The 110,150-nt window shown below is 43.3% G+C and overlaps 7 protein-coding genes across 10 annotated transcripts; 4 read left to right on the forward strand and 3 right to left on the reverse strand.

Annotated features, from left to right (window-relative positions):
* Positions 1 to 22,954: 22,954 nt before the first annotated feature.
* On the reverse strand, positions 22,955 to 24,823 carry mchr1a (melanin-concentrating hormone receptor 1a). The gene is made up of 2 exons (XM_088928087.1): positions 24,727 to 24,823; positions 22,955 to 23,991 (listed from the first exon to the last, which is right to left on the reverse strand). Exons 1-2 carry the CDS (start codon positions 24,821 to 24,823, stop codon positions 22,955 to 22,957), a joined length of 1,134 nt encoding a protein of 377 aa, XP_088784213.1.
* A 3,392-nt stretch (positions 24,824 to 28,215) lies between these two features.
* grb2a (growth factor receptor-bound protein 2a) lies at positions 28,216 to 68,786 on the forward strand. 3 transcript variants are annotated; one of them, XM_088926887.1, is made up of 7 exons: positions 28,257 to 28,451; positions 28,597 to 28,647; positions 30,695 to 31,003; positions 57,782 to 57,879; positions 61,456 to 61,578; positions 63,551 to 63,719; positions 64,508 to 68,786. In XM_088926887.1, the coding sequence occupies exons 3-7, from the start codon at positions 30,926 to 30,928 to the stop codon at positions 64,691 to 64,693; spliced, it is 654 nt and encodes a 217-aa protein (XP_088783013.1). In that variant the 5' UTR covers positions 28,257 to 28,451; positions 28,597 to 28,647; positions 30,695 to 30,925; the 3' UTR covers positions 64,694 to 68,786. The 3 variants fall into 3 exon arrangements, with proteins under 3 accessions (XP_088783012.1, XP_088783013.1, XP_088783014.1); XM_088926886.1 differs by lacking the exon at positions 28,597 to 28,647 and having other exon boundaries at positions 28,216 to 28,451; XM_088926888.1 differs by lacking the exons at positions 28,257 to 28,451; positions 28,597 to 28,647 and adding an exon at positions 28,698 to 29,159.
* Positions 68,787 to 71,511: 2,725 nt separating this feature from the next.
* Positions 71,512 to 79,212, forward strand: slc25a19 (solute carrier family 25 member 19). The gene is made up of 7 exons (XM_088926890.1): positions 71,512 to 71,717; positions 72,261 to 72,427; positions 73,642 to 73,797; positions 74,957 to 75,127; positions 75,422 to 75,605; positions 75,983 to 76,113; positions 76,672 to 79,212. Exons 2-7 carry the CDS (start codon positions 72,296 to 72,298, stop codon positions 76,852 to 76,854), a joined length of 957 nt encoding a protein of 318 aa, XP_088783016.1. The 5' UTR covers positions 71,512 to 71,717; positions 72,261 to 72,295; the 3' UTR covers positions 76,855 to 79,212.
* Positions 79,213 to 79,363: 151 nt separating this feature from the next.
* On the forward strand, positions 79,364 to 85,963 carry mif4gda (MIF4G domain containing a). The gene is made up of 6 exons (XM_088926892.1): positions 79,364 to 79,437; positions 80,965 to 81,070; positions 81,617 to 81,726; positions 82,080 to 82,235; positions 82,574 to 82,666; positions 83,211 to 85,963. Exons 2-6 carry the CDS (start codon positions 80,989 to 80,991, stop codon positions 83,436 to 83,438), a joined length of 669 nt encoding a protein of 222 aa, XP_088783018.1. The 5' UTR covers positions 79,364 to 79,437; positions 80,965 to 80,988; the 3' UTR covers positions 83,439 to 85,963.
* On the reverse strand, positions 85,792 to 88,315 carry mrps7 (mitochondrial ribosomal protein S7). The gene is made up of 5 exons (XM_088926891.1): positions 88,206 to 88,315; positions 87,531 to 87,722; positions 87,242 to 87,305; positions 86,764 to 86,931; positions 85,792 to 86,583 (listed from the first exon to the last, which is right to left on the reverse strand). Exons 1-5 carry the CDS (start codon positions 88,247 to 88,249, stop codon positions 86,362 to 86,364), a joined length of 690 nt encoding a protein of 229 aa, XP_088783017.1. The 5' UTR covers positions 88,250 to 88,315; the 3' UTR covers positions 85,792 to 86,361.
* A 347-nt stretch (positions 88,316 to 88,662) lies between these two features.
* On the forward strand, positions 88,663 to 98,634 carry gga3a (golgi associated, gamma adaptin ear containing, ARF binding protein 3a). Of its 2 annotated transcripts, none has more exons than XM_088927062.1 (17): positions 88,663 to 88,735; positions 90,269 to 90,353; positions 91,112 to 91,187; positions 91,330 to 91,428; positions 91,911 to 92,034; positions 92,330 to 92,433; positions 92,859 to 92,939; positions 93,029 to 93,166; positions 93,541 to 93,622; positions 93,709 to 93,825; positions 94,051 to 94,320; positions 94,560 to 94,633; positions 94,719 to 94,894; positions 95,124 to 95,431; positions 95,814 to 95,983; positions 96,240 to 96,350; positions 96,893 to 98,634. In XM_088927062.1, exons 1-17 carry the CDS (start codon positions 88,663 to 88,665, stop codon positions 97,001 to 97,003), a joined length of 2,199 nt encoding a protein of 732 aa, XP_088783188.1. In that variant the 3' UTR covers positions 97,004 to 98,634. The 2 variants fall into 2 exon arrangements, with proteins under 2 accessions (XP_088783188.1, XP_088783189.1); XM_088927063.1 differs by lacking the exon at positions 88,663 to 88,735 and adding an exon at positions 90,074 to 90,109.
* A 101-nt stretch (positions 98,635 to 98,735) lies between these two features.
* Positions 98,736 to 108,630, reverse strand: nup85 (nucleoporin 85). Its single transcript, XM_088927064.1, has 19 exons — positions 108,415 to 108,630; positions 107,634 to 107,727; positions 107,374 to 107,536; positions 106,735 to 106,805; positions 106,548 to 106,591; positions 105,891 to 105,960; positions 105,109 to 105,230; positions 104,296 to 104,430; positions 103,714 to 103,836; positions 103,074 to 103,205; positions 102,605 to 102,708; positions 102,342 to 102,425; positions 101,894 to 101,959; positions 101,263 to 101,414; positions 100,726 to 100,843; positions 100,496 to 100,596; positions 99,664 to 99,815; positions 99,461 to 99,556; positions 98,736 to 98,928 (listed from the first exon to the last, which is right to left on the reverse strand). Exons 1-19 carry the CDS (start codon positions 108,445 to 108,447, stop codon positions 98,827 to 98,829), a joined length of 1,962 nt encoding a protein of 653 aa, XP_088783190.1. The 5' UTR covers positions 108,448 to 108,630; the 3' UTR covers positions 98,736 to 98,826.
* Between the last annotated feature and the right edge of the window lie 1,520 nt (positions 108,631 to 110,150).

Here is a 110,150-nt window from a genome sequence, read left to right on the forward strand (position 1 = left end):
GCTCGAGGCTCTCAGTGGCATTTGAATACAGTGACGTAGAGTTAAACGCTCGCTTTACCGGACTCAGAAGAATAGATGTGTCCCGTATTACCGACTGTCCCGTCAAATAACCAACGAAATATACTGTATAGATTTCCGGAATGTGTATGTATACTGTATATGACGGAGCTGTGTTTAAAAATATCACGTTTCAATATATTCTGTGCTGTATATAAACTAGGGAATCAGAAAACTATACTTGACGATACACCGGTACTGGACCACCTTCACACTTTCATCAAATGCACACCCTAAAAAAATATACCGTGCTGCAGTTATACTCGTGGTCTTTGGCACAACCCTTAACAATTTGGAATCCAAAGGGAAAAAATACTGTTAATTACATTTTCAAAAAATTACTGTTCATGACAGTTACACTAAATCTGAAGTCCGTTCAAGCGAAGATGACTTGCCCCTTCATTCCCACAAACGCCCCTCTGGTAACAGTAACATGTTGATGTCCAGTCCTGTAATACAGGTGGGCGGCTGCGTCAGCATGCGTAGGCTGCAAAGGAACAAGTAACAGGTTTATTCCCTGCTGAAGAGAGAAGAAAGAAAACGCAACGTTTCGGCTGTGGAGCCCTCTTCGTGTGTGAGCAGACCCGCACACCCGAAGAAGGCTCCACAGCCGAAACGTTGTTTTCTTTCTTCTCTTTTCAGCAGAAAATATACCCATTACTTGTTCCTCAGCAGTCCTGTAATGCTACGAGGAATTGAGCTGTGCAGTGGTACCGTGTACTAGCTGTACATGTGTAACTGTAGGGTTCGTGCAATGGTGATGAAGCACTCTGCCCGTGAGGATGTGAACGGGATGAAAACGGATATTCTTTATACAGTTAATTTCTGACCAGTCACATTGACACCTGCTGCGTTCTCCCTCTCTCTCTCTCTGCCTTATCTCTCCCTTTTTTCTCTGGTCACGTTATCCCGTAACCAATCAGAGAACAAAGGTATATTAACGCATTTCAGTTTGTAGATAGAGAATCCTTTTTAACGGAAAAATGTTAAACTGCGTAAGTGAATAAGACAGGACACGAGCTTACACTTGTAAAACACTGGCACCTAGATTAATGAATTCTTTCAGGAGGTGCAGGGGATCAGTTCATGTTGGGAGAGCTGGAAAAGTATTTCCAGTCATCGCTGTATTATTAATACGAATATCGCACTTCCGCCTTTACTTGATTATGTGATAAACAGTACCCTTTTGTTTTTAAAAGAATCAGGATTTTTCCCATAAATCCATAAAGTAAAAGTCAGAATGTGTTTTAGTGTCCACCACGTACTGTAGAGCTCCGATTTAAAAACGTGCTTCAGAGTCCTCCGTGTGAAACAAAAACGTGAAATGCATGCAACTTTTAGAGGTGGTATTATTTTATTATATAGGTCACAGTCTGTAAAAGTGAAAAAATAGTAAAGTATGAACATTCAAGAAAGGTTTTACAAACAGTAAAAACAGAGCATAAAGATAAATGCTTATTTCAATTAATTTAAACAGTATGTGCTTTGAAATCCTGTACTGAAGTACAGAAGTGTGCTTTATGTTGGAAGAACACCGTAGCTGCAACACAGATAACGGAACACTAGATGGCGACATAGAACCATACTTTGCACTAACGTTTAGGCAAAGCGTGAACTGTCGCGTCTGTGTCGCGATTAGATACTTTATTGTCCACAGCTGTGTGCATTTGTCTTTGGCTTCTCCCACAGAAGTACAAAACACACAAGCAAAACATAAGAGTCTTATAAAATCGTAACAACAGTATGTGATACATAAATAGTTGAATAAATAGGTAGAGGGAGGAAGATATTTACATACCTTCCTTGAGCAGTCTTATTGCAGAGGGACAAGGGACTTCTTACAAATGTTTTTTTTTATGTGAATCTGGTACTCTGTACCGTCTCCCTGATGGGAATGTTATGAATTGAGAATGGAGTGGAGTGTGTGGAGTCAGCTGTCATGTTCCTGGCCACTCTGAGAACTGTATATCAGTCGCAGAGCTGGGGCTGCTGCTTCCCAATTACTTTTCTGCTATTTTCACAAAACCTGGACAGTTTGGTTCTTGAGTCTTAGCATTAAAAACATCCTCTGACCTCTTTCTTAAAAATGTTGTCTATGTTCTCAGTGTAGCTCAGCCTCAGATCAATATGCATTCCCAGATATTTAAAACTCTCCACAGCCTATACAGACTGACCATTAAGTACTATTGGCTGCAAAGATTGCCCTCCATCGGTTTTAGCATTGAAAAGAAGCTCTGGCCACGTTTATTCCCAATGTGCTGGAGTTGTAGTTGTATTTCTCTCAACATCTTTGTAACTATGTAACAGTCCTGGACGCTTAAAAGGGAAACTATTTCAACACCTCAGCATTTCAAATAATGTGTTTTATTTAGATCAAGGTGAAGTGGGACACGCTGTATACATACTGTATATATTGCACATATCCAGCACTACAATATGACTACTGAACCACATTGTGGAAAGTATTAGAGTAATTACTGGGATCTGTTCATTTAGCATTTGCCAAAAGGTATATTAAGACAGAATGAAGATGACATGCGTTCACAGCTGCAGCTACTTTCTTCTGCCACTGTACAAGATGTGATGTGTACATTCAGTCACATCTAATGAGATGACTTTCGCCACATACGGAAGGACAGGACAAACACTCACAAACAGATCATAAAACATTCAAAGTGTGAAAGAACCGGCTTTCTGAGCCCGTGTGCTGAATATGAAAACTCAGTTTGTCTGTTCTGCGGGGCAGACCCAACGCGCGTTGCTGTACTTACTGAGGCTCAATAAAGCCGAATCTGCACAAGACGGCGTCCTGCTCCTCTGATGAAGAATTTCTCACACCTGTTCGGTGTAGTCGACACGGATTTTTTCCCCGGTCTCCGGTGATATCTAGATGACACACGGAGTGAGTATATTTTCTGTATCACCACTCAATTCGGTAACCATAAGGAAAGGACCGTGCCATAGGGAGAATAAAAATAATCGTTTATAAGGAAAGGAGTAAGGACATGCCTGTGTGTGAGATTCAGGACAAAAGTCCTTAAATCGAGACAAGCCGGATTCCAAAGGTCTTTGTATTAAACAGCTGAATAAAAAGTTTAAAAAATGAAACTCGGAGAACGTCTATCCGGCCTCGGTCAGAATCTATAAACTTTGAATATTTGTTAAAATCAGTTAAGCAAGATACGCATTTAATTAAATTAAGTAATTTAGAAACCTCGGACCAGAATCTAAATAGCCATCAGCCGTCCACAACTGAAGTTCCGTGATTGAACCAGTGACTTGATTAATTGACTAACAACCTGCATGGTTTCCCGAAATAAAGTACTGTAAGCGGAGCACCGAGACCAAACAATAACGCCACTGCAGCGGAGGACAGAAACCGAGAACACTACCTGCCACAGGTAACTGTACGTAAGATTCAGCTAACTTGTTACCTTAGTCCTAATCAAAATGATTTCGACTTTAACATGCTGTATACCCAACATGCTGTGTATGTATTAGAATTTGAAATCGAAGAGTTTTCTAAAGCAAAATGTATCCGTTATTTTAAATAAAAACAGCCGTAGAGTCGTACTGAAACGTACCCGTCCTGTTATCTCTTGAAGTTTACCTGTGAAGTTTAAACTCTTGAAGTTAAAGGAATCGCAGTTTTAACAAAACGAAACACAAAGTAAGTTTCGAGATGATGTGGCGTCTTCATTGTAAAAAAAAAAAAGAGTACCTCATACCTTGACCGGCACGCACTGCTGTTACTTAGGCTGTGGGATCTCCTTCTCAATTTTCTCCTAACAGAAGTGTGGGGAGCCATAATATCTTAACGCAGAATTATAAACGGAAACAAAAGATTAAAGGTGTTTGATGGACACAGGAAGATTATTTTAGATGGAAGCGACGTCCCCATCCCCATCCATGTTAAGCGCCTTGGGGCAACCTTGTTGTGAAAGGCGCTATATAAAAATAAATTGAATTGAATTGAATTGAATCCCCTCCAGGACGAATTATTGCCCTGCCCCGGTTTGGGAACTGGGGTGAAGTGCGTTGTACTCAAAGAGCCTGCATGAACTGCAACTAAATCCTCCTTCCACACTTCTCACAAGGGTGTAACTTGGCAAGAGTGGCGACGAACACCCCTCTACAGTATCTGGCGAGAGCTACAGTGTACAGTGAAATATGGAACAGGACAGTGAATGTGGCTGCTGACGCGTTCTCTGTGAATGGCGACTCTCGTCTTTAAAGAGTACTGTACCTCGTCGAGACGGTGCACTAATTACATAAAATTTAAGAGAGACTTAAAAACGTGTTGGAGAGCGGTTCTTGAGGACGGGATCTGGTTATTATCATCCGAAGATGGAATTCTTCGTTCATTGCAGTTCCTAGGGGTTTATTATAAATCCCAATTCTTCCCTGTAAGTGTGGCTGGGCGTCCTGGAACCAATTGCGCTTTATTACATTTGTAAGTGGTCTGTGGAAGCAATTTTACAGAATAAAAGATAATTTTCTCATTTAAAAAAAAACCTTATCGTAATGCTGAGCAATGAAAGTAGCTTCTGAGAGGGGCAAAAAATTTAATAGCTGAATGGGAGGGGGGTGTTTGTACATTCACAAGGGGTGGAGAGATGGAAGTAACGTGAAACACTGTTGCTGTAGGCTTTTCAGCAATCAGTGCATCCTCTTTAATGCCTGTTGTTCCAATCTGGCTCCTTTAATCGGCGATAATGGTTATTTCTGTGCTACCAGCTGTTTGACTGATTTGAGCTTTTTAATCCTGTGACTATTCAGTCGATTTCAAACTGTGAGGTTTTTTTTTCTCAGAATGAATATGCATTAAGGAGTTTCAATGAACAGACTGAGAGAAGACTAATAAAGTTCTTTAGTCTTCTGTCCAGAGTTTAATTCTGTGACCCTTTCAGCACCCTGTCATTTACCCTGAGATTCCACACGAAATCTCCAAAATGCTGAACATTTCTGTCTATGAATTCATTCTTTTTTTCAGATTGACCCTAAGAGTGTGGCATCATAAGTGACATTTTCAAACTCTGCACTCTACAATTTCAATCACTCTTGCTGATGTGCACTCTGAAAGCTATACTACTGGTGGACAAAAACTGTGCAATGCAATGTATAGAAGCCCATGAGAGACAGTACCTATTAAAAAGCAAGCATTTGCAAAGTGACTTTTAATTACTAACAATACATTTCCAAACCGCGCTTGAATCTAAGTACAGTCAAGACAAAGGCCACATGATTGTGTTGGGGAAATATCCTCTTGTGATCATGTAATAGAAATGTAATTACTGTCAAGCGTCATTGAATAAGCGCTTACCACTGTGAAATCCCTCTCCCGTCGTCCATAATGCATTTTATACCTGCAGTGTATAAATAAATTACTTATGTCTTGTGACCTGCACATTAATATGTTGTAACATAGGCAATAAGGACACAAAACAGAGTAATGGAAACACTCTTTAAATAGTTGGAATAACATAGTTCCATGATCCTTAAAAAAAAAAAACTGTTCTCACCAGCCGGCAAAAACTAAACCATTGCAATGCTGAGTGAAGATGGGGGTACTGACTAACACAGGCCAGGCAGGTCAGGGTGGGAACCTGAGACCACATACCAGGATGGGGAAACATGGGACAGCCATGCACTTACACTCATATAACATGGACCCAAATCCCTGTCCTTTCCCCCAAGTCCCAGGAATTAACAATGTCCCTGATAGTTCTCAACTATCCCAGACAGGTTCCCATCTATCCCAGCCTGCTCTCTTGGGGTTGACATCACCAGCCCCTTCACTGCCTGATGAGGATGCTACAATATACTGTATATACATAAAATATAACTTTGGACCAAACAATATCTTTCACTTTTTACACAATAACCATAGCATTTGGTTGTTTTAATGTAAAATGTTGATACTCAGTGTGGTTCTGCTCACATTATCATTGCCACAAGGGGAATGGCAAAGTAATGACCCTGCTGTCTAGCTCCCATTTCACAGGACAGGTCAGGACGGAGGGTCACAGAACGATCTGCTCAAACTCCTTCCTGCCTTTGTGAGGTCGGTCACTGTTTCATTGCTCCTCCCTAATCTTCCCCTCGCTTGTCTGTTCGGCCCATTTTCCAGTACAGCCATAATAATAATAACAATAAAAACTCCTACGGTTACTGTATATATCGCTTCTCTGGACACTCCACTTAAAGCGCTTTACAAGTAATGGGGACTCCCCTCCACCAGCAGCGTGCAGCCCCACCTGGATGATGCTACGGCAGCCAAAGTGCACCAGTATACTCCTCACACACCAGCTCTCAGTGGGGAGGAGGGCAGAGTGACAAAGCCAGTTCATAGAGGGGGATTATTAGGAGGCCATGACTGGTAAAGGCCAGGGGGAAATTTGGCCAGGACGCTGGGGTAACACCCCTACTCTTTTCGAGAAACGCCCTGAGATTTTTAATGACCACAGAGAGTCAGGACCTTAGTTTTTCCATCTCGTCCAAAGGACGGCACCTTTTTACAGTATAGTGTCCCCGTCACTATACTGGGGCATCAGGAGCCACACAGATTGCAGGGTGAGCGCCCCCTGCTGGCCCCACTAACACCTCTTGCAGCGGCAACCTTAGTTTTTACCTGGAGGTCTCCCATCCAGGTACCGACCAGGCTCACAGCTGCTGAGCTTCCGGGGGCTGCCAGAGCAAGGGCTCTCTTTTTGAGCCGCCTGTAGTCCTCGACTCTCCGCAGGGGTCTGCTAAAGAATCTGGTTGCCAAGATTTCACTTACTGCTGGAAGTGGGCATCTGTTCCATTCCAATAGCCTAGCGGGGAGTAATCTTGAATAGCACTACTCAGAGACGGATAATAGAGGAATTATTTCCAACCAGGCAATCCACGTTTAAATACCAACATCTTTATTTTCTGCTGCTAACAAAAAAATAAAGCCATCACAGTGTGAAACATGTTATTGTTCCTGCAGCCTGTTGTTTGATTTAAACTGGTCCGTTATTTTTTTCCTCTTCTTCATTCAGTCATGTTGCCTGCAAACTACTTTGAAATAAATGGAGGGTCAATAAATACTAAGTAAACTGGAGATTTCTCTTTGGCTTTAATCTTTAAAGCTGTTTCTTTTCCTGCTGTATGTATTCCAGGTCTCTCGTCGCGGAGGTATCAAAGCAAAAGCGATTGAGGTCAGGACCGGACCCTATGGAACAATAAAGGTTCTTCAAAGTAGACATAAGACCTGTTCACAGTGCCATGAGTTTATTAAAAATCCACAAAATCCATGTGGTGTGAAGTATTACTCATGAAACACCGGAGATGCAGAGATGTAGAAAAATCACTTTTGTGTCTGCCAAAACGTACCTCGAAGACTATTTAGAAAAATTAACTTGGTTAGGCTAAAACCAGGCATAAAAGTCTTAAAACAGGGGAGCGACCCTCTAAACAAAAAGTCCATTTTAGCACAAACACCGCACTGAAGGAGTTTGTCTCTAGGGGGGGATGTGTTCCTCTGACAAGCTCAGTAAAGTTGCCCCTTGTCCTGAAATTTTCCGGCATCGCCGTCCCTGGGCCTGTAAACTCTTCTTCTCCTTTCCTTTGACAATGAGGCCTTTCCCTGCTAGTAAGGTGTGCCTGCATCATGAGCAGAAGGCAGCTTTTGAAAGAATGACCTCATTTTGTAATAACGCCTGCGATCCATCAGTACCTTAAAGCATCTGATTTAAAGCCTGCCTTACGGTTAACGATTACCGTTGTCTAGTGAATCCCATGTGCTCATCAGAGCACTCAACGCCTTCCAAGACTCCTCAGTTCTGGCCCCCAAAGGTTCAGAGTCATCTGACCTTCCTTTCCAAGGATCCTTGAGCCACTAAATCAGTTAACTAAAGTTCTCAATTAGTGATTGATTTCAGGTCTTAAAGATCTGCAGACCTGATACCTGGCACACCTAGGTCACATTCAGAGCTGAAATCAAAAGGGCTTCATTAGTTGTTGTTTTTTTGTCCAGCTATGGATTCCATTTAGTCTTTAAAATTTCATTTAAAATAAAAAAAGCAGTCCGGGTAGTCCCAAAATCCAAAGAAATGTAATTGTACTCAGTAATGCTACAGCTAAAAAGAGCTAACTGTCTGCTATAGCTCCAGAGTCTGTACTTACCTCTCTACCTTGCTCTAAATCTTTGCAATTTTTAGGTTAAAATTTCTGTCCTTCCAGTTTCTCCTGTTATTTAAAGTTAACGTGAACCTCCAGTAGCTTTATTGCTCGAGGGAGGAAAATTAACTGAATCTACACTGAAACATCGAAGTCGCTCTCACTAATGCAGAAATAACAAACCAGCCAGTGTTCGCTGGTCTTCTGAACAGGAAATCAGAACACAGAGCACGTCAACACAGCTCTACCAGCTACCAGAGCTTTTAGATAAATGAATCAAAAGCAATAGTGATCAGGTTAAGGGGCTGCATGTATAAATAATGTCTGTAATTGTAGCAAAATGTGTAATTTTGTTATGGAAGGATTGTTTCATGCAGTAAATTTGCACTGGGATTCCTAAAGGAGGCTATTGTTCCAAAACAATACAAAATAAAACTCTGCTGTTCAATAAACAAACTAATCATAAGTTACCAACAGCTTCTTGACCTTGATCATAGTTTTTATTTGTCTAATGTATTTGTGAGCCACTCTTCATAATAGTTTCAACTATATACTGCTCAGGCAGTAGTTTAACCGATGCTGACAGGCAGAGCCGAGCAACCCATGTCACATGAATTGCATCAGAAAGGATACCTAAATATTTATTATCTTGTCACCGTCCCCAGGGCATGCAGGGGCTTCTTTATAGTTTGGAGAAGTCAGATTTACATTCAGGCGGGGCCAGATCCCATCTGTGCTTCCTGATGACTTGGTGTGCGGTGGGGAAGACAGCTCTCAGGGCACCTGAGGACAGCACATCTTCATAGAAATTCAGCTGTCATAGAGGCCTCTTGACTGGCTTTTAGCCACCCCCAGGCTACACTTGGAGAGATTGCTCCCTAGCAAACCATCTCCGCATCTGAAAGCCTTACAATGTGATGGCGCTACAGCAGTATGATAATTAGACGTTACAGGCTTTCTGCAGCTGATATACACTTGTTCACCTGAATTCATGTTAAAGCTGGATTTCTAGGGTAGGAAGGGAACGAGGTCTATGTATAGTGATCCTCCTGCTTCCCTGGCCTGACCTCTGACCTTCCCTGACCAATGTTTTGAAAGTAGAAACGAGCGAGTCCTTCCCAGTCCTCCTTCATTCTGTCTGGGATCAGTCCAAGGTATGTAGCACATACTTCAGTTTAACCCTTGGCCTCCTGAACCAGGAACCAGTACGGGGGATCCTTAGTAGCCCCTGTGAGTGATGAGAGTCTGGTAGGATTTGGTCAGTATTTATGATACAGCTCTACTGTCAGGGCTCTCAGGTTCTGTGAAAGGAACCAACTGCTTAGGCTGGGCTAGTTTGTGTGGCGTCACACTCCAACCCCCTCATAATACACAGAGTGTAACGAACAGTTCTTTCCGGACCCTATGCGGACGACACAATCCGAAGTAGTGAGGAAACACTGGGGAAAAAGTCATGCAGGAATACGGGGATGAAAACAGGGGGGCGTGTCCAAAGTGCTCTGGTGCACGGGGGAGGTGTGGCCGAGGCAAACAATCCTAGAAGAAGTCCAAAGCGAAATCCGAAAACACGAGCATAAGTCCATGGCCAGGTGATCCATCCAAAACAAGACATTAAAAACAGGTGCCGGGTCGGAACCAGCAGGGGGGGCAGGAACAGGAGCAGAGAATTAAAAGCATAACGGAGCTGGAGCGCCCTTAAGAGGAGGAGTAGCGATCGTGACACAGAGCAGTGTAGTTTCAAGAATGGGCCTCTAAATTTAATAAATATTCAAGCGTACACGTGTCATAAACTGGCAGAACTGCCTGCCTAAACCTTAATTGTTATTCAAATTAAATGAATTAATTTTTCTTCTTCTCACACTCAATTTCTGTCTTAACATTTAGCATTTTTCAGCTGGGAAAAATTTCACGTTCTTGGAACAAGGACGGGATCGGCTCGATCAACAGGACAGCTTGCCATCTGAATTCACCCATTCGTTTTCTGCTGCAGACACTCCTGTGAAAAACCCTCATAAACCGTATTTTCACTTATAGTCCTAATTTATTTTACAGTGCTGAATATCTGCATTTGGCTGTCTAGTCATTTTCACCCATATAGATTTTGACAGCCTTTAAGTTCCTGTACCAGAATAACCTTTTTGATCAAGGAGAAAAACAATCATCATATCTTTCCTTGCTGTCCTTTAATTGTAAGGCTCTTTAACTGTGGTGACTGAGTCCTGTAAATGACGGGGTTAACCTTTGTGACCCTTTTTATCTAATTGGAAATACAGCAGAACTGCCAATTTTACCTTGATGCTCTGCAAAGACCTCAAGTCATATTTAAACGGCTTTGACATAGTCAACAGCATTGTGATACCAGAGGCTTCACAACACTCAGATATGATGAGGAAAACAAAGATCAAAAGACTACAAGATGAGAGAGCGTCAATCTTGTACTCCAGGATTGGCACAGGCCACTTTGAAGTGGCGCTGCTTTAAAGTAACACTTGTAATACTTGAACGATGTAAAAATTGTAGTGAGAGGTGGGATGAGTGGTCTATTTTAGTCTTATTTCAAAAGGAACTGATGAATGGAGATGAATCGAAAGGTATGAGCTTTGTGTATTTCACATCTTTGTGATCATAGGACTGTTGATTAAATTATAATGATTAGTCTACTCATATCCATTCTAGGATATGACGTGCAATGGTGAAGTATTTGGTTTCACAAAACAATTATGCATCATTGTCTCTTTAATGTCTCTTATTGTTATTATAGTGATTACGAAACAATAAAGGGGACAGTTACAATGGAGACCAAAGATAGCCCAGGATGGAGCACAATAGTTTGCCTTTTCTTGGCCACTGATGAAATCTTTTCACGTTGCGAATCATGAAGGAGTTAGTCCCCCCTCACACTTTTGCTGTCCTGAAATTGATTGCTTCGTCTCATGAAAACTCTCCTTTTTCATTAAATAAAATGACTTCAGCAATCGCAACGCAGGGCGCTTCAAGACTAAAGAGAACCTCAACAGATCTGCAAGCTGCAGCTTTATGAATTTACAGGATTGCAGCGGGGATGTACTGTGGGAGGAGGGCATGAGTTTTCAGCTGAGCAGGTCAGCTGAAAACTCAGGCCACTGCTCATGGAGATCAGATTTACTGGAGGAGGACAGTACTGAAATCACAAGGCCTTGGGAACGACTGATATTGTTGGTGGCCCTGCTTCCATGCCTTCACGCCAGCAGCCATATCACTCTGTAGCTCACACCTGGCAACCCACTAAAGGGGGCTTGTTTGCATGGGAACGTGATAAAAGGAATCCATTGCTCATCGGCACCACTGCCTTATTCTCTGGGACGGCATCCCAGTGTCGTCGCTGTTTCCTCCTGCTTTCTGCCCCTGTAGGTCAATGTGCAGGTGCTAATGATTCCATCCAGGCTCTGTGCTTCAGATCCAGCCCCCAGGTGTGTACGTCTGTCTCGGGGAAACCAACAAGGGAGAGGAGTGAAGCATATGAACTGTTACAAAAAAAAACATCTGGCCCCTTTGGCTGTAAGTAGCTAACTGATTCAAGTATCTAATCCATCTATTTCCTGAAGCAAACCATAGTCTCAGTTTGGGTGACTTGTCCCAGATTCCCTGATTCCCAAAATGCTTGCTGGGTTTTTAACACACTTCCATGTAGTTTATCCTCGTTCCCTCTGTTTTGTATTCTGCTGTTCTTTATTGAAGAAGTTGACTTTGTCCAAAGGCTGTCATATCCAGCTGTTTCTTGATGAAGCCAGGGTGTCATCTTTTATAACATGGCTGGGCATCTTGTTTCAGGTTTCAGACCTCCCCAAGCAAGGCTGAGAAGCAGAGGAACGGGAAAGATCAGTTTAATAATTACACTGAATCCCCGGACAAGCCAGTATAATTGCAAGACCAGGTGGTTATGAAGTGGCGGGTAGGGCTCTCGACTCTCAACAGGCTGCTGTACCTTTGAGCAAGATACTTCACTCAATGGTCCTCCAGGCCATCACTGTCAATGGAAATCATTTCTCATCATCAGTTCTCAATTGACTCATCAGAGAAAAAAATGACAAAAGATGTGCAGTTATAGGTTGTTCATACAGGGGAAAGGGGCAGGAAAATGCTGGGTGCAAAGATATGAAAAGAGAAGGATAATAAGCTTGTGAATCCAAGGTGCTGAGAAAAATGCACTTTAGAAAAAAGGCTACAGTACTGAAGAAGCTATTATAGACCATTTTTCACAGAGAGGTCGAAGCTCCCAGTGATTAGTGTCGGGGAACAAAAATGTTTTTTTCAGGGGTGGTACGGCGTGTGTTGGTTAGCTCTCCTGCCTCACGGTTCTTATGTCCAGGATTCGATTTCCAGCTGGGGCATGTTCTGTGTGCATTTTCCATGTTTTGCCTCTGTGAACATGAATTTCCTTCATGTCCTCTGCTTTTTGCAAAAATTAATTAATTAGCATCCCTACATTGTTCTTGGTCTCTTGTGTGCAAGTTTCCTGTGACGGACTGCCATCCGTCCCAGGGTGCGATTCTGCATTATCGTCTAGGCTTCCAGGATAGGCTCTAGGTTGCTGAGCAGTGCTTTTACTTCCATGCTGTGAGGGTTCACTAGCTTTTTCCTAAGTGAATGTGACGACCAAAGAGTGTATTAGATTCCGAAAGTTAAACTTAGTTCAGTCTATCCCAGGCAGGTGTTTTAAAAAATCTTTTCAATATAAATTAGTATAAAGTAGAGGTGCTCCTTTGCAGATGATCAGGTTAATCAAACATTTTAGGGCAAAGTCAGGTGAAGGCGTGGACCTCTGACCTTCACATTTCGGTGATCGCCGTGCAGACTCGGAGAGGAAAGAAAGCACAGCAGAAGTTTTTGTTGTCTGTTTGACTTATTGCTCTATATTTTTACACACCAAAGTCCTGAATAATGATTCAAAAGGCTGTCCATCTAAATACAGTATCTGATTTATTTTCTTCATGACTAATTTGAGCTTTGAGGCAAATATGTATGTAGAGCCTATAAAAAAAGCAGAGAACAGCCTGTAAAATAAAACCTCTGAAGCCTTTGAAGTTCATCTTTTAAATTATCTTGGGGTATTAGATGTGACTCATTTGGCGTTAGAAAAATAAGATGATAACAAGCTGCAGCGATGACTGAGTAACGAGTGAAGAAAGTAAATGGCACAACATGTACAATTTTGTTCAATTCCAATACTGCTTATGTGTCCAGGGAGAGCTGTGGCTCTTGAATATTCATTTTTCCCGGAAAAAGAAATGCAGTTTCAGAGTGTTGCCTTTGGAGGCCGATTGATTAAAAATCAGTTATTAAAAAACAATCCATGTGAGGATTTTTTTTTTCATGGACCTCAAATACCTTAACGCTGCAAATGATGCAAGTACTCTAACTTAACCTGTCCAACCTAGTAAGGGAATTGTTTGCCCCTGGGCTGGGCTGATTTTTGTTTAAAGGGGCCAAAAAACGTGATTAATCTATTAGTGATAAGAAATAAATATTTCTGCGTCTGAAAAACAATGTTCTCTCACTGCTCTTGTTTTTTTTTTACCATCACATCCCCTTAGATTGGTAGGAGAGCGGGAGTTTCATCCTTGTTTTGTGCTGTTCTGTTACCATGGCATTTGCGCTAACCTTGAAAGCCATTTTTAGTTTGCTTTGTTGGCTAAAGAAAGCCTACGGGAAAGAGCATTTTAAGTTTTGCTAATGACTATATCCCTCATGTGAAATGTGACGGGGGCCTGTGCTTATTATACTTTCAGTCATAAACACGGCACACTAGTGTAGTCTGCTCAGCTGTCTGTCATCACTGGATGAATGGATTCCTACATCAGAGAACAGGCTTTTCCGTCTCATAAAACCTTTTTTTACCATTGTCTGTTTTTCCTTTTAAGCAGGAAATGACTTGAAGCAAACTGCACCTTTTGATTGAGGGATTCTCTATTCATCGTGTCTGCTATGAGGACACTGGACAAATGGACTATATTATTATGCACACAAATTATTGCCAGACTGAATCTTTTTCCAACATTGACTCACAAATGTTTTTTTTATTATTATTCTTTTTTCTAGGCCCTGCAAAATGGGGTCAGGTAATTGAATCTTTGACAGAGAAAATGTTCATTCATCATGCGCATTAGAATGAAGGGCTCAGCACAGTAGACTGTCAACAAGTACTTCATGGCAACATTGTCACATCACCACCTGTACCTGTGGCTTTCCATGAAGTAGGTGCATTGGATTTGGCAGCATGTTGCCGTGGACATGCTGGGAAGATTATCCATTGAAGATCTGGCTCTGTATCTTTCTTAAAGAAGGAACGCCAGCAAAATGCAGTCATGAATTACCTATTTTCATGTGCAAATATGTTATTGATCAGGACAGGGTGGCTTCATCTTCCACGCAAAGCAGTGCTGGCCAGCCAATGTAGACAGGGCCAGGATCAGTCCTGATGGCTGCTAGATCCCTCTGACAATACAGTCAACAAAGAAAATTAAAATAAGAGTATTTGCAGGAAGGTGTTTGATGGCTCGGGTCTTTGGACATCCATGCACGCAGGAGGAAAATAGGTGTTTGATTAGTTGTGTGGCTTCCCAGCCGCGGGGAGAGGAAAATCTAGCTATAAGTTTCCTCAAAGAGCCACGTGTGCCCAGTTATAATGAATCATGAATCTGGAGAGGAGAACAATAGACATGAACATGCACAGCAACAAAACAGAAAAAATTAGGAACTGAAGAGTCCACTTTAACATCAAAATACATTTTTATATTATTATATTATATTCAATTATACACCAAGCAGAATACATTGCATTAATCAATAACCTGCCTTTTCATCTTTTTTTCGTGTCTATTTAATTAGGCTGTTTTCACCCAAGGCAAAATCATCTCCAATTTTGTTCTTAATAGGCTTTTCTCAAACAATGAAAATGTTCTGCAGAACACAGACCACAAGCTTATTTGTCCTTGTTTAGGCATTTGTGTCCTTAATGCTGTTTTGCTCCTGAAAAGAGACTACACTACATTATGGTATTGTACTGTTGTTGTGTTGTATTGTCATATACAGTATGCTATATGTTTATGAGCTCTTGATGTGCAAGACAAATGTTCTTAGGGGCAGTAAAGGTTAATTCAATTAATTTAATTAATTTCAAATATTTTTCCTGTCTTCCTGAAATAAGAGAAGTTTTTGGTTCCTGGTGCAGCTGCCTATATCTCTGTCTTTATAATTGGGACAAATATCACATGTGCAGCTCGGAGACTAAGCTTTTTTTTAAATGACTCTGGAAAAGTGCTAGAAAAAACAAATATATATATCTCGGATTACCCTGCACTTTAAAATACAGAAGTTAAATAAACATTCAAAGACTGATATGCATGAGGTCCCAGAATGGAGAAGAGGAATCTATCTTGTTGTTCAAATACCATCAAGCATGTGAGTCAGACACTGCTTGTATCAACCCAAGGAGATGGAAATCTTTACAGTGGCTTTCTTATACCAAATGTCCCTGTTTTCTTTTGTGGAACAAAAAAGTGAAACAATCCTCCCCTTTCTCCTTTGTGTAGATGTTAGTCATGTTCCTCACACATTTTTTCTCTAATTCCCAAGATATCTCTATCACAGATTGTCTAATCTCTGGTGTTTGAACGTGGTCACAATTTCAGATACCATGGAAAACAAAGACCAAAATTAAGTGACTGTTTTTTGGGGTGTTTCTGAAATATGTTCACATAAATATTCAGAGTGGTTTTCTTTGATTCCAGGCAGCCTATGAGAGACAGCCTAACAGCAATAGAAAAGTTTTCTTTTCTTAGAGACATTTATTTTCTCAGAGAGAAAGAAAAAAATATTAAAGAGTTCCTCAGCTTTTATCAGTCCACTGCAGAAAGTAGAAGATTCACCATGGTGACATTTGATGTGAGTCTCTTTGAAATGGTGTAAAATAGTATTAGGCTATTCTAAACTGGCTGGCTTAAAGAAGAAAGTATAATTGGCAAGTACTAGCACAGTTCACATTATTATTGTCCCTTTGTACAACACTCAAAAGAATCCAATTTGCCAGCTCCACTAATGGTCTACATGTGAACTTGTTAACATTAATTCTTATCCACAGACTGTTGGTGTGACACTAACGAGACACCTGCTAATTGTGTGTTTTGCTTTCATGGCACATTGGAAGAATATTCTGTGTATCACATTAACTATTCTGAAGTTGTATGTACTGAGCTCAGATTACAGCAATTTAGTTGTTTATTGGAGTGGAGTGTGGCAGAAAAGTAACCTGTATATCACCGGAGTGACAAAGCCAGCGCAACTTTCTGATAAGCAATCATCGGTCGTGGTCGAACTATCATTTTATATTCGGGAAATGAGAGTAAATTTGGTTTCCCAGCAGGTGGCCCTACAGCTGAACAGTAAAGCAATCTCTCTGCAGCAAGCAATCTTTGTCTGGGCCTTTTTTTAATAGCTTCTCTCAGACTCACTTAAAAATAATGTCCCGAAGGAATGGTGATAACATTTCCAGTCACCATAACCGTCAATTGAGGTACACGCAGCGCACAAAGAATTGGTTAGAAGCTATACTTAGTGTTGTGCGTCAATGAGATCCCAGATCATTCAGACAACTATGAGAATTATTGATGGAGCCCCACAACTCAGGAGAACCTGAAGAATGTCTGAAAGATTCATAGTAGGGCTCCTCTGCAACAGAATTTAGATAGAAGATTTGAAGCCAGGAATGCTAATGAATCTGTCCTGGTGCTTCTAACATGGACAATACAAGTAAAAAAGTCACACAACCTGGGCTGTATTTTTATTACTGTATGTTCACTATGGGCTCTCTCAGAAAAATGACATAACATTGAGTAGAAAAGTAACTAAAATGATATCCCAGACAAGATCTATTTTCAGCACAGAATTGGCCCCTGACCCAGCAAAGCAGGTTGTGAATGTATGGTGTGAAAGGATGGAAAGACTATTGCTCGAGCAAGATGGTTTTCTGTAATAAACTTTCAAGGGCCGACAGCTCATTTCAGAAAGCGGACTGGGCCCGAGGGTGGCAAGGTGGTGAAGTGGTTAGTATTGCTGCCTCATAGCACTGGGGCCCCGGGTTTGGTTCCAGACCAGGAATACTGATAGGGGTGCTGTTTGTGTGTTCTCCCCATGTTCATCTGGTTTCGTCCCACAGACCAGGAACATGCTGGTAGGTTCTGGCCCTGGTGTGAGTGTCTGCCCTGTGATGGACTGGTGTCCCGTTCAGGCCTAGCCTGCCTTGCGCCTGTAGCTTGCTGGGATAGGCTCCAGCTCCCCCGTGACCCCGAATTGGAAGAAGTGGTTTAGAAACTAGATGGATGAATGGACTTGGCCTGACTTGCTCAGACAGCGCAGAACAGAACATGCACATAAGACTCTGCAACCCGAAATGGAAAAAATCCCAACGCTGAGCACAGTCATCCCAAATTAGTTTTGTCTTTGTATATAATCCCTTGATATGGACTCTCACAGAATGGGGAAATGAAGACATGTTATATCTGCAGTACAAACTGCTTGACACTGCGAAGGTGGCCTATTGTAAATGTTGGAAAAGGTTTGTGCAGATTGTTCCATGCTGGGAAATAAAGTTTTATTGCTAACATGCCAGTAAATTAACCTCAGTTTAATTATATCATGAGATGAAGGCACGTCGTCTGATATTCAGGAGTATAAATATCTATAATATTAATTAAATTCTATAAATTATCATCATTTTCTTTGAAGGTCTGAATTCTTGAACTGCATCCTTATCACAGGTGTTGGAGAGAAATGCAGGAGTTTGGACCAATTTTGTAGAACACAAAACAAATTCTAGCCAAATTCCTGGATCCAAGTAGCATAAATGAATCCAAATGATAATGTAAGTTTTATTTTTCATATGTAAAGGTTAATGAGTTTAAAATGTAGCAAACTCCATGCTGTGTTTAGTTTTGCTCTATAAAGACATTATACGAATTATACACTTTGCTTAGAGAAGTATAAAATGCCTTTTGGGTGATTACATGCTTGGTTGATATTGATTCTTTAGTTCTATGGAAACCCAAATGAATTCTTACTCAGTCAGGCTCTTGACTGTGAAAGGCCATTTAAGATATAACTCATCTACTGTAGTACCCTTCAAGACAAATAATAACACATTGTGAAATATGTGTTTAACTGCCAGTGTGCATAACGCAGAGTCTTGTAAGTGAATTGTACCATCCAGATGCTGTCTGACCCACAGCTGGGCTAAAGCAAGTTAGTGTAGACATTATCCAAAGTCACAGGAACTCAACAATATGTTTGGTATTCAACATATTTTATAATTTCATAAAGAACACTTAAAGAACAGAGTACACTCATCTGTCGCAGACTTATATCAGCGTGACATAACATCGCTTAGCACAGTCACTTAGAACTAACAAATAACTCTGCACAAATAAAAAGGAAACAATACTTTAACTGGCAGGGGCTCAAGGAAAGAGAGCACAGGGATGTTGCTGAATGTATTTGGTCTGAAACCACCATTCCTGCTATGTCTGCTGCGTTAGTGAATCACTTATGATGGTACAGAGCAAGTGGATTGGGACCAAGCTACTGTGTGAGACAAGTCTGCGAGGACTCGATGAGCTGAGCAGCAGTGTTCTGCAGCCACTTACAGGAAGTAAAGCAGCAACAGCAAAATAATCAATAATAATTGCTTGCATTTATGGAGTGATTTCATCCCATAGGATACCAAAGAGCTCTGCAAATAGGATAGGGCCTATCTCATCTGTCACCGAACTGCAGCACCCACTCTTCCTAGGAACTGCTTCACCGATTGAATTAAGAGGGAACATTTATAAAGGCCAGATTGTGCAAATCCAGGGTGGAATTTATCCATGACACTGGGATTAACACTTCTAATATTGCAGATGGTGCCATCAGATCATTGCTGATTGAAGTCAGTTTAACATCTCCTACACAATAGGGTCCTAGATCAACATACTGCGGCACTGGTTTGGACATTCTGCTCCAGTGCAAAAAGTGCCAATTACTGGTCCCCCAGCACCACTCACAGCAGCCACCTGGTCTCCCAGTCTTGCTCAGATCTGACCAGTTCAGGCTACAAGGTGGCAAAGGTGCTGTCAGAAATAAATCCATGCATCGAGCGGTCTGCTTTGGTTTCAGGCAGCCTGTAAGAGACAACCTAACAGCAAAAGAAGAGATTTCCTTTCGTAAAGACATTTTTTTTTTCTGTGAGAACAAGAAAAAAATATTTAAAAGTTCCTTGGTTCCTCAGTTCCTCTTCTTCAAGGAAAGAATCAAGTTTCCAAGATACTTTGCATTTCCTTCTTGATATTTACAGTATGTCACTATACTGCTGTGGCAATTAAAATAATATAATAATAGACTTTATTTTATGTAGTGCCTTTAAAAGTAGCTTTACAGCAGTTGTAAAAAAAGAAAAAGAAAACAGTTAAAGGATCCTCTTGAAAGGATCTGGTATTGGGCATTTTACAAAAGGTGAGATAGAGGCCAGCATACGAGTCAAGAAAAAGTGCTTTATCTTCATCATACAAAAACAAAGAAATCAGTTTCTAACAAAACAACAAATACTAAAACAAAGTAGAACTATATTAAGTCTGCTGTACATATCTGTTACCACAGTTCGGAGCATAAGATCTCCAGAATCGATCTTACTGACAACTGCCTTTACACACAGGTGCAAAAGACAGGCATGCACAGAAGACAATTAGCAGTGCTTTTGCAGGTCTCTCTCTTGGCAAAGCGAACGATTGAATTCACACAGCTCGGGGTACAAAGCCAGCTTTTTGGACACCCTATAAATTGGGCAAAACCTTAGAAATTCCTCACTCTTCCTAAGTGCCCACTCAGAGCTGGGTTGTTAAGTTGGCATTTTGCAGCCTTGTTGAAAGCAGGCTGTGTGTTGACAGAGAAAACATTAATGATTGAAAAGCCTTTCAGAGACATTTGTGCTGTGCAATTTATTTACTTAGTCAGCTGGCATTTGGAAATGATTCATAGCCCTGTTTTTTCGCTGCTCTTGCAAAAAAAAACATTAAGACTAAAGACTGATCCCCCCAAAAGAGGGCAAATTAGTGTTCTTAGCCCAACACCCCTTTACAGTGCTCTCGGCATCACTGCTGCCTCTTGTGGGCTTGCTGTGCTTTCTGCAAACATCATTTTCTGCTCAGTATAAAAACAACAAGCAGCAGATGGACAGCCTTTAACTGTCTTTCGCTAGCCAAGCTCTTATTTATGCCTTCTTAGAAATAACTGTTTTAAAATTAATCATTTTTCTTAAGAACGTATTATATTGCCTGTCAAGGCATCCATTTCTTAGTAGCATTAATAGGTATCTACAGTATGGCAAAGTACTGAAATAAATCATGTTTTAATTTATGTTTAAAGAATAATAATTTACTCTGTGGGTGGGATGCCAAGGCAATGGCCTGCCAATATCTATTGGTTTGACACATAACACTTGTTCAATCAGTGGTCTCCAGAGGGTACTGTGTTAGGAAGGGCTACAGCGAATGTTCTGGCATAAATGCAGGTTGTTAAAGATCTCTGCGCTGAGCAATGTGAACCATTGCAAACTGTTCAAGAAAGCACTGATAACAGCACAAGCGCCACAGCGACAGTGTTCAGTCAAATTAAGGATAATGACAACAATAGCAGTAACGTCACAATAATATTGGAATTTCAACCTTTGCAGTAACATAGGATTGTTATTACAATCAGCTTGCAAGCTGTACAGTAAAGCTAAGTCCCTTTTCAGGCCATCAGAGGCCCATGGAGGAATGGGGGGCAAGGGCAACCTTTTTTCTTGACCATCCGACACTGGAGATGGAGGTGATGTGGTCAGCATCACACTCCGGCCAGCCTATTACCCCTGGTACTCATTTGGAAAGCAGGCTGAGTGGACCAGGGAGCTGTCTGGAAGGAGTTAGGGTAAGCCACATCACTTGCCCCTACGTGAGATTGAACCCAAGACCTTCCAGTCAGGAGCCAGATGCCCTTGCCACCTGAACTACCACAGCTCCACCGGATAGACTGTACAGTAGTTTAAGAAAAACGGTTAAGGGAATGGAGAGCTGATTCAAGAAAGCAATTTGTTCACGGGATATCCTTGTTCAATCAGTCCTGTAATTTAAACTTCCTCCAAAGCCCTTTACAGGAGAATCTGATAGAAAATAATGGGAGTACAACATCTGGTATGTTGGAATTTAGAAAGCTGTTTACATGCATTGCACATGAAACTGTACCTGCAGTATGTTTGACAAGGTTTTTCCACTTGAAACTTCGGAATACGGTTTTTCATTCTGCACGTAACTGTTTACCAGTCCCGTCCTGTACGTCCTTCCTGCTTTTCCCCAGGGTTCACAGCCCCAGGTGATGCAGTGGCCCAGCTCTGCACTGCAAACATTCAACACAGCAGTGGGGAAAGAGGAACAGGTCAGATCAATGCTGACTTGCAAATCAGCACTGCAAGGAAAAACTATGGTACTGTCCCAGGAGGAAGGCTGACTTGAGGAGAGCTGGTCCGGTTATTTGAAATTGGAAATGCCCTTCAGAATGTCAGTCAGCCAGTTCCTTTTCTAATATTTGCGCAGAGTGTGATCCATCTCGAGGAAGGAAATGTCCAAGTGTAACTGAGTGAAGGTTCACTTCCATTCCATTCTTTTTGCACACCATAGGAGGCTGTCTGGTATTTATTTCTGTCGAGGAGTAAAACATGAAATAGGATATATATTTGTATTTTGTAAAACAAGCATGGGTGTCCTGCAAATATAGTATCTGTGAAGCTTGTATAAAGAATTTGCACATTGAAAAACAGCAGAAGGGGAAAATAAGTGGAGAAAATTGCAGAGATCCTAAACTGAGCACTCTATTAATGCTGAATCTTGCAGTAAATAATTGGACTCTTCATTACAGGAGCCCAACCTCATGTCCAAACATTACTTTCTTTGGCTAAAGAAGTTGTGTTAAATTGATTAGAAGGTACAAACAGTGCAATGTGTAATCCGACCAGCAATCTTTTAAAAAATCGATTGCACCTTAAATTAGACTAACCCTAACAAGCCCTACTTAAAAATCGCAGTCATTCACTGCACACTGTTGGATCACACGCAGCATGTCTGTTCTAGACAGACTTTTACCTCATTAAGCAGAGATGCAGGACAAACTGGGCATGTTGTCCCCTGATCACAGAACCTGCCTGTAAAGGCATCCATTTATTATTAGCAATAACAGTCATCTACATTATGGCAAAGTACTGAAATGAATCATTTCTGAATTTATGTTTAAAGAATAATATTTCACCCTGTAGGTGGGATGCCAACTGCCTGCCAATATCTATTAGTTTGACACAAAACACTTGTTCTGTCAGTGGTCTCCAAAGGGGACGGTGTTAGTGGGCTGTGAAGGAAGGAGTAAAAATCACAGTCAATCTGTGCACGCTGTTGGATCACATGCAGCATGTTGGCTCTGGACGGACTTTTAACTAATTAATCTAACGGAACACGCCAGCATGTTCACCCAGTCAGGCACGACACGGCCGTGGGTGCAGGTTTGAGCAGAGACGCAGGACAGGCTTGGCACGTTGTCCGCTGATCGCCTGGCCTGCACTGGGGGTAGATGCGAGGAACTGGGAGCAACAGCGGACTTTCCCCAGCTCAACGTCTGCGAGCCGCCACCACAGATCCCCCGGGGGGGAGGACCCGCCGCGTCAGCGGACCGCCACAGTGACGGGCAGCCCGCTGTGGGAGAAGTCCCCCAGGAACGGGCACTGCTGCAGGGACTCGGGGACCACTCTCAGGCTGACGCTGCCCTCCGTCGTGCTGTTGTTGACCCGGCACTCCTTGCTGGCGGGCCGGATGGCCACGATGAGCCGCCGCTTGAAGGTCTCGCTGAGGGCGATGTAGAGGAAGGGGTTGATGCAGCTGTTGGCGTATCCCAGGCTGATGGCGATGTTGTAGGCGTAGACGAAGGCGACGGTGGGCCTCTGCACGCCCAGGTGGGCCAGCTGCAGGATGTAGTAGGGAGCCCAGCAGACGAAGAAGGCCAGGCAGATGGCCACCGCCATGCGGGTGACCTTCCGGGTGCGCAGCCTCAGGCTCCTCGGGGGCAGGGGGGCCACGGAGGTGGACATGTGCTGGAGCATCTTGAAGTAGACGGCGCAGATGACGGCCAGGGGGAAGGCGAAAGCCAGCAGGAACTGGGAGAGGGTGAACCAGTAGGCATCCGTGGCGGGGTTGGGCAACAGAAGGGCACAGCCCACAGAGCCGTCACTGAGGGGCATCAGGCCTGCGTACATCCAGACAGGGACGATGGTCAGGAGGGACAGCAGCCACACCAGGCCGATGACCGCCGCCGCCACGCAGGGCGTGCGCACGTAGTTGGACTTGATGGGGTGGACGGTGGCCAGGTACCTGTCCAGGGTCATGGCCGTGAGGATGTAGGTGCTGACGATCTGGCTGTTGGAGTCCAGCGCGGTGATGATGGTGCACATGGCGGCGCCGAAGCACCAAGAGCCTTTGCCCAGCAGCTGGTGGATGAGGAAGGGCATCCCCAGCAGGAAGAGCAGGTCCACGATGGACAGGTTGAAGATGAAGATGTCTGGCACCGTTTGCTTGGCTCTGAACTTGGTCTTCTTCACGATGGTGTAGATCACGATGCAGTTCCCGATGATCCCCGAGAAACAGATGACCCCGAAAATGCTGGGCATGATCACATGGGTATAGGGCGCATGGCCCCTTTCCGCAGCTGGGAGGGAGACAGCCAATGACAGGGGTTAACGACGCGCTAAGCCCTTCAGGGCAGGACCTTGGAGTTACAGAACACTTGCAGAACTGTAACATTTTCCACATCGCTCAAATCGTTGCGTTTTGTGGCTCTGCCGTTCAGATTCCCACTTTTACGTGTTTTCTTTCAGACTGCATTCCTCAGGACATCAACAAAACAAGTCACGAGATACACCAGCTGCGGCATTAAAAATTTAAACACCAGGCTTACTCTAGAAGGACCAATCCACCCATACGAAACCGGGTAGATAAAACCAGCTGTAAAGACAAAAGGCGTTCGTTGAGTGAAAGAGCTTCGTGTCTACCGGGTTGCTAGGTCGAGTCCGAGACACCGATGCAGTTCAGGACTCCTGGTGCTCAATTCACACGGGAATCGGCTCGGGCAGATTTGCTAAATTCAGCTTCTTCACACGTTCCTGCGATTTCAAAGTGTACGAAACGCATTCGTTTCGTAGAACTTGATTCCAATAACTTTGTAAATCGTGAAACCACATTACTGTAACAGGACAAATTCGTCTTTTTTCCTCTTTCACGCTTTGATAAAGTATTCCACCACATCGCCTAAATTGCTTGTCAAATTAAGCCAGTTCATTCGTATGCTCACCAATACGTTAAACACTGCTTATATAAACGACCTTGTCACTAGTTAGGAGAAATGAAATAATACTTTGTTCCAAGTAAATTGAAGCGCTCTTACCTGTCTGGTTACTGGAAGAATAATTTTTGGAGAGGAGTGATGAGTTTACGTAGGTCATGTTTTCAAGAACGAAAGGTGTGTTTCTTTCAAAACCCATCAATCTCAGAACTGTGATCGAGATACAATAACAACACGTCAAATCAATGTTGTCAAATAAAAATCAGCTACTTCAAAATGCGAGGATACTTTAATGGAAAATAATATAAAAGTGTGAAAATTCAGCTGATTTTTTACTGTATTGAAAGACTTAGAAAAGCTATAAAATTGAGTCAGTGTCAATATTTTAACCCTTCGTGTCAATTGCTTGTTTGCAATTCTTTTCAATTAGATGCTCTTACATACATATGACTTGCTAGAATTGCTCCTATCGCTCGTATTAATTTCAAGTCAGTAGGAAAGAAAGATTAATATTTCTGCTCTTTAAGCCTCCTCACCTACTGTTCGATCTGTTGTGCGCACGCAGATCTCGATCCGCACTGAGATGCTCCTAACTACCGATGTTCTGCTTCTGTTCGTCAGGTCTTTCAAACTCGTCAGCCTCTGACGTGTAGCGAACGTGACTGCTCTCTTCACGTTCCGGCTCCGTCTAGCGCCTTCTCCCTGTGACACTCCAGTTCACGTCCAAGAATGCCAAGGCTGTGTCTCAATTCTAGTCTGCTCTGATGTCTGTCTTGCTATTCTTGGGCTGGGCTGCTGTAACGCCTCAGTTTCCCTTCGGGATTAGTAAAGTCTTACCTTGAATATAATGAGGCACTTGAACAAGAAATGTAAAGTTTAAGGTTGCAAGCAATGCTTTAGATATAGAAAAAAACAGTAAATGAACCGTCAAAATTTCATTAATAAACATTTCTACAGAAAAATAGTTTATTATGTATTTAAACATTCCATTGATGTTAATAGCAACTCTGTTAAATCTACTTTTTATATAAGTGGTAGTAGTTCAGGTGGGGAGCTGCGTGTTCTCTTTCTTCTTTTTTTCAGCATGGAATAAACCTATTACTTGTACTTTTTATATAAGATGTGTTAATAGAATCTGAAGTGATAGCAACTAATTGGTGCCAGATCGTTCACGTTCCTCAATCTAACTATTTATGATCAGAATCAAACACGTTCTAGAAATTTTCAAACGCTTGCTTTCCGCTTATCCGAAGGTGTCAGATTTTCAGCACTAAATGCGGTCGCCGTATCAGCAGGACCCGCGGAGAGTTTTTTTCAGCACCACCCGGAAGCAGCGAGTCTTGTCCTGTGAGTCCTTGGCCACAAGGTGGCGACAGAGGTCAGGAAATAAAATCACAGTTTCCTCTGTGAGCTCACCGCTTTTTCTCCGTTCGTGAAAGAACTTGGTGTATAATCGCAGGCTGGGAGGGGAGCGTATTCAGAATTTGTACAAGACAGGCTCATTGTAGCCTATAAATTAATCATAGCGCATGGTAATTAAAGGGAAATCATGACTTATTTAAGAGTATAGGATTTTAGTAAGAGATCTGTGCAAGGGCAGCACCACCGCAAGCAAATATCATGAGAACGAGAGGAGACCATTCGGCACATCTGTGTGCTGTGCGTGACAGTAGCTAAGGGATCTGAGCCATCCTAGTTCAGAGGTCACAAGCTGGATTCCAGGTTAGCCATGGTGTGTTATGCTTTCTCCCCCAACTTGAGCAGCCAATTAGTTGACCCCGCTATTATCTACTCGGCCAGTAGCCGTGTCACACTGTCAACTCGCAACTGGCAGCCCCCCTGAAGCTCAGCAGGTGTGAGCCTGGTCAGTACCTGGATGGGAGACCTCCTGGGAAAAACTAAGGTTGCTGCTGGAAGAGGTGTTAGTGGGGCCAGTAGGGGGCGCTCACCCTGCGCTCTGTGTGGGGCCTATTGCCCCAGTATAGTGACCTTGCGACTTGTTAAAAAAGGCGCCGTCGTTTGTATGAAGTGGAAAACCGAGCACTTCTTGACAGGAGTGATCATGATCTCCTAATAATCCCGGTCTATGAGCTGGCTCCATCACTCTACGCATTACCTGTAAAGCGCTTCGAGCGGAGAGTCCAGAAAAGCGCTCTATAAGTGTAAGGAATTATGATGACTTATTTTTCTTACACATACCTAGTTTTTTTTTTTCTTAATGCCTTGTACAGTCGACTGCCCACACGCATTCACTTCATTAAAAATAAACGCATCTATAAACACCTCGGAAATGGGTTAAAAACACTACGGTTATGCAGGTGAGTAAACGTTTAAAACCAGCAAGTAAGACCGAGCTCCGGGTTTGATAGGTCTCTTTAACTCTCCATCTCATGAAGAAGGAAAAGGCTTCAACTTGCCCAGTTAAATAAATATGGATAGCAAATAAGGGCTCGGGTGAAAACAAAACCCTTCTTTCTGGCCTCCCCAGGGAGAATGGTGCAGCCCCGCGTTAGGCGGCACATCTCCTAGAAGAGACCAGGCTTCTCAGAAACGTGAGTTACAGGAGGCGATGAAGGACAACTCCACGAGATGTCAGTACACCCTACGGAATGGGGGCCCCTGACGCACCCCATCATACACACGGTGCCACCTGGCTTTCTCTTTACACGCATGCGTCAAGTAGGCACGAAGACCACGCCACAAAAAAAAAAAAGTTAAGTTAGCATTTCTACCCGGGTATCTATAAAAGCCTACTCGACTGAAGTATTGCTCTGACAGCAATGACAAGGGGCGCGGGAGAGCTGGAATTCGCACTTGCACGGGTGGATTTTCCACAATGAGTCACGACAGTGAGGGGAACACCTTTAATAAGGATACGAAGATGAAAGACAGGCGAACTATTACAGTTGGCCGTGCATATACACCGGACCGCACCGCAGTTTGGACGAGATAATAATAATAATAATAATAATAAACTTTATTTTATATAGCGCCTTTAAAGGTGGCTTCTCAAAGCCACGTTTAAAACCTTTACATTCAAAGTGTCTACATGTTTACTTGCACATTGTCTACTGTTTGTTTGTATATTGTCTTGATGCACTGTCTGCACTTTGTTTTGTTTTTTACACTTGTTTTACAATCGAGAGACTTTCTGCCAGTAAGAATTCCACTGTACCAGTACCGGTTACATATGGCACTAAAGTTCAAGTTCAAGTTCAAGTTCAGAGCGCTTTACAGGATGACAATAACAATAAATAAGAAGAATACAACAATAAATAAGAAGAATACACAAGATAAGACACAATTACAATTACAACAATACAACAATAACAATAGAGGAGACCGTGGATGGTGTGGCACTAAGAAGAGCAGAGGGGTGAAGAATGGAACCAGTTCAGTAAAGGCTTCCCTGAAGAAGAGGGTTTTGACCAAGGCAGCTGCAGAAGCGAGCTGGCCCACCGGCCTGGGGGCAATGCTAAACCTCTGACCGCCCACCCCGCAGAGCCCACAGCGAAGGGTCCGAGGGTCCCCCCCCCCCCGCGCTCCCCGCCCCGCCCCGCCCCAGTCCCGCACGCCGCGGGCAGGTATCGCGAGATCCGGCTCGAGCCGTGAGGCAGGCAGCGAGCAGGACCGCATCTGGAAGGAAACGGAAATAAATATCGGGATTTTTTTTTTTTAACGGGTAAAAAAAAAAAAATAAGAAAAGGGGGGGGGGATTCAGAGAAAGGGTTACAAACTACTATCCGTGGGTCACAAAGTGTGTATTTCCCAATCCCGAGAGCGGTCGAGCTGTGTGTTTGAGCTGGATTCACCCGGTTGAAGTGGGGGTGAGTTACTATGTGTTTTTCTCTCTCTCTGTCGTCTCCTGTTATTTTGGCCTGGTGTTTTTTGAAACAGGAAAGACGCGAAGTGTTGTCTTCAGTTTTGTTTTTTTTTTTTGTTTTTTTTCCGCTCCTGGGGCCTGGGACACAGTCGGCGTCCGAGGGAGGAAACCGAAAACAAGGAGCCCCCAGAAAGTGGAAGGTTTTTTTTTTTAAAAGGAAATAAATAAATAAGTCGAGGGGGGGGGGGGGGGACGCCAGTGACGGGCGCTCCTGACAGGCTCGTCGGCGCTTTCCGTCGTCGTACCGACGGAGAGGTTATATATATATAAAAAAAAAAACCCGAGCGTTTCGCCCGGCGAGTGCGACACTTTGCCCCGGTGCACAGGCGCCCAGGTGTCCCTCACAGTGCCAGTGCCAGTGCACGGCGAAGTTGGTGTTTTGTTTTTCACCCCTCTTAATCACGAAAACCCAAATCAGGCCGGTGCCACCTAACGCCAGGGCTTCGGTTGTTGTAGTAGTTGTTGTTGTTGTTGGGGTTTTTGGGGAGGGCATTAGCTAGAAGTGATCTTTGACTTGAGTGGTTGGTGTTGGCTGTTGAGTCTGCGAGCAGGGCACAGCTGATATTAACTCCATCGAGGAACCATCTAGAATAAATCCGGCTGAGTTACTTCCCTGTCGGGACGGAGGGGCTGTGCTCGGGTCATTCAGCGCGTAAGACCCTTTTAAACTTAAATTCACGAGTATTTATTCTGCATTAACGATGCTATTCGGTAGCGCAAGGTTCAGAACGGATGCCTTTATTGGGTTTTTTTTAACCAGCATTTATTTATCGTTGTTGTTGTATTCAAAAATGTGAATGTAGGCAGATTTCTTATTTATTTCTAGTCGGAATGTTTCGGGGTATCGGATGGATCGATCTTTCCTGGTGTTATCGATAGTTTGTCAAAGTTAATCGACACTTTGATTTCGAATTTCAATTGATATGTCATTAGTGGGGTAGGCAACAAACGTTTATTGGCGTAACTCGGTTTACGAAGTTACGAAAAGGATTACGAAGTTTGTTGTTCGCGATAAAACGGTTGTCGTGTTAAATAGTATTCTTTGAAAGTTGTAAACGGTTGTAAATAAGATCGGGTCAGGTCTCGAGTGTGAAGTTTTAAGAAAACTGGTGATGATGGGGTTAAATATTGAGTTGTGGAAATATTAATACCGTGTCTGCGACATCATTGGCTAGGTTTTCTAATTCTACGAAGAAAAAAAATAAAGCTTTATTGTCCAGATCAATCAAGATTAAAAAAGTAAAATGCTATTCGAGAATAAAATTGCGCACATGATCAAAATACTGACGTCGCGAAGAAAGGTGGATCGAGACTTCCCCGAAAGTTTTCTTAAGACGATGCTTTCTGTATTCTGCGAGACGTCTGCGGTTCAGGGTTTCTGACATTTTAAGAATGTATTATTGGTGGGGGTGGAGGGGATCCCCGTTACCTGTAAAGCGCTTTGAGTGGAGTGTCCAGAAAAGCGCTATATAAGTGTAAGCAATTATTATTATTATTATTATTATTATTCGGAAGCAAACGCACAGTGCCTGTAAACAAAGGGTTACTTTTCCTTGCATTCTTGTAATAGCTGACGAATTATGTTTCCATCCTACATTTTAACGACTGTTTTTTTTTTTCCTTGTTTCTCGGTGTAATTTTAAGTCATCACAGGGAGCATTGACGTTAAAGGCAAAACGCGACTGATCCCATGTGTGGCGCTTGTAGCTTTAAAGTGTTACTTTGTGCCATGTAGCAGACGGAGAGATCAATGCAGTGCACGATTGATAAATATGGAAGCGGCCTGTGGCCTGTGCGGAGGCCGGATTGGTCACTCCGCGGAAGCTGTGCTGCTGTGTGATTGGCGCCGTCAACATTCCTGGCGGCTGATTGGACGAGCCGGAGGACCGGGGCGTCCTATTGGTGGCGAGCGATTACGTCTGCTCTAATTGGACGTTATTAGCTTGCCCCGTCCTGATTGGCTGTCGGGGCGCAGTGGGGTTGCGGTTGGCTAACTCGCATGTCAGCCAGATGGTTTCCTTCCTCTTTTGCTGAGCGTTTGCCTTTCATTGCAAGTCGGATCTCCAGGGCGCGGCTCGATCAAACACTTTTAAATTAGTCCCTTATTATTATATTTTTGTGCTTTACTGATTACTATTTAAATTACGTAGCCTGGGGAGGCTCACTGATGTATCTTTGCCTTTGCAGATACGTGACAGCGACCTTTATGTGAGGAGCTAACCCCGGAGAAACGGGTCGTAGCCGGGAGGAGAGAGACTCGAAGCGAGTGGTCCACGGATTCTGTTATTTTTCTTGCTTTTTTTTTTAATCTCACTTGCCAGCAAGATAAGGGAGTAAAACCTCCATCCTGCTGCATCGACAGACTGTACCTGTACGAAACTATAAAAGCTCACAGGTGTCCCAGCAAAACCCCGGAGAATGGAGGCCGTTGCCAAATACGATTTTAAAGCCACTGCCGACGACGAATTAAGTTTTAAACGTGGAGATGTCCTGAAGGTAATCATCGATTTTATTCATACCGGAAGGAGCGCTAATCAGATATTTGTGTTTGAAAGTCCACCACCTCACATAGCGTTTGCTGTTTCGTTTACGTTGACGTGCTGCGCACAGCATAGTAAAGTACAGTACTCTGCAGCAAGTAAGGGCAGATTTGGGTTATGCGAATTCACTGTTCTTTAGACCATCTTTTCTCCTATTAAATTGACCATTACTCAAGATGACAGCTGTTCTGCAATGAAGGTGAAGTCGAGACTTCTTGTGATTTATCTTTGTGGTTCAGCATAACATAACAATAGTCTTTTTATTTGCCTTGTTTTAAGCTGTCGGAGGTTTAAATTTCACTGCTGCAATTTTGGAGTAATTTATTCATAGCTGTGTTTTAATCTATCAGTGGCCTCAGAGCACAAAGCAAATCCTCTGCCTGAAACGAAGACACCCGTTCAAGGCTTCGCTATGGTCTTCTGCCTTCTTCTGCGGAAGACAGACGTCAGAACATTGAAATTCTGCATTTTCTTCGACGAACCTCTCAATGCCAAAGCTTGAGGTTGTGTGTTCTCATTATGCATTTTCCCCAGAATGATATTTACTTGTCATCTGGCTGTAGATGGGGGATCTGTCAAAATGCCTTCGTTGGGGAGGTGGAAGGGTTCTGTAAGTGTTTGCCCAGCATCATGGATGAGAACGAGGTAGAGCTGGTCATGGAGTTTACAGCAGTTCATCTGCTATTCAGATCCGTCAAAGTCATATGTTGCAACATTGCAACTCGCATAGACATGGCATAGCATAAGCAGAAGTCTGCAAGCAGATAATTCTGTGTGAGATCACAGTTTTAACTCCTAAGCGGTATTGTTCTTTACAATTCTCATGAATTTATGCAAATTTGCTTGTGTACTTCCCACAATTCGACAGGATTGTCGCTGCCTGTTTTTAAAAAACCTTTTCTTAAATGCTTCTGTTTCCGAATTATTTTGAATACAGTCACAGATGATTTTGTGCTTTTTCCAAGTTGTAGATATTTAATTCCTTAATGCGGTGTAACTTGAAATGAGAGGCTGTAACATTCTGTGATGTTTTATCAGAAGCAAAAAAGGGCCAATACTGTTTATTCACTACCTCAATTAAATGATTGATCGATTAACGAAAGCAAGTATAGACATTGAATCAGGTCTTGGATTTGATAATTATAGCTTTGTTTGCTGGCTGATCAAACTGAAGGCTGTGTTCCATGTGAATCATAAGCAGAGTTGCCTGGTCAAGTTTCAGTCCTGTGGTTTTATAACGGATCAATATTGGTCTTGGGTGATAACATTTCTAGTACTGAGTATAAAGATTTTTAAACCATTTTTTAATCATCCTCATTATCCAGCCCTGTTGTCTTTATAGTATTGGCTTGCTTGTAAAAATCCGAATGCTATTAATTGTATAATATGTTTCCACTGCAAAACAATTACAGGGAAGTATTTGTCATTGTTTTCAAGGAACTGTTTAAAGATCTTTTATCTTTAAATATCTGGTATACCAACAGTGTCGTTATCTCCTGTCATGAAACCACAGATTTTAATACGTTTATATTCATTTTTCTTTTAATCTCTTCGCTGTATAGTGTTTTTAGTTCTGAGTAATGTATGAACTGAGGCAGAAACATGCCTCAGTTGGAGGTATCTAGAGTTAGAAGGTGGGAAGATGAGATAGAGAGCAAACGATTTAAAAAAAAAAGAGCGAAGTTCAGTGAAGTGAAACAAAGGGGAGGGACCTTTGAAGATTATCGTAGCAGATCAGAACACAATCTGAGCACAAAGTATTCATGGCATTACACATCAATGCGGAACATTTAATTTCTGTAATTATTGTGCTTTAGGATCAGTCCAGTCAGGAAAAACCCAAATGAGTCCAACCAAGGACAGGCCCAAGGGTGGGGCCTCCCATACTCTTGAGGCAAGGCCAGTGCTCAAGTTTTGTGATTCAAATTTAAGGCCACAGACACCCATGTTTTTAATGTCGCCTCTGCGCCCTTCCAACCTGGCTGGTTTGCAAGCCATTGTGATCACGTTCTGCTGAAAATGCAAAGCTGTTCCCTTTCAGATAAAAAAAAGGAACTGTTCTTCACATCTTGGAGAGCAGCTGAGCAGGATTGGATGTTAAGGTAATGGTTAGAATGCTCACGATGATTTTGGCGCAAGCCTACGGGGATTTAGACATAATCATCTTAGTGTCTCTCTTCTTATGCGTCAGTGGAAACGGGGCATATATTTTTTTCTTTTGTAATGTTTAGTCCATCTGTTTTATCACAAGCTTCGGAGCTGTTTGGGACTTAGAGGATAAACCCCCCATTCCCACCTGCAGATGGATGGGTTTTATCTGCTAGTGTAAGTCTCTTCAGATTTGTATGGATTTGCCTTCCTTTCTGTGTTTTGGTCATAATAAAGCTTTGTGGTTGTATGGCACAGACTGCAGTCTACTGCATGCAAACTGGTCAGTTTAGCGAGGTGAAAAACATCTGTTTCAGGTGCTGATCGTAATGCGGTGCCGAGAGGTGGCTAGTCGGGGAGGATACTCCTTGTGCTCTTAAAACAATTGTTCTTAACATTGGATTATAAATTCTAAAACCTCTTTCACAAGGGTGAAGGTTAAGGTTTTTTTCTCACTTAAGTTTTGAGTGATCATGGCAACATGTTTCCATATCCTGGGTGGGGGGGAGGGAGCAGGCTTAGACATGTGGAAACTGGTTGGAAGTGCATTTAAAATTTAGATCAGGGGATATGTATATGTACACAAAGATGCATAGGGGTAAGGAACAAGTGGCTTAGGACATTAGCTTCCAAAACATGCCTGGCTTCTTTCTAGAGAAGGGCGAATGGGATCCTCAGATCAATTTGCCTCTCTCAGCCAAACAAGCCACATTCTCCAAATGGCCTCCTCCGGCTTGTACCTGTTGGTAAATGCGATGCTACAGTGCTTGTCCATTTTAGTTGACAAACGTCGTACCACTGATTTAGAGACCCAGTCTGGATATGTAGGGACCACCTCTTTGTTCATTTTGACCAAGTTTATTTTCTGGCCCATAGGAGATTGAGGGTTGTTGGGTGGTTTAGTCCAACATGGTTGCTTTTTCATGTCGGACCTGAAGAGATCTGCGTCATCCCGTATGGTGTAAGAAAGACTTAAGGGCCTGCTTAATGCCCGGTGTGTCTGTCATGGGATTCCTGGAAGTGGAACCTTAACGTGGGACCCAGTGGGAACTTGCTGAAGGGGTGAGGTGCAGCAACAGAGGTAGAAAACGCAAGCCTTCGCCTCTTCCTCTGATGCCATAGCTGTGAACTCAACATAAATATTAATCAGCAGGCGTAAGGCGAACAGCTTGATTGTAATGCACTGAGCCTGCAGCGCTGTTACTTAAAATTAAATTCCTGCAGGAGTTACATAACGAGCAGTCGGGACAAATGCATGCGTGCGTGCCGGAGATTTTCTTGCCTCTGTAGGTCTGCTCTCGAGGTTGGCAGGATCATAAGACAATATCATTCAAAAACGTTTTAGGTTAGATTGATCTGCATGCACTCCATTTCCTAATTGGATTTAAATTGTAGAGGCACTGGCAGGGTTGATGGGAGGCTGGTGAGTTTGTGGCCATCCGTTCAAAGACAGTGTATTTTAACACAGCTCTCAGTCGGGTGGCGCGCTGATTTTAATCTTTTGTCTGATTGAATTTGGAGTTCAGTCATTTCAGGCTACCACATAGTAAGGCTTTATAATTGGGGGGAAAAAAAAAGGTACAAAATGTACAACAGAAACTGTAGGATATGCAGTAAAGTTGGCCTTTCACAGTTTAACAGATACTAACACCCTAGACTTGTGTGAGCTGAGATGGGATTAAAGCTATCAGATGCACTCAGTGAACTGTTAGGTGTCTGAGGCATCCAAGATATTAAAATCTGTACTGTTTTCAGAAAAGTGCGTGGGAGTCCGTGTTCATGATTAAAAGCAAGACAAAGTTATTTTTTAAATCCTTGATGTATTTTTTAAAATTTCCTCTTCTCTCCTAGTGATTTAAAACTGTCGTCCAGTTGCAGCTTTTCAAAGAGTGACGCTAAGAGAAAAGCGAGCAGGTTAGGATTGAGTTCCTGAACATAAATGGGGATCTTGCGCAGTTTCGCTTGTCGGGAAAGAAAAAAAAAAGACTTTTTTTTACCACTTCAAAAAATGTGCACAAATAAGACAAAAAAGCAAGCTGTACAAATGTGAGCTGGAATGGATGTGAATAAAAGAGAGAGTCAAGTGTTTGAGGTTGTTAGTGGCGCAACAGTTGACTGAATCTAGAATCAGAAGGTTAGAGGTGCTTCAGAGAATTCTGGTCTGTATCCCAATGTGTTTATACTTGAAGCTGTGAGCCTTAGGGCACATGAGAGATATTTCCAAGAACTGAAAGGACTGTGCTGCAATTCTGCAATGTCAGCTCTGATTTCGACCCGGCAGAGGCAAGTGTTAACTCCTTCAGGGACAAAAGCTTTAGGAAAATAAGCAAGCAAACAGTCTTCTGCCAGATCTCACACTTTGGCTGATGGTAGTGTTGCAAATATTTACTCAGGGAAAGAGTTAAGATGTTTTTCAAATTCAACATGATGATGACCTGAAGGGGCCTGTGTTTTTTTTATTTTTATAATATGAGGTTTGGTTTACATTAGGGTCCGGTGTCTTCTGTACATGGGTGAAGCCCAGTTATGTATTTCCATAATTATTTAATTAGCCGCATAATTGTAATATACCTAATCTGGCTCCAAGGTCAGTTATAGGTAATTGTACTATCAATGAAGCTAATGTCTTGTGTAATAAACTGTAAAAGGCCTTAAGAAAAATTATATATACATCTAATTTTGAAAATAATTAGTTAATGAACTACTCGATTGAAAAACCAGAAGACCCAAGTCTGTTCGGGGAATGATTTACAGATTCCTGGTTTACAGTATCCCTCTGCTAGCTACACAGTTTATGCTGAGGTAAGCCTAACGTGTTTTTCTGTGTTAATTGTTGGCATTTTTGTGATTTATAAATTGCAAAACATTGTGGGATCCTTGGAAAAAGTGATGACTTTGTGGATGGTAAGACTTCTTTATAAGAAGGTTAGACGCCTGTGCTCTGCCCAGTACTTGCAGCAAGGAACGCATTGACAATGGGAAATCGGCAGTAGATGACCATGGTCTAGTGTTTTGCAGTGCAGCGAAAGCACGTGCAGTGCAGTTGGTTTTACTAGCAGACTTTACAAGAGGAGCGATGCCAAGCTTATCGGTAACCTGATGAGCGCATTAATGAGTTCTTTGAAACAGGAAGCGTCGCAGGATGCTGCTGCTTGTCTTGCATCCACAGTTCATGCAAGAGACAAAAAAAAAAACCTTATGCGTCTGATACTTGCCAGTCACCTCAACAGGGTGCCTTTGTTGTGCTAAGCCAGGCCGATGCACCTAGAATGTTACTGATGTCCAGACAGCTGCCTGGGAGCAGTTCATGGTATAGAAACATAGATGTGAAATTGAAGGTCTTTATAGATGTGCCCATTTTTTGGCTGAGTGGATCTGTGTGCGATCCACAGCCGGGGGAGCTAAACCATTCTCCTTGACTGCACAAGATCCAGGGTCTAATTTCTACATCATGATGTAGCTTGATTTCCCACAGGATTGCAGATGTTGGATCCATGTTGGTTAGGTGCTGAGTTGATCATCTCGCATGGCTGCCCTTCCAGTGTTTGTTCGTGAGTTGCCAGTGTGATGAATACCTGCCGGAGATCCTGTTCTGTAGCCTTCTGGGTCCCCTGACTTTTGCCACCACTTCTTGGGGTATGCTCGATGTCGCAGTTTTACTGCGGCAAACATTTCCCTTTAACCAGCTCCCATAATAGGTTTTCGGAGAAAATGTGCTTGTCAGTGCTTTGACATCGACGCGTGTCAAGCTGCATCTTTCTAAAAAAAATTGATTGCCCATGTAAAACAAAGAGTGTTCTGTTTGAAATCGTTATTGTAATTTGATTGTATTGCCTCCGTTTTGTTGGTTTTGTGGTCTTATCGATTCAAATTAAATCTAGAAAATATTGGGGGAAAAAATCAAGTTCAAACTTATCTTAAGGTTCTCTTTTTACTTGCTGCAGAAATTTCATAAGGGACCGTGTTTAAATTCTCATTTCACACAATTGCTGGGGTAGCAGTTTGGTTTTTTTAGGCATTGCAGACAATTTGTATTGAGTAAAATCTCATCTGCTTTCTGACTACAGTCTATTGTGATCTGTAAATTCATATCTTTACAAGCGTTTGTATGGTTTTGCTGAAATCCTTCTTCCTCTGCACTGTTGGTCCGGTTAAAATTTAAAAACGGATTGTAACTTGTTTTAGTGCAGAAGTGTATTTCTAAACCGTTCAGTCCCCAACAGATACAGACCTTGTTTAAGTCTGTGCGCACACATGGATGGCTTCCCCCAGGGCTGCTAGCCAGAACCCTCCCATCTCCGCCCTGTGACCTCCAGGTTTGTGGGCTCCTCAGGGACTCCCCCGGTCCCCCCACTTTACCCTGCTTGTACAGTGCTAGGATGAAAGCCATGCTATGCTGTTCTTTTTATTTATACTTCATGCCTACGCTCAGAGTTACAAGACAGAGGAAGTCTTGACAGCCCCAGCATGATAGATGCCTTTGCTGTATCTTTGTTGCTACCACTAAAAATATTGAATCCAGCTCGGTTATTGGCAGAACCATTTTATTGTTTTTATTGTGTTCTGTGCATTAGTGCTAGTCTCTGGCAGTCCCATCCTCTTGTACAGACGACGGTTTCTAGGAGACTAGTCCTACGGTGGGCTTTTTCTCTCCTTACATCATCGTTGCTCAGGCGCCGTCTTCTCCACAGACAGTGTGTGGTTTGTGTGTGCAGAAGGGAGGGGTGGTACAACAGCAACCTGTTGTCAGACCTTTTCATTCACTGTTCAGTTCTTTTCTTCCATCCAAGGTCAGTAGGTCTACTGTACAAGAATCTAGTCATGAATGTGACTTTATATTCTGGGGCAGCAGGACTGGTGGACTCTGTGCCTCCCAGTGACTCAGATCATTGTGAGTGAGGGAATTTCCAGTTAATTTTATATTATATTGTATATTTTTTTCCTTCAGAATTGCAGAGAACGTGGAGCATAAGCATTTTTACTTTTTAAATGTCTTAATGTCTCTCCTAATTTGGAATCGGCATTTGGTTTGAGACTTCTTTCTGTGAGGGAATGAGACACAGGGGGGTACTTGTCTGCAACATCCACCTGCGGAGCTGTTATTTTCTCCTTTTCTTCATCCTGTGCTGTGACCTCCTAGGCTCTTTTCAGCACCGTTAGCCTGTAGATGCCCAGCAGATCACAGTCCAGTAAGCCAGATCGCCCTGGCCCAATGATCGTAGGCCTTCCCAGCTGGTGCAGTGTTACTTGTGTGCTGGCTGCCTGAGGAACCATAGGCAAACCACAGACCGACACTGTTGCTGCTCGGGTGCATAAAGCTAAGTCTGCGCTTGCAGAGAGCCACTCGGGAGTCCTACCAGTGGGCATCTTTCAGAGTTACTGCAAAATAAATTCAAAAATAAATAATAACGGCATGCATTATTCGTTGTTTACAACAGGTTTTGTTTTTAACATAAGGAGGTTGGGTCGGTGCTGGTAATGTTTTGTGTGTTCTGTGCACAGGTGGAAAAAACGTAGTGTTTTTATATAATTTTTGGTGTGCTCAGATTAACTTCCAGCAATTCTGGAAACTGACAATTTCAGTATAGCTCTACTCTCTTCTGAGTTTTTTACTTCTTTGTAACTTTCCATACAGCTTTATGTGCCTCATTAGGGATTCATGAAGGTGTTTTTAAGAGACTATGTCCCACTGTATGCTGCCGCCTGACATGGCGTTTAAACACTGACTTCTTGTCATTGTGTGTTTAGCAAACAAGTGGTGAGAAGGATGGATTACAGTGTCCGTTTACTCAGATGTCATGTGGAATTTAATTTTGTTTAGTCTTTTACTGTGTGCTGCTTGCTGTGCATTCTTCTCATCGGCAGACACTCAAAATAAAAACCCGAATGTGGCCATCCGTGTTTATTTTCATGGGGACCTGTACTGCGGCCGGCGTGAGGAATGACGTGGGGGAGGGGGTCCGGTTGACACTGTTTCCACTGACGTTGTACCCCTGTACAAAAGTTGTGTGCGACGTTGTCATGTTCCTTCAGGCTGCAGCTCGCAGTCTGCTGTTTCCTTCCCACTTTTGATGTTTTCCTGAGGGCGCGTGTGCTGGGAGACGCACTCGGCTGAACGTGATGCAGCATTCCGGTTTTAAAAAAAAAAAGTACGGATGAGCAGAGGAAATTGAAGCTGCTGGATTCGTTGAAAGGGTTACTTAATGGGTTAGTTCATGACCCATGGGTGTGTGTGGGAGGAACTGGGCCTACCCACCCCAGGTCAGTAGTCGCCTGGAAGAGTCTGACCATCCATGTGATGCTAGCTGACGTGCCCAGAACTCTTTGCCGACTTCCTTCTTGTTCCTTGTGAAAATTGGTTGGACGGTGGGCATTTGTGTCTGTTAAAATTGCAAACTCTCAAGAAAACAGGCCAGTGCTATTTCAGAACATGGCTTCCTTAGAACTGTACTGTGGTTGCACTGTTGTTTTCTCATTTCTTTTTCTAAGAGATGTGCCAATGTGGTATTGAATCCCACAGTTTTTCTTGAACACATCTTCCTGAAAACTGATATCGTCGTTCAGCAGGTAACTATTTTAGCTTGATTTGCATTATATCATTCCTTTTTGTGGCTGGGGTGGGGGTGGTTCTGCCAAGGGTTAATGCAATAGATCAAGCCACTGTGAAAGCGCAATGGATTTGTTTTTCCTAGGGCTTAATATTTTAGTAATGGAATATGATGCCTGCGGGTTCTGAATGCTGATAGTATGGTCTTAAATTGTCTTGGGTGACATCCTTTGAAGCTTCTGTCTTATCTCCCCATAAAAAGAAATCTACATATCTAATAATACAGATTTTAACAAGTCTTTTCCTTAATCTGTATTTTGAATCATTCTGGGTTTAACGGTAATCATATTAGCTTTTTGTACAGGTGTGTGGTGGCCAATGTAGCAAAAAAAGAGATGTAGGGAGATGGGAGTATCTGACGAGTACAACTATTTTTATTCCATGAACACTCAAGGGTTTCATCTGTCTAATCCTGTACCCTTTTGTGCTTTTTGCTTGCCTCTCTGGGGTGTTGTCTTTGTTCCAAATTGGTTAAGGGTATTTCTTCTGCATGTGGAGGAGGGGTGCACACGTACACATTGAAAGCAAAGCTTCTAATGAATGTGCTAATGGAAGCAGCACCATTTCATTTCTTTATACCACTGGATCTCTGTAGATGGATACTCATATTTTTTCAAATCAACAGGAAGCATTAAATTACAACTGTCTAACAATCTTAACTTTTTTTTCTTCTCTCCTATGATGTTTGAGATTTGTAGTGTTTGTACAGGAGCAATAGCAGAATCTGGAAGCTTAGCTTTTAAAGCCATGCTTGCATGCAGAATGTTACATTGTTACCTAAGACCTCCAGGACGCTTGTCTATTCAAGCACCGTTGTCTCAAAATGTAAGGAGAGGTTTGTGTTGCAACTAGGCTGTTCATTGTGCAACTAAGTGTTGTAGTCTGGTTTCACTTGTGACAGTATTGTGCTTCAAACCAAAGCCCTTCCTACAAAATATAGTGCAGCTTTTACAGAAATTATCTACCTCAAAACATATTTAAACATTAGAACTAGAACATAAGAAGTTTTATGATTATCTTTGGAAATACGGCAAAGATTGAGAATCTTTTTCCTCAAGATCTTCATTTTTTGCTTCACATAGCTTCACCTTAGAATGTTTTAATGTAGTGCTACTGTTCCTTCTAACTACACTTTGTCTTCAATCTGAGATATTTCAAGACGTCACTATGGTATGTCAGAAAAGAGAGGATCAGCATTGTGGTATGATTTTTTTTTTGAAGCGCATACTTTGCATTCTGTAAGCCTAAGTGTACTTCTTCATTTTACTCTAGATCTGCTTCTCCTGCCTTTTTTTATCTCCGTTCCCCTGTTAGCTTTTTATTCTGAAGTCTGTTTTTGCTCAGATTGTGACATCCGTCTTGCCTGCTTTTTTGCGGGACATTTTCTTTCTAGAAACTAGCGACCTGTTGTAACTCCGGGTTTCTCAATACCTCCGATCCACACTGCACTTGGTACTTGGGTCACACATACAGGTGCTGTTTTAGTCACCAATTTGGAAAATAAAAAGATCCAGGAAGCAAAAAGTGCCTGTTTTTTTGCAAATTTCCAGTGTTGCAGGTGAGGTGTTTGCATTGTTTGAGCAAAGATGACTTGGGCTTCGATGAGCATGTGACCTAAGAATGTGGGTGTAATCAAAACCTCTCTTAACAGTTTTATTGATTATCATCGATGGGGTTATCGATTTAAATGGCATCTTTTAGTACAAGACAGTGCTGTTAAGTGCCTTTGGACTCTTAACACCCACCTGAATATGCCTTCACCTGAGTGTTAATGGCATGAGATGAGATATATTCCGGCACAAACAAGACTTATAATGTGGCCTGGCTTCTCAAAATTATGCATCCGTTTTTTATTAAAAGCTCAGAAAAGTCCCAAGAAAAGTACCCAAGATCATATGAGCTAACATGCAACATTTTAGGTAAGTTCCACCTCTGGAAAATATCCTCAATTTATTATATAAAAATATAAAAAGCCAGGTGTACTTGGTGAAAGTCAAATACTAATGCTTGTAGGAGCAGAAGGAGCACAGGGATAAGCTAAAACAGTATTAACCAGATTGGAAAAATTGAGGTATACTCGAGGAAAGCCAACATTTATAGCTATGTCAAAATATCATTCAGTGGGTTTCCCAATATGCAAGAGCTGTTTGATAGATGGAAAATGTCAGCCTTCTAATTAAACTCATCCAGGCCTTACTAAAAATGAGCTGGCTAAGTATACAGTAGTTGAACAAGTCTAAAACAAGCGCTGATCGGAACCTGCCTCTTTGTTCGTAATTCAGCTTTTATAATAAACTTTTAAATTAAAAACCACACTTTCTTTTACAGTGTCTAATGACTTGATAGTGTAATAGTGTCTTTTTTTATCTTGATAGTATTATTTTGTTGTGTCTTGACAAGCAGACTTACAAAACTATCAAAAGGTAAATAAGATCCGGGAGACTTTTTTTTAACCCCTACATATCTGTTTACAAGAATTATCCTCCTCTTTAATTTCCTTTTAATGTTCTCACCATGACCTTTTTTTAAGTAATCGCAACATATATTTAATTAAGAAACTTGGTGGTTGTTTTGTAAGTTGTGTGTCTGAGGCAGTTCTACTAATTGCGCGGATCTTTGCATTTCACTGTAAGTTTCTAGAAAGTGTGAAATAAAAGGGCGAAAATTCTACTGGAGGGGAGTAGTGTTTTTAGTAAGATTGTTTTCAGACAAATTCGCTATTACTGAGTGCTGCAGGAGATGTGGAGAGACAGCTGCTGGAAGGAAAGTCTTGTATCTACTCTGGCAAACCGCTGCAATATCTTTGATCTTGACCACACACTCGTGATGGTGCATCTCTAAGTGAAGTGTAGGAGAAGTCCATCTTATCGCAGTGGGTAGCCTCTGCTTTAGTACTTACAATATTATATGTAGCTAAATTCCCTCTGGTGTTGTTTCAAAAAAAATAATTCATGGCACATGCAAAAGGTTTTTCCCTGTATTGTCAGTTGTAGTCACTTAACTCTGTTTCCTCACCACTGCTGCCTCTTACTGCGAACACGTTCGTAAAGGGTTCAGGCAACCAAAGAAAGCTCTTCAAACCCTTTCTGTGTCTAGGTCATTTATGATGTCGAGCTGCAGTTTCTTCTGTGTTCCTGTTCCGTGTTGCTGCCAGCGTGCTTTGTTGGTGTGAAATGAGGTGCTGATGGTTACATGAAAATGGCAAATGAAAGAAGTAATTTAAGTCAACCTTTGCATTTGATTTCTGTGCTTTTTTTTTTGGCTTTATGCTTTTGGGGTATGAGAGAGACTGAGAATGTTGCTGCTTATCAGTGCATAGCATGCACAACAGAGCTGTAACTCCTACCTTCCTGTTTTCTTTGAACTTTAGATAATTGCAAGACGGTAGATGATGAGAGAATTGGTGCAGAAGAGTCTGGAAACGCAGTGTAGAGTTTCGAAGGTCATCACCTTAAAATGTCGTTTTTAAATGCAAGAAAATACGAATTGCTGACCTGCAATGATTATCGCAGTAGTATGACATCTTGTTTGGATTAAAATTGCATGTTCATTTTGTTTTTGTGAAGATTAAAGGAGAAAAAAGGTACTATGTTGGCTGAAGGCAACAGTAGGCCAGCTGACTCTGCTTTTTGAGCTGCCTGGGGTTGCATGTTGAGAACTGTCAATTCCTTGTAAGTCAGTGTGTTGTAGGTCAAGTGCTTCACAACCAGTGTTCTAGGAAAAGCCAAGCAGGGAGCAATGGAAAAGAGAAATGAGTTTTTAAACATCCGATGTGTGGGTTAACCGCTATTACAGGAAATAGTGTATTTCAATTTAGCAGTGATTCTATCAAATAGTTATTAGTGAAGGTATTTGTAAGGCGGAACTGATTCTTTACTGAAAAGAAGCTAATTTTTGTTGTGGTGTCTTTTTAAATGTCCCAAGTTCACTTTTTCGGTCAACTCTATTGTTCAGGTACTTGTGAAACTGTCGGATTTTTACTAAACTACTAGAAGGTTAATAGTTGTTCATTACCATGAACGTGACTGGTCTTAGAAAAGACAATCTAAATTTCTGTTTTGTAGGTGAACTGTGCCTGATGTAGGCCTTTTAAGTATATTGTATTATGTAATATCAATTTCTTGTCTGTGGAGGAAGTCAGTCATTCTGGTCTGTGTGAATGGGCATGGAAAAAATAACTGCAGCCTTTCTGATATACTTTGGATCGTGTAGTAGTTTTATTTGCAAAGATTGGTTTTCTTAGTAGTACAGTTTAAATTCTGCAGTTCAACCTGTCATGCTTTTTGAGGCAAACATGAAGAAGATCTGATTCTTAAGTTGTGTTCATGTGGTACCTGCATTATTTTGCCATTTATACTTGCAGTGTCCGTAGTTCTTCCTTGTTGATTTCCTGAAGAGAAATGCTTGGATTGCAATCCAGTCTTAGAAACTCTGCTTGCAAGTGTGCTGACATACCTAATAGCCCTGTAAACTGGTACAGTACATAGAGGAGGAAAGGTCTGAAGATTTGTGAAACCAGTGTGAACCCTGTATGTTTATTCAGACTGTGCCTGTCTGTAAGGTGCACACAGAATACACAAAGCAACTTCATGTGTATGTGTGTTTTTAAAGTCTTCTAATCTAATCTGAGCTTTTTTCACATCAGCACAAGACAACATTTTTAGTGTTTTAGAGATACCAAAGTAATGTAGCTTGGACCTGGAAACTTCATTTTGACCTTTGGAGCCATACAAATGAAGTAATGTTAGGAATTGCTTCCACTGACAGCAGCAGGTCTGTTTTTTGTACAGGTGTTTCCTGGAGCAAATGCTTGATCACTTATGTTGTCTTCAAAGTCAGGTGTACCCTTATTGTTTTGAAGGCATGGTGTATGATGAAGGGCTTTTTTTTTCCCAATTTAGGGTTCCAAAAGCACACTAACAACACTGGTAAACTGAAGTTAATCTCTGCTTTGTTTTCCCTTTTTCTTTCTGCAACACCGAAGATGATAGGTTAAGTCAATGTCGTACGTCAACCATCTAATGACACTTTTTTTAGGTGTTACTGTTTTGTAGCTTCTAATAGATCCATATGTATTTCATGGAGTACTGCTGTGAAGGAATATAAAATAATTAGAGTGTATTGTAATCTTAGAGTATGTAAAGGACTTCTTGCTGAGTGACAGGAGAAGTATAGTGTATACAGTGAACTATTTAACACTGCGTCTGACAACCGCGTTTGACAATGGGCAAAATAAGACAGGAAGTACAGACAAGCAAGAATTCATTTTTGCAAATCAAGCAATTTCATTGTTTCCGTTGATGCATTTCTGTTTGGTGTGACATTGATCCCTTTCACCATTCATGTATCCTGACCATCATCAGTGTTTTAAGAACTGTTTTTTTTTTAGTAGAGCAGTTGGCAAAGATCTTAGGCGTACCGAGTTGGGACAAAACGCAGAATTGGACTGAATGCTTACAATGTAGAATGCACAGGCAGGAAAATAAATGGTGTCAAACGCTACTCATTTCACCTTCAGTCTTTTACTCCTTCTTTTTGTTGCCAGCTGCACTGGATGTGTTTTTTGCCATAAAACAGTGGATACTGCTCTCTGAGTGAGTGCAGCCTCTACTGCTGCAGCTTGTTTAATGTTTCCAGCAGCTCTTGGCGTGATTGAGTCTAGTGAATTTTTTAAAAAAAGCTTAGGCATAAAGCAAACTCTAAAGGCTTTTGCTTTGCGTCATCTCTGTAAATCCTGGATCTTCAGAATGAGGCTTGATTCAGGGCTTCAGTGACACACACCTCAGGGTTCATCATTACCTGTCTGCTGCATTTCAGGGGGATGGTGTAATCTCCAGGACCCAGAGAACAACGCTTGAAAATCTTGCCATCTGTCCCCCCTTTGGCTCTATGCTTAAAAAGCACGGTCACCGGATTGTTTTTTAATTAAGTATTCACTGCTTAGGCCAAGTGAAATCGCTGCATATTAGTTTTTTTGTCATTTATGTTTGTCGTAAAAGAACCTTTTTACACAGAGAAAGTGCTGTCTCTCTATTTACAACTGTTCCCTTTTCCATTCTTGGTTGCCTGTGGCTTTTTTGCAGGAAATTAGTCTAAAACTTAGGCTGATGCCTGGGGGCCTGTGTCCCCCCCTGCCAGCACCCACTGCGGTTCTGTGCCGTAATCGTCACCCTAGCTGTTACTGTAAATGCCCTCAAGCCTTACATGCTGACAGTAATTTGGAGGAGCACAAGCCCCTCTTCGTACACCACTACAACATGCTCGCAAAGCAGGGAGCCCGCCAGCTGTCGCTCGCTTGATTAAACACCTGAACGGACTGCTGGGATGTGGGCTCTGTTCATTTTCCTGTAGCTTAGTCCCCGAGGCTTAATTTCATCTGCAGTCAAAATGTATGGGCAGGTTACATAATGTTGCCTGTTTTTTTTTCAGTGAGAATTGCTTCTCTATGCACTGTGGTACTTGTGTATATCACTGGTTATGGTGTTAGCTGCTGTAGCCTTACCCGAGTACGACAAAAGCTTATGTCCTTCCGGCAAATGTCAAATCTCAAGAATACAACTGTGGACAGGAGTGTCTTCAGAAAGTGCAGATCTCTCAAGAGCTTTCTCAGTCAGTGCACTACAGCAGAACTGAATTCCTAAGCCACTTAACATAACAGACCAGCAGAATGATACCATTTATTTTGGTCCGTAACCTTTCCACACTAATTTGTTCAAGCCTTCTATCATTGTAAAGTGTCTTTGCAAACTGTTTCCTCAGTCCTGGTGGATAAAATAAGCATAGCTTTGAAGCTTGCATTTCAGTAGCAAGAAAGCCAAAATCCAGGAGCGTTCAGGGAATACTTGTTTCCCTTAAATAAGATCAGTTTCATCCCCTAACAGTATCTGTTGTCAGAATTCATTAAACTTCAGTAGATAGTATGAAGCAGTACATCCTGACAGTCTTTTTTTGGTTTAAATGTTACTGCACACGTCACTGGTTGAGTCTTTAACCCATGTGAGCAGGGACTCGACACGGGTCCACTGTCATTAAAGATAAAATGGCTGTGCCTTTGAAAAAGGCTGAAGACCAGCATCTTGTTAAATTTAAGTTTTTTTTTTAAGAAGTCAAGAAACTGACTTAATTGCAAAAATTCTTCTTTTTTTGTGCAATTTTATGTACTGGAGCACTGTAGTGTAGCCTAACTCCTTTTGGAGCAGTTGAAATTTTTTTGGGGGGGATAGTTATTGGTTTTTTTTTGTGAGGCCATACCAAATGTTTTTCATTGCTCTAATGTCAGACGGGTTCCTTCACATTTGCGTCTTCACACTTCAAGAGAAAATCCATCTGCTTGTGCACTTTTTTTTTTTGCACGAGCCACCCTCGTATCCGGCTGGTTCTTCATCTGCTCACAGGCAGTTTCCTGTCGCTGTGGAGCACAGGTATTCTTTGTGAGCAGTTGCACTCATGTCATTTGGCAGCATGCTTAGGCTGTGGTATTGGTTTTGCATTGGTGTCATAGATATTCATGAGCTTTTTAGTGCTTTTACTCCTTACTCCTAGTGTGGAAATTGAAACTATCCATACTTGAAATATTCTCTTATCAGTTCAATTATAAAGCTCTTCAGTTTATCTGTGATTAAGATCTCTGGAAGGGAAAACATAATGTTGCATGTCCGTCAAGTTTTTTACAACTCTACTACACAGTAAGCTGAGCCTAACAAGCTAAAATTGCATTCTTGACCTTGTCAGTTTGCTCTCGTATTGTAATCGGGCCTACATGCACAAAATAAATACGTGGTTTGTGTATCTAGTGAAATTCGTCATTCTGAAGATGGTCAGTGGCAGACTGAGGGATGGTATAAGTGCTTTTGGATTTTCTCTGCAGCTCTTACAACTTGTGCACATTCCCTCATTAAATTACAGCCTTGTCTGACCATGCTCGTTGTGTGTATGTAAATGTATATACTATTTTAAATGCTGTAGGTGTGAAAGCAGATTTAGTCTTCAGGAATCTTACATGAGCAAGGGAGGAAAGAATTACTGCATAACAGTGTTTCATATGCAGTGTTATTTTCTTATGAGAGCCCTATACTTTATCCTTCCCTTTAGTCAGCAGCAATTAGCTATAATTTCTCTGTCTCTGAAACAGTGCGTAATGAACCTTTAAGTGAAAATAATCATTAAAAGTCTTATCTGGTGCTTAACATGCAATTTTAATAATGTTTAAGCAACTCTTACTCCCAAAAAAATAACCCTCACTGCCAAAATCTGCCATACTGGCATAGCATCCCGGTGTCGGTAAGAGGAGCGAGCAGGATCTCACCCTGGGTTATCTCTTCTAATTAACGCCCCGGGTTTGTGCATTGAGGTATATTTAGTGCAAACCTTAGGCAGCTGTCTTTTTTTTTAAACCCCTGGGTAAAAATAAAGTACCGCCAGAGCAGAACTTGCTTTTCAAATGGGGTGTGTTCAGACGTCCTCTGTGTGTCGGGGAGGAGGGATCTAATAATAGCCTGTGACAGTTAAAGGAAAGAAATGACTTGGTTGCTGTACGCCCTTCTCTCACCTGAGACATGGAAAGCTGGCGAGGTCTACAGCGCTTTGTTTTGTGTTTTTCGCTGGCTTTTTTCTTCTTGTGTTTTAATTTCTCCCTGCTCTGGTCTGAGCCCTGTCCTGGCTTGGCCCGGGAATGCGCTGCAGGAGTGGGAGTGAGGGGCTGGGAGTGGCATGAAGGAGTGTGACCAGGAAGGGCAGTTCTCTTTCAGAGGCCAGGCTGTATACAGTAAATGGTCATCGGCCAATGTTTTTTAATAAATGTTTAAAAACCAGTCAGCTGTGCTCAGGGCCTGTGGTTTCGTTAATTTTATTTCTTTACTCCTTTTGCTTGCCTTGCCTAATTTTTTTTTTTTACAGAGCCAAGCTGCTTGGCCTTGAAACTTAGGTTTCCAGGTGTTTACATGGAGTCGTACCCTCTGCTGTCAGCTTATTGAATCAGTGTTCTACCTTCCACTTGGACACCTACAGCAAGTACCCTTTCGCGGTAGTTGATCTAGTTAGCAGATTCACAGCTGCTCTCTAGTTGAAACACATGCGCAGTTCACTTGGGTATACGTCTAGAGCTGTGTTTTTCAATAAAGAATTCAGGTCCAGCATCTTATGTAGTCCTCCAGTAGTCTGGACGTTCTGTGGAAGTGCTGCGTTTTTCTAGGTTATTCAGTAGATGGCCGTGCTGGGGTAGGACAGCTGTGCTGAAACGCCTGTGCGCACACAGCTTTGCTGATGGTTGGTTTTACCGCACGCAGTGGAAAAACCAGTCTCTGAGAAACCAAGGCAGCTGTGCCTCCAGCACAGAGGAAATTTGCTTTTAAGCTAGGATGTAAGTACAGCTTTGGCAAACGCGAGTGTCTTTGTATCAAAAGAATCCAGCGCAGGCACATGGCTGGGCACAGGGGTCGGTTTTCAAGAACTGCTGAGCTCTGTTGCAGTCAGACAGGGCGTGGTATGTGCTGTGTGCCATGCATTGCAGTGTGTTTGAATGCATTTGCGAGTCCTGAATGCGGTCATCAGTTTTGTGTGTGTGTGTGTGTGAGCCGGGTTCTTCTGCGCGGTAGCTGTAATTTAATTTGCCGATGAGATCAGCCCAGTCTGTTCTGTTCTCGTCATGAACTCCATTACACCCTGGCATCCAGTCTAGACCAGAGCGGGATTTCAATTATGTGCCGGAGAAGCATCGTTCTCCAGGGTTGTAATCCCAAACTGGCAGCCTGTGCGATTGTTAAAGCATCCCTCTTAAACTAGGGATTAGACTTCTGCAAGTCCTCCCTGTTTATTTCTAGTGTTGGGTGAGAACCGCTTTGCTTTCACTGCCAGCACAGGACAACGACAAATAGTTCCCCTTCTCTCCTTGAAAGCCACCGACCAGTATGTCTTAGACATGCCATGTTGTTGCCAGACATTGCCATTGTTGACATTGTGTCTCAGACATTGTTGGCACACAGTGAGATGCTATGATTTAACAAAAATAATGGAGAAAAAACAAGTTTCAAACACACAATCAAGGATCTAAAAAAAATTGTACATGGGCAGTTTGCTTTGGAGAATTTGAATGGCAAATAGGCAGAAGCTGATACCGAATCACATCCTTGGCCAGGTCATTACCGAGAGAAGCCCATATTTTGGAAAAACAAAGAACCTTATGTTTTTTCATTTTCATACTCTTCATTTAGAGTGCAGTTAGTATTAGAAAAACATTAGATAAGAAATCAAGTTTCTCCACAGCTTTCTGGCTGTGGAGTACAGATGCAGACGTACATAAGACTTCAGTTTCTTAAGAAAATATTTTAATTATTGCTAGAGATTCCCATTATAGATGTAACAACTTGGATGATCCTTGAGGGATGGGATGTGTTGATTGCATATGAAACTCTTTTGTACGCTATTATTTTTGCTGCTTTTTTGCTTTTGAGTCTATTACTTTCCTAGCATATTTGGCTTATCTGGGGAGTGGACAGATCAATCCAGGTCACACTATTCTCAAGGTCAAAAGCGCTTCCACCCTGGATACAAACAAACAATGCAGAATTCGCTGTCGTGTGATTCGAGTTTCATACCAGTTCCAAGCAATGTCACTTGGAGTTCTAGTAGCATTGCAAAAATAGGACCTGACTTACTCTCTGCTCCAGTTTGGGGAATCTCATGAGGATGAAGCAATTGGACTAGATTGAGCCTGCTTTGTTCTCAGGGTTGGTGAACTTGTTTACAGTAAAATCTCAGAATCTTGTAAAAATTGTACTTTTCTCATCTCTCAAAAGAAAACGATTGTACAACTTGGTTTGTGGTTTTCGAGGCAGACAGATTCATTATTTATAGATATAAACAACAGTGCAGCAAGTCAACTGCAGCATTTTCTGCAAACCAGCAAGTGGTGTCACTTCCTTCTCTCTCAAGATCCATGCCCCACGTCGGCAGATTCCAGTCACTGTGTTTTCCTTGAGGATGAACATAATGTTTTTTTTATTTCCTTGATATATAAATAATTTGTTGTGGTTTCCTTTTCGAATTCAGTCTGCCCTTTTGCCCTATTGCTTTATAAACTTTGAGCTGCAAGCTCAAATGCATCTCTCCCCCCTTAAAACAGTGTAGTTTAGTAGACTCAAAATTTGGTCTTATTATTTGGAATTCCAGGCACACTGCCAAGCAGGAAGGTAGTAGAGTTCAATATCTGTACTCGGAATACTCTTCTAAATTGTATAAAAATAAAAAGTTATATTGCCTCTGAATTTCCAGACATTGCAGAATGGCTTCTTGGCATCAATGTCATTAAAGTGTCAATGTCACTGTTGTAATTTTTAATGACTCCCTGCTGTGCGCAACTGCTTAATTGTGGTTTGTGCACTATGATAAGAATAAGTGAGGGCAAAGTGTTTTTGTATAGGTTATCAAAAAAGCAGGTCTGGCATGTAGCTGCCCGTTTACTCATTGATCTTATACAGCAGCTAAGATGTTGCATTGACTGGGGGGGGTCAAAAGTAAACATTTGTGTTGGCAGCGAGAGATTTTCTTAAATTATGGCACTCATCTACTTCAGTTTCCCACATCTTAAACCAAGTGAATCTGTAGAATGTTGCTCGTTTCTGACTTCATCTTAGCAGACCACTGGTGCATCGTCTTAAACTATTACAACAGCTGATGGGGAATATGAGGACTTTTTGAATGGTGCCACAGCCCTTTAGCTGTGTGCACCCTCCATTTGCTTTTGTTTGTGCTTAAAATCACTTGTTCCCAATCTGGTTCTGATCTGTCCGCATTGTGCCCTTGTCTTCTCCCTGTTGTACCCCTGTCTGCACAACCTTGAGAACAAGCAAAGCCTTCCTAGCTGCACTCAGCTGCATCGCTTCCCCTCGGCAGACATTTTGGCTTGGAAGATGCTAAGTACATATTTGGTCACCCCCCACTACCACCACCACCACCATCACCACCATTGTGTGTATAGGATAAAGTCTTGTTTCTCTTCTGTATGATCTGATCTGTTCTGATTGCTTCTGGTCCCAAAGGATTCTGAGAAATCTGTGATGATGAATGCTTCTTTTGTGTGTTTGTGAAATATGTACGCTGAATGGCATAATGAATTTAAACTTGGAAAGACTTATTGTGTGTTTGCTTTAGGGTTATGGAAGTGAAGATCATTTGATTTGTACATATGCTCTAATCTGAAGGGTTTGTAAGCGAAATGCTGCAGATGGCGGATAGTCAAATGGAATAATTCATAGCGCATAGTCAAATTATTCAGTGCTACATATTAATGCACACTCTCCGATATTTTATGATGTTTACTCAAAAATCCTTTTTGGATATCATTGACCTTTCAGTCCCTTGTAATTCTTAAGTTTCAGTACAAAATCTTGGTCTTTTGTGCCTGATGATCTGGTCAACAGGAGTATTTGCTAGTTGAATTGTAGCTCAAAGTTGCATTCCTAGGCACAAGAGGGAGAATGATTTTGTTTCTTGGCTGATATGCATTTACATCAATGGGTGCGTAATGCGGTCATCAAAGTGATAGCTGTTTGTAGGCCTGCACAGCACTGAATTTTAATTTGAAAGGAGTCTGTCTATACATATTGAGTTCTTTTCTTTTACAATTTTGGGATCACTGCAGTGACTCTCTTTAAGTGACTAATCAACTACAGAAGCATCTATCTACTACCCAGTATGTTCGGTTTTAAAATAAGAGCTTAAAACCATTTGACACATGCTGCTGTGTGGGGTCTGCTGCCAAGATGGGAGCATGCCTAAAGACCGAGCTCAAACAGCAGAGACAGTAGAAGGTGGTGGCAGCTGTTGTGGAGATTATCCTTGGACCTTAGTCTTGTAAATAGAAACTCTGTTGGCTGTCTGCTTAAGTCAGATGAGAAAGCAATGCACACGCCCATGAGAGTGTATTGTTAACAGTACAAACAGCTACGGGAGACTCAGACAGGGGGAGAGGGACAGAATTGCCTTAGGAAGACTAACATATTGCCTATCATTTTACATCAAATTCCATGTAAAGCAGATGTGTATTTGCTTTTATTTCCTCCTTCCCTGTGACTGTTATTACTTTTTCAGGAGCACCTTGGCTTCCGTCTTGTTCTTAACAAGGGGGAGAGATGCCCCCAGTTTAGAAAATGACAGATTGTCACCAGGGCGCAATTCAAGGAAGTGTGCATTTATTTGTGCCATGCGGTGCTCATAAATGACTTGGCTGTTAAAATAAGCATCATCATCATCTATTTTTTAATTACAGATTGTGGTGTGCATCTGGGAGAAGGGCTGTGCTTATGCCCTGGTAGCTCATGGTATAACATCAAAAATTGTTACTTTGCAAGTCTGTTGCTACAACAAACCTTTTACTTTCTTTTGAACCTTCACTGCATGCAATTATTGCTGCTCCTGACAGATGGTGAAAGCTTTTATACTGTGCGCAAATAAGGAAGGCAGAGGCCTTTTGTTTTTAAGGCAAATACAACTGTGGCTATCAGCTTGGTAGTTTTATCGAATGAGATTTGCCTGGGTTTTTCATGTCCTCCCTGTGCGTTTTGCCAGGTACTCGGGTTTCCTTCCACTTTCCAAAGACGTGCTTAATTGACGTCAGCAAATTGTCTGTGTGTGTCCCGTGATGGACTGGCATCCCGTCCAGGGTGTAGTTACGCTTTGTGCCCTATTGGAGAGGATCCAGGTTGCCACAGCCCTTACCAGGAATGAGCAACTTTCAGCATTTTATTTTGTCTTGACACTTCAATTTTCTTTTGCTAAAGTTAACTTGGTGAAAAGGGATTTAGTCTCACCCACTCCACTGCCTGAACTGATGAGGACTAGGCATATTTCTGTACTTGAGCTTTATCAGATAGGAGACAGATTATTTTTGTGTGCATGAAGTACAAGTTGCGTGCCCTCCCCACGAGGAAGAGACTGAGCGGGGCAAGTGAGTCTCCCCTCGGCGGACAGGAACCCGAGACGCCGAAGCGGCTAGCTCCCTCTCTCGCATCATGCCATGGGTGTGAGGCAGATCGAGCCGGATCAAACTGTTTGGATGCCAACTGAACTCCCTGCGTGTTTCTTCGTTCGTTATATTTTAAAACGACATACAACAATTTAAAAAAAAAAAGTTAACCCCCCTCCCTCCTCTCTTTCCCGCCACTCCTTGAAAACAACTAAATTGGAAAACATCTCCCCTGATGCAACCCGAGGGAAGGGAGATTAAGGATATGTCACTTCAGGGACTGCAATATATTTCAGGCAGCAAAGGCTCATTTCCTAGAATTAGCTTAATTGCTGCAGTTTCAGCAGGCAGAAATGTTACTGCAGTATAGACTAAACCCTGCAGTCCTCTTTGGGACTTTCTTTTCTTTAGGAAAGTTAGTGTTTTTAGGTTCTTTTTATGCAGCCCTGCAGTTTTTGTTTTTCTTTCCATAGGGAGATTATATTATAGACATTATATATATTTCGTTGCAGGGGTTTCTTGTACTTTAAATCGAGATACTCCGTTTCCACTTGTAATTTGCTGTGGGCTGAATTGTGTGGACACGCCGAGTTAGAATCAAGAGCAGGTCTTTGGGTTAAAAAAAGTGATTCCCTTTTTAGACTGTGTCCAGAGATGCCCTGTCCTCTTCCCATGATTTACCCCCACAGTTCAAAATCCTGTTAATGTCACCTGCCACACATCATTATTATTAATTTGGACTGATGCTTTTATCTTTGCTGGGTCAATGCAGGAAAAATACCCAGATGTCAAGAGAACTGCAGTCGTGTCCTCACCCGGGGGCAGAGTGTTCAGATCCCTGACCACTGTGCCCCTCTTCTGCTTATTCGTTTTTTCCTTCGCCCCCACCCCTTACCACTTCTGCCTGAGCAGGCCTCAGTGCCAGAGCGACAGCTGGTCGGCCACACGCTTCACAGAGCAGATATTTTGAGAGTGGAAAGCATTGGGCCAGTCAGTGTACAGCTGTGCTGTCCTCTCGCTGCAGAGAAAGACCGAAAGAGCCTTCATTATCTTCCAGCCGTGTCCTTACAAGGAGAAAGGGAGAGGGGGGGCAGCTTGGAGATCGGCATCCCTGCGGACTGCAAGGCAGGGCAAACCCTGATCACTGGCTGTGTGCCTCCAGCCTACCGAGGGAAAAACAGCAACAGAGCTCTTTTGATGTTAGTCAAGCTTGTTTTTTTTTTTTCTTCTTTTGTATCGTTGTACAGACCTTTCCCTTTGCCATTCGGGGACTTTTCTGAGGTTGTGGCAAGTGGAACATATTTTGCATGTGCTTACAGTCACACATGTACAGTCAGAAGAAAGGAAAGGGGGAGGGGTGGTGCGCTTGTAAGTATTCGCTCAACCAGCAGTCCTGAATGGTGGGTCCCCTGTTTAAGGTGAATTTACAGTCGCTGGCTCTGCAGTTGGAGAAAACCTAATGACTTGGTTGGCAAGTTTGGTAAAATAAAGGTAGTGATTATTAGGAGATTGACTGTAAGAGCACTTCAGAAGGATGAAGCAGGTGATGATTGTTCAGTGCATTTTTAATGGCACCTTTATTTGCAGTGATGAATGAGCATTAGCCAGGACATCAGAGCTAAATTTTTTGAAAGCATGGGACATGAACGGGGGGAAAAAGCTTCAATCAGAATGCTCAAGATAGTGTCTTAGGTCTTCATTTGCCCACTTTCCATCAGGGGTTCTTCTGTTTTGCAGCTGAACAGTAAGCGGACACGTTGTCTGCTCTAATGGCAATCCAGACGCGGGGGGGGGGGGGTGCTGTGCCGACAGCAAAGATTTGCCCTATTTCCGTGCTTTCCACTCCATTTGTGCATCTTCACAAAGACCACATTTTTCATTTGTGACTTGCTCTCTGAAACCCCTGAAGGGCGGGGGTGAAACTGTTCATGTTTAAGTGGAAGCTCTGCAAAACCTGTCCACGTTACCGTGACCATTATGTAAAGTTGAGTGGAAAAGTACAAAAAACTATTTTTGCATCCCGTTTTATCAAGAAGTACCTCCTCAGCTGCTAGTATTGCTAATCAATAAGTTATCTGCAGTAGCAGGCTACGTCTGTCACTCCTTTCTGCTCTCTTCAAAGTATAGTTATTTTAAAGGCAGCGTACAGTAGACCTTTCGGTTTCACAGAAACTGGTCGAAATGGAACACAGAATATAGCCTACTCCTGAGCAATCATGCCTTCCTGATACCTTTATCTTTTTAGGCTGGTGTACAGCAAAAGTTAAAAGGGTAACGGTAGAAACCTCTCACCCAGTCAAGCAACATCGAGCAACCGTCTTGTCTCAGTTGCTTTTACAGCAGTGCCAGAAAAGGATGAAGGTGATATCCTGGTTTAATTAAATAAACACCTTTGAGCAATGACTTGTCTGCTTCTGTCTCTGGCTAGGAAGTGACGGACACGTTCACTTTCTAAGAAACACCTGGAGCGTGTTTTATTGCGACCTTTTTGCTTTTGTAAGCATGCATGTTTTTAGGAAATGTGGCAACAAAGCTGTAGTAGTTGCAGTCCAGGTGCAAGATATCTTGAGCAAGGAGCACACTTGCAAAATGGCATAAAATGCACTTTTGCCTGAGTAGCTAAGCCCACTGAGGCTATAAGACATTTAGTGTGGGAGAGATACTGTGCGCGGGCATGTAGGAGAGTGCTCAGGGCCTCTCAGGCCACTGCTGAATTAAGGTAAAATAAAAGGCTTGGATGAGATCTCTGCTAGCTTCAGGTTTCAGGCGGGGTGGGGATGTGCATTGTGTGCCATGTTGAGACATCAGCCTGTCTGTGCCTCTGTTCAGTGTGGCCCGTGCCGAGCTCTCTCTACTCAGGAAGGATGTTGCATGTTCCATTTCCGCTGCAGGACTCCAGTGGCTTTTTTTTTCTTTTGCTCCCATTTCACTCTGTCTGCTTCCTTAGCTGTGAATGTGGCACTAGATGAATGCTGTAGATTTTCTTGTACTTGACTCCTCTTCATATGTGCTTTATTTTGCTTCATATGTTTTACCATTCATAACTGTTTTTTGTCCTAGGCTTTGCATGTTTAAAGCCCAGTTCCTGTACTGTTTCTCTGTGTTGATTCTTCTCAGCTGTGTCAAAGGCTGTGCTCTACAAGGAATTTTGTCAAAACCGCCTCACTGGTATGATGCAGTACTTCCTATGGTTGTGCTGAGGGAGTTTTCTTGTAGCTGTTACTTTAAAATGAAAGAAAGGAAAGAGAAAGGTAAAAGCCGCCCAGTTGGTAAAGCGTAGCGGTTTTTCACCTCTTTCTTTTCAAGTAATATTTTCCTCATGTTCTTGGTCAGGATGGACATTTAGATGCTACTCAAAGTTGAGCATCAGCTGTCAGATTAGCCTCAGTGTCTGAGAACCCGGGTTTATTTTCACCGATCACACCAGTGTGATGGATCCGGCCTGTAAAATGTGCTGTCCACATGTAATTGTACGATCTCTGTGAGGATCAGAGTGTTGCTCACTACCTCTCCTCATCATTGCTGAGAAAAGCCTTGATTCAGAGAAGACTTCGTCAGCGCAGCTTCACTCAGGTTTGCATGTGCTGTGGGCGTTTAGGAGAAATCAAGGGGAAAATGGAGCCGTAGGTGGATGAGAAGAAACCGTGTCTAGATTTAGTTTTGTCTACACGTCATTGTTCCCTAATGCGAAGCGGTGATTTTTGTGCAAATTAAATGTAAAAAATCTTCCTGTTTAATGGAGTGAAACGCTAAGCTTCTGTGATCATCTATAGACAACTTATGTTCACTGTTTAATTTAAGATCACAGGTATTTATGGAATTTCTGCCATAATTCTTTTGATTGTTACCCTTGCATAGGCTGACGGCATTAAGAAAGGTGATTGTGTTTTCTTATTCTTCTTTGCTGGTACTTAAAGTAGTCTTTTAATTTGTGTTGGAAGATGTGCAGAGAAGTTAGGCTTAAGTTAAAATAATGCAATTCTGTTTGACTGAAACATTCTTTTTTTTTTTATTGCCAGGTTTTAAATGAAGAATGTGACCAGAATTGGTACAAGGCAGAGCTCAATGGGAAAGATGGCTTCATTCCCAAGAACTACATTGAAATGAAAGCACATCCGTAAGTTGGAACCAGGACTTGCACTTCTCTGTTATGTTAGGGATCCATCTGTATTGTTTCCATTGGCTCTTGAGGTGGAGATGCTCCATTTCTGGGCCAACAATGCCTGTTCAATTATACTCAAAAGAGGATTTGAAAGGCAAGATTAAAAAAAATTGCATTTTACTGTGCTGGATGTTTGTATCCCAATGTGGTGGCCACATTTAAGAAATTTATACTTACGATTCGGACTTCTGAAAATGTGCAGACAAGCTGTTTTGACCTTTTGTTCAAAACGGTTGTGACCATCCAGTAATCATGAGCTGTAGCTAGATGTTAAGGGGAAAGTATGGTGTTCAGTGCTGTCTGTAAAAGTAGCAAACTAGCATTCGACCACATGACATCTTCTGTGTCATGGGGTTCTGATTTTTTGTCTTCCTCTTTGGCTGAGGCTATAAGGCTGTGGAGACACCAGTTTTCCTCAAAGCCTCCTTAAAGTTTTCCCAACTTGATCTTTCCAGAAAAGCCACTGTTGGCATGTGAGAAGACAGTAAACCGACAAGTTTAATAAAACCTTTATATTCACTTACCAGAATATTAGAAACCTCCATCCTCTGTGAACAACAACAGATACCTTGGAACAAGATATGGTATGCATTCTGCAAGGTTTTGAAATATTCGTACACCCATTTTCCTCAAAGTCTTCTCAAGGTTTTGCTAATGGATACCTCCAAAAAATCCTCCGTTTGGATGTGAGGAGATTGTTCATCTTGACTGTCAACAAATGGTCAGTTCTCAGAGCTGAGAGCCCTGTTGGCTTTAACAACCAGAATTATCTGAGAACCTGCAGGCCAGGATCCCAGCTCCCCGTACTCCATGCCTCTCTGTCCCTAGCCATGAATTCCTGTGTGATTCATATTCAATAGCCTCTAAGATTGCAGTTAGGCCTTTGTCTCTTTCTACTTCAGGATGTGTTTCTTTGACCTGGTGCACACCGCAGCACTTTGCATTTTTAATTATTTAATCTCTGCGAAGGCAGGATTTTACTGTGCATCTCGACAGCCTTGAATTAATCAAAAGATAAAAGATAAAGGGATACTAGGCTTAGGTACGTGTTGGAAGCCAGATAAGTGCGCTTCTAAATGAAGACCCTGTGTGGTTTTAACTAATTATTTTGGCAGCATTCACCTGAGAAACAAAAACAGCTTCTGTGTTAGGACGTGCAGCTAGTTTCCGAGTCAGAAGGATTAAATAATGTAGCTGTGTATTTCCATGTGGTTTTCTGATATGGATCAGAGGACTCTCTGAAGCACAACGCTTTCTTTGTTTTTATTTCTGATGTCTGGTGCGAAGGTCTTTTCAGTTAACCCTTCTTCACAATGCCATGCAACACAAACAGAAATTAACGTCTCAATATGTCTGCATTACAGTCCCTTTTGAGTGGAGAATTTTACAAGTTCCATTACAGCTAGCTCGTCTTCTAGGGTGCAAGGGTAAAGCCGTTCAAATTCTATTTTTTCTTCTCTGCTTTAGTCTCGGGAGACACCAGCTCCTTAATATGGTAAGGGTGCTACATTTGCAGGGGCAGGTAACTTTTCTTTACCCTCTGCAGAGTTTTCACTTTTGTAACCGCCGACAGCTGCAGGGCCTTTCCTAATAGTTTTTTTTTGTAGTTTTTGCTCACTTAGAAGTCTCCATTGAAGTGATGCTTCTGTAGGCCCTTGTGGATGGTGTGAGCATATGTTAAGAACACTTGGGATGTCTAACTGAAATCTTAAAGGATGTTAGAATAAGTGCCATGTGCCAGCTTAGCCCTTGGTTATTAATGCATCCAAAGCTTTTAGAGGGAATTAAATATTGACCTTATTACACCGTTGCTAGAGCTAATCAGAAAATGTACTCTCCTGCAAGGCGGATGGAGTGCTGCAGATGTATGGTGGTCGTTTGTCACTGTCCAGGAAAACGGCAGCTTGCGTCCCCTTTCCACTTTATGAAAGCTGTTTCACAGGCGCTAATCAAAGCTTTGGTCAGAAGTGATGAAGCACGTTAAAGATTCAGGCGCCTTCTGTAAAGGTCACTGTTGTTCGGAGGGGAAGGGAAATATTTTTAGAACCATCCATAGCTGTGCCGTATCTTTATTGCAAGCTATGGAAATGCGTGGTCATGTCACCAGCAAGTCTGAGTCAGAAGGATTGCACCTGCACTAAGAAAAAAATGCTTGTCAGTAGTAAAGTGCTGCAGGTGCTATAATGAAATGAACTGGAATTTGCCCAAAGAGAAAGTCTGTGCTTCCTATTAGAAGTTTTATAATCGTGACCACCAGGTAGAGTAACATGAAGGTGTTCTTTTTCAACCATTTTTTTTTTTTAAGCAGGAAAGGTTTCCTGCATGTTAGCGTGAGACAGCCTCCTAATAATGCCACCACCTGCATACAAGAGGTTCATACAAACCACTGTCATATCTGATGAAATATAAATGCATCAGAAGCAAATAGAATTCCTACACTGCACTGAGTCCAGTTATGGGTCAACATAGTTATCACAGCTGTCTTACACTGACTCTGCACCATAACACAGGGTTAAGGAGTCCTGTGCTTACTGGCTGCTTCACCAGTTTAGCCTTTTGTTGTATATCTCAAGGCTAGCAGTTCAGTAAGGGCCTCAGCAGATTTGTTAGTATTCCCCTGTCCATGAGCCTGGGTCTAACAATAAGGTATGCAGAACCAGCAGGCACACACAACCTTGATGTAGTAGGGGGAGCAGAAAATCAGTCTTTTAAAGCCATGTTGTAATCATCTGAAATAACTGAGCTGCTTACTTCACTGTAGCTGACTTGCTGTAAGTCAGGAACTCTTCTATCAGTGTATCCCCTGCTGCCTGAACTTACACTTCCTATTTCTGTTGGTTTTTTCTTGTAAGACTAGCAAAGCCTAATTCTTAGGTCAGTCTCACAGAAATAAAGAAGGTATATGCATGTTGTATGAATTAGTGCATCCATTTTTTAAAACAATTTTCCAATTTTTTACAAAGATGCTAAGAACTCTTCCCCACTAAACCATGTTCATTCAATTCTCAAGTTTTTTTTTATTATTAACTTGTCTTTTAAAGGCCATGTTCTTTAAAACAAATCATGAGTGGCAGGGTCTCCTTTAACGCTTTCGTTTAAAGTGTAATGGTGTCAACACATTGACCCTGAAAATCCATAACTTGCTGTGTCACCCACTGGATGGCTGTAAGTATTCTGAATAGAACTATTTGAGATAGGGCTTTCGTGTTAATTTTTAAAGCCAGCATTTTTTTATCAGACCAGGAACTGTACCTAGCATGATAGGGTACAAATGCAAAGAGGATTAGCTCTTGGTCAATTCACGATAGATATATTTGTCATTTCCATGCATAATAGCCAAGATTCCATTTTTGCATACTCTTTATTAGCCCTGATCTCATCTGACCTCTGGCACCTTCCATTCCGAGCGTGCTGTTTGCTGCCTTGCCTGACCTCCCAGCACTGCAGAGGAGCCCCTCTTCGATCTTAACTTCTTGTTTATCACTGAGGGTCTTGTTCTTTTTTTTTTTCCCTCTCCACCTTCTCTTACAGGTGGTTCTTCGGTAAAATACCACGGGCGAAGGCAGAGGAGATGCTGAACAAACAGAGGCACGATGGGGCCTTCTTGATCCGGGAGAGCGAGAGCGCGCCGGGGGACTTCTCTCTCTCCGTAAAGTAGGTGTCGGAACAAGCTCCCAGTTTCCCCCACCCGTGGAACATTACCGTCGGGTTATGGGGAATCGGATACTATCCGGTTTGTCGAAGAGTTTCTTTAAAATGTGCAGTTGAAAAGCTCATCCCTTCTTTTCGAAACCCAGTGAATTTTAAGGTAGCCACGGAACACTCCAGTGTCTTCACTTGTAGTGTACCTGCTGCAATAAAAGGAGCTTAGTGGTGCCTCTGCAGCTTGTGTCAACCCCATTGACACAAGTGCTGATTTACAGGCACACGACTTCGAGTATGGAAAATTGTCAATTTAATAAAGCAGACCACAGATGACTGTGTCATGCAGCAGGGGAAGTCTGTCAATTGTGAAACGGATAAAGGTGAGCTAGTTGATGACGATTTTTTTTTTTACAGAGCTATCGTTGAAATTTTATGGGGTTAATCTGTACTATCACAACCATACAGTACTGTAGAAAGGAGGTATTGGTCACAGATCTAAAATCCAGTTTTCTCTACCATTTTATGTGCCTTGTTCTATTCATGCAAATACCATCTTTCCATAAGGTGGCATTTTTATCGCTCTGCTGCCCCCTGTTGGAAACCCTTTCCCATAGGTCCCTCTAACTTGCCGTTTTACCACATACCTTTACAAAAAAAACAGCTTGTGCAGTTCACTGGCTCCCTAACCCTGAATTTCCCTTTTTTAGAATTGTAAAATGTTTGTGTAAAAAAAAAAAACACTTCCCTTTTCTTGGTCAAAAGAGTCTTATAAAATTAAGTATGAATCTACATACAAAATGTTAGGTTCGTTACCAGTTCCCAATCCATTTCACACCAGTCCTGCCCACTTTTTATTAATACATACAAAGCACATTTTGAGTCAATTTTACAAATTAATAAATTTATTCTATTTCTGTTTGTTGTCGTTCTTGTGTAACGTATTCTTGTTCAGAGGGATGACTCAAGACCACTTTATTCTTTGGAGTCTAGAGCATTTTTCCACTTCTAATTTTCCACTAGACCATTAACACATTAATAATTAGAAAATGATTTTAATCGATCCAGAGGTGCTCTGGCCAACACTGGGAATTTAGCTCAAGCCCCTTGCAGTCTGAAATAGTCTGAAAGTCCATCCATGTTTAATCGAATGCTCTGGTCCTCCTCTGCTTTCTGCTCAGGAAAGCTGAAGAGACCTGTTTGATATTAATTCGAGTGTTTACAACAAATTATACAACAAATTATTTGAAAGTATAATAACTAAAAAATGCATTTTTTTTTTTCATACGGATGTGAAGCAGGTAGTTTGATTTGTTGCCCTTTGTAATCATCCCCTCTGAGTTTTCACATTAGATGAAGTTGGTGTGAGCAGTGCTGATTTTTTTTTTCCCCCATAGCAAACTTATTTGCTGTGTCCCCGTCAACGAATAAGAATTCAGAATCAATCCCTGCTTGCTGTCTTACAGTTCTACGGTTTTATCTTTCATTTACTCATTTTTCTTTTTGTAATGTTTTGTTACATTAAATTAAGAGTAAGAAATTGCCTCGTATGTCCTTACATACAGTATGTTTCTAAATAGTAAAAAAAACTCCTAATGTCAAAAAGGAAATAACTTCAAAACGTCTGCAACTTTGATGCGTGGTTTTCTTCCAATACATCATTTTCTTTCTTCTCTTAGAAAGAGCAACATGCACCCTTTAGTGAGAACGTAGACTGCCTGCTATGGCCGTTGCTGTATCTCGCAGCCTGTACTGTGTGAAGTGTGAATGAGCCCTGAGGTCTTCAGGCCCAGCAGAGTCTGTGAGAGCTGGAGAGCGTTGGCCAGCTTTGCACAAGGCAGGACCTGTCCGGTCGCTGTCATTTAACGAAGAAATTCGTTATTATTATTTCAGTTGTGACTGCCAGTTTTCTCTTTGTGTGCACAGAAACTGGAGGGAACTGAAGGAACGTGAAGCACCTGACTGCCCTCTGTTTGGCTTCCAGGTTTGGGAATGACGTGCAGCATTTCAAAGTTCTCCGTGATGGGGCAGGGAAGTATTTCCTGTGGGTGGTGAAGTTCAACTCCCTAAATGAGCTGGTGGATTATCACAGATCCACCTCCGTGTCGCGGAACCAGCAGATATTCCTGAGAGACATAGAGCAAGTCCCCCAGGTGAGTTTGAAACTTTGAACGTTCACACCTATTCCTTCGCTTAGCCACACCAACATAACTTCTCACCTCTCTGTAAAGCCCACCGAGTTCAGTTTGGGTAACTGTTGAGCTATGGCCTAGGAGGAGGGCTGTTCACACACTCCTGTCTCATTCTGCGTGACATTGCTCTTCATTGTTCTGTAGAACTAGTCATCTCGTAATACATGACCGAGTAATAAATCTAAAGATATGCATAGAAAGGCGATTAGAAGTGGTAGTTCACATCAGTTACATTTTCTAATTTTTCCCAGTCGACATTTATCGTGTTCTTTTTTTTTGTTGTCATTTCTGCATTATTTGAAATCCTAACAAAGTGTGCCAGAAGAAAACAGTGAAAAGCTATGCGTTCCACTGACCCTGCAGGTCCAGTGTAACATTCATTTCCTTCCCCTGTATACTTCCTGGCTGCCTGCAGTGCCAGGAAAGGTATCCTCGTTGTCAAGACAAATAGCAATTAAAGCAGAATAGTATCATATGAACAGCTGGAAGATAAGATGACACAAAAAGCAATAAAATAGCAGGTCAAATGCAAATAATTTAAGACTCACTACATCATACCCTGTTGAGATAATGGAATGCATTACTTTGTATGATAGAGGACAGGAAATTAATGATTATCTACCATCTGGTTTCTCGTTGTGTTCAACAGCCCTAGCAGACGGCTAAGAAGCCACTGTAATGCGTCACCCCTCTGTCTCTCTTGAATATTACTGACCAGCCTGTCTTTGACTTTTCCTCCTCCCCCCCAGCACCCCACATACGTGCAGGCGCTGTTTGACTTCGACCCCCAGGAGGACGGTGAGCTGGGGTTCCGGCGCGGGGATTTCATCCAGGTGCTGGACAACTCTGACCCCAACTGGTGGAAGGGAGCATGTCACAGTCAGACAGGGATGTTCCCCCGCAACTACGTCACCCCCGTCAACCGGAACATGTAAAGCCCGGAGGAGTTCTCCCCGGAAGCGGAAAACGGAAAGAGGAGCGTGTGCGTGATTCCCAGACTCCACCCCAGGGTGGCTGAGAAAAACCAATCTGATACTGAGAATGTTCGCCTTGACAGTGAACGCTGCAGTCTTGATGGAACTGTCATTAATATAAAAGTATATATAAAGAAAAACAATAAAAAAGAAAAAAGTGTAGAGCACCAAAATCTTAAGTTAAAATAAAAGACAAATTATTTTATCTCTAGGTTCCCACAGCTGCTTCTGCCGTCTCCTTTGTTTTTTTGTTTTGTCTTCTTTGCGCATGTTTTAGTTATTTTAAACACACACACGCAAAAAAATCCTAACGCTGTTTAAAAATTGCAAGACTGGATGCCAGCGGCGCCACGTCTCCTCCATGTCAGAGACCAAAACTTGACCATTAGCATTTTTACATTGGCCTTGGACTCTTTAAATTAAAGTATATATAAATCTGTTTTTTTAAGAATATATATTTTTTGTGTTTGTCTGTTTCTTTCACCGTAGTTTGTTTTTTCTAATGTAAATTGTGTTTGGATTTGTGTTAATCTTGTTAAAACCGTAGCAGCTCTGGGATCAGTCTGATTGGTTATAATTGGACTCTCTGACTGCTTTCATGCTATGTAGTATGATACTTCAGGTATAGCAATCCCCTTTTAAATTGTTCCTTCCCCTCTTAAACCTTCAAAAAGTAAGACGGATTAGGATGCAGGTACCCCGAATACTTACAGAAAGGCAGCAGAGTCCTTTCGTCATAGGAGAGGTGGTATCTAAAACAAGTACAGTCCATTAAGAAGCTGCCCGCCATTTAGAAAATGTTTTTTTACGGCTGTTTGCTGTAGGAGTATGAATGTGGGAGGCCCAGGGCCTTGGGAAAAAGTAAACAAGCTTAGAGAAGTGAAGCAGTTGGTTGCCAATTGGTTTTATAGACTAAATGATATGAGATGTATATGTACACATACGTGTGTGTATATATATGGTTTAAACATGATTATTTGGAAAGAGTCAGGATAGAGCTGACTTTGGAACAGTTTCAAAGGAGAAGGGGTCTTTCAGATTAAGATGGAATCGTTTTATCAATGTGTGTTGGTCTTAAAAGGTGTACGGTTGAGCACTTTTCTTTTTTTTGTCTTTCGTTTCTCTCTTTGATAGTGCCTTTTTCCATTTTCCCTCTTATGTTTGTGTCTTCAGGCCTCCTAGGTGATTTCCCCAGTCAGGACACCGTTGTAAATAACCTGTTCTCCCAGTTGTTGCATTTTGATTATCATGGAAAAATTATTTCAGCGACTTTACCTTTTTATTATTTAAATGTTTTGCCATCTCTTTCCTAATGATACTTAATGTTTTCTTTTTTTTGCAATTAATAAAATAAAATGATAAAAAAAGGAAATTTTACGGATAGTGTTTTAGTCCAAGAGATGTCACTTAGTGGCACAGGAGTATTTTTCATGCAGTATCAAAAGACTGTAGGCTCTTTTGGTTTTTTTTTCCAACAAGTGGAGCATGGAGAAGAAACAGTTGTATCTCTAGGTGTTTAAAATCTGAATGTATCAAGAGGGCTCTAGCTCTTGTAAAGCCAACTGCAACACAGTGACTCTGAATGCAGCTATTTTTTTTTTAATTTAAAGGGGTGCTGCGTCAAAAACAGTGGTCTCGGTTACTTTTATCCATTACTGCAAAGAGTACAGTCTTCTGTTGTTACTCGTGTATTTTGTGTGGCCATATGTTTGTTTATAGTTTATCTCTATAACAGTAATTAAGGCCAGGGGTGTCAATACATTCTCTTGATTTGGACAAATCTGAATAAAGAAATCAGACAAAACCTGTGTACTTTTTAAAGTATGTGCTTTCAATAGGGTCACTGTTGATTTCTTTGTAGGTGTTCCATTTGTTAAAATGTACATACTTTGTTGACAAAAACCCAACGTGTTCCTCTACAGCTGGTAACTTTAAACTTTAAAGGTACCAAGGCAAAACCTTGTCGCTATTCTCAGATACACCTGAGCCATATGTACATCACATGAGCTGTTCCTGTTTTCGCGAAGGTCTTTAATGAAATTTCATCTGAGTCATCTGTATTTTAACTAAAGAAAAAGCATCCAATATTTGTTATTGCAATCATAAAAACTGTGGTGATAATAGTAAAAAAAATCTACACGTATGAAGGACGTTCCTGTGTCCACATCATTTTAAAGTCCCTCCAGTATTCTTTGTTCTTTCATTGACAACGATTCGTGTTTGTGAGAATTGCAAAACACAGCATTCTTTTCTGTCTGTACCTGTATTATAGAAAAGTATTTTAAGTGATCATCTAACATTCCTGCAGTGTTTGTGCATAGACCGCTTGCCCACTGTGCAACATTTTTTCACACTGTTTCTATAAAGGGTTATGACTCAGTGCAAAGTGTCCTGAGATGGTGCTCGGTATTTGAAGTATCTTGCATAAAAAGAGCTGACTGCAATGGATTTATTAAATTGTTGATAAATTAGTTACTGGTGCATTTGCTATTTTGGTTCTATAGTAAATCAGAACCTTGCAGTGAGTACTTTATCCCTCGGTTGTCTAAGGGAAGATTGTGAGCAATCTAAATTTAAAGCTTGAGCCAAAGCAACTTGGATTAATACTCTTTCCTCAAATTGCTGTGTTTTACCCATTTATGTTTTTTGTGATGTCAGAGAGCCTGTTTATGTGCAAACATTCCCTACAGTATAAGAGTAAAATCAGCATGTTAATTCTGAGAATTTTGGTATCGGTTAGCACCAGTTACAGAAGAGCTCGTTGGTCTGAACTAGAGTAGTGCTTCGAGGCCGAGAGCTCTTAAGGGTTACTTCAACATGTGACAATGTCTGTGACAACATATGTATGTCTTGGACCTCACGGTCAGGGTTGCCATGGTGCAAAGGGAGGCTAGGATTTATCTGTTTGTTTGTTTTTTTAAGTAAACTTCTGGTACTGAGGAGAAGATGTCTAAGGACTGTTGCCCTGTCTTGGGTTAAATTGTCTCTCTTTTTCTTTAAGGAAGCTTCCAGTTGTTTTGAGTGCTTCTCTGGTTTGAATTAGGCTGAATTCTACTAAATGTTTTTCCCATTACTGCCTAGAATTCATAATGGGCTTGACGAACTGCTGGCTTTTTCTCGATTGGAACTGCCTTGCACTTAATCCCTACAAACAATTTAAAGACTGTTTCCCTCCACTCTATCCCGTTCAATGTAGCATTTAGAACTGAAGTTATGCAACTTGGAATTAAAAGAATATTTTAAAAATATCAAAGGGTTCTTGTAAAATTCAGAAATCTGGGCTATTTTTTAACTTAAAGATTGTGTGGCGCTTTTCAAAAATGGTACTTTTTTTTTTCTCCTGACCAAAATTATTTGCTCTCGGTGGAGAGTGTTGTATCCCAGAAGTTACCTCAGGCCTAAATGAGGAATCTGGGTGGACATGAATGTTAGAGAGAGATGCTCATTTGTTTTCCATGTGCTCAAGCTTGCAGACCCCTTTGCAGAACTCAGAATCAAGAATTTAAAACCCTTTGTTTAGTGCTAGATTGTACATTCAAAACTACTTCCCCTTCTGTAAGTCGCTTGGGCTTTAAGATTCAAGTTGTTGTAATTTTTTGTCAGTCTGCCTTCCTTCATGAACCTTTATTAAAACGTGACAACCTGTGGCGTACTTAAAAGTCCATAATTGTTCTTTTTCATTACTGTGTCTTTTGTCATCTTCTCCTGAATTGTGTTAACTGAAGTGACATATTACACCTAGACCATGTGATTGTTGACTTTCTACTGGAGATGTATATAAGAAAGTCTCAAGAGACATTTCATGTACACATTAAAAATCAGTTTAAATGAAAAAATGTACTCATCCCTTTAATTCTGATGCAGCATTTCAGTAGGTAGCGAATAACTGTGAATAATAAAAACTGCTATGTAGCCTTCACTACTCATTTTACGGTTTTGATTGTGTGGCTGGGCTAATTTCTTACCTATAATTTTGATTGATAAATGCTGCTTTACGGCTGGTATTTGTAGTTTTGTTTTTCAGAATGTGGAATTAATAAATTGAAAAAAGGGTCCACAAGTAGTCTTTTATTAGCAAATGCATACACCAAAGCTGCAATTTCTGTCAATTCAAGATGGGTCATTCATTCTACAGATAATGCTAGATCGGGAGATATAAAATGCCTTGAGCTTTTAGTGCCTAGATCAACACATTAAAAGCCCACATTCTCCTGCTCTTCACGGCCTATTCCTAATTTAAACATGGACTTCATTCCTTGTCTTGGCAGCGTGGTAGTGTGTTGGTCAGCTCTATGCATCTAGGGTCCCGGGTTTAATTCCAGCTGGAGGTGTCTGTGTGGAGTCTGCATGTTCTGTCCAGATTCACATCCATTTTTGCAAGATGCTGTGGTTCTCCCCCCAACCCCTTGCCCAAGGACATCCAAGTGGTTTCAGTGAGAATCTTCCCCAGTGACGCTACCTTGCTTGTGATGTCAAGCTGATGTAATTTTCCTTTTCTTTAGCCAATAACTGCCATTTTAACTTTTCATGTTCCGGCAAACAAATTCATTATTTTTTTCTAATTAAACTTTTAAAACCTTAACCATTGTTTATAAAGAGGAACAAACTCCAGCAAGACATCATGCATTAGATTTTGCATTTTAACCATGTCATCGATTAGAAATGGTTCCTGAGGCATTGTGGTGCATTGTGGTCCATCGTTTGGTTGAACTGCACATTCCCTGCCATATCTTTTTTTACTACAACAAAATACCATCGTTTTCTATCCACGTCTGTATGCGAGTTTACTCACGTCTGTTTTCGGCACATCCAGGGTAAGGGTGTTAACATTGTAATGCGACTCGTCTCACTGAGGTGCCTCGCATTGACACCCAAATCATTTCGGTCAGCAGAATATAGAAAATACTCTTTCCGCCCATTCCCCTAGGACATCGACACAGCGAGCCACAGCTGCAAGTCCAGATGTGCTGCACTTAAACAACAGTCTCCGGGAGTGACTATGGTCTGAAACAAACGGCCCTGTTTGTTGTCTAAACCGATTCCCTTGGGATTATCCAGGAAGAGGGTGGACCAGATTTGGGGAGTGTATGTGTGTGGGTCTAGGGAGAGGGGATGTTCACTTCGCTACCACCAGTCCAAAAAAAAAAAGATGGGACAAACGTCTTACCTTCATCCTTGCAGTTCTCGCTGTTTCTTCCATGGTCTAAACTACTCAGAACTATCGAAAAGTAAATTCCTTAAACCGTTAAAATCGCTTTTAGGCACAAATGCAACAATTCAGATAATACGATTCACGGGCTGGAGGATGTAAACACCTTTCGAGTGAAAATTGCGCAATTTTGCTTTAAAGATCGAGCAGAAATCTATAAAAAAAACTGAACGGGACAAGCGTTATGCTGGGAACGTGAATAATTGTCGCCCTCTGGTGGTATTTTTTGACCAGTAAAGTTTAGTAACCACACTCCAGGGACAGACGTGCTGGGAAACTGGCCCTGGTGCGAGTGTGAGTGCCCTAGCGTCCTGATTGACTAGCGTCCCGTCCCGGATGTACCCCGCCTTGCGCATGTTGGATGAAGGGGTTAGAGGATGGACGGATGAGAAAGGTTGAAAAGGAAGGGGGAAGGTGCCCCTTCATCTCGCTTGTGTGGTATTTTACCATCTAAGTGAATCTCAATTTTCGTCCCGTCTTTTCTTTAAAGTGCCCAGAATTTCGGACTCCACCGCGTTGCTGAGAAGCCTTTTCCAGGAGAAACGTTTCCTCTTCTCCATCCTAAAATAATTTCTTTTAACTTTCCAGTTGTGATCCTGCATAATTATTTTGCTACTGAGTCTGGGACAGGCCCCTAGCTTAACCCCGCCTGTAAGCCCTATGAATCCTATACTGTGTCATTGAATCAAAGCTCAAGAGAAGAGAATCAGACTTGTTCTAGATCCGAGCTGCCTGCCTGTTTTCCTTATTAATAAACTACATCCACAGGTTGCTGGCTTACTAGCAACGATTTAACAAGGTTTCCCAGCTCTGCAGATGCTGCAGCTGCCATAAAGAGGTCTCCAGGAATAATAATAATAATAATAATAGATTTTATTGTATATAGCGCCTTTAGAAGTGGCTTCCCAAAGCGCTTTAAACAAAGAAAAGTATAAAACAGTGAGAGGATATCTCTGTCACACAGTTACAATGAGGGTTTGAATACAGTGGGAGAGCAAATTATTATTATTCTAAAGAGAACCAGTTCATTAAAAGCCCTTCTAAAGAAGACGTTTTGAGTGTGGATTTGAACGTGCGCAGGGAAGGTGGCTCTCTGATATCCCTGGGGGTAGATTTCCAGATTTCATCCATATTATGCAGACGGACTTGGGGACAGACAGGAAACTTGTACTAGACGGATGAAGGTTGCGAGGTGGGGAGTAGGACGATAGTAACTCAGTCAAGTATTGCGGTGCCCAATTTATTCCCTTTCATTACTCATTACTTTTCTTTAGGGTCTCTTCTTAAAAAAATAAATCCGGTAACTGACGTGCGTTACCCAATCTGGTTTTCTTCCCACATTCCTTTCCCCGATAAATTAAACGATCTCCATCTCCATCCGCCAGAACACTTCACCGACCTAGAGTGGGGACGAACTGCGCATGCGCCGCTCTCCCTCGCTCCCGGCGACCCTGCGTGACGTCAGCGCACCACCCTCCTGGCCTGGTGCGATTGGCCGAGAGCCTGACAAGCCCTCGGTAGCGAGCCATCCCATTGGGTACTGAGGTCGAGCGGTGCTGTCAGTCAAACAGAAGGCGGAACCTCGCCAAGCAGGAGGGGGGGGTGGATAGGAGTAGCCGTGTGCTGTAATGTCACATTTAACCAGCGCTGTCCCAGCGTTAAGCGGTCCCTCACGGTGGTTATGTTTTATCTGGCTATTTATGTATTTTTAAAAGGAAGTTGGCATTGTTCGGGGTTTGAATTGCGTATGTTCCCGAAGCTGCCGCCGCGGTTTAGGTGAGTCCGACTTTGTGGTTTAAGGCATCCGCTCAGTTCTAGTATGTTCAACTGCATAAGAAGTTAAACTGATTTTTATGTTTTCCAAGGCAGTGTTAGGTTCTTTGCCTTTGTTCGGGGGTAGCTGGCTGTGTAATTTCGCGAGTCTAATACAAGAGCAGTTTGTCGTGTCCGCCAATGTCAAACGCACGCCGGACGGCAATGTGCTGTGACCTAGTCCTCAAATTTCTTAAAGTGCTCCTTTGAAACCGACTGACGGCAGCTCGTCTGGCTCTCTTTTCGCTTTCATAGCTCCTGTTGTCAGTAGATGGATTAATTGTCCATATGATTTACCCATTTTCAGTCAAGATCTTTATCATAATAACACACCTTAATTTAAATCCCGCTTTTAAAAGTAGCTTCTCAAAGCGCTTTACAGTAAGAAAAACACCTGTCGAAGTGTATGTTTGTGAAATGTATTTATCTTCCTCTACGGTTTACTGACTTTGAACCTTATGGGAATCTCTTTCTGTGCTTTGTCACTGTGTTGTGTGTGTCTGTCAGGCGTCTGTGTGTTTTCTCAGGGGACCTGTGCAGTTATGGTGGGTTATGACCCTGAGGCGCAGGGAGCGACGCTCTCCACAGAGGAGGTGATGCTGGCCGGCTCTCTGGCCGGCATGGTGACCAGAGCTCTGATCAGCCCCTTGGATGTTGTCAAGATCCGATTCCAGGTGTGCTCTGAGGACATGTGGGCAGCTGTTGTGGGGGCTTCAGTTTGTTGTCTTGCAGGTGTTGTACGAGGAGGAGGGCAAAGACCATGAGATTTGTACAACCTTTTCAAAGGTTGTGCTTGTGTCGGTGGCAGAAACACGGTACAGCACATCAGACCCCATTAAAACACTTCATCCATTCATCCATTTTTTTTAAACAAATGTATCCAGTACATGGGGAGCCAGAGCCTATCCTGGCAGGCAATGGGAGTCAGGCAGGGTACACCCTGGATGGGACGCCAGTCCATGACAGTGCAGGCAAAGATACAGACGCAAACATTAACACACTCACACCAGGGCCGGTTTCCCCAGAAACCATTGAACCTACCGGTATGTCTTTGTGAGGAAACCCACGTGAACATGGCGAGAACATACAAACTCCATGCAGATAGCAGCACCGTAATTGAACCCAGGGCCCCAACGCTGCTGTGAGGCAGGAATGCTAACTACTGCGCCACCGTGCTGCCTGCAAAACATTTCATGCTTTACAAAAATCTAAAAAAGGATTTAAGTACAAAATGAAAATAGTATGCCAAACATGAACGTTTACATTTGAATTATTCCAAGTATAAATCTCCGAATGGCAACAATTAGGCAGCGCCTTTGAAAGCACCAGCACCCTGCAAGTAGTTTGTTTTGTAGCAGGAGGCTCTTTGAACGCTCGAGCAACAGCTCCTCAGTGAAGCTCTGAAGGAACATGCGCCGTTTCCGAACTCTACAATTTCAGCAATTCATCATGCTTAACTGCTCTATTAAGAGATTCTTCCCAAGCGGACGAGCTTGCTTTGCCAGTGAGTGAGTCACTGGACCCCACCCAAACCCACAGGGAAGCAAAGAGAATAAGGCAGCCAAGTAGCCACAGTTAGAGATGCCCACAGTCTAACAGACACTCTCCTCTGGGAATCAGTTTGCAGGATAATCGCTCATTTATATGGGGCTCTGCCCGGTTTTCCTATCACATTAGTCGAAAAGATGAGTATTTTTACCGACAGTAAAACTTGTAAATAAATTTCAGGGAGTTTAATAGCTTTTCAAGGTTCTGCCTTGTTACTGCTATCGCTCTGCCTCGAAGGTACTTAGTGGCCCGGAGCAGTGCTGAAGGCCAGGTCTGAGATTCCGGGATGCCGCGAAGGGAGTTTTTTCAGCGATGGCTGTCTCTGTGCCCGGTCTTGCAGCTGCAGATCGAGAAGGTGTCAGCGCGGTCTCCCCAGGGGAAGTACCACGGCCTATGGCAGGCCTGCCAGCGCATCCGTGCGGAGGAGGGCCTGCGGGCTTTCTGGAAGGGCCACATCCCTGCGCAGCTCCTCTCCATCGGCTTCGGGGCCGTGCAGGTGTGCTGCTGTGCTCTCTCACCTGCTTTCTCCCCGTCACAGGTCCCTTCTCGCACTCTCATTTCAGGGGCCCCAGGCCCCCCGCTCTTCCTCTCTCCCTCCACTCCCCCCTCTGCTTCTGGGAGGTTTCAAGGGAACACGAGAACAGTTTCGGGTACGAGGAGGCTGTTCCGCCCGTCTAGCCTGCCTGGATGTTACTAGCTAATGAATCCAAAGATCTCATCCAGCCCTTTCTATGAATACACCCAGGGTTTGGTAGGTTGGTAGCTTGTTCCATACTCCCGCAACCTTTTGGGTAAAGTAATGCTTCCTGTTTTTGGTTTTACATGCGTTTACACCAGCAGCCATATCACCCTGCAGCTCACAGCTGGCAGCCCACTGAAGCTCAGCAGGTGTGAGCCTGATGGGAGACCTCCTGGGAAAAACTAAGGTTGCTGCTGGAAGAGGTATTAGTGGGGCCAGTAGGGGGCGCTCACCCTGCAGTCTGTGTGGGTCCTAATGCCCCAGTATAGCGACGGGGACACTATTCTGTAAAAAAGTGCCGTCCTTTGGATGAGACGTAAAACTGAGGTCCTGACTCTCTGTGGTCATTAAAAATCCCGGGGTGATTCTCAAAAAGAGTAGGGGTGTTACCCTGGCGTCCTGGCCAAATTTCCCATTGGCCCTTAACAATCATGGCCTCCTATTAATCCCCGTCTATGAATTGGCTTCATCACTCTGCTCTCCTCCCCACTAATAGCTGGTGTATGGGGAGAGTACTGGTGCACTATGGCTGCCGTCGCATCAGCCAGGTGGGGGTAACACACAGTGGTCGTGGAGAAGAGTCCCCATTACCTGGAATTGTTTTTCATTATTATTATTTCCACTACACCCACACAACTGGTCTCAGATAGGTCCTCTCTGCACTGTGTGTCCAGCTGCTGTGTGCCCCTTTCTCTCCTTCAGTCTGTTCATTTCCTTTCTCATTTGCTGCCTGTTATCCTTGCTGAGATTCTCCTTTTCCTCTGCAGTGGAAAGTTCAGATGTATGTAGTTCAGACATATAGTGTCAATTATATCACTGCTATATGTGGAAAAAAAAACAAACAAAACATGGTGAGTTATTGAATTGAGAAAGAAGGGAGACCGAGACTGTGTCCCGTTTTTTCCTGTTTCCTCAGTTCGCCAGTTTTGAGTTCCTGACGGAGTTTGTGCACAAGGCCACCCCCTACAACAGCAGGACGGCAGGGGTGCACTTCGTGTGCGGGGGGCTCGCGGCCTGCTCGGCCACTGTGGCCTGCCAGCCCCTGGACACCCTCCGCACGCGTTTCGCTGCTCAGGGAGAGCCCAAGGTGAGGGCTGACAGGTCAGACCGAGGCACCGGAGACAGAGCGCTCCGCTGGTCACGATGTGTCCGGGCTCATACCTCCCAAAGCAGGAGAAAGAACAGGCCATACTGCTTTGTTATTTGTTATTTAATCCTTTCATTTTTATTCACATATAGATTCGGCCCATGTACCTTCACTTATTACCTCTGATTTTTACCATTTGCATGGGTCATACCTGTGTTGTATGCCTTTGGGCTAAGTTAAAGCACCTTTTGTCTGCTGTGTTCCAGTTCACCTTGGGGTTTTGTTGTTTTGAAGGTGTACCATAACCTGAGGCATGCCCTGTCCACTATGTATCGCACGGAGGGTGTCCTCGCGTTCTACCGGGGCCTGACGCCCACCATGATAGCCGTCTTCCCCTACGCTGGGCTGCAGTTCTTCTTCTACAACATCTTACAGCACGTCTACCTTTGGGCCATGCACAGCAATGCCAGCGCCACAGGTCAGGGGTCAGGGGTCACGGGGTCATGGCCAGAGCTGCAAGGGAGCCAGGCTCGTGGTTTTCCAGGCCAATAGGAGGGGAGCCATCCCCCCTTCCAGCTGAAGGGGTTGGGGAATGAGTGAACAGGGGAGATGTGAATGAAGATGAGTCCTAGTAGACACGTTAATCGAAAGAAAAAGCATAAACCAAGTAAAAAATATAATGAGACAGTCAAACAAGTCCAGATGCGACTTATCAGAAGGATATGGTTCTAGCGTTCAAGAGAGGATGTCTTAAAAAGACAGGCTGCATGAGAATTGAACAGTTCTTGCTCTGGAAAATAATGAACTGTTTTTTTCTCCCATCATCAGAGTGTCTACGGTTTTATCTCATTTCAGATAATGTTCGTAACCTCGTGTGTGGTGGCTGTGCTGGGGTGATCAGCAAGACCATCACCTACCCTTTTGACCTCTTCAAGAAGAGGCTGCAGGTCCGGGGGTTTGAGGAGGCCAGGATCCCCTTTGGACAGGTAAGCTCTCACTTCCTTTCCCTTGTCTCCCCCTAATTCATGTTGTCCGAGGATCTGTTCATCTATTGCGACTAAACTTTCCTTTCCTCTAAAACACAAGTAATCGTGACAGATATTCCCTCAGCAGCGCAGCGGGTGTTGTAATTATTGACAATTTATTTAGCTGATGTTTTTTTTTTAAAAAAGCGATTTACTGGACAGCCGCTGTACTTGCGAACAGATCAGGGAAAGGGCCTTTGTCATTGAGAGGTTGGCCGGTTGTAAGGAAGGAGAAGGAAGTCCTGCAGGTCCTCCCAAGTGATACAATGACTTAGGAGTTTCCAGCCCATTCATTGTCATTCCGTGTGCAGAAGGTGCCATGCTCCTTCATTGCATGGTCCGATCTAAACAGATCGAGAGCACGTGGAGGAATCTGAGTATGCTGAAGGGTATAACAGCAGTGCCACACCCAGGATTGGAACCCTAACCATCTTTACCTCGCCTAGTCTATGTACTCATCAGTGTTGCGGGGGGGTGTTTCAGGAGGGTTAACTCTGCCTGTGTCTGTTGTTTGCGAAGGTGCGGTCGTACCAGGGGTTTGTGGACTGCATGGCGAAGATCGCCCAGGAGGAGGGCCTGCGGGGGTTCTTTAAGGGCCTCTCCCCGAGCCTGATCAAGGCGGCCATGTCTACGGGGTTCACCTTCTTCTGGTACGAGCTCTTCTGCGACTCCCTGCGCCTCCTGCGGGGAAGGCGGGACTGAGGGGAGCAGCTGGGGACAGGGGAGGAGAGGCACACGGGACTGCAAAGCGCACATCTGTTCCCAGACCACCTCTTGCTCTGCCTCACTGCCCCCTGTTCTCCTTACGCTGGCCCAGACAGGCAGGCCATGTTACTGACATTCTGCAGCAGGGTTGGCCGGTGAGACCCGCGCTCCAGCGGGCTCTCCGCTCCTCCGTTGTTAAAGACTTGGGAAGAAAACTGTCAGCTGGTGAATCTTGAGGCGGGAGGTGACCAGCAACCAGCCCGACTGACCAGCACGGGGCTGTGAATGATTCCTGACTGGCTACTCCCTAAGCGACACAGGAGTTTCTGTTGTTACTTTCATCTGCCAAACGAATTCACTGATCGGTCAGTCACCTGTGGTGGTTTTGTTGTTGTTGCTGTTTTCAAGTCTTTATCATTTGAGGGCGTCTGTCCAGGAGACTGGGCCTGGCCTCGGCCTCCACCCCTTTGTAGAGAATATCCTATACCTCAAAACCTACTGTAAGACACCACAGGGTGTCGGTCAGCTCCTCGGCTCTCTGCATGCTGTCCTTTATCTTGCAGCTCTCCACTGAAAGCGCACATGTCGATTCACTTATGCACGTCACTGCATGTTCACGTGCAAAGAGAAATAGTTTAGATATTACAGCTGCATTAGCTCTCCATTCAGACAGAAATGCAGTGTGCCTTACACAACGCACAGCTCTTATTTATTTATCTGTTGCACGCAGTGTGAACTATGAATGTATTTTGTGTTCAGGCAGAAGTTGGAGGTTTTGCTCTTGGCTTTTCAGTATGTTTCCTGTGAGGTCAACTCCAGTTCCGCACACACACAAAAACACCCACCGTTAAAACACAAAACACAGTGATCCTGATTCAAGTTAATTCACAGAGGTTTACACTTGAAAACATTGTTAACACTGCATTCTTACGGCAAAACATGTTGAGTATCTAATCCACTTCATTAAAGGAAAGATGCTTGCTCTTTTATTTACAGTTGGCGTACCTTCTAATACAATGTGTTCTCTTTTCAGAAAATGAACAAAATGGTTTCATAGGAAATTATAAAGATGGAGGCTTTCTGAAAGGCTCTGTCCTACTCTCAGGGGATTTACTGAGGAACTAAAGCCTCAGTTTAACACAAAGTTTGTGAATCGGAGAGATATGGTTTTAGGTTGTTAAACTGAATAAGCATAGCATACATGCTTCTGGTGTTTAACAAGAAGTGAGTATAGCTAAGAATTGAATCTGTCTTTCAGCAAAATCATTAGCTTGTGTGCACATACTTTATATGACTGCTTAAACCATAGTCTTCAAAAGTGTTTGACGAGGGAACCAGCGACTGAAGTGCCTGTATTTAAAAAGTATAAGGGTGTATTTAGGGATTTTTTAGATCTATATCTGCTTAGGCAATGCAGCAGTGTTTAGTGGTGCATTTACATGTGGTGTCCACAGGGATGGCTTTTGAAATGCTCGTTTGTCAGCTTGTCGATGGGAAGAGCTTAATTATTCACCTAATGTCACGTTCTCTATATTGTGTTTGTGGAAAATACAGTGAAGGTGCACACTGGACCATCATGTATTTAATTAAAGCACAAAATTAGCAGTGACTAGCCGTTATGGATGTAGAAGACCTGGGAGGAGGGAGGTTAATCTTGGACTTGTGATGGAAAATACTTTCTTATCTTAAGTGAGATTTGTTTTCAGTCTCGCCTCACCCAGATCAATCTGAGCCCCTGTGTTCCCATTCAAAAAAAAAATCAGCTTTGACTTTAGAAGCCTTGCTTGACATCCACGCCTTTTTCATTCTTTAAATGTGTTGTTAAATTTGTTTTAAAATAGTATCTCACTATGTAGCACAGTGTTATGAGATTAGTTACTGGGTAAAAATGTAACTGGCTGAACAGCAGTACACAGCCTTTGCGTAAGTACCTGTTTCATACCAGTGTTTATGCTGCATTAATTGTGTGTGAGTTTGTATGTCTGTTGGTGGGTTTTTTCTCTTAAAGCAGCTTCACTGAAATCCGTCCTCCACCGTATTTAGGTCTCCAGTTCATGTGTGTATACTAGACAATTAGTAAGTGTGCTTTACAGCACAATATTGACTGTGTTTGCCCCTCGATAGTCGCTATCGGTGGGGTGTATGACTTTCTTGTCATTCTGGGGGGAAAACAGTTTAAATGTTTTTGTCAGAGGCCAAGAACACATAGTGTGTGCTTATCTCAGACCTACGTACCGTACTGTACATCCAGATTGTCTTTGTGGTCACCAGATCACACCGAACTAGCTGTTCTATCTCTCATGTATATTTTTTTACTGTAAAGAAGATATAATAAAGTATAAAATCTTGACTGAACTGCTTTTTCGTTGTTTTTTATATCAACGATATAGTATTAAGAATACAGCAACGCACTGTGCGCCGCCTATACCCTCCAAGCGTTAGTAGAATGTATTTTTAACCAAGTCTGTAGGCGGCGCTGCTGTTTGTTAATCCTGCGGAAATGACCTAAAGGCGAGGAGGAAATTTGAGGCCACTCAATGGCATGGAAATATTTCGGCGTTAGGAAGGAGTTGCTTTAAAGTAAGTGTTTGGAGTTTATCTGTCGTGTACCTGTATGGTTTTTAATGATGTAGCTTGGTTAGCTGAATGTTGTTTTTGTATAGTTGGGCTAGATTTTATCGTTTTCAAATGTTAATATTTGGTGCATTCTCTTAATGTCTTGTTAAATCGAATAGACAAGAAAATCGATGTTTACCTGTCCCGCAGGTTTGCTCTGTGAAATACTTCATGTAATGTAGCTAAAGAACTAGTGTTAGTAGTATTTACTGTAGCCATTACTGCACAGAAAGCAAAATAGTTTGCATAGCGCTTCAAAAGGTTTGTTTGTGTTCAACATTTTGTTCTTTTTTTCTTGTATAAAATCTGCACGGGAAAACGTAACGTAGAGCTTCCGTAACGTGGAAAACGAAAACTGGATACATTTTTCGAAATTAAAAGCATGTCATGGATATTTTTTTTTAAAAAAACACAAGTTTTCATGTCTAGTGGAAATTGCAAAAAACACTTCTGTTGTGTTCGTTCCCCACCTGCGTGGATTGGACGAGCCCGTCGGGTCGGGAGACAGCATTGCCCTTTTTTTAAGTAAAAAAAAAAAACTGGTTTACGGGGTGAAATACACGTGGTATATTTGAATCGAACGGGAATTTGGTAAAACTAAAATAAAGCCTCGGTGTGTCGCTAGTCATTAGTATACGAGTGCAGTTATTTCAGTAACGCTGTGATCTTTGGCATACATTGTGAAACGTTTTGTGTCACTTTTGTATCCGCAGGTAACTTTTAACCAAGTCTAAGGAAGTATAACACTGCGCGCACACACACACACACAAAACCATGCATTACTTATTTTTAAGAACCCATTGAGCCGCTGTTGTGTTGTTGGTCAGTGTGCTGTAATCCTGTAATCCCGCTGTCAAAAGGCTGTCTGTTTGAGCCCGGCTTTGGGGTGAAACCAGTTGATGACACGGCATGTTTCCGTGCAAAGGGGATATTTTCGCCGTGAGCTTGGTGGAGACATTCAACGCGGGAGTGTGGCAGAGTACACGTGTTTGCCTGACCGGTGTTTTGATGATTTTAATATCCCCGTGGAAAAAAAAATCTTTACATCCTTTTTATACCTGCTTCTCTAAGGAAAGCTTGGGGGAATGCGTGATAGCACAGTAGTTAGTGAAATACGTGCCTTTACATGTCTGTGAGCCTATTGTCATTAATTGGGACTTCAGTTTTGGAGCTTACGTGACCAGTTCAGATTGGTAAGCATGTGCTGACTGGGGGGCTGTGGGATTGGATCAGGGTTTTAGGGGCCAGACTGGAAAGCTGGGGACTCAGTTCCCAGTTGAGGCCCTGTTCTTGTACTCCTCCCAGAACTGCCCCAGTAAACCACCTGCTGTACCGTTGCAAGCGAGAAGTTGTTCTCATACGACTCGCCTAGTAAAATCCGCAGTCGGGCGAGTCCAGAGACCCTGTTTAATTGTTGTTTGTGCTGTAACGGAGCTGCCCTGCCGCTGTTCCACCGGCCTGTTCACCTGTCGTGTTGTCCGCGCTGCACAGTGCGCTGCGAGTGTGTCCGGAAACATGGAGAGCTCCGCCAAAGAAGAGTACAAAATCCAGTCCTTCGACAACGAGACGCAGCAGCTGCTCAAGACTGCTCTGAAAGGTCAGCTGGCCTGGGCGCAAATGTGCAGAGAATTAAAAAAAAAAACAAATGAAGGGGTTGTGTTTGCCTGGATGTGTATAGGGGTGGGGGCGGGATCTGTATTCCTCAAAAGAAGACTAACTGCCTTATAATACAGATAGAAACTTCAGCCAATATTCTGCTCTGTAGAGGCTTTTCCACAGCTCCTTCAGTACACCCTAGGAGCTGGGTAAATACTGTAGAGTATGAGTGAAATTGTAATGGAGTCACTTAAACCACTTTAATTGGAGAAGTAAATGATCAGTCTGAGAATTTTTAATGTTGCACTTCATTGTTTTTTTCTTTACTTTTGCTGCAGTTTTACTGATTCTATTCCTCTTTAAAATAAACACTACCGCTCTGCAATATTGCTGTGCATTTTGTAATACTTTGCTTGCTTTTATAAGCAAGCTTATGGTTTATTAGAGCCGTTTGATGCTGTATAAGCCCATTATACGATCTTAGGCGTTTGGAAAAGCTACTGGAAAGCTGTGGTTTAGAGTGCCCTCTGTCTGTCCCCCCCATTAGAGCCAAGCGGAGTGGATCTGGAGAAAGTGGCCAATGTGATCGTGGACCAGTCGCTGAAGGACCAGCTGTTCAGTAAAGAGGCAGGCCGGATCTGCTACACTATAGTCCAGGTATCAATGAGCTGCAAGTGCTGTTGATGTTGATCACATCGACTGACCAGCGCCTCTCTGCCTTTGTGGAATCCGGTATTGATCTTTAAGAGTCCTGTCTTTAGCCTGCCTTGGCAAACCTGCTTTAGATGGACCGTTGGCTCGCTTTCCTCTTGGTTTCGGCAGTGGGTGTGTCTTGCGAGGAGTGTTCTGACTGCTTTAGGCATGAAAAGGTGCTTCATTTAGGTTCGTGGGTCCAAGCAAGAGATCGCCATGATTCTGTGCCTCCGCCGGAAGAAGGGGGGCAGGAGGAGTCCCCCGCTGACCATGGCGGTTCTCTCTCTCTCTCTCTCTCTCTCTCTCTCGCTGCTCAGGCAGAAGCCAAGCAGAGCAACTCCAGCGCCTTCCGGCGGAGTCTCCTGAACCGCCTGCAGCAGGAATTCAAGCGCCGGGAGGAGATTCGGAGCCGCTCCACCCAGGAGTGGGTCTGCTACGTCACCTTCATCTGCAACGTCTTCGACTACCTCAAGGTGGGAGAGCTCGGCGCAGGTGCGGGCACGCGGCCCCCGACTCGTGTCTCGGGCCTGGCCCTGCCTGCCAGTCGGGATGAGAGAGGGCCCGGAAATTAACTGGCTCAAGGCGGCTGCGGGCGGGGGAGAGAATCTCTTTCTTTTGAAGATGCAGGGGCATTTCTAACTGAGGACTGGTTCCCAATCCGTTATTTCGATGGGGGGTGGGGGGGAATGCTGTCTGTGCAGAGATGTGGCTGTAACCTGCTATCACTTTTCCTGGCTTAGCCGGGGTGTCAGAGCATTAGAGCACTGCTAGGAAAAATAAAGACCGTGAAGGTGCCTGTGTTTGGTTCCAGGTGAATAACATGCCAATGATGGCTCTGGTGAACCCCGTGTACGACTGCCTGTTCAGGCTGGCCCAGCCGGACTCTCTGCAGAACGAGGAGGAGGTGAGTGAGCCTGGCTGGCGACGCAGACCCCCTCCTGCGATCTCTGGGGTCCGTCACGCCGTCTGATTCATTGAGAGTAGCCCACTGCATGATGGGTTCGCAGACCAGCCAGGGGAAATCGTTCTGCTTGCTGGAGCGCGCCACTGGTCTTTTCCACGTTGGTGGTGATTAACGCAAGCGAAGACGGGAGCCAGGTCCCTCCTGCTGCCAGGGTCGTTAGTGTCAGGCGAACAGATTGCAGCTCCGCACTGTGTGAGTTTTGTACCGGTGGGGGGGATATCGACTGCTTGAGGCCGTCTCCGCTGAGCTCGCGCCTCCGGGCTTGCTCTGAAACTCATGGATGTTGCGTGTTCGCGGGCGACATCCTAGGATGGGTAGCATTAGTGTTGATGGGTGCAGGGGAAGGAGGGATAAAACCGCCTCGTGGATGGGAAAGTGTGGGGATACACGCCGGGGGGGGGGTAAAAAGGCACACGCCAGAGTGCGCGAATCCCGATCGGCGCTGAATGGCCAAGAGCAACGTCCCGCCCTGTGTGTCCTGCAGGTCGACTGCCTGGTGCTGCAGCTGCACCGTATCGGGGAGCAGCTGGAGAAGATGCGTGCAGAGCGCATGGACGAGCTCTTCTTCCTGCTGCGGGACGGCTTCCTGCTGCAGGAGGGGCTGAGCTCGCTGGGCCGCCTGCTGCTGCTGGAGATCCTGGAGTTCAGGGCGGGGGGCTGGTCCCTCAGTGGCACGGCGCAGAAGTACTACTACAGCGAGGTGACCGACTGAGGGGGGCTGGGGGCCGGAGCAGCCCCATGCAGGATGTGGGGACCCCACGACTGAGGATGGGGACTGGGAACCCTAGACCTCAGTGCAGGCATGGACCTGCACGAATGAATGGCCGCTCCCCAAAAAAATTTGGAACAGTTTGTTGGTTTAATAAAATAATGACAGCAATCAAATGTGTATATTGGATTGACGTTCGCTTGAAACACTGCCTGGATTTTGAAAATAGGTTTAGTTAAAAAAGGCCCTCAGATTTTCAGCTGAACAAAAATGTGTCCAGTTGCCAGCTGAAAGTGAAGGCTGGTCTCTCTTCCTCATCGATCCTAGTGATCGCTGGGCGCGGTGTTCGGCTCTGTGCCACATAGCCTAGACCACGTTTCACCGCAGGGCTAGCAGGGCGAGAAAGGTGCGTTTAAATTAAAGTGAAGCAGTTTTGAACACGTTGGTTATCGTGGTTTGGCTGCCTTTTTTTTCCCCAAGGGTTTGAAAGATGGTGTCTCAAGGGTCTACGCTGTTCTTCATTGGCAAAGTTAGTTTTCATTGCTCCTGACATCTCTAAGGTGGTGAATTGAATTCAGATAGTGTAAGCCTGGTACTGGAGATGGTTCATTTAGGTTTCTGAAGGCTGTAGATTTGAAAACGTGTGTAAGTGATACAGAATGCTGATAGATCATAGGTTGATGAATAAGTAGCAGAAATACAAGCCCTTTTTCTGCTGCCTTCAATTGCAGAGTTATGATTGTTTTGGGGGGGGTTGGGGGTCAGTGTCATTTTTTCCCAGCTCTTTAATACTCCAAGAGTACTAAACTAATTTTAGCTTAGAGGGAAGATGCTGCAAGGCTGCAGTAATTCAAAAACAAAATCACTCATCTGCATTTCGGCAATCTACATATGCCTTAAAGTTTATTTTTTTTAACCTAGAAGCTTATTTCAACAAGTTCAGTAACATCACCCCCTCTGCCTAGTCAGCACTCTCAATGATGAGGTTATTTAGTGTTAATGCAGCAGTCGTAGCCACTCGGTCAGTTAATTCAAATAATGCCCAAACCATCCAAATCCATATATGTTATCTAAAAACATTTAGAATTACATGTATAATTCACCATAGAGAATCTGGGATCCATAAACTGTCATGATTCATTAACTATTACCTGAATAAAAAGAAATAAAAATGCTGAAATCCCCCTTCACATCACCTGTAGATTGCATTTACCTGCATTCATATATAAGTTCATTTACTTAGAAACAAAGCGTTTATAAATTTTGTGAGTGTGCCAGAAACATCAGTGCCATTGGTTGGGGAGCTCCTGTTCCCTGCTGACAGAGGTGTTTCTTACCTGAAATGAATCTAGACGTCGCACATTGACACTCCGAACAGGATTGTGTGTTTCAAACTTGTGCTATCAGCTCCTTTTTAGGTTTTCACTACATCATTTTATATTTTGTTTGTTGAAGGCAGTTCTTACAAGGGCTTGTGAACCCTTTCTGGTGCTAATTCTGAATTGTATGTTGTTGTCGTGTAATATATGTATTGCTAAGAAAAATAATTTTATAAGCTTGACTTTCTTATAAAGCCAAAGGCTAGTCTACACAATCCTATCAGGAAGATGGCTCCCTGCAGGTGTTAATGTACAGTTTTACAATGGGTGTTTTTTTTTTAACGGGGAATGTTTTTCAGAGCCTTTTGATTTACTACTTTTACATTGGACACGTATAGTTAGCATGTAGGAAATATTATATAACAATATGACTTCTTGATGATGAAATCTCCTTTTTTGCTTCCATATTAGCATTCTCGTGTTTTAATTTGGTCTGTGCTGCACCTGACTATTCATAATCACAATCTAAATATTAATATTGGATTGTGTTCAAAGTCACAATATAATTTGCCTTTGTCATCCACAGGCACTTTTATTATCACCACTCTTGCTCCCCAAAATGTGTTCATTATAAAGATGAATAGAACATAAAAAATAGACTGAGATTATCCAAATAGTATAAACTTGATTGTGTGGCTCACCTTTGGCGATACAGTGTGGTAACATTTTGAAATATCTACACAAATTTATACATAGAATTATTTATTTTCTGTCATATTGATGGTTTAGTTTTAATTGTATTGATCTGAATTTTGACACCTGTATGACTGGAATTTCTGATAGTACTGAGTTGTTTTGCAGATATTTTACTAGACATAACTACCAGACAGGTGTGGATTGCATGATCTTCAGCAGATACAGTACGATCCAGCAATCTGTCCTGTATGCAGACATAATTCTTCAAAATCAATTTGCAGGCTTCCATGTGCAGATCCCAGTTGTTTTTATGCAGGTGTTCTCACAACTGCAGACAAAAGTCTGTTGGTTTATCTTTTAATGCAAAATGAAGTAAATAAGTTGTAATCACAAAAAGACTTTCTCCCTTTTTGTACTGTATAAATGATTTTTTTTAAGTACAGTTGCAGAAAAATCATTTTGCTATTGTAAATTCTGGAACTGTTACAAACAAAAAATAAAGTTTTCACTTAACATGTTGATGTTGCATTATTCATTAATTCCTAGAAGTGAAACCAGATGTTATAGTTAACACACCCTCAAGGGAGGTGAAGCATCTCAGCCCATGTTATGACTTAAAGTATGCTTGTGAAGGAATCCATAGTGAAAAAATAACAGTAATGGATGGCGTACCATTTACTGTGTTTATTCCTAGGTCAAAATATTATAATCGTAAATCAAGGGGAAGAGTGGCAAATAGTTCTAAAATCACAAAAAAAGAACACACTACATCCAGCACAAGGCTTGAGGTCCACAGTGAAGAAACATGATGCTCAAATGGTCCAGACTGTCCGATGGTGATGGGCAACTCCTTCACGACACAGAAAGGGCACCCTGTGGCAGTTTGCGTGCGGGTATTTTCCTGGCACCCACTACCACCAGCGGTAGTGCGCAAAGGCTCTGTTGGCCTCGGCCATCTTGTGCAGCTCGTGTTTTCTCTTGATGACGTTGCCCTCGTTGGCGAAGGCCGCCATGAGCTCCTGGGACAGCTTCTCGTACATCAGGGTGCGGCGGTGCTTGTTGTCCCGGCACTCCACGATCATCCACTTCATGGCCAGGAAGCGCCGCCGGTTGTCCGTGAGCGGGGTGGGCACCTGCACGAGCAAAGCGCGTTACAGAAGACGGGAGGCTCGCGCCCGCGCCCGCGCCCGCGACTCAGCCATGATCCCTCTCATTCCAGAACCTTGCCGGAATGCGGAAGATCAAAAAGTTTCAGATAAAAGTAAAAGCACTTTGCAGAAATGGAAATGCACAGCAGCACTGCGGTTGCTTACCTGGTAGTACTTGCCTCCTCTCTGAATGCTTGTTAGGCCAATCACAGGTTTGCAGTTATTCAGAGCTTCGTGGAAGATGGTGTATGGGTTGCACTCGATCTCATCCTTCTGTGCGTCTGGCGCTTTGTGAAACTTCTCCACCTGCTTTCTCTTTATGTTCTCCAGGGTCTAGAACAGTAAAAAAACATGCTCATGTTGTGTGGGATGATGCCTTGAACCTTGTAAGCCATTGTGTTAATCGCTTTAGTACTGCAGTAACACGTACTTGGAAACTGTAAAATCTCCTTAGTGTACCGTTTTGAAAAACATGAATCTTTACGGAATCACAGAGCGGGTAACATATAAAATGTATGTACTTATTTAAAAAAGTAAGCTTTAGTGGATTACAGATTTTCTGAGCTGTGTGTACTGCAGTGGCAGTATGATCACACATTCTCAGATTAGTTACAAATACATTAGATCACAGTGCAGGACAGACCTGTGTCATGATAGACCTGGCCAGGACTTTATTGCCATCTTGCATCATCATGTTCACAAATTTACTGTGGAAAGAAATAAAATGTTATTATAAAATAGTTTAGAGTAGATTTTTTTAACTCCAACTGTTTAAGCAACTATCGGAAAGAACACAGCAATGGAAACTAGATTCTCAGTCCTAATAATATGAGTTTGAAAAAAACTTAATGTTGATTTGCTATACTTAGATGCCATTGAAACCGTATTTAGTTTTATGTTGAAAGTCCCTTCTGTTCCTTTTTTATCCCCACCTGATCATGGGGTCGTTAAAGACAGAGCTGGTGATCCCAGCAGGAGCTGCTTTAATCGGTCTCACAGCCTTCAGTTCTCTCTCTTGCTTCTCCTGCTCCGACAGCTCCGACGCCGGGGTGAGGTACTTCGCCTTGTCCGGCTCGGGCTCCAGGTAATAAGGGTTGTACCTTCTCCATCTCGCCTGAAAAACGCTGCGGGATAACACCGAGTTATATACTGCATGACTAAAATAAATCCTGGCTGCAAACAGCTTCCAATCGAGCATTTAAATTACAAATAACACTTGAGTTACCTCAGATGATTTCAGCCACATAAATTCTATCGACAAATAATATCTGTTAATGCATTAAAAGGTTAATTGTAGTACAGTAAATGCCGCATGTCACCATCCTTTTCGGTATTGTCTAATATCTCAATTTAATGGAAAAATGTTGTTGCTTTTCGACACAAGTCATGGCTGTTTTAAGTCGCTTTCATTACACTAATATAAATAGTAAAATATCCTGCATGATTCTTTATCATGTCAGGGAGAAATCAAATTGTTATGAGCGCCCCAGACAAGTTCATCAAGAAAAAGTGAATTCCGCACAGTAATTCTATGATAGCCTTATCCTCGCAAACTTGTTTTGTGAAAACCAATCTAATTCTAAATATCTCATAAAGAAAGAAATTACCTAGGGCTCCAGGGTTTCAGTAGCTTGGCCATGGAGGCAGCCATCTTGGAAGACCTGAGGACCTCACAGCGCGTCACACAAACTGCCTGAGTACAAACCAAGTTACCGTGCCAGGAATAAATTCGATTTCATATCTACTTATTTTAAACAATTCCCCAGTGACGTTTATTAGGAATCTCGAAAAAAATCCTATTTAACCTTGAAACCTCGGACCTCGAAAAACGTCCGATTTATCATAATAAATTAAGGTACTATGGTACATTTACAGTGGAAAATATAACCTAGAATTCTGATACATTTAGAACTAATTTATTCTTATTTCCAGTAATTAAATAATACTGTAAGTCGCCTTGGGTGAAGAGATGATAATAATAATAATAATAATAATAATAATAATAATAATAATAATAATAATAATATCCGGCGGTTTCTTGGCTACCCTCAGGCGAGATCCTCGATGCGACATCGCGAGATTTCCTGCGCTGAGAATATGGCGGATCCGGAAGGAGAGTCACTAGAGTCTTGGCTTAGTGAGTAATTGGAAGGAAAAAATAATGTTCTATGAATGAAAATGTTAATGAAGCTGTATTATGCATCTTTATAGACGTGTACAATACATGCCGTCCGCGAGTGACTGAACCATATAGCCTGATGGACTTGACAGCTTTTATTTAATCAATAAGACTGTAGTTGTTAGTTTTGGATCTTAGTGAATTTGCATGACATTTGCAGACAACTTGAGTGCGCTGTCTTATATCACAGAAATAACTTTGTTTCCTTGCTGCAGTCAATAGTATGCTTAAATCTAATTTTCTAGTGCTTACGCAAACTGTAGAAAGAGAGCTTGTTAGAGCTTTCTCATAACGGTTACCCGCAAGGATCGTTGTCATTTGAATTTGGTTTAAGGTTCTCGACTCTTCTCCCTGTGACGCTGACATGACACCGCGATAAGCGTGTGTCTAGACACTGTGTAGTACTTCGTTATTTAAACCATCAATTTCTGCAGGCGAGTTTGCTTTCTTTTGTGGAATGTTGGAAAATCCAAGACGGCATCTCCAGCTTGATGCACATCATACTGCATGTTGCAGATGTCCTGCTGACATTTCCTTCCAACAAGCCTGTGTCTTTCACAACTAAACCCTTGCTGATCAGCCCTGCCGGTGTAGATATTAATCCGCATAATGAATTTACCTTTGTCACGTCCGTTCAATAAAATATCAGTGTACTTGCCACAAATCAGATTGTCATTAGCCTGATAGTATCTTTGTGAACTTTGTGTTGCAGTTGTAAGTGGTCTCTTTAATGCTCAGGGTATAATATATGATGAAGTGCCTCACAAGTCTTTTAAGTGTCATGATAATAATAATTCCTTACACTTATATAATGCTTTTCTGGACACTCCACTCAAAGCGCTTTACAGGTAATGGGGATCCCCTCCACCAGCACCAGTGTGCAGCCCCACCTGGATGGTGCAACGGCAGCCATAGTGCACCAATACGCTCCCCACACACCAGCTCTCAGTGGAGAGAAGAACAGAGTGATGAAGCCACTTCATGTCAATTAAGAACAATCTAATTCCATAGAGTGACATGTAATTAAATACACAGATGACAGTGGTGGCAGGTTTGAGTGATACAGTCCTTCAGCTTGATTATAGTGTGTGTAAGTGTGTAGTGCTGCAAATACTGGTATTCTTGACAGGCCTGTTTGTATCAGTAGTAGTGATACTGGCATATGTAGTGACATATTGACAAGAGGACGTGTGCAATAACCAGACTTTCATGAGAGCTGTCTGTCTCTTTGCTTTTTTATGCCATTCTGCAAAGGTCCCAACAGCAGCTGAAGGCTTCAGCCCTGGCTGCCCTCAGTTTTCTTCTGTGGGTTCCAAGTCTTCAGAAACACAGGTCATAAGAAACACCCAAAGTGAAAAAAGCCTCAGACCACAAAGAACTTAAGATGTTATCGTAACTGCTTCATAAAGTTTTGAAACATTTTCATGAGTTTGAAACTGTGCTGGTAAGCAATGGCTTCTTAAGGAGCAATAATTTAATTCTCCTCCCCAGATAAAGCCACCAATCCCTCCAACAGACAGGAAGACTGGGAATATATCATAGGATTCTGTGACCAAATCAATAAGGAATTAGAAGGGTAGGTCACAGTCTTTAATAGCATGTTGAATATACGTGCAAACTCTTTCTTAACTGTCTTCAGAAAAGTGGGAACAGAAAAGGTCTGTGAAGAGTGAATTGGAATGGCCACTCAATGTGAAGGTCTGATATGAAGGGGTGTTTTGTGTCAAGGGTTGCAATTGCAGTACTGATGTCCAGAGCCTTCAAGAAAAAGCGTATTTGATTGTACAGTTTCAATAAACAGTGACTCACAGATATTTCCGTTTACCGTTTTCCGTTGTGTGCTCTGCCCAGATAGAGATGTTGTGCGTGTTTTGTGAGCAAGCTCTGAATTGTTATGACCAACACTTTGCCTCTAAATCCCATTATCAGTATGGATTTTCAGGTGTTTCTGTCCACATGGACTGGGAAGATATGGCAGATGAAACCAGCTGTGTCCAGTAGACAAAAAGTCAAGGACATTGATACAAGTGTGGCAGACAAATTGCTAACATTCAGTAACCCATTGGCTCCAATCCCAACATTTCTTTAATATGCTCTAGGAAGAAGATTAAACTAATGAAATGAAGATTCTGTATATACTTTAGATTGCAAATCCTGAAATCACGAGAAAGGTTGGTCACAAGTATTTTGCATCATCATCTAATATTGTCAAATATGGATTGCTTACACAAGGTAGGTTGGATAGGCATGAAGATTACTGTATGTTGCTGGACAGTATGCTGGTCTTGGATCAAAGAGTTCTAAGCAAAAGGAAAATGTGTTTTTTGTCTTTAGTCCACAGATAGCTGTGAGGTTACTGGCTCATAAAATCCAATCCCCACAGGAATGGGAGGCTATACAGGCCCTGACTGTAAGTACCAGCTGCTCCTGAGACATACAGTCAATTCCTACATTTTCCCTGTATGGTGTCTCTTTATAAACAATCTGCATTTCTGCAAGTGTTTAAGCTTGGTGCCCATGTTTTGATTTTAACATTTTTTTAATCACTGCAGGTTTTAGAAGCTTGTATGAAGAACTGTGGGAGAAGGTTCCATAATGAAGTTGGAAAGTTTAGATTTTTAAATGAATTAATCAAAGTAGTTTCCCCTAAGGTGAGTCCACAGGTATCAATGATTTTGTCCACTTGGGGCAAATGGAAAGCAGTAGGTGACAAAGGGTGAAATATAAGGGCATCGGCTCACTCTGCAGACTGAGACAACAGCAGACCTGGGCTAACTCACTCCTGCGTAATAGTTTCTCCCAGATAGACCAGATAATGAACAGTAATGAATTTGAATTGTTTTTGTAATTGAGAGCTTTCGAGCCGTTGTTGGAATTGCTTTCTTAGGAACGTGGGTGTGTTGTACTTATCTAAAGCTAGTCCTCCAACTGCCGTTCCCGCTTTGAGCTCTAATTACTTAATAGGACTTGTTGGCGAAAGAAGTCACAGCATCTGCCTTTGCAGGTCTGTTGCTAATTAAAAAGTACCTGTAAACCCAGCTGGTCCCTGGCTGTGCAGGATTGGAGTTGCCCTTCCCTGATGTACTGTAAAGGCTTTACTGTCCCTCTTATTCCTGCCTTCGTTTTATTTCAGTACCTGGGTGACAGGGTATCAGAAAGGGTGAAGACAAAAGTTATCGAAATGCTGTACAGCTGGGCGGTGGCCCTACCCGATGAAGCCAAAATAAACGAAGCCTATCAAATGTTAAAGAGACAAGGTAGGTTGTGAGTCATCGCCCGCTGCTTTTCAGTGATACTCGTAGAATTAGTCAGTTGCACAAATTGTGGGCTGAAAAGGGACTTGTTTTTTCTCTTTTGGGTTCGTGTTTGTTGTTAGATTAATTACGGTGATAACAATAATGGGATACCAGAATCGGTGCACTTTATTCTTACTTCTTTCTACACCTGCGCTTCATCTTTGCTGAAAGGCTGTGCAGCACACTGGCGTCAGTGTTTCCTTCTCAGGCACGCAGCTGCCCTGATGAAACTCTTTCCATCCTGTTCCACTGTCAGGCATTGTGACCTCAGACCCAGAGATCCCCGTCGACAAGACTCTGATTCCCTCTCCCCCTGCACGCCCCCGGAACCCCGTGTTTGAGAATGAAGAGAAGAGCAAGGTGGGGATCCAACATCAGCACCAGTTCACCACAACCTGAAAGACAAGGGGTGCTGGGGGGGTCTTTAACATTTTCCTTGTGCAAAGCACCATAGTGGGCGAGAGAGGGGAGAGTTTATTTCTCCGTGTGTGCATGACAACACTTGTGTGTACAGACAACACTTTCGCACTGTGTGCACTGTACATTACAAAGCAGTAAAGACTCGTGAAAAATGACAGTACAGCAAATCACAAGAAAGTGGAAACGCAGACCAGTAAACACACAGGAGAGTAAACATATGGTAGGCAAGTAGCTACACATGAGGTGTTGTCATGGAATGGCGCCATCTTGATAGGTCTTGATGGTGTACAACTGTTTGAATTCAGATGAGTGTTCCTTTTTCGTTAGAGCTACGTCTAGAAACGTATTGTTGCTTCCCCTTGCAGCTCCTGGCCGAGCTCCTGAAAAGCAAAAATCCAGAGGACTTGCAGGAGGCCAACAGGCTCATTAAGAACATGGTCAAGGAGGTAAGTGTGAGATTCACTTTCACTCATGCGTAAATACTCTGAACAGCGATGGGCGTGAAAGATCATCAGAAATGGCCTTTACTTTTCAGGATGAAGCCAGAATGCAAAAGGTGACAAAGTGTGCAAACACCCTGGAGGAAGTCAACAACAACGTGAAGCTCCTCAATGAGATGCTGACCCACTTCAGCAGAGAGGAGTCCTCGGAGGGAGACAGAGAGCTGATGAAGGCAGGCGTGGAGCCCTTTTCTCTTTACCCAATTCTGCCTGCCTAGCTATGGCAGTTCAGGGTTAACTCAGTTCTGTGAAATTATTTTTCTTCCAGTTTAGACTCATTACTGTAATTAGATTGGGATTCTTTTCGTTATTGAGAGCTTTCAAGCTGTTGTTGGAATTACTTTCTTGGGAACGTGGGTGTATTTATCTAACTGCAGGACTCCCTCTGCACTGTCACAGGCCTGCAGTTTCGTTTCTGACTTCAAAATTAAGACGTACCTTTGAATGGGTCTGTTTGAAGTGATGCACTGTATGTTGCTAGACACAAACAATGGATGTATTGAAAAAAATCTCTGTGTAAACGTTTGGTTCTTGGTGGTTCTTTTAGGAGCTGTACGATCGCTGTGACAAGTTGAGACGCACTGTGTTCAAACTGGCCACGGAGACAGAGGACAATGACAGCAGTTTAGGTAACACATGTCCCGGCTGGGCGCTGATGTCTGGCATCGGTGCAGTTCGCTCTCCCTCATCGTGGATCCTCTTCTCTCTTACACAGGACAGATTCTGCAAGCGAGTGACGACCTCTCCCGAGTTATTAACTCCTACAAGAGGACAGTGGACGGGCAGGCAGTCAACGGAGAGCTTGATTGCTTGGGACTGGCAGCTCGCGAAAGTGAGATTTGCGTTTCTCGTGCTGTAATTCCCCTGTGGCATCCACCCCTGCGTAATGATCGTGGCGTCAATGTTTCTGTTTGTCCGTCTCTTTAAGTACGTTACAGCAATACATTATAACTTTCCCTTTTTTCATATTCGTTGTAATGGTAGGCTTTTATCTGCATTCATAGGAAAGCAATCCATCATTGCTACTTTTTTTTTCCCCGCCCTTTCTGCTGGGCAGCCCATAAAGGCAGCAGCAATACAGAGACGCTGATTGACCTGGCTGGCATTGACGTCTCGAGCCCCTCGCCTCCGGAGCCAGCGCCTCCTCCCGGGACTCTGGCTCCGGCTCCGGCTCCGGCTCCGGCTCCAGCTCCGCCGCCACAGATCCCCATCCTGCCTCCGCCCCCCCAGAGCTGCCCTGCCGCTCAGTCCGAGAGCCCCGGCGCTCAGCCGGCAGGCCGCGGCTCCGCTGCGCTCTCGCTGCTGGACGAGGAGCTGCTCTCGCTAGGTGGGTCGTCATCTTCTAGCCGTTTTTAATCAACTGGGACGCACGCTAGCCCACTGGAACGCAGTGCAGTTTACAGATCACTTCCGACCCACCCGGGCTTTTTTGACAAGTACAGAAAATGTTCAACAGAAAACAATTTTTTTATTTTTTTTTTGCTTCTTTTGTACACGGGATGTTTAAGATTTCCTTATCAACCACTAGTTATACTGTACTGATGTCTTTCTTACGGTTCGTTTTAGGCTTGAATGACCCAGTGCCCATTCCTAATAACCCAAAGGAAGATGCGTTGAGCAGTCAATGGACCTCTCTGCAGGTAGCTCAGCTCCATCGGTGGTAAGATGGTAATGTAGGAGAAGCGTCATTTATTGTATAAGACCTGGTGTTTTTCTTTGCCATAGGCTCCCAGTCCTGGGCTGGACCTTTTCAGCAACACACCCATGTCCACAGCTCCCCAGTCCTCGAGCTCTGCCTACCCTGCCGCCCCCAGAACCGGCTCCTACTCTTACCTCAGCCCAGCCGCCACGAACCCCAGCCTGCAGGACCTCACGATGCTGGACCTCGGGGAGCCCAGGAGGTAAAGGAAACCCCTGTCTCGCCTTGCCTTCCTCACGGTTCGTACGGTGTCTGCAAGAGCCGCCATCTTCAGCCAGTGACTGTACGCTATGTGTGCAGCACACAGTTTCAAGACATTGTAGTTATCTGTCCCTTGTGGCTGCACACTTGGAAGTGTTCCCCTTCGCGGGCGACTCTCCTGTGTTTCTAGAATCGGTTTTATATTTTTGTTTTCTTTTCCATATCCTCAGCATGCCCACGCCCTTGCATCCGGGCTCCAGGTTTGGCGCGGGCGCCTCTGCCGGCCCTGTGGTTCCCACCATGCTGGGGTTCCCCGCTGCCAGCGCCACCCCGGCCCCCCTGAGCACCGTCACCGCGGCGGCGGCGGCGGCCCCTTTCTCCCACTCCCTGGTGCAGGCCGCGAGCTCCTCCTCCACCCCTGGGAGCCCCCTTTTTCGCTCTCTCTCGCCCATCCACCTGCCCCCCCAGAGCAGCCCCGCCAGGGGTCCCGAGAGCTCCCTGGCCAGCGTGCACGTTCCTCTGGACTCCATCAAGCCCAGTGAGTCCCGCCAGCCCACCTGGCTCCGCTCCTCCGTGCTCCGTGCTGCAGGGACTGCTGCTCACGAGGATGTTTACTGACCAGGAAAAAATCAAACTGCCGATTATACTGTCAGCCTGCCAGTAAATAAATGTATCCCTAATTAAGAGCCCCCTGATACTGTGTGTGCTGCATGTGACACCAGAGCACAGTCATTCACCTTCTACAGAAGGTAGCGTTAGGATAAAAATGAGTCATCACGCTGATAAGTAAGCTTCAGGGAGGCAATGAGCCTGTAAATGGAATCTACTGAAAGAGAAAATACCAGGGCTTCTAATAATTACCAGTCCGGTTAACATAAGTGCTTTTTTCTGCTTTAACACTGCTTCTCCTTGCGGCTCAGGTCAAGTCTTGCCGGTCACTGCCTACGACAAGGATGGAGTCCGAGTCCTGCTGCACTTCGCCAGGGAGTGCCCCCAGGGCCATCCTGACGTGCTCGTGCTCGTGGTGTCCATGCTGAACACTGCCCCCCTACCCGTAAAAAACATCGTGCTGCAGGCAGCTGTGCCCAAGGTGACCAGCACACACTCAGCCCAGATAACCTCAGCCTGAGAGTGACTGTGATGGGCTTCAGTTTTGTAAGAGCCTCCCTCTTATACATGAGGCGCTGTTGAACGTGCAAGATTCAAACAGCTTGAGGACATGGCAACTGTTTACAGGATGAATGCTTCTTTTTATCTATTAATTTGGATCTCGTGATGTTTTTTTACTTGACGGTGCAGTAGGTTGACTAAGGCTGCTTTCTTGTTTCCACTTTATTCCATGGCAGTCGATGAAGGTGAAGCTGCAGCCCCCCTCCGGAACAGAGCTGGCGCCTTTTAACCCCGTCCTGCCCCCATCAGCCATCACCCAAGTCATGCTGCTCGCCAACCCACTGAAGGTAGGATCGCTAGCAAATAGTAATGCTGGGCTCCAGAATGGCTCGGGCCAGTCAAGGTATTCATGTAGAGTGCAGTAGTTCAGACGTTGCTGGTTCCAGTCAGAGCACAGGTTAGGATGTAACTCATTCTGTCACTTGCCAGCTATGATTTTCCCAGCAGCACAAAATTAGCAGGGCTAACTCCCTAGGGCAGCAGATGGCTGACTTTCGGTGCTTTCAGGCTTTCGGTCAGAAGATGATTGTTTCTGACCAGTGACCCTTTCTGCTGGTCATCTTGTCTCTTACGGAAGGCCTAGTCTTAAATACCTGGCAGTATCAAATTGTGTAGATGCTGTATGTTCCCATTGTTAATTGCTAATCCCCTATCTTACCATGAGAATCCTCTGACAAGTCTATCAGCACAGTTCCCAAACGCATAACGTCTTCAATTCCTGTAAGTCCACGTTCTTATATTTGTTAGATGGGGAAATGGAGTCACTGCTTGTATGTGTACTGCTCTTTTGGCTCACAGCAGAGATCACATGCCTGTATGTTTCTTGCAGGATAAAGTGCGACTGCGGTACAAGCTGACTTTCACCCTTGGGGACAGGCCTTGCACTGAGGTGGGAGAAGTAGACCAGTTTCCTCCAGCTGAGAAATGGGGGAACCTATAGCGCCCCTGAACACCTGATGACGGGGTGACCCATGATGCCAGGCGAAGAGACAGATTGACCTTACATTACTGGGAGAAAAATCAAAGCGCTGATGAATGTTTTCTTTAGTAGTCAAGTGCTATTACTGTTACACAATCCATTATCGCACACATTTTAATCACTTTCAGTTGTCAGCTGATCTTTTTTTTTTGTTTAACTCTTGCAATTCTGAATGTCCTGCCAGCCCTAGGCTGTTTCAAAGGCTGCACTTTAAGAGATGTTCCAGTATTGGGGGGGGGGGGACAACCCTGCATTTGCTACCGGTATCACAAAGTATGTGTCTCTTCTGAAAGAGTCTGACTGTGTGGGATGTGTAGACTTAAATTATCACACTGACGATGACTTGGAAAAGAGCTTGACGCTTTACTGAAGGAGGAGAAAGGTAGCGTGACAGAAACACAGTATGCTGAAAGGACCGAAGGACGGTTCCAGCTTGTACAGCACATAAAGCCAAATGGGAAAACCAATTAGCTAATCGGAAGTGAACAGTTCTTGTATTGTTCAGTTATTGGAGACCATGACTGATTGGGACTGCATGAAATTCATATTTACCCTTCCCCTGCAATTACTTTATCAACCATGTCCAGTTCTTTTACTCTGGTGCTCAAATAGATGGCACTCATTTTCTCTGCATTTGGGGGGTAAATAGTTCTGATGACTCAGATATGACGTCATGGCCTAATTGCTACTCTGCTTAGTGCTGTTGTGCTTTTTTATTAGATATTTATTCAAGGTATTGTGTAGTCCATGAAGTATTTGTACACTGGTGACTACTCAAATATTTTTGTTTTTGATGCAAGTTTTAATTATTATTGTCTTACAGGTGTGGTTTATAATTCTGGATTATTTTGGTGAGAAAATATTTGGTTATTGTACCTAAAACAACCTAGAGTAATACAGTGTAACCTAACCCACAATACAACATAATCGTGTGTGGTTTGCAAAAGTTCATTTCTCACACTGTATTACTTTTCTGCGAGTGTAGTTACACAAAAGTATTATTATTATTGATTGGTTTGAGATAAGGATTGATAACATTTCGCTCAAACTGGTTGTTACATTGCTGAATTTATCAAAACACTCAACAGCTCCCCATGGGCCTCTTGTTATTTTCTGTATCTCTAGGCTGCTATACTCATGGTTTTTTTTAATTAGCTTTAACCTTTGCAAATCTCTAGTGGTAGAGCATGCTAACAAAATGCAAAAGACTGCACACAGGAGGTCAGATATGGTCTTAGTATTTAGACTGGCAAGGAACTGTCCAACAGCCTGAACAATCTCAAGAGAATATTCCTAATGGCTTCTGTGCCGCGTGGCTACAGCATGAGAAACAAGAGTGTGTGTCCCTCTGTGCTTTCTCTTCCCTTCATAACGTTTGCCGGTCCAGAAGCCTTTTCTTCTGTCAGTGCCGATGTTAAAACTCTTTTAATGTGTTCTGTTGTATTTATTGTCTACTTCTAGAGATGTTTCTGTTCAATGTACCGTAACGTGCATCTCTCTTTAGCTAAAACCTAACAAAAGTTGTAAATATTTGAGTGTTGGAAGTTGTTTCACTGCATGAAGAATTAAAAATCTTCGTTTTAAAGCAGCCATAACTGGGTCTCCCCGCCTACGCTGTACCGTCCCAGAAAAATAAATAAGACCCGTGTTCTTTTTTTGCAGGCTGTAGCTTAACTCACTGGTCACAAACCAATTCTATGAAGAAAATTAGCTTTATTATCTCGGCAGAAAAAAAGAACCCATAATAAAAATGTATATACACAAGTAGAGAATTGGATCGGTTTTCACCACGAGTCCACCGTGCCCTCCTCCACAATCGCGGCCGCCAGGTTCCGTGCCAGTGCAAGACGGAGGAGCTCTATTTTAGTGGTTTTGATGTCTTCAACCTTAGAAGAAACAGCAAATGTATAATAATAATAATAATAATTACAACAACAATAATAACAACAACAAACTTTATTTTATATAGTGCCTTTGAAGGTGGCTTCTCAAAGCTCTTTACAAAACACCTCCAACAAAAAAACTACACACATGAGAGGAGACAGTAGATGGGGGTAGTGAATACCGTAGAAAGGTAGGAAATTTGGGGAGACCATTTTACTCGAGACTCTCTCAGCTCCTCCTATACGTCCCTATTGTTAATGTAGATGCACAACCGCAGGACTCCCTCCTAAGAGCTCCTCAAGGGGCACAGTCCGGCACCTTTTGTGAGTCTTTCTAAATCAAGAGGAGGGTAAAATGTGCTCAGTTAAGGTTTAATTGGGCAAATATAAACTCCCTCCACTGGTCCGAATCTGCTGATGATTGTCCTGCTGGGCTGTTGCCCTGAAAGACTGAAAAAGAAATATAATATAAAATAAAGAGTTCATTTTAACCTAACACATAAGAAGTGTTTACACGTCTCATTCTCCAACTTACATGACCTACGTGTTCATCCTTTGAGTCATCTGCTCCTGACGTGAGTTCCTCCAGACAGTGCATGAGTTCATATGTTTGCTCTGCTGAAAATATCACCTGGGGGAAAAAAAAGAGGATTTGTGAACAGAAGCTGGGACATGTCCATCCTGTCCAGTAAATAAAGAAGCCAGCCTGCACCCACTAGGGAGGGTCCATGTTCTGACCTGTTTTTGCTCCAGGAGAGGTAGGGCGTCGGTCAGGAGGGTCATCCAGAAGTTCTTGGGGGCAATTCTGGCCGTCATGAGGGACAGCAGCAGCTTGGCCGCCTCCGGGAATTTCTTCTCCCCGTACATCTTGTGAAACTCGCGGTACTTCCCTGCAAAACCCCACACTGCTGCTCAACGCCACACGACACTCCTTATCGGCAACGCGGGTCAGTCAGCAGCGCACATGACAGGCAGCTGAACCTGGAACTACACTTCATTTAAACACAGAGGAAGCCAGGAGTAAAAAAAATGTTTCCTTTTCCAAACAATTGCTTTAATAGCAGATGCTTACTTTCACAGCACTAACATGCATCATTCCAGTGAATAGCAGGCTAGGAATGAAGTTTTGTTCCTGAAGCATCTCTGGCAGCATAAAATCTTGAGGGAGATTTTGGACAAAGTCAGCAAAACTGCAGTAATTCATTCTATATCAGTGGTCCCGCAGGGCTGGTGTGCCTGCAGGTTTTCAAGGGTTCATTAAAGCAACAGCACCCAAGAGTTGGAAGAAGCTGTTAAATTGGACTCATTTAGCCAATAATGAGCTGCTTTTTAAGAGCCCCGGTGTTCTAGAAACCCACAGACACACCAGCCCTCCACGAGACTCCCTGGAGAGACTGAGACCCCCCTGGAGCCATCAGCATTAGGAAGACTTAAGTGCATGAAATGATCTTTATAAAAGTGAGATGGGGAAGTTCAAACAGGTCGAAGTTACAGATGTGGAAGGAAAGGCAAAGAGACCTTTGCAAGCTTTTTTTTTTTGGTCTGTTTCGTCCGGGGGAACGAGCATTACCCAGGAAGGTGAGCCTATCACTCAGCAGCATGGCCGGCCCCAGGTTGTCTATCAGGTCCAGGTCAGAAAAGGTGCCCCGGTCACAGTAGTCCTGAAGGAACCTGCGACAGGGTGCAGAGGGAACGCAGATCGTGGGAACTGGGCGTGATTGGGAAGGGGGACACATGGAAAATAACCAGGTGGGAGGGACTGACCTCCCGAAGACAACAAGGTCTTAAGGCGGGACTGACCTCTCGGAGATAAGGGTGGCGAAGGCGGCGTCTTTGGCTCTGATGCTCCAGGAAAGCGCTGAGCCCAGGCGTTGGTTGCGCAAAGCTTTCATAGCCATGATCTTGCAGATACTGCGCACTGACAGAGAACAGGAAGGCAAAAAATGAGATAACCCGGGACTTTGTAAATGTAAGCATCTCAGGGTGTGAAAAAAAATTGCAGGAGTTGGTTGCATCCGTAAACATTAGGTTATGTGTTGTTGCAATTAATTCTTCTCTTGTATACTCAACATAAGACCTTATAAAACACATGACTTATCATGCAGCAGAGGTCTGAGACATACAATACGGATAACGAACAGGCTGTAGGGGGAAGGACTATGGGAAACAAACACCTCATCTGGATGTTTTCATTAAAGGACAGACGTCTCTTGCTGCAGGGCAGTGACTTTATGAACATGCCTAATAGGAAGCCCATCTGTTTATCTCGACAGAACACAAGCAAAGTTCCAGCACTCTGTATATTAGAGCCCATGCCTCCCTGCAGGACCCCCTTACCTTGCTCTGCCATCTGCCTCTGTTCGCAGATCCGCAGCACCTTCACAGCCTTGCGCTCAGTGTCCAGGGGCACCCTCTCGATCTGCATCTCCAGGTACACCCTCCCAAACTCCGGACAGTGGTCAAAGTAATCCACCGCCAGCTGCCACAAGCTGGGGACAGGCGACACAGGAATGAGACTGTGCACATGCACGGAAGAGGCTGTGGCAGACTCCTTGGCCGAACATTTAGCAAAGTAACATCAACAAAGCGTCTCACTCACGGGATTTTGGACCCACTTAAAGACGTGCCTTTATTCCCCCCCCCCCAAGTCCGATATGTAAAAGTTAATTGGTTAACGATTAGGGGTAAGAGAATTAAACATGCAGGAACCCACAACAAAACACGAGCACAGACAGGATGAGAAGGTCAACAGAGATAAGGGAATTGAGAATAATGGCATAACTTCAAAGTCAGCACCTAGGTATATTAAGGGCATGTCAGATGGTAATGAAGGACTACCTACAGACATCTGTTCTGTCTTGCATAAATAGATATAACATGGTGATTTTTAATTCCCCTCGTGTACCTCAGAGGAATCACTACATACCCCATCATAGGGGCCAATAACGACCCAGTCCTGTTCACGTACCTGTGATGGGTGAAGAGGCCAGAAGCATATTCCAAGAGGAGAAACTCCCTTAGATTGGAACCAAAGCTGAAGCAAAATAAAATTCAATCACAATCAGATGAGGGAGTTGCTTTAAACATTTTCTAAAAAAAAAAAACCCAAGCTGACTTAATGTAATTATGCAAGATAAAGATTAGCAAACCACTAATTCTGAACTCCTTCATCCAAAACAAAGTCTTAAAAAACAGCTATAAATGGAAAGCAGGTCAAGTTTAATTAGTAGACAAGGAGTTGAATCTCCCCGTTGTTAAAAAAAGCTTAAAACACAAATCACAATTCCTGCCAGCACTCATCAATAGACACAGTTTCACTCTGCTTCTGAAACCATTTATCTCAATCTCGAAGTGCAAGCTGCAAGGTCCAGCGTGTCGTCTAACTGCTGCCCTGTGTAGAACAGTCACGCACTTACTGAAGGTTGTGGGACTGCAAGAGTTTGCAGTGATCCAACAGGTCTGTCAAATGAGCAACGAACCACCAGTTATTGAGAGCAATGCTGAAGGAGAAGGACAGGAAGAGAAAAAGGACATGATTATCACAAGAGCACATCACCCCCTGCTGCAATTCCACCCTGTGGCAGTGTGACAGAAAGGCCTCTCACTGAGGCACTGGTCTTGAGATTTTTTATTGTTATTATCAGACTGGAAACAGCCTCTGCGATGTCAGGTTTCTCACCTGCAGTCCTTTATGACCTGGTGGATGTCAAACTCGAATGCAGCCAACAGGATGCTGTCCAAAGGCTCCGGAGCACGAGGACCCAAGAACATGTCCATGCTGGACTGGAATTCCAAGACAGTAAGCTTTCACTTTTCTTATTTCACAGAGGAGATGAAAGTAAAATTACAGCAGTTATTCTTCGAGGTAGATTTGTTTTCATTAGCTCTGTACCAGCATGGTTGGCATAAAAAAAACTGACAAGGTATCTTTCCAAATAGTCTTCCTCTGATTCCATACTCTAGTGTATTGACCCCTGCCGTCTTAAAAGGCAATGCTAACAAAGCTTTAAGTCAATTCAGCCATCACAGATTTTATGTAAGTACTGTTAAGCCGGTGGAGGGCTGTACATCGAGATGTGGTTGAGTTAGGGGCGAGCCAACACTAGCTTGTTTCCACTTGGAAAAGATAAGTACTGATCTGCCACTACCTGTGCGTAGTAATGGAGCTCTGTAGGCTTGACAGTGGGTTGTGTGTACAGGAGACGGGTGACCAGGAAATGGTACCAGGTGCCCAAGAGCTCTTTCTGCTCCAGCAGAGTGTCTTCGTCGCCCAGAAGAATCTGCAAACGAAAATCAAAGTTAATCGGACGGTTTCTGCTGGTCCGCCAATCCCAGGTGAGGAACGGGACTCTCAACGTTCCCCTCCGAAACACCTCGCCCTTGTCATGGTTTACACCCTCAGAAACCATGAAATCACAAGTGACTGCCTGCTGAGGATAAAGACTGTTAGTCAGCTGCCATCATAAGCCGTTGTGTAATCAGACGTTTTATTATCGCCAGCACTGACACAACTTGTGTTTAGGTGTAAGCCGCAGGAAATGGCACTGGAGTGATGTAATCCCAAGCTGAATTTACCATTCAGAGCCTGCACACACACTGTTCTCCTTACTGGTACTAGATACAGAAGGTATTCCAGGGCAATGTTGTTGCCCCCGATGCAAGACGCGCTCTGGCCGAGTAAACTCTCCCATGAGGCGCCACCCGACGACGAGGCTGAGCGGCCCTAGCTTGCGAGTCCCGGCGAGGGAGGGCGCAGGCTTGTGTATGCCGCCCGTCCCGGGTGGCTACCTTGCAGATGAGCTCCAGGTGGGGGTCCCCAGCAAAGGAGCTGTCCTCCAGGCAGCGCGTGCACTCCTCGCGCCAGTGACGCCACCTCACATCGAACTCCGTCAGCGTCTGGTTCCCCCCCGGCTGCGCGTCACAGAAACAGAAACGGAAACAGACCAGCATTCGTGAACTTAATCAACTCCGCTCGCCGCCCACTTTCACCAGGCAAGAGGAAAACATTGTATTTTCTTTATTCCTATTTTTTTTTCCGGCTCGATTATTCCCCCCCCCCCCCCATCCTATTTGCATCTGACCGCAAAATACGAGGACTCTGGAAAAGACGAGAAGGTGTGTCCAACTCGCGCTACGGCCAAGAAGCACGTCACGCGTCGCTTCTTCAAAGCGCGTCACGGTGACAGGATTTTACAAGAACGTTTTTAATTGCTGCCAGGATGCATGATACCGAATGGCCGAATCTGCCTAATGTGGATGAAATGCACAGTGAATACGTCAAGAGGAAAATGTTCGGTCCATCACCGATATCGTTTGAGAAGTGCAAAGGCAATAAACAGCTGTCAAAAAAAAAACGCAGCTGGTTCGTACGTTGTAAATGGGCATTTTCATCATGAGGTTGTCCAGCAGCTTGTACACGGCCCGCGCCCCTGGCTGCTGGGAAGCCTGCTTCCCCAGGATCTGCCTGGCCTCAACCATCCGACCCTGCAGGACGTAGGAGATCACCTGAAGGCAAGGGGTGGAAGATCGGGAGTGGATGAGGATGAGGAGAGAGGCAGACTGGTGCAGTTAAAAAAAAGGTGAAGAGCACTGCAATTCTCCAACAGCAACAGCAAAGGAAGGCACATGTACCCTCAAATGAGCACTGATGTTTTAGCCCACAAGCGGCACTAAATACTGTTGAAGCCTCGATTCAAATCTCTCTCGCTCGAAACCCTGCAGGCTGGCAGTGGCACAGATAGTCTCAGCACAGCGCTGGCTCCTTCCTCACAGCCTGCTGAGACGGCAAAGGCTTGTGCCAATGGTAGAATGACTAAGACGAGCAATGCCGCCGTGGGGATCTGGAGGGTAGCTGAGGCTAGAATAAATGAAAGGCCGTCACAGGTCTGGTTCTCATGGGGACTACGCTGCTACAGTTCCAATGCTCTTGGTTGAAACCAATTTAGAAACTTTATCCCAAAACCCGAGATGCAAGAAGTGGCAGACAAGAGAACTGCTGTCAATAACAAAATAAAACACGCCTGCCCCGCCAAACCTCTTGTTTTCCAAATTAACGAAATCACGCATCAGATAATAAAGGTAGTGTTGACATTTTTTTCGGCAGGATCCCAATTTAAGGCAGCGGCAGAAAACGCTCCCCGAACACACAGATGCAGGAAAAGGGGGTCCCGCCCCACCGCGTACCACGTCCCAGTAGGCAGGGTGCTGCGCGGGGCTCTCGCTCTGCAGGACCTCATGAGCCTGCTCATCGACGCCGGCCTTGTGCAGTCGAACCCAGTCCAGAAGGTGCAGCAGAAGGGTGCCAGCTTAAAAGACATGATTGCAAACATTTACTGTAAACCACATGCAAGACAGCTCCATCCCTAGCCCTGCACTCTCTCCCAACACACAGGCAGGGCAAGGTGAGCTTACACAACCATTTCCACCTGGCTGAAGGTCACTGTGTACAGTGGTTTTCCAGAAGCCAAGATAATCCTTTAATCTCACCTTCCCCCTTCGATCAAATGAAAAATTTATTTTTAGAACCTCTCCATCCATTTACAGATTTAATCTTTTCACACCTCTCCCCCAAGTCTCTCTTTGTTTGGACACTTTTTCTCCCCTTTCTTTGTCTCATCTTTCTTCTACGTTTCAACATGGAATTAACCTTTATTTATTCCACTTCATTCACGCTGCTGGGAGACTGAGCATACAGGAACTACTGTTAAAACCGCAAGCTTCCCATCTTGACCAGATAAACCCTTAATAAACCCTTCGTAAAAAAATCACCATCCAAATTAATAAATGTAATTAGTTGTATATTGATATCACTAGCAAAGATGGCATTGTCATACAACACTTTACAGAAACTGGCAGGGACCAGGTTTACCTTCACAGAAACACTATCAACCTTTACCCAAAAACTAATGTTCATGAGCTCATGTTCATGAATATAGTCTGTAAAGTTGGTTGCATAAAACACAAACCTGGGGCAGCATCGATGAACAAGACTTCACATAGATTCCAGATTAACTCCACGGCCAACAGAATTGATACCTGTATGGATATGCACAGATAATAAGATAAAATAAGATCAGATCACTTTATTGGCCATATACAATTTCTTGCATTAGAAATTCGTCTTTTCACATACCCCAGCTTGCTCTCCCTGAGACACAGACAGGGAGAGAAGCTTGGGGTCAGAGCACAGGGTCGGCCATTTATATGGCGCCCCTGGAGCAGCTGGGGTTAAGGGCCTTGCTCAGGGGCCCAACAGAGTAGGATTCCTCTGCCGGCCGCAGGATTTGAACCAGCAACCTTCCAGCCACAGGCGCAGATCCTGAGCCACAGAGCCACCACTTCAGCTTGTCTGGAGAACGTCAAGGGGTAAGAAGACCACTCTGTCCATCTTTAGTTACTTTCAGCCTTAGAGTTCTACAGTTTCCTAATTGATGGCTTTTGAGTTTCCATAAAACGTCTCTTTGACGTGACTTTTTTACCTCCTCCCCAGCAACTCTGCTGAACCCCAAGGGAAGATGAGATTGCAGCAGCGTCAGAAGCTATGCTCTTCCACAGTTTGCATGCAATCAATTCAGTTACGTCAATGAGTACGAAGCAAGGAGCTCAAAAAGAGCTTTCCCTACCTGATTGCCATACTGTGTTGCTAGAGCCGCGTCACGTGCAGAAACTGCAGGGAACAGAAAAATCACAACAAATTAATGGCAGTGCTAAGAAACCGAAAAAGGATAGTTTAAAAAAAAATCACCCTGCAGCTACTGTTGTCACAGCCATGAGACGTGTTCTGCATGACAGGAGTGAAACTCCTGGTACCTGCATTCTGCTGGAGCTCCTCCATACAGGCCCGGATCACTGATCGGTAGTTCTTACTAATGCTGACAAACCTGCAAATACAGGAGGACAGTTCAAGCATCCCGCATCGTGTCTGGGGTTTGCTGTGAATTGTGCAGAGAAGTCATTTAATCTCATTTTTAATTCTCATTCTCAGAGAAGTCACTCTCACAACTCTTACAACCCACTTGAGTGCGATATGTTTTGGGATGTGTTATAAATGTTACATGTTGTCATGCGTTATACTGTACATGTGCAACAGAATGACGTGCAATGTTTTTCTTATTTTTTTGTAATAGAATAATGTGCAATGTTTTTCTTTTCTTCTCTTTTTTTTGTTTGCATTCTATTTAAATGTACAGGAGTGCTGGGTGTCCATAAAAAATGTCCCACAGGGGACAATAAAAATCTTATCTTATTTGGCCACAGCATTAGAAAAAAAACTTGAAAGGGTACATTACTGATCACAACGACTGAATTCATCCTGCATGGATTCTACCCAACATGGATGAGAAACGTTACTCCGACAAAAGAACAGAGCCCCCACCCACACCCCCGCCAGATACTCAAAACCAGTAAGCCATCTCTCTATGGATCTCCATGGTGACGGAGGCCGTGTACCGAGGCTTCTTGGCCTTGCTGGCGGCGGCGTCCGTGCTCTTCTGCAGCTGGACGAAGATGTGGTGGGACTCGTTGAAGAGCTTGCGCAGGATGGGAGAGTAGATGTCTTCATCCTTCCTGACCACGTGGATCCACGGGCAGCTCGCAAACGCAACTGGGGCTCCTGACAGGGCGATCAAGGAAGAACAAGTCTCCATTTGAGCTGTAACAAAAAAGAATCACCCAGAAACAGGCACCATGTAACAGTAGGGAAGTCTCACCTGCTGTCTTGTATTGAGTCTCATAGGTCAGTATGTCCCTGGGACCCCACACAAAGCCCAAGTGCTTCTGCCTGAAGTCAACACCTGGGATGATCTGCAAAATAAAATAATAATAATAATAATATACTTTAAATCGAAACCAGGAGTCAGACAGGACAGTAAACGCGTCTCTGTGCTACCTTTTATTTTCTCTAATCAAGTGGTCTTGTTCAGGACTGAGCCGTGCATTCAGTTTTTTATACTTAAATTAAACGAATCCTTTATTAAATCAGAAAGGGGTCCCGAACAACATGTTCTCGTCCGCAGTGAGGACCGGCAGACCCAGGGCAAGCACCGGAGGTGTCTGACGGAGAGAGACGACAGCGGCGAAAAACTCACGACCCTCCTCCTCCCCGGCAGACAAAAAAAAAATCCCTTAACATTTACTCCTAGCTGCAAGAAAAAGCGATCCCCTGAAACCAGCTGTGAACAATAAAAAGGGATCATGAAATGCTGTGCAATAATGTTTCATGAAGTTCTGAATGACCAAATATCCTGATATCACCGGGATCGCGTCAAAGCGCTGGAAACTTGACACATTCAGCCTCAAATTCAAATAGAGGCGAAGATCACTCATAGCCTTTATTACAGCCACCTCTGTTCTTCATTTCAGGAACCAGCAAACACCCGCTTTCTTTAGGCAAATGTGCGACTACAAAACTGAACACGCATACGTCTACAGGGTTCCTACACGTTTTTTTTTCCCCCGAGTTACAAATGATAAACCAGAGAGAGAACATACTGTTGTGGTCGGCTCGACATCCACCTCCTCCATTTCCTACCGAAAATATATATATATATAATTAAACCTTTGCAAAAGATGTTTCCTTCCGCAATGAGTGAATCAAAAAAAAATTGCATGTGTAAGAAACTAAGCGCATTGAGATTTTTGTAAAAAAAAAAGAGAAAGGACCCCATGTGCCCGGGCTTGAGCCGGACTGTCTACTCAGGTGCCTGCGTAAAATATTGCGAAAGCAAAAGTGTTGAACGCAACTGATGGTTGTTCCGGTTTCTTTTAAAACCGCGTTTAGGCGTTTGAGTTTTTGTGTGATTTATTCACCACGAAATACGGCAGTATTTTAGACGTGGACGTATTTGTTTAAAAAGACATACTTTTTAAAAAAATATTTTCGTGATCATCTGTGCTGGAAGGAACCTGCTTCTCAAACGAACTGAACTGGTCTCTCTTTCCACATGTAAACTGGAACAGAAACAGTGTGGGGGGGGGGGTATTTTTAAATTAGAGATGGATTTTTTAAAATATAAATGATCATTTTAATATTTGATGAAAATACGAATGGATGCATTCAATTAACTACTGGGTTTACGTTCGAAGACTACTGATTGTGGTTCTAATGCTGATGTTTAAAAGGTCAAAGGATATGGTCGCTTACTTCTTAAATATATATATTTTTGGATGTTCATGTGGCACAAAGCACAATTCATATAATTTTGGTCTAGGTGGTAAGAGGGGAGAAAGACAAAGGCTGTAAAACTACTTACTCAAAGATGTCATACAATGACATAATACCTTTAACAGAACAAGTAATAGGTTTATTCCATGCTGAAAAAAAGAAGAAAGAGAACACAACGTTTCGGCCGTGGAGCCTTCTTCAGGTGTGAGAGAGACAGGGCAGTAGGCAAAGGTAAAGTAGCGGGAGAACAAAGGTTGGGAGGGAGGAGGAGTGAGAGGCGGGAGTAGGGGACAGAAAGAGAGGCCAATCAAGAGGTGTGAAGTCAGAATGGGTGCAAAGAGGTGTGAAATGAAACTTCCAATGAATGGAGAAAATTTAAAAGAACATTAGTCTGTCGTTAAGGGAAGGGAGAATGTGTGATCCTAGCTGTAGAATAATTTTAGTTTCGGTGGTCTTTCTGATGTATGAGTTCGGAAAACCGTCTTTGAGAACACAGACGGAGAGATTAGAGTGGTCGTGGCCGTCAGAGGTGAAATGAGAAACAATGGGCTTGGAGAGATCTTTAATCTTCACAGCCCTGACATGTTCTCTGAAGCGGTCTCCGAGTCTCCTTCCTGTTTCTCCAATGTAGATGGCTGGGCATTTACTGCAAGAGATACAGTAAATAAGGTTGCTGGAGGTACAAGATGCTGTCTGGGTGATCCGGAATTGTCCTGAGGGGCCTTGAATGAGTGTGGTGGTGGCTGTGTACTTGCAGGTGATACAGCGAGTTCTGTTGCAAGGAAAAGTGCCAGGTGTGGATGGTTGTTTAGGGCGGTCAAGGGAGCTGTGAACAAGGAGGTTACGCAGATTAGGTGGTCGGCGATATGAGATGATAGGGCGATCAGAAAAGAGGGCCCCAATGGAGGGATCATCCTGTAGGATGGAAAAGTTGTGGTTAATGGTCCTGGGGATAGGAAGTGTGTTAGGGTGGTAAGGAAGCACCAAAGGAATGCGGTTGTTACGGCGGGAGTTCCTGATCGGGTTGATGGTCCGGGGGGTGTTTTTGGCTCGGGCAAGGGCC

This window comes from Atractosteus spatula, chromosome 11, assembly GCF_055471065.1.
Source record: "Atractosteus spatula isolate fAtrSpa1 chromosome 11, fAtrSpa1.hap1, whole genome shotgun sequence".
NCBI lineage: Eukaryota > Metazoa > Chordata > Actinopteri > Semionotiformes > Lepisosteidae > Atractosteus > Atractosteus spatula.

Bases quoted from the DNA above. Each gene is read 5' to 3' on its own strand.
- mchr1a (XM_088928087.1), bottom strand. From the start codon at position 24,823: ATGGGTTTTGAAAGAAACACACCTTTCGTTCTTGAAAACATGACCTAC. The intron at 23,992-24,726 runs GTAAGAGCGCTT...TCTCCCTCCCAG, and splicing joins TTCTTCCAGTAACCAGACAG to CTGCGGAAAGGGGCCATGCG.
- grb2a (XM_088926886.1), top strand. From the start codon at position 30,926: ATGGAGGCCGTTGCCAAATACGATTTTAAAGCCACTGCCGACGACGAA. The intron at 31,004-57,781 runs GTAATCATCGAT...TTTTATTGCCAG, and splicing joins AACGTGGAGATGTCCTGAAG to GTTTTAAATGAAGAATGTGA. The intron at 61,579-63,550 runs GTAGGTGTCGGA...TTTGGCTTCCAG, and splicing joins GACTTCTCTCTCTCCGTAAA to GTTTGGGAATGACGTGCAGC.
- slc25a19 (XM_088926890.1), top strand. From the start codon at position 72,296: ATGGTGGGTTATGACCCTGAGGCGCAGGGAGCGACGCTCTCCACAGAG. The intron at 73,798-74,956 runs GTGTGCTGCTGT...CTGTTTCCTCAG, and splicing joins TCGGCTTCGGGGCCGTGCAG to TTCGCCAGTTTTGAGTTCCT. The intron at 76,114-76,671 runs GTAAGCTCTCAC...TTGTTTGCGAAG, and splicing joins CCAGGATCCCCTTTGGACAG to GTGCGGTCGTACCAGGGGTT.
- mif4gda (XM_088926892.1), top strand. From the start codon at position 80,989: ATGGAGAGCTCCGCCAAAGAAGAGTACAAAATCCAGTCCTTCGACAAC. The intron at 81,727-82,079 runs GTATCAATGAGC...CTCGCTGCTCAG, and splicing joins TCTGCTACACTATAGTCCAG to GCAGAAGCCAAGCAGAGCAA. The intron at 82,667-83,210 runs GTGAGTGAGCCT...TGTGTCCTGCAG, and splicing joins CTCTGCAGAACGAGGAGGAG to GTCGACTGCCTGGTGCTGCA.
- mrps7 (XM_088926891.1), bottom strand. From the start codon at position 88,249: ATGGCTGCCTCCATGGCCAAGCTACTGAAACCCTGGAGCCCTAG. The intron at 87,723-88,205 runs GTAATTTCTTTC...GTTATCCCGCAG, and splicing joins CTGAAACCCTGGAGCCCTAG to CGTTTTTCAGGCGAGATGGA. The intron at 86,584-86,763 runs GTAAGCAACCGC...TTGCTCGTGCAG, and splicing joins GAGGAGGCAAGTACTACCAG to GTGCCCACCCCGCTCACGGA.
- gga3a (XM_088927062.1), top strand. From the start codon at position 88,663: ATGCGACATCGCGAGATTTCCTGCGCTGAGAATATGGCGGATCCGGAA. The intron at 92,434-92,858 runs GTGGGGATCCAA...TTCCCCTTGCAG, and splicing joins AGAATGAAGAGAAGAGCAAG to CTCCTGGCCGAGCTCCTGAA. The intron at 94,634-94,718 runs GTAGCTCAGCTC...TCTTTGCCATAG, and splicing joins GTCAATGGACCTCTCTGCAG to GCTCCCAGTCCTGGGCTGGA.
- nup85 (XM_088927064.1), bottom strand. From the start codon at position 108,447: ATGGAGGAGGTGGATGTCGAGCCGACCACAACA. The intron at 103,206-103,713 runs GTAGCCACCCGG...TTTCGTTTGCAG, and splicing joins ACCTGGAGCTCATCTGCAAG to ATTCTTCTGGGCGACGAAGA. The intron at 102,709-103,073 runs GTAGTGGCAGAT...TTGGAATTCCAG, and splicing joins AGCTCCATTACTACGCACAG to TCCAGCATGGACATGTTCTT.